This window comes from Camponotus floridanus, unplaced genomic scaffold (assembly GCF_003227725.1).
Source record: "Camponotus floridanus strain SB8 unplaced genomic scaffold, Cflo_v7.5 scaffold77, whole genome shotgun sequence".
NCBI classification, from domain to species: Eukaryota; Metazoa; Arthropoda; class Insecta; order Hymenoptera; family Formicidae; genus Camponotus; species Camponotus floridanus.
In genome coordinates, this window is record NW_020229846.1 from 302,884 (window position 1) to 407,745 (window position 104,862).

The 104,862-nt window shown below is 31.7% G+C and overlaps 4 protein-coding genes across 4 annotated transcripts; all 4 read left to right on the forward strand.

Annotated features, from left to right (window-relative positions):
- The first annotated feature begins 3,008 nt into the window (after positions 1–3,008).
- On the forward strand, positions 3,009–7,592 carry LOC105251155 (facilitated trehalose transporter Tret1). The gene is made up of 4 exons (XM_011257731.3): positions 3,009–3,063; positions 3,441–3,712; positions 5,150–5,574; positions 6,075–7,592. The coding sequence occupies exons 1-4, from the start codon at positions 3,033–3,035 to the stop codon at positions 6,679–6,681; spliced, it is 1,335 nt and encodes a 444-aa protein (XP_011256033.2). The 5' UTR covers positions 3,009–3,032; the 3' UTR covers positions 6,682–7,592.
- A 2,079-nt stretch (positions 7,593–9,671) lies between these two features.
- LOC112639589 lies at positions 9,672–17,199 on the forward strand. Its single transcript, XM_025414118.1, has 2 exons — positions 9,672–9,820; positions 16,540–17,199. The coding sequence occupies exon 2, from the start codon at positions 16,570–16,572 to the stop codon at positions 17,065–17,067; it is 498 nt and encodes a 165-aa protein (XP_025269903.1). The 5' UTR covers positions 9,672–9,820; positions 16,540–16,569; the 3' UTR covers positions 17,068–17,199.
- A 16,177-nt stretch (positions 17,200–33,376) lies between these two features.
- LOC105248405 lies at positions 33,377–35,332 on the forward strand. Its single transcript, XM_011253167.3, has 3 exons — positions 33,377–34,189; positions 34,521–34,772; positions 34,895–35,332. The coding sequence occupies exons 1-3, from the start codon at positions 34,169–34,171 to the stop codon at positions 35,183–35,185; spliced, it is 564 nt and encodes a 187-aa protein (XP_011251469.1). The 5' UTR covers positions 33,377–34,168; the 3' UTR covers positions 35,186–35,332.
- A 4,132-nt stretch (positions 35,333–39,464) lies between these two features.
- Positions 39,465–82,834, forward strand: LOC105248406. The gene is made up of 5 exons (XM_011253168.3): positions 39,465–39,617; positions 59,800–59,898; positions 61,060–61,170; positions 66,124–66,311; positions 81,863–82,834. Exons 3-5 carry the CDS (start codon positions 61,119–61,121, stop codon positions 82,652–82,654), a joined length of 1,032 nt encoding a protein of 343 aa, XP_011251470.2. The 5' UTR covers positions 39,465–39,617; positions 59,800–59,898; positions 61,060–61,118; the 3' UTR covers positions 82,655–82,834.
- The last annotated feature ends 22,028 nt before the right edge of the window (positions 82,835–104,862 follow it).

A 104,862-nucleotide genomic window follows, 5' to 3' on the forward strand; every position in this document is an offset into this window, starting at 1 on the left:
TTCGAATATATTTCGGTAGAAGTTAGGCTAGATCGTCGGTTAACATCAGTTTAGTTTTGGCCATCCAAGCGTGTGTTGAAAGTTACAAGAGAAATATGTCTTCCTATCCAAAAGGTGACCGTTCTAGCACTTATCGAGTTAGTAGACCACGTAAGAGATCATTCCATGGAAATCAGCATTTTAACAAAGGGACAAGTTTCACCGAAGATGAAAGTGCTAGCGCAAAAAAACTGCAGAGTGCTACCAGTGAGAATGTAATTGTGAATCCCTTGTTTTGTTATCGTTTTATAGAATTTTTCACCGTGTTCACAGCATTGTCGAACATTCTAATTTGTCGAAGTTGCAAGCAGAATGTGAAATTTGAAGAGACTGGAATTCGGGGCCTCGGTTTCAAAATTGTCGTACAATGTAACTTTGGGTCGAGACAAATCAATTCAGGTCCTTTAACCAATACTGGATATGAGATAAATCGTAGGATTGTGTTTGTCATGCGATTCGGGCGTTGGCAGACAAGGATTGAATTTATTCTGCAACTATATGGACATCGGCAGCGGTATAGCTGAAGAAACTTATAATATGTAGAATTTATGATCACATCCACTTCGCTGCATGGAAAGAAGAGCACGATGATGAAACCTGTACAGAAACTGAAGACTCTGTGGGAAGCATGGAAGTAGAGTCTGTGAAAACGATGTTTTTGAGATCAGCTTCCAGTTTTGAGAAGAGCTTCATAGTGTGAAATACGGCAATTACATCGGTGATGGAGATTCAAAAACATTTTCAGTTGTTCTCGATATAAACCCTTACGGTGATGAACTAACAGTTGTCAAGAGCGAGTGTATAGGTCACGTTCAGAAAAGGATGGCAACTCGGCTCCGAAACGTGAGAAAAACTAAAAAACTGGGCGGAGAAGGTAAATTGACAGAGGCTTTGGTGAAAAAGCTCAGCACATATTACGGCTTAGCTATTCAGAGGAATATTAACAGCGTTGAAGATATGAAGAAAGCTATTATGGCCACTTACTATCACATGATATCCACAGACGAAAATTCTCGACACGAGAACTGTCCAGTTGAAGTTGACAGCTGGTGCACGTGACAGCAGGCTAAAACTTTTGGGAATGAGCCTGAAGCTCACCCTGCTCCATTGCACCCCGACGTGCAGAAGGAAATACTTCCAATATATGAAGATTTGTCAAGAGATGAGTTACTGACAATATGTTTAGGTGGCCACACGCAGAATGCAAACAAAAGCTTCAACTCTACAGTTTGGCGCTTGGCTTCAAAATATTTGCATTCTGGCCTGAAAGTGATTGAGGTAGCAGGATTTTTAGCTGTTGCCTTGTTCAACGAAGAAAATTCAGCCTTTCTAATGCTGATGAACGAGCTGCAGGTTGTAGTTGGCTCGCGGAGCTTTAATTACGCACAACAAATGGACGAGCTGCGCGTGAAACGACAGAATAGACGCAGCGCTTTGGAGACCAAGGAAGCTCGGAAAGCAAGAAAAGAGGAGATGCAAGCTCTAAATGATGATGAAGAAGAAGAAGAATTGCTATATGGTGCTAGATTGAAAGGTAAGCACTTTATATAATTTATTACTGTCTCGAATTTTTAGTTTTCGGTAATTTTTTTTTCAAACGCATTTTTCTCGAAACGACTTTTTTTCGACTTGCGTGTACTCTAGCTCAAAAAATTATTGACCGATCCTTATAAAACAAAGTTGTTATTCTTTATTAAATTATTTATCAGTTGAACCAACTTTTGGGATGATGTCATAATTTAAAGTGTACTTTTTATTTGAAAAAGAACTGAAAAAAAACGGTGAAAATTGAGATTTTTTTTTCAAATTCCCGTAAAACATTCAATTTTCAACATTTTTAGCTGAAACCTAGTTCACCTAATAAGAAAACATGTTAATAATGTATGAAAACCTTCGTTTTGCTTTCAGATCAAAATGTGATCTCCACATTGCACGCAAGCAATTAACTCTGACGATGACCTTCGATGGGCGGCAGCTTATAACTTTGACATTTCCGTCAAAAACGACTTGAAAAAAATCTGAGATGTAGTTCAAAACAATGAATAAAATGACCTCAAAGTTTAAATAAATTCTAATTATTTTTTCCATCTCAAAAAAATTCACAAAAAAAGCTTAAAAATCAGCCTCCTAATGTGGTTTCTCCTCTTTTAAAGGGAAATAAGAATTAAAGAGTAATCGCGAATCACCTTTCGGAGATTCAAGGCAAATAGGAATTATTAGCAAACCACCTTTCGGTGATTCTAGACGAATTAGGAATCATGCGCGAATCATTTTCCGGAGATTCTAAGTAAAGGATTATTCGTCTGTCGGAGGTTTAAAGCGAATTAGGAAGAACAAGAAACGAGATTGGAGGAGGGATGAGACAACGATTGATTGATTGATAATAATTAATAAAAATTTAATGGTTATTAAACTGTTTAGCATTATTTGTCAAACATATATTTTAAATGATGAGAATTTAATACTAAAATAAATTGTTAGGTTATATACGCGGCTTAGGTTGCGTTCTTTTATGCGCTATCATTATTTTTAAGAAGGATCACTTTGTGTTTCGAATGCAAGCCGATCCTTGATTTCTTTCTTCCACGATATCGTTTCGAAGAAAAAAAAGAATCGTGAAGTCCACTGGACGTAACAATAAGAAGAATTTGATTAGATATAGTGTTAGATTTCGCGGTTTTCTTTTATAATATATTACAAAGTATACAATCGTAACATATCTGATATATTTTGCACACTCATTTATCCACGAGATAATTTAATCACATAAGAAATATTTTATCTCTCATATTTTAAGATCATATATTATATCAAGATAGAGGTCATTCAAATTTGTTGCGTCCGATAATGGAAAATAAATATCAAAATTTTACTCCAGATAAAATTGATATGACGCTATTATCTAAGTTGTTTTCATTTAAATTAAAATTCTTTCAGTTGCTGTAAATAATAATCATTTAGTGTTCGTACATGGAAACAATTATATTGTGAAAATGAAGAAAATATATTTTGCTGCTGTAGCAGGTTTGTGCAACTCACTATGCATTCATTAATTCTAATTACGAATGATACCTAAATACAATTTTCATTATGTTATTTATTAAATCAATATTTTCTAAATATCTAAATAAAAAAATATATTAAAATTTAAAAAACAGAAAAAGTTTTATGAAAAATACAATAAATAAAATTTACTCTGTGTGTGTTTATTTATATGTATATTAATACAGCTTATAAATAAATTATTATATATGATCAATATTATATACGAATAAAATATATTGTTTATTTGTATACACATAAAAAGATGTGTAAAGAATATTTTCTATATATTCTATTTATAAAATTAGCATTTTATCGAAGAATCAATCCTTTTAAAAACGTATTATTTTATCTGAAAGGAAACCTGGGCATGCTGTCAATCGGTCAATTTTTGGGTTGGCCATCACCATCCTTGCCTAAATTAATGGAAGATAATAATGTCAAACATTCCATTCATTTAACTGCGGACGAGGCCTCTTGGGTGGCATCTTTACTTATGCTCGGCGCAATTGCAGGTGCCATTACTTGTGGACTTATGGTGAATTTCATTGGTAGAAAAAATACCATGTTATTTACGGCTGTGCCTTCGATAATTAGCTGGTTGATAATAGCTTTTGCAACGTCACCATGGGTAATTTAATGATTTCTATATTTATAAGATACATAAAAAAAATATTTTCTTCAAAATCGCATGTATATAACATTTTGGGGAATTAATCATTAAAATTTTAAATATTTAATCTTTATTAGTCATAACCACTATTCTTTTTATTTTAAAAATTTGACTTAAAGCTTAGTTTATATTTTGATGTTTTCGCGATTTTGAATACATTCTTTTTTGACAGATGATTTAAATAGAATGCTTTTAATTTAAATTTTATTTTACTATAATATACAATCATGCCTTCAATTCTGTCAATCTCCAATATACAAGATTTATTTTATTTATCAAAGATATTTCTCCCCTCTCTTTAACAAATGAAATTTTATCTAATTAAAGCATTATGAAAGCACGTGATTTGCGTAACCACATTGAAATAAAAATATTCACAAATGTTGTGAAGAAATATTATCATTTTAAAAATCATCAAAATAATAATTTGTTTGATAATATTTATTTGATAATACAACAATATTATTAAACCATTATTATCTGATGACTTTTAAAATGATATCTCTCGAGATGATCAATTTTTTACAGATTTCTTGAATTCAATAATTACAGATACATAAAGTGCTAAGCATATTTTAAAATAATTTAAATTATATTATATATTTTATTCAAAGATTTTTAATATCAATATGATAGCGTTTATCGAGTCAAAACATTGCTATGGTTCTTGAATTTGTAATGTAACTTTCTACATAATATTATCTATAGCCAATGTGTTTTAAGCATTTCAATATGTTATATATTAAAAATCAGCGAAAAAAAAGTAACAATGTTTGCATTGTATTGATTCATGATATAATACAATTGTATTGATTTATGATATAGTGTAAATTTATTGCCACATTTTTTTTATAGGTTGTTCTTAATTTATTCATATATATATATATATATATATATATATATATATATATATATAATCTATCAAAGTTTATCTAAGTAATAATAAAAAAGCAATTACTTTTGCAAGTATATTATTTCAAACAAATAAATAAAAATAGAGAATTGGTTTATGTATGAAATAAATAACTTACTCATCATATGTTGTTTCTGCAAGAGTTTCTATTGTGAAAAAAATGTTTAGAAAATTAATTGACCTCCAAATATATGAAATATACATAACTGCATATAAGACGAATAATATTTAAAAATTGTTACTTTTCACAATGTTATACTTTTCATACAAACAACATTCACAATTATTACCTGCAAAATTTAGATTAAAATAATTTATAAATTAAATTTAAAAAATATATGCAACTTTTAAATATAAATATAATTTAAAAGTAAATATAATTACAAAAATTTCAAAGAAGTGTCCTTGAGTTCGGGAGAAATATTGTTTCATCGTAATCAATTTGATATATTTAATTTCCCTATTCCTTTTTTGTTATATAGGAGCTATACATAGCAAGATTCATGTCTGGTATAAGTACAGGCATTGGTTTTTCAGTCATGCCAATATATTTGGGTGAAATTTCACCAGCAAATATCCGCGGTAATTTGACATCCATGATAGGAATGGCTTCGAAATTTGGCACTTTAATAGCATACGTAGTAGCCCCATTTATATCGGTGCAAAATTTCGCCCTCATATCTTTGACAAGCCCGTGTTTGTTTGTGATTATATTCATCTGGGTACCAGAATCCCCATATTATTTTTTGCGCCGCAACGACAAGCAAAAAGCCATAAATTCGTTTGTTCAGTTGAGAGGTAAAGAGAATATTCACGAAGAAATAGAAAATATCGAGCGATCCGTGAAAACTGATTTGACTAATAAAAGTGATTTTCGAGAACTCTTATTTGCATCGAGAAATCGCAGGTGAGTTGTCAAATTTTGATTTATCAATGTGTACTTACACAAATATTTGTTATAAATAAGAAATTTAATAAAAACAAATAAATAATTTTTGTAGAATTAATTTTTCTATTATGTTTCCAAGCTTCAATAAATAAAAACATTAAGGATTGAACAATTTTACTAACAATAATTATATTAATTTATATTATATTTATTCTTCTTATAATTATACGTAACAATTCCCTATATATAGTTATATTTTCATAAAATAATTATTAAAAATATTTTGCATTTTATCTATATATATGTATGTCTATATATATGTATTATATACATATATATAGGTAAAACATATATATACATATATATTATCTATATATATGTATATATATGTTTCACCTATATATATGTATATAACGCGTAATAATATAAACGGACAGGTGATTATTACAATTACTGATAACATTAGTAGCTGTCAATTTATCAGTAAACGGATTTAATTAATAAATTTGATCTTGCAGAGCTTTGATGATATTGTTGGGTTTGAACGGGGTTGTGCAAATGAGCGGTGCTCAAGCTGTGATACAATATGCTCAAATAATCCTGGACCAAGCGCACACTAATCTGGAAGGCAAATACTTAACTATGATTTTAGGTGCCATACAAGTGATTTTTGGGACCATCTCTATGTTTCTTAGCGATCGCATTGGCAGGAAGCCGCTGCTAGTGATCTCGACCATTGGTGCAGCATTCTCGACTGCTATAGTTGCAACATATTTCAATTTGCAATACAATTATATAAATACCAGCAATTGGTTGCCCACTATTGGCATAACTATTTACGTAATCATGTATTGTTCGGGTTTGGCTCCTGTGACTCTCACCATAACCAGCGAACTGTTTTCCATAAATGTGAAGGCTCTTGGTAGCACGATAGTTACAATAATACTCAATTTGTGGGCTTTTATTGTGTCAAAATTATACCTGATCATAGCTAATAAATACGGTACACACGTACCGTTTTGGACATTCACTGCGTGCAGTCTCGCTGGTACTTTATTCGTGCTTTCTTATGTACCTGAGACCAAAAATAAAACTCTGGAACAGATACAAATGGATCAAAAATAGGATGGTTATATGGTGATTTTCTTTCGACGAGTTTGTAAAGAGTATCCGCAAAAATATCTGTTTTTTCGCCCGTTCCGTGATCCTCAGATTGAATCGAATTGTGGTCTAAATGATAGCTTATGATGATATATTAATTTGCGAAAAATTTCAAATTGAGCATAAAAATATTTCGGAAATATGACGAGTGAAAGTGTCGTAATCTATAAGCGAATCTACGGTACAGAATAAATGAGAATATTATGTTGATTCAAAGTTAGAGAAATATGCGTGTTTATGATTCAAAATCTCATTGGCCATACTTATCGGAGTTGAAGGGCTTGAAATTTTTGGACAATTTCAAAAATATTGGCTTAGAAACTGTAGGATAACGAGTTTGTTATTGAAGAGTTTATTATCAAATATCGTTATCTGAACGCCTTATACTGATATTTCTTGTTAGACGTGCTTTCATAGTTTACTTAACTTTTTACTGTACATGGAACTGAACAAAGATGCGTAAGAACTGTTTATAATTTAATTTTTTTAATTTGGTTTTCTGTTTCTAAATCCGAGATTGCAAAATAATCTTGTTATTCATAAATTTGTTTAAACAAATTATTGTACAATTACAGTTTTTTTAAGAAATAATTCCTGTTACGGATTCCATGAGAAAATTGAACTGATGAAAGTTTACATGGCATTTTCATCTATCACATCTGTTGGATTCGTTTACCGATTTCGACAATTTTGTTTTTTCATATCTCTGAAACCATTCCTATGTTCTTGAAATTTTTCCCAAATTAATATACCATCAGAAGCTATTATTTAGATTTAGATCACAATTTGATTCAATAAGTGAAGATCACTGAACGAGCGAAATTTGCGGATGCTCTTTATTAAAGTAAAATCACTTTCGAAGTTGGACACGCAGTTACCTTTGCAATTATTTTGTTTAAAATAATCTGTAATAAATTATAGCAGACTTATTTTTTAAATCTGCTTACATTTGAGTAAAATAAATATAAATATTTTTCGTAAAAGTAATTTGACTATAATTAATAGTGACTATAATTATATAATTTAATATTATAATATTTAATTATATAATTTGTAATATTAATGTTACACTTAACGGTGACTATATAATTAATGATTATAATAATCACTATTAATAATTAATAATTATAATCACTGTTAATTATTAATAATTATAATTATAAAATTAATGGATTCTTATGTTAATATTTAAAGAATATTTAAATAATTAAATTATGTATGTAGAATAGTCTTCTCGGTAAATATTTACCTTTACAAATGACTTGACTTTGACATATATTATCAAGGTCACTGTTCTGAGTAACATCCAAAAGATTTCAGGCGTCGATCGTTGTTTATTAAAAAGTTATAAACAAAAAAAGTTTTATAAATTTCGCATAATCTTTAAACATCTCGTGCACTTAATGGAATATTTTTTTGACATATATGTGGTTAATTATTTATTTTTCATTTTTAATAAGAAATATTTAATAAATTATTCAGAAGTGGAATGGAGTGGACCTCATTTTACATGGGAAGTTGTAAACCAATTTCTTTGATTTTTACATATATATACATATATGTATATATATATATATATCGATTATAATTGAGGATCTCGTTTTGTGTGGAAAGTTGCAAACCTATGTGGAAGCGTACAATAATAGACCTCGCTTCGCACTAACTCAGAAGTGGACCTCGCTTCGTGGAAAATTGCAAATCTATGTAGAACTGTACAATAATAGATCTCCATTGTACAGTTCCACGTAGATTTGATTTCACATAGGTTAACTTTCCACGTGAAGCAAGGTCCCACACCATCCTAAGTCAGTACGAAGCGAGGTCTATTATTGTACGCTTCCACATAGGTTTGCAACTTTCCACACAAAACGAGATCCTCAATTATAATCGATATATATATATATATACATATATGTATATATATGTAAAAATCAAAGAAATTGAAATGTTCTTCAATACGTTTATTTCTTTATAACTTTCAATATAAAAGGTCTATTTTTGTATGTACATGGTGTCCAAACATTTTGTAAAATTTATAAAACTTCTTTTGTTTATAACTTTTTAATAAACAACGAGCGACGCTTAAAATTTTTTGGATGTTACTCAGGGTGACCTTGACAATATATGTCAAGGACAAGTTATTTAGAGCCGGCTGTGTAAAGGTAAATATTTATCATCTTTTCATATATTTATTATATAATATTATATATGTTCGCAAGAAAATATATATTATTTACAATCGAATATTGTTCTAATTTCTCGAATATTTATATCTAAATCGAAACATTCTGAAATACATACATATATATATATATATATATATATATATATATATATATATATATATTGTGACGTTGCCGTCCTGTAGTGCATCCATCCGCCCCGAGATTTTTACGGGGCACGGGCCGAGCGGCCGCGCCAGAATCAATCTCGAGAGAGCGTTATCGAAAATCCCCGAAGAGACGAGCGCTATCGTTATTTTGTAAAGATTTTTAATTGTAAAGATTATTAATTGTAACGATTTTTTGTTTGTTTGTCATAAACGACAACGGGCACCTCGCCGGAGAAGATCCGGAGGACCGGAAGCACATCAAGGAAGATTGCGTCAAGACGCTCGTCGACAGCGAACGGAGAAAATAGTAGCGCTTGAAAGACGAGTAGCAAAGGACGATACCGGGGGAATTCGCCCGCGTCCCAGCGAAGGGGACGGAAGTCCGATCAACGCTACCCTCCGAGGAGGACAAACGACAGCGGCGTCTCCAACGGGCCCTTGTAAATGGGCCCGCGACAGCTAACCATTTAAATCAAATTAATTGCGCGCGAAGCGCTAAAGCGCCGCAGATCTCGCGAGGCACTAGGACCTCTTGCGTGCCGTGCCCTGATTGGCCGCGAGGATGCACACCCCACTAAGCGGTCATTGACGCCGCTATCGACCCCGGGCCGCGAGATCCCAGGATCATTCTGGTGCGGGAGCTCGAGCTCAATAGTCGCTCTAGTTTATTTCGTTATCGTTTTCGTTTGTGAAGCTTTTGTCTGTCGCTGATTACGAGACCGAGCAGAGGACGAGGCCGAGGACCATCCCCCGCAGGAGGAAACATAGTCGGTGAGGTTGCCCATCTTTCCTTGTAAGCCACGTACGCGATTTAGTCCGCGGGCCGGTCGTTCTGCCGCCGTCGTCATTTTTCGTGTCTTGCGACCGCTCAGGCTCAATGCCGAGACGGTGATATTTTGCGTATTTTCGGGCGATCGGAGGCAAGCGACCGAGGAAGGACCACCGTAACGTCGGCGTTAGATTGATAAGGCAACGTTCGTCTCTCTCCGGGTTTCGGGTGTTCTTTACGCCTATTGACTGCCGAATATCGACCGCGTGCGCGAAGGATCGCGAAAGCGAATACTGCCCGTGTTGTCGTACCGCTGTCGTTGCCGCGTAAAATATTCCGTAAATTATCTCAGGGCGATTTGTGATGTATGATTGCGTGTAGGTCGTCGTCAATTGTTAAGAGTGCGTATGGTATTTTATTGTAGTGTGAGCGTGAAAGTACTTGCGTCTTAGTCGCGCTTATTACGCCGCCGAATAGAGCGTAATAAAGGTTAATAGAATCTTTGCGTCTTCGTCGCGTTTATTACGCTGTCGAATAGCGCGGAATAAACTATAATTGGTATCTGCCGAATTGGTCGCGGTGCGAAATAATCGCCAAAGTATTGAGAGTGAAATCTGGGCGGCTTACAGGGAAGAAAGAGGCGAAACGTCGGCGGAGAAAAATCTCCGTCTGCCGTCGGCTATCGAAATTTGAGAATATCGTTCGCCTGTCGCATACGTGATCCGTCTTCGCAAAAGTATTGAGTATTTTCGATCTATGGTTACTTATGCTGTCGAATTATTAAGCTGTCGATTTGTTTTGCGAGCTAGGAAATTGCGAGGAAAAGTCCGTAGCGATAAGTTGTCGATCTGGCTGCCGAAATTACGATATCGTTTGAGTATTATCCGCGAATATTTCCGTGCCGAAAACCCTTGGTATTCCGTAAAGTCTCGCTCAGTCCTGCGAACTCCGGTCATAAAAACGGGCTCGGATAAACAACCGGATTGTCTTAGCGCTCTCGTTTTCGTTGTCGATTTCGAGCAAATATTAGCTCAGAATACCGTCGTATTATTGCCAGGATTACTTGTATTGTATATTTCGCTTTCGTATGTCGTTCGAATTTATTGTGAACCGTCGTTTCAACTTGATTTGTATGATTCGTTCTCGTTTCTAGTGAAAATCATAGCGAACTAATGTCTCTGTGAGGAATTATTAATCTCAGTTGAAATTATCGCTTCTTGTTGATTGCTGATTTATTGTTTAATATCGATCCATTTCTTACTATCGATTTATTATTAGTCACTCGTATTGTTACTTTATTTTTCCAGTAATAAACTTGTTATCTTTCTTTGTTCAAATCGCGTAATTTATTTAAGTGTTCGTCTCGCTTGGTCGTCGATCCTCGTCTTGTCTGTCGTCTGTCGGTACCGCGAAGACTCGCATAATCAATTAACTTTCTCTAACAACCCCTCCCCTCTACCGTTAGGCGAGCTAGTCGGCCCGTGGCGAAGCAGGCTATCGTTTTTAGCGTCTTTCGACTTTTCGCGAAAACTGATGCGTGAAAGACCGCATCTGGCGCCTAACTTTTCGAGATATCGAAACGGCCTCCGCTCCGCCGCGGCTCGCGCGAGAACGTCCTCCACCCCTGTTCCGCCGAGCGCGAGTATATTAATTTCGTTATTTTTTTGATGGCGTTTTCGCTCCCCCGCGCACGCTCCCATCCAACATCTCGAGGAGTGTCGCGAATTATTTGAATTGAATTGAATAAACGTCGCAAAAATTTGGCGCCCAACGTGGGGCCACGTCGCCAACGAAAGGAAATTTTAGCTCCTGAAAAAAGGGCCATGTCGCAAACAAAAGAAATATCTAGCACCTGAAAAAGGGACACGCGTTGAGAAAGAGAAAGTTCGGGGAGCTTATGCGAGCTAAATTATTTGTCGAGTCATTTCAAAGTCACTTTTCTTTTGTCGTGTGTTCGTTTCTTGTGTAGTTAATGCTTTCGTTAGAACGATTCTTTTGCCGACCTTTACGTATTTGTTGTCGACCTTCGAATAATAACGGCCTTATCTTGTGTTATTAAGCTGTCGACGTGTATTATCGCGGTGATCAGGCCATGTCTTGCTGAGTTCGAGCTTATTTATTTTGTTTCGAGTTTTTCTCTCTGTATCGTATGAGTCAAGTCGATCCAGAGGACGATTGGATTTTCGTGTTAAGTCGCGAACAATTATTAGAAGAATTACAGCGGCGTAAACTTTCCACGGAAGGGAGTTATTCAATTCAGACCGCGCGTTTGCTGCGTCGCGTACGCAAAGATAGAAAATTTAATACAGACAAAATGTCGGACGAGGAACTTTTAGAAGTCCCTACGGATGCGAGAGCTCGACCTGATAGTCCGATGGATCGGGCGAGATTCAGCGTATCCTCTGGCTCTCGCGATACTCCGCGCTCGAGAGAGCGAGATTTTCCGCGTGAATACACGAGAAATTCCGCGATGACGGCGTATAACGTCATGCGTAAATGGAATTTAAAATTTTCGGATTCGCGTGGGGAGGATGCGGAGACCTTTTTGCTTCGAATTGAGGAAGATCGCGAGTTAGTTCCCGTAACCGACGAAGACATCTTACGTTGCTTACCGTTCTTTCTAACCGGTATAGCACTTTATTGGTTTCGTAGTAAACGCAATCGGCTGTCGGATTGGAACGCTTTTAAAGAGGCGTGGAGAACGCGATTCGGGGACCCAGATTTTCAATTTGCTCTCCGCGAAGAAATAATGCGAAGAACTCAGGGAAAACATGAGTCTGTCGCTGATTTTTTTGTCTGTATTCGAACTATGTTCGATCGATCGCCACCATGGACTGAATCTGAGTAAGTGAACAGCGCGTTTCGAAATTTATTACCGCGCTTCCAACAGTCCATCCGTCGCAATGAGGTGGGAAACGTAGACGCTTTAGAAGGTTTGGCAACTCGCGTAGAAGCTAGTTACTCGCTGTCGCAACGTTATCGGGCACCCCCGACTCCGAAGAAGTCATTGTTTCCGGATCTTGCGTACCATGCACCGCGTAATACGAAACAGCCCTCGCAAGGCCGCGTTGAGTACATCTGAGGCGGAATCAGAGTCAAAATCGAACTTGCGAAGGGAGAGGAGGACTAAAAATCGCACAACTCGAGTCGCGACCGGGACGGAGGCCGCACAGGAGGTTTCGTCGTCCTCAGGGGCCGCAGATTCGACAGATTCGCGAAATTCCACGCGAAAGTGCTGGAATTGTGAGGGCGTAGGTCACATTTCGCGAAATTGTAAAGCCGCTAGTACACTGCTATTGTTGCGGTCGAGCGGAAGTGACGTTACGGACGTGTCCCAACTGTTCGGGAAAAGAGTAGAGAAGTCGAATAATGGGGGGGACCCGACTCCTTTTGAACCCCAACCCCCTTTTCGTGTCGTTAATTGTTCTCGTGAATTTTCGTTCAGTGCTTTTGGTTGTCGTGACATTCCATCAATGTTATTTATTCGTGTTAATTTATTAGGAAATGAGGTTAGCGCTCTAGTGGATTGTGGTTCGACTCGTATTTTTCTAGGATCTAATGTTGTCGAATTGGTGAGTCATTTGAAGTTAAAATTTCGAAAGTCGGATGGCCGACGAGTAGTTACGGCAACCGGCCAAACGACATGTGTGAGGGGGGAGGTGGATCTTCCTTTTTCGTTATATGGTAGGACTAATTCGTTAAAAGCGTATGCTTTGTCGTCTTTAGCAATCCCATACATTCTGGGACTTGATTTTTTGAGCTTGTTTAATATAATAGTAAATTTTTCACGCCAAGAATAGTATTTTGAAGATGAACCAGCCAAGGTGTATCGTTTCGAGAATCAGCCAATAAATTCCGTTTGTCATGTAAATTTAGTCGAGAATGCTGTTAGTCGCGAATCAGGTGATTCTTTAGAGTCTGGAAGCGCAAACGTAACGGAACCGAAGTCGAATAAGAGCCTGCGAGAAAATAGTCTGTCGATCGCGAAAACAACCCGTGCTCGCAAAACCAAACGAGTTCGGCTGTCGAAATCTAATCCGTTTATTTGCTGCGGTTTACATGAGCTGTCATCGCGCGAAAGTCAAAAATTAGCTAAATTCTTGAAAGAGCATATAGTAGGCGATCCGGACAAACCGGGAGCGACTAACTTAACTGAACATAAAATTGATGTTGGCGGGCATACTCCGATTAAACAACGGTATTACCCCGTTTCGCCAAAAATTCAATAAGCGATCTACGCGAAGGTCGATAAAATGTTAGCGGCAGGAATTATTGAACCATCTAAGAGCGAATGGTCTAGCCCGGTCGTAATGATAAAGAAACCTAACGACAGCTATCGATTTTGTCTCGATTTTAGGAAATTGAACAGCATTTCGAAGAAGGATGCGTACCCATTACCATACATGAACGCAATCCTTGATAAACTGAGATCAGCCAGTTATATTTCGACTATCGATTTAAGCGAAGCATATTTCCAGATTCCGCTTGAGAGAAACAGTCGCGAATTAACGGCATTTACAGTACCGAGTAAAGGATTATTTCATTTCACCCGAATGCCGTTTGGCCTCACCGGTGCCCCCGTGACATTTCAACGTTTGCTTGATAGGCTTATAGGCCCGGAAATGGAACCTCACGCTTTCGCCTATCTAGACGATATTGTTGTCGTGACACGTACTTTTGAAGAGCATTTGACTAAAACGCGTGTTAGATCGAATTAGGAGGCAGGTCTAACGATAAATCCGGAAAAGAGTAAATTCTGTCGATCTCAAGTGAAATATCTCGGATTTCTAATACAAAAGGAAGGGCTTAAAGTTGACCCTGACAAGACCGCGCCAATTGTTGAATATCCGCCACCGAAGAATATCAAGCAATTACGACGTTTTATTGGCATGGCGTCATGGTATCGCCGATTTATACCGTGCAACGCGTTTAGAATCGCTAACTCGTCTCATCTGGAAGAATTTCTCTTGGGAGGGGGGGGATGAACAAAAATCTGCATTCGAATCAATTAAATCGTGCATTATGTCGCCGCCTACGCTGTCGTGTCCGAATTTCGAACTGCCGTTTACGCTGCAAACGGACGCTAGTTCGGTTGGCTTAGGAGCAGTTTTGACACAAGAATCGGAAGGCGTAGAACATGTGATCGCGTTCGCGAGTAGGGCGCTGTCGGAAGCCGAAAAGAAATACTCTACGACCGAACAAGAATGTCTAGCTGTCATCTGGTCAATTAAAAAGTTTAGACCGTACCTTGAAGGATACAATTTTAGAGTCATCACCGATCATAGCAGCCTACGATGGTTACATAATTTAAAAAATCCTACAGGCCGTTTAGCGCGATGGGCCCTAGAATTATTAGAATACGATTACACGATCGAGCATTAAAAAGGAGTGTTATATCATGTTCCTGATGCGTTGTTGCGTATGTACGAGACTACCAATGAATTATGTGCTGTCGCAATTACCGGAGATACTTGGTATGATGCACGCGTTCGAAACATGGAGAATGAGCCACGTAAAAATTCGAGTTGGAAAATTGAAAACGACCAACTCTATTTTCGAAAACCGAATGCTGTCGTATCGCAGGTTGTTGATGATCTCGAGCAGTGGAAGCTAGTACTTCCTAAAGAAGCGCGCGCGAACGTTACTAGGGAGGCCCACGATGGACCACAAGCAGGTCATTTAGGAGTCGAGAAAACATATCAGCGTGTAGCGACGCGATATTTCTGGCCGCGTATGTTTAAGGAGATCGCCAATTATGTTCGACATTGTGACGTTTGTCAAAGAACGAAAGTAGAGCAGAATTTGCCGATGGGGTTAATGGGACGCCGAGCTGTCGAAACTCCGTGGACGGTAGTAGCAGCGGATATTATGGGTCCTTTTCCGCCGAGTAAAAGCGGTAACGCGTACGTTTTGGTGATTCAAGATTTATTTACCAAATGGATTGAATGTGGCCTCCTCCGGAAAGCAACGGGCAAAAAGATCCGCGAGCTCTTGAATGAATTAATCGTGAATCGTTGGGGTGCACCGCGAGTACTCTTGACGGACAACGGCGCGGAATTTATCAATCGCGAATTGCAGGCATTTGCGGACGAACACGGCATAGTTCACTCTACGGTACCTCCGTACCATCCGCAGGCTAATCCGGTAGAGCAAGTTAATCGGATACTCAAGACTATGATTACGGCTTTTCTCGAGAACGATCACCGCGAATGGGATGTACACTTGGCTGAGTTCAGATTCGCTTATAATATGGCATATCATACAACGTACAATACTTCTTTGCAAGTTACTCCAGTGTTTTTAAATTTTGGCAGAGAGCCGCCGCCGGTTAACACCGTGCGTGGGAGGCATCAGCCAGCTGTCGAGGTCGCGGAGACGAATCCCGCGAATTGGAAAGAGCGCATGGAGAGAATTCAGGCTTTACGGAATTGGGTAGTAGAAAATCTAGAGGCTGCGCATAGTAAACAGGCGCATTATTACAATTTGCGAAGACGAGATCACCGTTTTGCGATTGGCGAGCAAGTTCTGAAGCGGCAGCATGTGTTGTCGTCAGCCGCTCAGAATATTTCGGCAAAGTTAGCAACTAAGTACCACGGTCCGTTTACTATCGCGAAAATGTTGTCGCCGGTTGTGTACGAGTTGCATAGTAGCGCTAATAGATCAGTAGGCAAGGTGCATATTAAAGACTTGAAACCATATAATGTTCCATCTGATTCCCCAGGCAACTAACACACCAATAAATAGAGTGAGAATGTCCTGCGAATTTTGGGAAAGATATAGAGATGTCATCGAGGCTGTCGATGAACTACGCCCAGGATTCTGGACAGCCCTGGCAGACGAGGCGCAGAGGATGAGGGAGGCGCGTACGACCACCCGCGTGCGCGAATTCCCGGCCCAACGAGAGGCCGGCATACAGGCTGTCGTCGAAACTCGGGAGGCGAGCACCGAGCCTGTCGGCGCGGCACATGAGGTGGCCATCCAGACCACCCCATTAAAAGTAGAGCCGGATTCGACCTCCACGGAGGACTGGGACGCTCCGAGCCCGGGGTCCCCGTGGGACAGTCCCCAAGGGAGCAGGCTGTCGTCGGCTTCGGACAAGTGGCCAAACCTCCCGCCGAATCACCGTCACCGAGCCTCCCGGATCCGCCCAAGGGGTGCTGGAATTGTGGCGCCAGCACCCATTTGGCCAGAGATTGCCCCCGAGAGGAGAGGCGAGTTTATTGCTTCCGCTGCGGCACACCGGGGGTAACCGTGAAGACCTGCCCATACTGCCGCTCTGGTTGGTTGGCCCAAGGGCCGTATAAGGAAGGCCGTGGCCACCAAGGTCCGGACCCCCCTCGAGGACGCCGAGCGAGAGGAGCCGCCCGCCCGCGACCCTACTAACGGCTGTCGGAGAGAGCTCTTCTTCTTCTTCTCGCTCTCGATATATATCCGTGTCTGTCTCTCTCGCGCTATCTGTTTCTTCCTAGCTGTCGTTTTCTTAATACCCCTTTGTGTAAGAGTATAGAGAAGGAATAAACCTATTTTTGACTAATTTCCGTTTCTAGTTTTATGTTTTTCCCTTTCTTTTTCGTACCTCAATCCACTTGGTTTGTCGTTAGCGTATCGCGTCGCAGATGTCGTTCGCAAGTACTCGTGAGTATCGGGACCGCGAACCCCAGCGAGAGACAGCCTCGCGAACCAGAGTCGCGCATAGCGATAGTTGGTCGCTTAGCGTTGTTAGCATTAGTAAAACGTTCCGGAAAAATTTTTTTTTTGTGTTAATATTTTGTGTTCGTGTCTTCCTCGGCTCCGGGGACTTTGGTCGCCCGAACGTATGCGAGCGGATGTAGGTAACGTTTGAATAGTGGCTGTGGGTGACCGAAGCCGATATGTTCTCTCCTGGCATGGGGGGGTGTGACGTTGCCGTCCCGTAGAGCGTCCATCCGCCCCGAGATTTTCACGGGGCGCGGGCCGAGCGGCCGCGCCAGAATCAACCTCGAGAGAGCATTATCGAGAATCCCCGGAGAGACGAGCATTATCGTTATTTTGTATGCCTTTTTATTAATTATACCGGTATTCTTTTTTTCTTTGTAATAAACGACAACGGGCACCTCGCCGGAGAAGATCCGGAGGACCAGAAGCACATCGAGGAAGATTGCGTCAAGACGCTCGTCGACAGCGAACGGAGGAAAGAGTGGCGTCTGGAAAACACTTAGCAAAAGACGCTACCGGGGGAATTAGCCCGCGTCCCAGAAAAAGGGACGGAAGTCCGATCAACGCTACTCTCCGAGGAGGACAAACGACAGCGGAGTCTCCATCGGGCCCTTGTAAATGGGCCCGCGACAGCTGAAAATTCAAATTAAATTATTTTCGCGCGAGGCGCCAGGACACCGCGTGTGGCGCGAGGCGCCAGGATCTCTTGCGTGTCGCGAGCCGATTGGCCGCGGGGCTGCGCACCCCACCAAGCGGTCATTGACGCCGCTATCGACCCCGGACCGTGAGATCCAGGGATCATTCTGGTGCGGGAGCTCGAGCTACTTAGTCGCTCTAGTCTATTCGTTGTCGTAAAATGAAGTCGCTGTCGCCATTGACGAGATATCAGAGATACCAGAGGACGAGACCGAGGACCATCCCCAGGGCGAGGAGAAGTATCGGTGAGGTTGCCCATCTCTTATTTGTGAGCCACATACGCGATTCGGTCCGCGAGTCGGCCGTTCTGCCGCCGTCGCCATTTTTGTGTTTCGCGATCGTTTCGGCTCGGTACCGATACTTTCTGAATTTTCGGGCGATCGGAGGCAAGCGACCGAGGAAGAGCGGACACTCGCGTCGTAGGCATTAAATTGATAAGGCAACGTTCGTCTCTCTCCGGGTTTCGGGTGTTCATTACGCGTAGCTATCGACCGCCGAATATCGACCGCATGCGCGAAGGATCGCGAAAGCGAATATCGCCCGTGTTGTCGTACCGCTGTCGCTGCCGCGTAGAATATTCCGTAAATTATCTCAGGGCGATTTTTGATGTCTGATTGTGTGTATGTCGTCGTCAATTGTTAAGAGGGCGTATGAGCGTTTATGGTATTTTATTGTATTGTGTGCGTCAGAGTATTTGCGTCTTTGTCACGTTTCTTACGCCGTCGGATAGAGCGTAATAGAGGGAAATAGAATATTTGCGTCTTTGTCGCGTTTATTACGCCGTCGAATAGAGCGTGATAAGAGGTAATAGAATATTTGCGTCTTTGTCGCGCTTATTACGCCGTCGAATAGAGCGTAATAAATGGTATGTAGCGTCTGCCGAATTTATCGTGGTGCGAAATAATCGCCAAGTACCGAGAGTGAAATCTGAGCGACTTGCGCGGAAGGAAGAGGCGAAACGTCGGCGGACAAAAATCTCCGATCGCCGCGACTATCGAATATCGAAAAATATCGTTCGCCTGTCGCATACGTGATCCGTCTTCGCAAAAGTATTAAGTATTTTCGATCTATGGTTACTTATGCTGTCGAATTATTAAGCTGTCATTTTGTATTGCAAACTGGGAAATTGTAAGGCAAAGTCCGTAGCGATAAATTGTCGATTTGGTTGTCGAAATTGCGATACTCTTTTGAGTGAATATTATCCGCGAATATTTCCGTGCCGAAAATCCCTTGTATTCTGTAAAGTCTCGCTCAGTCCGGCGAACTCCGGCCATAAAAACGGGCTCGGCTAAACAACAGGATTGTCTGAGCGCTCTCGTTTTGGTTGTCGATTTCGAACAGATATTTGCTTAGAATAACGTCTTATTATTCGTGCCAGGATTAATTGGATTGTGCATTTCGTTTTCGTATTTCGTTCGAATTTATTGTGAACCGTCGTTTTCAACCTGATTTGTTATTCAAGTTCATTATTACATTTTTCCTTTTATATTATTTCTTTATTAATAAATGTGTTATATTTCTTTGTTAAATTCGCGTAATATATTTGAGTGTTAGTCTCTCGTGATTGTCGATTTCTGTCGTTGAGTCTGTCGCATTTCGAATTAGTGAAGTCTCGCATAATCAATTGATTTTCTCCCAAAAGCCCTCCCCTCTACCGTTAGGCGAGCTAGTCGGCCCGTGGCGACGCAGGCTATTATTTTTCGCGTTCTTTGAAGTTTCGTGGAAAAACTGATGCGTGAAAGACCGCATCTGGCGCCCAACTTATCGAGATATCGAAACGGCCTCCGCTCCGCCGCGACTCGCGCGAGAACGTCCTCCATCCCTGTTCCTCAGAACGCGAGTACATTAATTTCGTTATTTTTTTTGACGGCGTTTCCGCTCCTCCCGCGCTCGCTCCCATCCAACACCTCGAGGAGTGATGCAGATAAATTAGAATTGAAAAGAAACGACGCAATATATGTTGATTTTTTTTCGATGAGATCGTAAAGAGCATCCGCAAAAATATCTGTTTTTTCGCTCGTTCGGTGATCCTCACAGAATGAATCAAAATGTGGTCTAAATGATGGCTTATGATGATAAATTAATCTGAGAAAAATTTCAAGTTAAACATAAAAATATTTCGGAAATATGAAGAGTGAAAAAATGTCATAATCTCTACGAATCTACGGTTCTATGAAGTATACTACGGTTCTCTGCAGAAATCTACGGATATATATATATATATATATATATATATATATATATATACAGGGTTAGGCAAAAGTCCGGAAACGGTCAAATATCTCGAAAAGGATCAACTATAGCGAAAAATTGTAAATAGCAAAGTTGTAGGGCTTAAAAAAATGTACCTAATGATGACTAAAAATTTTACTTTGAGTGGAGGACGAAGATCATATAAAAGTCAAATTGAATTTTTTAAATGGAACTGCCTACTTTTTATTGCATATTCTTATAGCTGACCTCGAGAGCTTTCCAAAACACTATAATAAAATATTTTTCCCTCAAGCATTTATCGAGTTATGAGGCTTCAAATCATTTCTTAATTTTACATAAACCGTAAAATATCTTGTAAAATATTCACTTTTCGATTATTTTACCTTAATACTTTTATGTACAAAATAATGAGAGGAATCAATTGGTCTAAAAAAAAACACATAATTGTTCCGAAGAAAAAATATGTAATTGTTAATTGCAAATTACATATTTTTTCTTCGGAACAATTATGTGTTTTTTTTTAGACCAATTGATTCCTCTCATTATTTTGTACATAAAAGTATTAAGATAAAATAATCGAAAAGTGAATATTTTACAAGATATTTTACGGTTTATGTAAAATTAAGAAATGATTTGAAGCCTCATAACTCGATAAATGCTTGAGGGAAAAATATTTTATTATAGTGTTTTGGAAAGCTCTCGAGGTCAGCTATAAGAATATGCAATAAAAAGTAGGCAGTTCCATTTAAAAAATTCAATTTGACTTTTATATGATCTTCGTCCTCCACTCAAAGTAAAATTTTTAGTCATCATTAGGTACATTTTTTTAAGCCCTACAACTTTGCTATTTACAATTTTTCACTATAGTTGATCCTTTTCGAGATATTTGACCGTTTCCGGACTTTTGCCCAACCCTGTATATATACCGGGTGTTTCAGACCACCCGTACACCCCATTTTAAAGCAAAGGAAGTGGTTATTTTGAAAAATGTTTCAGACAAAAGTTGTTGAAGATAAAGTAATGCATTACATGGGTAAATTTGATTGACCTTGGGTGGCGTCGTGAAGGTCATGTCAAGGTCGACTTGAATTTTTTAAATGGGAACCCCTATTTTTCATTGCATATTCTTGTAGCTTATCTCGAGAGCTTTCCAAAACACTATAATTAAGTACCTTTTTATTAAGTACTTTTTGAGTTATAAGGCTTGAAATAATTTCTTAATTTTATATAAACCATAAAATATCTAGTAAACCATTCATTTTTCGATTATCTTACCTTCATACTTTTATGTACAAAATAATGAGAAGAATCAATTGGTGTAAAGAAAACACATAGTTGTTTCTAAGAAAAAATATGGAATTGTTAATTGCAAATTACATATTTTTTCTTAGAAACAACTATGTGTTTTCTTTACACCAATTGATTCCTCTCATTATTTTGTACATAAAAGTATGAAGGTAAGATAATCGAAAAATGAATGGTTTACTAGATATTTTATGGTTTATGTAAAATTAAGAAATTATTTCAAGCCTTATAACTCAAAAAGTACTTAATAAAAAGGTACTTAATTATAGTGTTTTGGAAAGCTCTCGAGATAAGCTACAAGAATATGCAATGAAAAATAGGGGTTCCCATTTAAAAAATTCAAGTCGACCTTGACATGACCTTCACGACGCCACCCAAGGTCAATCAAATTTACCCATGTAATGCATTACTTTATCTTCAACAACTTTTGTCTGAAACATTTTTCAAAATAACCACTTCCTTTGCTTTAAAATGGGGTGTACGGGTGGTCTGAAACACCCGGTATATATACAGGGTGACCCATTTTAACTTAGGCAGCCAAATAACTCGAAAAATAAGCACACTACGAAAAAATGGTTAGAATCAAAATTTCGTCATTTCGAGGGGGACGTACAATGACGTTAAAATCAGCCCCCCCACCCCTCCCCCTGGGCGGTGAGGGGGGGCAAATTTGAAATCTTAAATGGAATCCCCTATTTTTCATTGCATATTCTTGTAGCTTATCTCGAGAGCTTTCCAAAACACTATAATTAAGTACCTTTTTATTAAGTACTTTTTGAGTTATAAGGCTTGAAATAATTTCTTAATTTTACATAAACCATAAAATATCTAGTAAACCATTCATTTTTCGATTATCTTACTTTCATACTTTTATGTACAAAATAATGAGAGGAATCAATTGGTGTAAAGAAAACACATAGTTGTTTCTAAGAAAAAATATGTAATTTGCAATTAACAATTCCATATTTTTTCTTAAAAACAACTGTATGTTTTCTTTACACCAATTGATTCCTCTCATTATTTTGTACATAAAAGTATGAAGGTAAGATAATCGAAAAATGAATGGTTTACTAGATATTTTATGGTTTATGTAAAATTAAGAAATTATTTTGAGCCTTATAACTTGAAAAGTTACTCACTGAAAAAATACTTTATTATAGTGTTTTGGAAAGCTCTTGAAACAAGCTACAAGAATATATAATAAAAAGTAGGGGATTCCATTTAAAAAATTCAAAGTGATTTTTATGTGACCTCGACGGTGCTATTCAAGATTACACTGATATTGCTACGTAATGCATTACTTGAAACCTTACAACCTTTGTCTGAAACATTTGTTTCTAAAATGCATAGTTTTCGAAAAATTTAGGGGTTTCCATACTTTTGCCTCACCCTGTATCAAGAGACACGGTAGTGTCTCGCGCCAAGTTCATGCGAAGCATTGCGCGGCACACCGTGTATCTATACGCGAGTCGGACAGTTGAGAGTAACTTAGATTATCGGATTTCAATAACGGCTGAACGGATCGAATTCTTACTAGTCTTAATCGATAGAGCGAGTTTGAATTGTATAAAGAAAGTATCTTTCTTTTTGCGCTGCGTGATCTATTAACGGAGATATCATAATGCAAAGTCGAAATATGAAAATTTTCAATTAAGAAACGTCTTTATCATTATCATCATCATGGTCGTCGTCCACGCACATGTACACAACACATAGAAAGCGAAAACGTCCTTTTCCTACTCTCGACAGAAGATTGCGCTAGCGACGCTTTTCGATATTAATGACATGTGTCATATGTGTCATTAGTGACATGTATCATTAACCGCATTTTGAGTAGTGATAAAGTGCAAGTTATAAATAATAAATAATTAAATTATTAATTAAAAATTGGCAAGAGCCAGTACGGTATGATAATTGGAGTAAGGTAAATAAATATATATATCTATTTTACAAGCTAAATATAAATATATATAATATATTAATTATATATATATATAAAATGTATATTATATATACTTATTCTATATATATTTTCATATAATTTGCTTATATATTAAAAGAGTATACATATATATATATATATATATATATATATATACATACTTTTTTTAATATAATATCTCTTAGCAAATTAGACTAAAAAAAGAAGTGATATAATCCCCAAAAACTTACCTTTTTAAAAAAAGGTAAAAAAAGGGCGCCAAGTTCATGCACTAATTGTATCCAACTGTCATATTGTCTACAAAAATAGTGATATAAAAAAATTGCGCCAACTAAGAATAAAAATTTGTACAAGATAAATAGTAAAAAAAATTTTAATTAAAAAAACTTGGCGCTGCCAATAAAATTGGCATATATTCCAATTAAATATATGTTTAACAGCAAATATAATTGCTGGACATTTATTATTAATTCTCTTAAGATCTTCTGGATTTGTAAATTTAGACTTTTAAGCTGAACAATTTATTAATCAAATTGGCAGCGCCAAGTTTTTTTAATTAAAATTTTTTTTACTATTTATCTTGTACAAATTTTTATTCTTAGTTGGCGCAATTTTTTTATATCACTATTTTTGTAGACAATATGACAGTTGGATACAATTAGTGCATGAACTTGGCGCCCTTTTTTTACCTTTTTTTAAAAAGGTAAGTTTTTGGGGATTAGTTATTCACCTCAAATATGAAATTCTCAATAAGCATGGATATTTATCTTTTCTAATTATTTTTCAGTAGGTGTGATTATCTGCGCAAGTATTGCTAAGTTATTCTGAATTAATGAGCAAAGTTAATAATATATAGGTAAGAATTATATAAAGTAGATTATTATATATAATCTTTTTTCAACAGCTTTGAAACATTACATTCCAAGTTTATAAGTGTATGCTCAATAATTTTTCTTTTGCTTCAATAAAACTGAGAACTCATGTCAGTAAACATAAATATAATATGTTGTATGAACACATGTTACATGCATATTTATTACAATTTCCTAAATATAATATTAGATATAACATTAATAATATAACATATGTTTTGCGTTAGAATTTATATTGTAGTTAATATGATATATGCTATATCATATTAACTGCAATAAATTTTAACGTAAAATATATGTTACATTATTAATTCGCTTCAATAAAGAATCTAGTAAACACAGATATAATGTTGTATGAATATACGTTACATGCATATTCATTACAATTTCTTAAATATAATATTAGATAAACATTAATAATGTATATTATAACATTAATAATGTATATTATAATATTAGATATAACATTAATAATGTAACATATGTTTTACGTTATATTGTAGTTAATATGATATATATGCTATATCATATTAACAACAATATGAAACGTAAAACATATTTTACTAATGTTATATTTAATATTATATTCAGGAAATTGTAATGAATATGCATGTAATGTATGTTCATAGAACATTATATCTGTGTTTACTAAGTTCTTTATTGAAGCGAAACAAACTTTAATAATGTATCATATGTTTTGCGTTAGATGCTTAATTTAATTAAATTAATTATTTATTAATTTATTAAATTAATTTATTAAATTAAATTAAATTAAACAATCAATATTTTTATAGCATTTATAAACTTTGCTTAATAATTAAGATAAAGATTATTTTTATAAAGATTTTTTTAATTACACTTCTTGACAAAGTTATTAGATGTATTTTGCATTCTTTTTTATAATATTTAAGAAACTATGACACTTTATCTTCGAGTTATACATATATAAACTGTTAAGTTTAACATTTGCTAAACAATAATAATGTAATAATCAATATTTAATTAAAAACTTATTAAGATTCTTTTTTTCACAGCTTGAAACATTACACTATCATTAAATAGAAGTTGTGAAAAAGTTGTGAACATATCATTAAATAGAAGTTGTGAAAAAGACAGCAGAGATTAATAATAAAGGTAAGAATATATATAATAATTAATAATTTTAAAAAATGCCAAAAAAAAACGACGATATTATCGACGAGCTAAAGAAATGACATATTGTGTAAAATTAAGAAACTATGACACTTTATCTTCGAGTTATACATATATAAACTGTTAAGTTTAACATTTGCTAAACAATAATAATGTAATAATCAATATTTATTAAAAACTTATTAAGATTCTTTTTTTCACAGCTTGAAACATTACACTATCATTAAATAGAAGTTGTGAAAAAGTTGTGAACATATCATTAAATAGAAGTTGTGAAAAAGACAGCAGAGATTAATAATAAAGGTAAGAATATATATAATAATTAATAATTTAAAAAATGCCAAAAATAAAACGACGATATTATCGACGAGCTAAAGAAATGACAGAGTCAACAATTAGCATTACGCAGAATATTATTTGTAATTCAGCTTCATTTGAAAGTGCATCCTCTACTTCAAGTAATAATATTTCATTATCCAATAGTACAAATTATGTATCAAATAATTTTTATTAAAACAGATATCTATAGTAATAATTATCAATTGAATGACGATTTGGACAATCTTAAGCAAATAAATTCTATTAATAATTCTATTAATTTTATTAATTCTAATAATTCTATTAAGTCTATAAATTCTATTAATAATTCTAATTATTCTGAAGGAAGTAACGATGTTTTAGAAAATGAGAATATAAATGATAGCAATTTTGATATCAATGAAATAATTAATATTGTTAATTCTTCTAGATCTGATAATCTCATCGATGATTCGTTTAGTTTTGTTTCGTGGCTTCAAGAATGGGTTCTTAGAAATCGTATTTCTCATGTTGCATTAAATGAATTATTGGCACGTATAAAATCTAAATATCCGGCATTACCTTTAGATGCTCGTAGCTTGTTAAAAACTCCCAGAAAAGTAAATGTACAAAATGTAAGACCAGGGCAGTATTATCATTTCGGTTTAAGTAATTGTATCAAGCAACTCTTGTCGCGGTATTCTGTTAAACATTTGCAATGTGTCAAAGTTAATATTAATATTGATGGTCTCCCTTTATTTAAAAGTTCAAGTAGTCAAGTATATCCTATTCTATGTAATTTAGTTGAAAATTATAATGAAGTTAATATTATTGGAATTTATTACGGAAATGAAAAACCTGCAGATGCAAATGTTTTTTTGAAAAATTTCACAGACGAAGCAATTATTTTGACAACTTACGGTATAACAATTAATGATCACACTTATCCATTTAAAATTAATGCTTTCATATGCGATGTACCTGCTAAATCTTTTATTACATTTACTAAGGGTCATTCCGGTTATTACTCATGTTCAAAATGTACAGTAAAAGGAGAATATATTCATAATCGAGTATGTTATCCATATTTAAATAATTTTCTTTTAAGAACAAATAATGATTTAGACTAAAATTACAAAGAGACCATCATATGGGTACATCTATCTTAGAATCAATTCTTACAATAGATATGGTTGAAGATTTTCCGTCAGATCCAATGCATTTGCTTTATCTGGGAATTGTCAGGAAATTAATTGTTAACTTATGGTGCTTTGGAACACCCCGATCTAAACTATCATTTAATGAAATGTGTGAAATATCGAAAATGTTAGAAATTCAAAAGGTTAATATATCATACGAAATTAACCGGAAAACACGCTCATTATTTGAATTAATGATCACACTTATCCATTTAAAATTAATGCTTTCATATGCGATGTACCTGCTAAATCTTTTATTACATTACTAAGGGTCATTCCGTTATTACTCATGTTCAAAATGTACAGTAAAAGGAGAAATAACGTTCATTATTTGAAATGTAAAAGGTGGAAAGCAACTGAAATTCAGAAACATTTTTGTTAATATTACGGGACCTTGTTTGTTTTGAAATCTATTCTCAATTATAATAAATATATTAATTTTTTAACATTACACGTAGCTGTTACAATTTTTTCAAATTCTAAACATATAAGCTGTTATTCAGATTATGCTAAGTCATTATTAGAATATTTTGTAAAAACCTTCATCATTTTATATGGCAAAGAAAATGCATCGAGTAATATTCACCACTTATTGCATCTTTATGATGACGTAATAAAATTTGGAACTTTGCAGGAATTTAGCGCTTTTCCATTTGAAAATTATTTGCAGTCAATTTTAAAAATGATTCGTAAAAATGATAAAATATTGGAACAAATTGTTTGTCGAATACGTGAGCAAAATTTATGTGCTAATGATAATAAAAAATTAAAAATAATTAATAATAAACTTCACAATCCGCATTTTAACGGTCCACTCATTAATAATTTAAATTCACATTCGAATTTTCAGAAATGCAAACAATTTAATAAAGTTATGTTTCAAAACTATTCTTTAAAAACGGATGAACCTGATAATTGCTGTTCTTTAACTGATGGAACTATTATAATTATTAAGAATTTTATTTCAAATAATAAAGATATTTTTGTAATTGGACATAAATATAAATCACTCAATGATTTTTATTCTGAACCCTGTTTATCATCTAAGTTAGACATTTATTTAGTCGATAATCTTGGAAACTTACAGATTTGGAACTTAGAGCAAATTGCATATAAATGTTTAAAATTAAAATATAAAAATCAGTATGTTGTGTTTCCCCTTTTACATACGAATTAATTTACAATTGCGTGCAGTACTTTCTATTTCTCTTTTTCTCTATCTCTACCCTTCCTCTCTCTTTCTCTTTCTTTTTCTTTTTTATTCAATTTGTATGCTGCTCTTGTTGTTAAATTTTCTAGTAAAAATGCCATCGTGGACTGTGGTAAAGTTTACTGACGAGAATTCAGTTGAAGCCGTACCATCTTCGTGGATTCGTAGTAAACATTGTTTTTGGCCACCTTTTCAACGTGATAAAGTAATACAAGCAATTCGTAAAAATAAAGAGCCAGATATGGACTGGCCTTTATATGAAGTGACCATTTTCCGAAATAGCACTTATGGTACTTGAAATTATATATTTTATGAACTTGTTATTCAGGATTTTTTAATTAATAAAAAATGAGTATTTATAAAGCAATTCAGTTGTTATATATTTATATAAATTGAATATTTTTTTTTTTTTAGAGAATTACATAACGGCGAGAGAGAAATGTAGAAAAGCCGAAAGTACGTCTGATTTAAATTCTGAAATGTCAGCTGGTGAACAAAAAAACAGGATAATTAAAAAAAGACAACTTTCTTCTTCAGAAGATGATGAATACAGTTATAGATTGCTGCCAACGCCTCCTGCTTTAAAAGGTTCATTTAAATATTATTAAATACTAATAATTAATATAATTAATAATAATTTATTAAATATTAATAATTTTATTAAAAACATTTACTTTTTAATAAGAAAATTTGTACATTTACTTTTTAATAAAAAAATTTGTATATTTAAATTTTCGCAAATTATTGATTTAATAGTCATGAAATTATTAAAGAAGTTTATTCTAATTTTTCGAGGATTTTGTGCGCGCATACTTGTAATAATGGGATATCATGTATACATATACATCCTTTTTTTCCATTTTTTATTATTTCCAAACAAATATTTAACGTTCTAATTTAAATATTTAAATGTTTATATAGACAATTACAAGCCAAGAAAAAATAATGAAATTAATGATGAAGAGGTGACAGATGACGCAGGAAATAACACGTTTACAGAATCCTATCCTGAAAAATCTTTTCAAAATAGTCCGTCTCTAATTATGAAAAAGTCTAATCGTATATATGGTATGTTCAATTATTAACAATTAATAGTTAATTACAAAGTGATATATGTACAAAAGATAAAAGTTTAAATGATTGCCATTCCACATGCGTTGCACTATTACGATATTATAATATTAAAAAATACTAAATACTCAATACATACATGCTTTTTTGCCAAGCATTTTTTCGTTATTTCTAAACAAATGTTTTACGTTCTGTAATTTAATTTCTATAATTTAAATATTTAAATGTTTATATAGACAATTACAAGCCAAGGAAAAATAATGAAATTGATGATGAAGAGGTTACAGATGACGCAGGAAATAACACGTTTACAGAATCCTATCCTGAAGAGTCTTCTCAAAATACTCCGTCTCTAATTATGAAAAAGCCTAATCATATATATGGTATGTTCAATTATTAACAATTAATAGTTAATTACAAAGTGATATATGTACAAAAGATAAAAGTTTAAATGATTGCCATTCCACATGCGTTGCACTATTACGATATTATAATATTAAAAAATACTAAATACTCAATACATATATGCTTTTTTTCCAAGCATTTTTCGTTATTTCCAAACAAATGTTTTACATTTCTAAACAAATGTTTATGTTTTGTTATTTTAATTTCTATAATTTAAATATTTAAATGTTTATATAGACAATTACAAGTTAAGAAAAAATAATAAAATCGATGGTGAAGAAGTTGCGGTAACGCCTGACACAAGAAATAATATGACAGAATCCTACCCTGAAGATGCTTTTCAAAATAGTCCGTCTCTGATTATAAAAAAACCCTATTGTATAACAGGTATTCAATTATTAACAAATTGTTAACTACAATTAAAGTGATGCGATATTATGTATAAATAATGTTATCACACGCACACACACACACACACACACACACGTACGCACGCACACGCACACACAAATACACAATAATTTCTACTAATTATTTTACAAAACTATGGAAAATTACAGACAAACAGCTGCGTGCTACACAGAAGGATTATTTCAAAGATAATTTTGTTGATCGAGGAAAAGAAAATAATAATTTTCAATTAATTGATTCAACAAAATGTACTTGTAAAGTTTGTCCAGCACACGTTGAAATGCAAAATAAAAATGGTATACATTTTATCTTTAGCTCATCGTGTATATGTGTTATATAAAATTATTTATAATGATTGTTTTTTCAGAAATATATTTTAAAGAAATAATTCGCCAACAGAATTACTTCAAGGCGCAATTATGGCAAACATGCGAAGACATACGAGACTTGAAAAATACAGGATTAAATCAAACTAACGGCATTCAAAGACAAGAATCAATATTTTCTTCTTTCACGCTCCCATTAGAAACGGAAGAACAACTAGAAGAAGTAGAACAATATTTACAAAATCAAACTAATTTTGAAATATCGGTAATCTATTGTTTTTATATTGAATACTGTAATCTTTTAGGTACTTAAAAAATTAAAATAGTATTCAAAATAAATCACATACACATACACATACATACGCACATGTATATGCACACGCGTGCACACACACGTATACATTTTACCTAAAACTCTTATATATAATTAAGAATTAAAATTATAAGATAATATAAAAGTTAACATAAATATATTGCAGGTAGTACAAGCATCGCGTATTGGTGGTAAAAACTCGTATGAATTCGTAAAACGAAATTTGAACCAACTTTTAAGTAATAACCTGGGTAAAAAATACAGTTGGTTTGGAAAGAAACAGAAAAAAAAATTTCATGAATTGAAATTAGCGAAAATGTTAATGGGTAAGTAATTAATAATGTCTAAATAATTTAAAAATTAAAAATTTTCACGGTCTTCTTGTCCCATTTTAGATTTTGAGTTTGCTTCTTTATTTATTGACGTTTTATAAAGATTATATAGTTTACTTCATCAAATCTGATAATCTGTCTGATATTAGTGTAGAATATACGTATATTAGAAAGCTTGCAAGTCATTTTAATGAATATAATGTTTGTGAAATGGTGTACAACTCAAAATGCAATAATAAGGCGAAAATCTCTAAAACTTATTGATTTAAAAACATTTTTATTATTGCTCGACATATATTTTTATGTTTCAGCTGCAGGAGAAGCATACAATGCGTCCTTTACTAGAAAAGATTTGGAAGAGTCTACACAAAAATGGCTACGAAGAGCTAAAGAAAGATATGACGCAAGTGAAAAAAAATTGCAGAGAGAACAGAATAATCGTACAGACTAAATAAAATATGATTAACGCAAAAAATAAATAGATTTAAAAAATTACCTAATTAGTTGTTGTTTTTCTAATTAAAATTTATAACTAAAAATTATATCCAAAATCAGTCTGTAATAAGTACAAAATTAGGTATATAGCGGACATTCTGTGTACGTACAAAGTTGTGACACACGTACATCTTATGAACATCCATAGAATGTCCGGCGGATCTTACTTGGACTATATTTGGATGTCCAAATGTCCACAAGCGGATGTTCACTGGATGTACAATGGATATCCTTGTGCTATCTGGGATAGTTGTTTCGAAAGAAAAATATGTAATTTACAATTAACAATTACATATTTTTTCTTAAAACTATATTAATATTAATATAAACTATAAGATTAATACACTATTAAATGCTGATAAAACTGATTTAATTTTTAATTTCTGTTATATATATATATATATATATATATATATATGTGTATATATACAACAGAAATTAAAAATTAAATCAGTTTTATTATATATATATATATATATATATATATATATATATATATACACGCACTATATATATAAAGTTTTATTATCTTAGGATTATCTTTAAAAATAAAAAAAGTTGTTATATCTTTAATATTAATATTTATTTTTCAATATATGTATATTCTTTCTAATTCCACACAAACTTGGCGCGCTTCTTCAGTATAAGGTGTTTTGAAAATCCGGGACTCTGTTTAATTATTTTTAAACATTGCTTTGAATCTGTTTTACATCGTCAAATCGGCTTCTTTTCGACTTTAATTTAAATTTAGAGAAAAATAATAGTCAGCCGAGGCTAAATTAGAAGAGTAAAGGGAATAATAAAGTACAAGCTCTTCTAATTTAGCAGAGGCTAAATTAGAAGAGTAAAAGGAATAATAAAGCACACGTTTTTAGACGCTAAAGGTAATTGCAGCGCCGGAGTGTGTCGTGGAGCAAAAACCAATCACCATTCCATTTCAGCTCAGGTCATACGCGATTGATTTTTGCAAGCAATTTTTCTATGACGGTCTTGTAAAATTCAATCAATTGTTGTACTTTGTAGAACAAATTCTTTATTAATCATGCCTTTTACATGAAAAAAAAGCAATGAGCATTGTTTTTCTTCTTAACTCTTAGAATCGGAGTATCTTTACTCTTGGTGAATTTTTTTCAACCCATTCTGCACTTTTTTATCATTTCATTTGTTTTCTGTAGTAATTTTAGCCAATTTTACACAAAACTTTATCACGTACCGTTGTTTGATAAACGCTTCCGAGATGACGAGATAACACAAACAGGTCACACAAAACAGATTGGAATATGAACTGCATTGAACCAAATTAATACGAGAGATTTCAAGTGGCAAGAGATAGATGGCGTTGGGTACGTTTTATAAGATTAATCCTAAAACTATATAATCTTATATCGTGTATATTTACTATTACAAATATTTATTATTACAAATATTACAACATATTTTTGCTGATCTTGTTCTTTAATATTTATATTGATAAATACGTAATAATAAATAAATAATATATTTCTTTATATAATAGCCTTTCGATAATAGACTCAAAAGAAAATATATATAATCGTTTACCTGTCACGGCAGGTGATAAATTCATTGAGTGATGGTGGGAGATTTTATTCGTTTATCGCGTAAGCGATAAAGCTGTCGTAAAGTCTCGTCGTGGTGGAAGTCATATTGTTCTTCGTATTATTCTTGGATATTAACGTTACAGAGTTTTCTAGATAGCTACGGACTACATAAATAATTTTTGGTCTAGATACAGTTTTGTACAAAAATAAAGTCCGAGCATCTTTCCGTTTTATCATTATCGCGTTGATAGTGGCAATCAGAATTTTTATATGCAAGTGACAAGTGTTTTTCTGACGTGAAAATTTCTCGAATCGCTCTATTTCTCTGTTTCGATCTTAAAACTTGGTCATTAATCCTGGCGCTACATTCTAATTTCAATTATTTTTCAATATTTCTGATTGATAAAGCAATTGCATATAAATTGCTAAAGGTGCTTGTGCAATTTGCATGAATTTGACATTTAGAAACCTGATTTTTTTATCGATACACGGATTTTTTTATCGGATAAACAATGGGTTGACATGGATTTGGATGTCTTTATATATATTCTTTTATTACGCAACGCAAGTGACATAAAATAATGTAAATATTTCGCGGAAAATGCCGACGTTCACTGACGAATACCGTTCAGAGAAAATGTGATCACATCATCAATCAAGTATTTCGTTCGCTCTGAAATCATCGAATTATTACAAATATATTCTTGAAGACACAAACGCGAAATATGAAAAGTGGCACTTTGTATCAGCTTGATCATTTTTTTATCGTCATAGATAAGTATATCGTTGATGAGATAAACCGATTGATTAACAACGATTGCAGGAAAGAACGACTTTTCTACAAATCATATTCGAAATGTTTTTTCTCGTCCTTTTGGTATGTATTGTGTCTTTCTTTTTTGCTAATAATTTAATATAACAATAATTTAATATAAAAAATAAAATACAATACACATCGATACGATATTTCTAATCTGATAAAAAATAATTATCAAATAATATATATATATCCTTGTCTCGTATTTTATCGAGTACGTAAGAATGATTGCAATTCTTTGATCCGGGATTATTTAGTTTTATATATCATTAAGATAAAAATCAACATATAAAAAATAAAAACGAAAATAGATTTCACACAAGTACGCGTATCCTCTTACGAAGTGAATCTTTAGTACATGAAAAATATATCCAAAATGCAAATTCTTCAGGATGCAGATTGTTCTGGTCGAACGCTAGCTACTCTCCTGGTTGCGTGGGTGACGGCAGCAATGGTAGCTTCGATATTATTGCAATGGGAATACATGTGGATTGTTTTGGCGATACTGACGCTGCTCTTCTTATTACTCTGCGGATACACCGGCTACAAAATGAAGAGGACTCACGCGAGAATGTTACTCGAGCAGCAAAGAAGAGCAGCGATTCGGACTGTTTCGAGTATCACGGCCATTAATCGTAGACAAGTACTTGATGATCTATGTCGAATTAATTATTTTTTGAAATACATATCTTGCAAGCCATGCACATGTCTTACAAATGTATAACATTTTTAACAAATCTCTACCATTTCCATGTATCTTTGCAGATAGATTCAACTTACCCGACTCACCTGCATGCGGATTTACCACCATCTTACACGTCCGTGACTATGCAAACAGCAACATCAACATCTCATCAAGCATCCGACGAAGACAAGTATGAAGATCCCCCACCGTATTCGGTCGTAATCGCTTCTTTAGATAATTCTCAAAATCGAAACGCAGAAATTTCAAGCGAATCGAACGTGTTTCCTTTCAAATTTACAAAGATTGGAGTTGCCGATGTCTCTGCCGCCACTTCCTCTTCCACGTCCCTCGCGTGCCCACATGGGAGATAAGGAATGCAGTCGAGTTACCACTCTCGAATACTTTAAATGTTTTTGTTCTCACAATGCTTCCATGAAATGACCAATTAGAGTTATCAATGTTGTTAATGTTAGTCAAATCGGCCAGTCTAAATTAAACATTGAACAATTTGAATAAATAAATATTGTAAATAATAAATATAATTAATATGAATAAAAATATTATTGCAATATGTGTATGGCAAAAAGTTATGAGATTAATTGTATCTATAGTGATTATATCTATGATGATGCTGAAGATATAATAGTTACAATCTTTCAAGATGAAAATAATAAAAATTACATTTACAATATTGAAAATTATGTTAAATATATAGTAACATCGCTCAGTAGTGCATCTTTTAAATCGAATTTTGGTATGTAAGTATTAATAACTATTAATAATAATTTTATTATACTATACTACTAATAATACTATTAATAATAATTTTATTATAATACTATTAATAATACTATTATTATTATAGTACTATTAATAATAATTTTATTATAATTGATTTGTTTCTATTTTTATTAATTTGCATGTTATCATACATATTATATTAAAAATAAGAAATTTATATTTTTATATATTATATAACTTGTAATTATTTGATAACTAGAATACTATCAAGATACTCCTAAGCATGCAATACACGCAATTTTCCGCTCTTTACGAGAATTCAAATAACGCTTCACATACTATCTCTCCGGTTGGAACATTGGAAACTAATATCCGTGACATTTCAATGACGTCATTTATACTGTTAAAATGTTTTCAAATATTACATCCATCGTACTCGAAACTCTTCAAAGCATCCCTAACATTTTCCCGAGCGCACCCTAGATTATTGGATATATTCCTACAAAAAAGATAAACAATTAGAACAAGAAAATGACAAAAGTTGTAATAATCATGTGATATTATATCTTCCTTGAAAGATTTATAATTGTGTGTATGTTTTATCGTATTATAAATGTTATAATGTATAATAGCGAATGAATTAACCCATTCACTTATAATAAGTATTTCTTTTATATTTTCTCTCTCTCTCTCTCTCTTTCTCTCTCTCTACCGTAATTATTTTTTTATTCTTTGAATTATTATTAAAAAAAGCTTTTTCAATGAACAATTGATTAAAGAATCGATACGAGATCTCGAATATAAGAAACAAATATTGTCGCAGACAAAAAGATTGTGATACTTTTTTTTTATCGCGCTTCTTAAGTCCAGCATTCATTCGCGCAATAGCGATAATATAATTATATAGATATGATTAAATACTGAATGTATACAAGGAAAAAACTATTGATCGCGAAAATTTTAAACGCAAAGTTCTGACAGAGAGAAAAAGAGAGAGAGAGAGAGAGAGAGAGAGAGAGAGAGAGAGAGAGAGCGCAGGACGCAGGTGACATCTAGTATGCGCGACATTTGACTAATACAACAGTCCGAACTCAGCGTCGAATGGATAACACTGGTCAACACTCAAATTTTTTCCTGACATTTAACATGTATTATAGGTTATATCTAAGACACTGATTACGAAAAAAATACTAGTTTAGTTGTATCAGCTCTACTTTTTTTATTTATAAGATATTACAATTATATCGATTATCGATATTTTTGAAAGATGTATTCGTCACAAATATAACAAAAACTATCTGGATTATGTAAACAACATCTCCGAGTCGAAGACATATCGAAAGTTAAAAAAATAATAATTTTGAGTCGAGTAAAACTCAAAAAAATTGCACGTGATGTCTAAAGGGGGTAGTCTAAAAATATTAAAAAACAAGAGCTGTTAAAAAAAAACTACTGTCGTACTCGAAATTAGTACACTTAAATAAGCCCAAAACTGCAAAATTATAAGAGGAAAAAGTTAAAATTATTTTTTTTGTTGACCAGTGTAATTCGTTACATCGAAAAGATTGAGCGCGAGAGGCGTACCAGCGTGCATTGGCATCTATTTCTCACTTATAAACACAGATGTCTATAATATCTGTGCTTATCAACTATTCTCTCTATGACTGTGTTCCGATATTCACTGTTAGTATTAAAAATTTCTAATTTACGCACCGACGAGATACTATTAAAGACTGATGGTTTTATTCCTTAGGAAAGTTAGCCCTCTCCTCCACTTTGATCATTGGGAATTTTTTTTCACCAGCTTGGTGATTGATTAATAATGTTTGGTATAATATTCAAAACTTTTGGTAAACTTTTGGTTTTTTGTTTTTTCAGAAAACAAATTTTTAATCTTCTTTAACGCCCCCCTTCCTCCATTTTGACTATTGAGCATTTTTTTCCAATCTGATTATTGATTAGTACTGTTTGGTATCGTATTTAAAATGTTTGATCTCCCGTTTTTTTCAAAAAATCGTAAACAAATTTTTAATCTTTTCAGAAAATTGTGAAGGAGAGTGGCTTCTTCACCGATTTCGCTGAAATTTATGCGCTAAAGACGCTATAGGGAAATATTGCTAGAAAGTAGAATATAAGATTAAAAGATTTATTAGAAAAATGTTTAAAAGAGTAACACTTTTTTTAAGTTAATTTTTAATTATATTATAAAAATTCTCTCTAATCATCAACTAGCTAACATTTCTCTTATTTTTCAATCTTTCTATCAAATTCTTGTCTACAAGTATCTCTAATGGATTCTATTTTATATTTAATTGTACGTTATCAATCATCCTACTAATTTTACTTAAATAATACCATTCTTGATTTTATTTTTTTTAAAAACGCTAATTTTATTAAGTTCCCTCTTCTTTTAAATAGGTTTTTTAATAATCTGTATATTTGATATTTCATAATGTTGTGGATATATGGATATTTCAAAAAATTTAAGACATCTTGAAAAATTGCATAATATTTATTTGACAAAAGACACAGAAATATGTTATATAAAGCCTTTTTTTCTTTAAAAAACTTTTCAGATAGCACAAAGACATCTTACAGATATCTAAAGGACGATAAGTTGTCTTTAAATAATTTTTTAGATATTTTTTAGGAAAATATGTTGTCTGGACTCTTACTTTAATTTAATTAAATATATATATATATATATATATATATATATTTATATATTTATATATAAATATAATAGAAGAATTTTTATTAATAAAATTCTGTTTGAAACTTGTAATTGTTTTTCCAATTTTTAAGATTATTTTGACATTTTTAATACTTTGCATTCATGTATTTTAAAATTGCGTTCCTTGTGCTGCTTATATGTCACAACCGAATTTTCTTTCGGTGAAAATATATTTTAGCGACAATATAAAGTTGTGAATCTTACTATTATTATAGATATAAGTAACGGTAAATAATGTGATTCATTATTCACTAACACGTCATTGAATTAAACATATCACATAGGTTTTTGCACAGTAAAAAAGTGAAATTCATTATTCATAGTTTATTCTTTCTTCTTTCTCTGGTATTTGCCTTTCTATAAATTATATTTTTAATAAATAATAATAATTTATCATATGTTTGTTGAATTAAATATTAAATTATGTTTATAACAATTAAATTATAATCGTTCATTTTTTTACCTCTATTTTCTAAATGCCTATAGAGCCTATCAAAGCATTGCGATATCGTATTTAAATAAAATATATTCTCTCTTATTATTTTAATAATTTCATAATGATTATTATAGAATTGAAATTAAAAAATTATTGCAGTTTCTATTATTTTTTTCGATCTTGTATGAAATCTATCTGAAATATTTATTTTGGAAAAAGTTTTATTCTATTGCAAATTTGTAAAATAAATTATTTGAAAAACGATTGGTCAAAAATCAACATTTGTTCTGTGATAGAATGACATATATTTATATATATATAAAATTTAATACACTTTTTATAATTTTTTACAATTTAATATATTTCATAAAATTAAATTAAAAAAAAAAAATATCTTCATAATAATTTGTGTTAAATATTTTTTTGTGTTTCTTGAAGAATAAAAATTTTGCAGTAACGTTTTCTCAAAAATAACTGATTCCATCCTTTTTAATTTCGTAGAAATAAGATATATCTGTTACGTGTGTGTTCGTCATATTGCTATATTTTTTTGAAATTAACTTAAATGGAATGCTTCAGATATAGCACAACTAAGACAAAGAGATCTGAAAGCACTGTCTTGTTTTATTTTGACATACTCCATCCGTTAACGAGTCTGCGCGTTGCAGGAGATTTCTGTTTGGCTTTTCCCGGCAGCGGCGGGATACACCTATTCCCGCCAGTCACGTGGTGAGCTTTCGCGGGTACGGATCGCGTTCTCCTGTCTTGGCCTTCTTTTCCCTCGATATTACGATAATAATTTGACGGTAACGTGTGAAAGAAAACCCGCATCGAGAGAGAGCCAGTCGGATTCAACACGGATCAGCGCGCATCTTTGAAATTAACGCCCGAGGTAAATACAAAATCTTCCTGTCTTATTGTACGTGATTGACAATTTTGCATTTAAATTGTGATTTTGTATTTGCGGCTTACCAACTCAAAAGTCAATTTTGTTTGAATAATAGAAATTAATAGCAAGATAATATGTCGTTTGACGTAAGTGTGCGTTATCATCTTGAAGGGCGAGAACATACTGCGAAAGTAGACACACATACGGTCGATATCGTGCAACATAGAGCGTCTACATTTGGAATCTAATATCTACCTGGGAACACTGTCCGATGATACTTAGTTACTGTATTGAATAATACAATATACATCGATGTGCTTACCTAACGACTGACAGTCTACTTTGTGCACCTTCTCGTGGGTTGATATAAAATCTACAAGAAAACACAAGAATTCCTTATACTCTTTATCGGCTCTACGCATTTTTTTTACAATATTTCAGTTGCTCGTTAGAAAAATTGCGTTAACTTTTCATATTTCATAATTATATAGTCAAAGCAGAGATCTCTTATCTCATATTTTATAATACTAATTTAAATATTAGATAGGCGCATACAATTCGTAGTATCTGCGATCCAAAGAAGAAAAATTACGGACGTGACGCGAAATTATAATCTTATAACGCGAAAAATTAAAGGAGAATATCTTTCTTGCCTATATTACATTTCTTATTTTCCAAGATTTCTTAATTAAACTCTTAATTAGAATTTTAATAAAAGTACGTGATCTTTTTGTGAAGATATTCACGGAAAAAAATTATATTCGATCCAAGATTGCAAATGAAAGCGCGTCAAAAGAAAAATTTGTATCTCTCTGCTGATATTATAATAACACTTGTATGCAAATTATTTGAATAGCTGATTTGTGCATTTCATTCCAGATATCGCGTATTAGTAGGAAGATCATATTTCAACAGAAGCTTTTTGAAAATACTCCAGAAATGGGTGATTCCCACAATATCACTCTCTTCTTCGGAAATGGATTCCATTTACTTTTCTTAGAGGCACCGTATTTGAGTCTTTCAGAATAGTGATGGTTTATTTTGCGAGTAGATGATATTTTAGGAAACGGAAAACTTCCTTGCTACGATATAAAGTCGACTTTTATGTGTTATTTTACGACAATTTAGTTTTGTTGAACCTCATTACATTTTTTTGAAGAAGTCTTTGAGAAAAGTTCTTTATGAATATTTTAAAATTATAACGCAATTTCATTATACATGGGTTATATTTGTTATCCAATTCTTTGTTATTCAATACTTTGTTATTCAACTTTAGCGTACATGTAAATAAAATATAACATTCGAAAAACTTATTGTTAGTGTATATATATATATATATATATTATGCAGATTGAATTTACAACGTACAACGCCATAATTCATGCTTTCAATTTTTTTATTAAAATAATTATTAATCAAATTTAATCGATTAGAAAATTTCTCGTTGTTTTTTGATAGTAAATGTTTATAAAGTAAAGCTTATAAGTATCGAGTACATATGACAATTTTGTGATATTTGTTGCGTTACATCGTGCACATGAGTTGCACATTGAATTAATTAATTTTACTTCTCAATTAATATAACTGGCATATCTTTATATTCTGGCTTGTTATTTTCTGTAATATGCAATTAAGGATGTTTTGTACCTATTTTCAAAATATTGAGAATTTAATGAAAATTGTATAGAATGTCCTTACATATGTTTAGAATTTTCAGTACAATTTTTAAATCGATTCACTAAAGCGTTCTCTCTCTCTCTCACAAGTTATAAGGATTTTAATTTGCACCGAATTAACATTTGTTCTTATGGGAAACGTATAATCACGTCGATTCAAATGACAAAACCACATGGAAATAATATTCAGAATTTGTTTAAAATTTGAAAAAGTTTAGATACAGAGGAAATATTTGGTCAAATAATATTATACAAGTACTAACTGGTTAAAAAGATATTAAATATAATTCAATGAAGTTAGCCATGTCTGTCACAAGGCGAAATTCTCTGCCAAAAGTTAATCATTTCGATTAACAAAATTTGGAATATTTCAATAAAAACGCAATAAATATTAAAAAATACATATCTGCACTGTAACTAAGATCAAATTGTAATATTCCACACAATTTCTTACTCAAAATACACCAAAAGTGGATATATTCGTCAATATTGAATTTCTGCTACTTTTTGCTGGGATTGTACATACAAAACATTCTTAATATCCTCAATAAGCGATACAACAAATATACTACATAATTATGAAAAAATTTATACAACATGATATATACCACATAATTATGAAAAAATATATACAAATATGTAACAAATTATTCCAAAATTTCAATTTCCACATCAATGTAATATTTATAACATATCTCGAGAGAGCTATATAATCATCAGTATATTCCTCGTTATTATCCGCCATAGCAAACTTTGCTTTATAAAAAAACATAAAATTGCTGTTTTACATGAGTTAAATAACATTGAAACTCGAATCAAACATGAGCGAATAGCGGAAAGAACGGGTAGAGAAAAACTTTTCTTTTGCGTGTCACATGCGAATATGTTTCTCTTCGGGTTCGTGTAGTGCGACGTGTTTGCGAATACTCGTCGAACAATGAGTTTTCGACATTTTCTTTTTTGTTTGTGTAACCAAATCTCTTTGAGTTCCTCAACTATTTCAGATGTCTGTCATAATAGTGTGTTTTGTTGGAAATTGCCGGGTTGACCAATGAATGAAAATACTTTCTCACAGAATTAAAATGCGCAAAAAATGCATCATATGATTCTGAGAGTGCTACGTTTTTATGAAATTTTTAAAAGCATTTATGTTTCCAATAAGAATATTTATATGTCATCTAAAATTTTTTTAAAATTTGATGGATTTTAACATTTGATGGATTTTTTTATATTTATATGTGAATTTAAATTTTGTTAAAGCTCATATCTCAACATTTATATCTCAAATTTAGCTACGAGTAATTTAATCCATAAACTGCGAACGCAAGCGAGATATTTCTATCCTTTATTGGAAAATCTGATGATGCAACGAGATGTGGGTGAACAAGATATTTGATGCTGCCGATCCTTTGCGGTGATCTCTGATCCCCGATAGAGATTAACGAAGCTGATCGGTGAAACCTCGAGGGTGTTGCAATCCATCGATTGTTTCAAATCTCTGCAGCATGAGCGCACAAAGAGACCAATCTCTATTATTGGGAGCATAAAGTAAAAAATAAAAAGAAATTGAAAAAAAGAGTTATATAATATATAAAAATTTTTATAAGAGAATTTAATATACTTGATATTTTAAAAAACGTGAATATACACAAAAGATATCTCAAAATTATCAGATGATCTTTTAACAACTGATTCTCTAATTAATTTAGCGATTTTTTCTAAGGAAAAATTGAAAATCGAAGCATTAATAGTTTTCAAATTGTAAACCATTAAAAAAGAAAAGCTTCCGACGAACTAGGCTCTAAAGTCCAAAGATTAATAAAACTACACTTCGGTAAATTTCAGATTACTTTGTGATAGAATTTTAATTTCAAACTTAGTTATAAAAATATTGGAAGAAATTGAAAATTACATTGAAATTTACAAAAAAATACATTTTTACTAAAGAAAAATCGATTCTAAATTGGCTGAGAGAATCTGTTATTAGAAGAACGTATTTTTGAGGTATCTTATTAAATATACAGAGTGTTCCAGACCACCCGTACACCCCTTTTAAAATAAAAATAAATGGCTTTTATCAAAAATCGCGAATAATTTTTAAGTAAATCAGGTACGCTCTATCAAATGCTATTTTCAATTTTTGATTCCGACCGGAAATACGCCATTCGGATCGGAAATTGAATTTTTTTAGGGGAACATGACACTTTTTATTACAGATTCGAATTGTACGTGAAACAATAAGAAACTTTTGTATCAAACGTTTTTTTTTAAAGTGTCTCTATCAATCCTAAAATTTACCTTGAAAATAACTGTGATGAAATAATGAACTGAACGAAGATTGTCAATGAAGATATTAAATATATATTAACAGTATTTGCTGGTATCTAGATAAAATTATCTAGATAATCATCTAGATAAAAAATGGATCATCTTAATCTTTAATCAGATGAAGAAATACAAAGTATCTTTATCTTTAGCTTAGATGAAAAATATATGTCATCTTATCTAAAGATTGTCTAAGATGACGTTTTTATTATGCAAAAAAGTTTTCCAGGCAAGCTTCTAAAAATCTATCTAAAATATCTAAAATATATTTTTTATATTATTATTATTAATATATTATAAATATATTATTATTATATTATTAATATATTATAAATATATTATAAATATAAATTAATAAATAAATATTTATCATATCATTTATATACCTTTTTGCTATTATTTAAATATTCTTTAGGAAACGTGAAAGAATATGTGTTTATGATTTTAATATCCCATTTATAATTTGCGTCACATTTTTTACAAATATTTATAATCTTCTAAAATAAACAAAAATATCTAGATAATTTTCTAGATTATCGCAATAATTATCTCATCTTTCATCTAGATTAAGTAAAAGCAAAATCATCTTTATCTTATCTAAGATAAATTTACGGATTTTTATCTTTATCTTTATCTAGATAATTTTAAAATTATCTACAACAAACACTGTGTATATTAAATATATATCTTTTAAATATATACTTTAAATATATACTTCAAACATATGTTTAAATATATGAAAGATTAGAGGATGAGAGAAATGGAGTTGATTTTGTACAATCGTGCTATTAGATAAATTCTGTTTCGTCTGTTAGCGCGACCACTCACGAGTGAAATGTACATCAGCTTTGATGCTGAAGTCCCTTTGTGGGATCCAAGTGGTTGTTAATAACTTTGAAGCGCAGCTCTCTATGGAGGATTGGTCGGCGCGAACCTTCATGACGCATAGGGAGCTTTGTCTGGATCGTTAGACGAGAAGATATTGAACTTTGTGTCTCATAAAAAATGGACTCGAACTGCAATTTCGCAGAACGGCCAGTGCGCGGGCTACTTTCGATCAGCCATCGGGAAAGACAATGTTATGTGGCCGGCTACTATGACCGATATGACGTAGAAACGTTCGATTTTTCCGGGGAAATAAGGGCGTTTCAGGCAAGGGTTGAAATTGGCGTAATTTCAATAAATCCCACCTTCGCTGCAAATAAACTATATTTAATCGCGATAGGAACGCGAGAATTGGAGAATAAAATGCAATATTTGGTTTGTTGTAAAATTGGAGATTAAAAGATTTAAAGAGGACTTCGTATCGCGATCAATAACACAGGCCTGCGAGGTTTTTTTTTTAAAGATGCAATAGTGATTTCCGACGTAATTTTGTGAGCTGAATTCGAATCTGGCCGCCGAATTTGCGTAGCACATCGCGTTTTTGAGTAATTTGTAATTGAATGGCTCAAAAATCGCTATTTTGGCCAATTTCATGAATTTATTGCGAGGAAACCAAATTTTTTGAAATATTTCTGCCAATGGCATCGTATAATACTCACTTTCGCCTTTCAAATCCACTTTCGATTACCGCTGCACGATATTTTTTCGCTGAGATATATAAGTACGTTGTAAGAAAATTTACGTTAAAGAAAATTTATATAGACATCAATATGGTAGATCCATGATCTTGAAATTTGAAAAGACTGACATATGTCAGGTTCGGTTGGCCAAAAAAATATTGTAAAGAAATGTCTAATACAGTTGTTACACATTTTGATAAATTTGTCTAAATTTTATGCCTTTTTATTGTGATTCTATTCGCCATATTGGATGCGCCATTTTTAATTTCAAAAGGTGACAGAAGGTATTTAAAAATGTATATTTTTATCCTAATTTTGATTCGTAGTGAGATAGAGAGGTGGCACGGTTGATTTAAAATGGCTTATTAAATCCCTATGTATGACCAGTTTTATAACTTGTATATCTGAGCGAAAAAAAATCGTGCGGCGGTAATCGAAAGTGGATTCAAAAGATGAAAGTGAGTACTATACAATGCCATTGACAGAAATATTTTAAATAATTTGGTTTACTCACAATAAATTCATGAAATTGGCCAAAATAGCGATTTTTGGGCTATTCAACTACAAATAACTCAAAAACCTGACGTGCTACGCAAATTCGGTGGCCAGATTCGGATTCAGCGCACAAAATTATGTACGTCAAAAATCACTATTGCATCTTAAAAAGAAATTTTGATCCCCTTTTTTGCAGACCTGTGTAATTTTTTAATGCATTTGTCCTTATATCATACGATCGAGTTTGTTATTAATCGTTTCACAGAGGACATTATTACCCGTGACGCAAAAAATCATTAAAAAATGTGTACGTGTTAAATTCAAGCGTCGTAAATATTCAATTCATTACGTCGATGGCGCCTCCTCTTTCGACGCCGACTCGCGCCGGTCGATCAGACATCGATTGCTTCGAAATAATAAATGCCACGACCGATTGTTTACACGGTTGTAAGCACGTCTCCACGATCGAATCAAACTGCGAATACTTATATATTCGCACGTTCGAGAAATTAATCTTATTTAGATAATGGAATTTAGTAAATTCGTCAGCTTGAAAATAATTCGATTGGATACGCGAGGACACAAACCAGAGACATTAATCTCACTTATTCCCGGATTTTCCCGAGCGATGGTGGGGCTTTAAATAAAAAGGAATGAGAGCGCATTACTCTCAGAGTAGATAAAAATGAAAGACATTTCCATGGTATTACATTCTGCTCTTTTGTCGAGCGAGAATTCTACGAGAAAGTGGCATTGCTAATAAATTGAAATTTTTGTAATTCAAACCTGATTCCTCCCCAAAGACCTCCTATCTTCCAATGTAGATCGACAGATACAACGAGCTTTAAAGAATTATTAGTTCTTGGATGTTTCGAGCTCCTCTGCTCGACAAAGAGTCTGTTTTCGTGAATGCCAAAGTAACCGCATGCTTCAAATTTGCTAATGGCGTCTCGAGGCAAAAAGAGAGAGAGAGAGGTGCCAGCAAAGTGGAAGCCACTAAAAGTGCATTTTCTCGTAACAAGTTTGTTAGTATCCCGGAGAATAACTACATCGGTCCAACCGACAGCGTCACGACAATATTATCGCTGAAACTTTCAGACTTAAAATTAAATGGACGTAAATACTTTAGCCTTCGTTGTTTTCCAATAATGGTAGCGAAAAATGCATAAATAATTTGAGAGGGCGCAAACAAATTTTCAAATTAATATTCTAATTTTTTCACTCTTTTTTTTGCAATTAACTTTTTTCCCGTTAATTTGCCATCGTTGTTTAAAAATACAATATAATTACTGATTTCCATTACCAAGCCTCCTACGTATACGACGGAATATATGAAGTTTTTTCGCGGAAAAAGGTTTGCGTCATGAAAAACTGTGATGCAGCTCCACGCAAATAGATAGGCTAGAACTTTGTTTTGATAAAAGAAGTTTTCAGAGCAGCAAGCTTCTCTAATAATAAGAAAGGGAAAAAGGGAGATATAGACAGTGTTTGCTGGTATCTAGATAAAATTATCTAGATAATTATCTAGATAAAGAAATGGATCATCTTTATCTTTAACTAGATGAAGAAATACAAAGTATCTTTATCTTTATCTTAGGTAAAAAATATATGTCATCTTATCTAAAAATTGTCTAAGATGACGTTTTCATTATGCAAAAGAGTTTTCCAGGCAAGCTTCTAAAAATCTATCTAAAATATCTAAAATATATTTTTTATTTGGAAAATAATATTACAAATATACTTTATCTTGTACTTGTTTTACTTAAATTTGTGCAATGCATTAATGTATATTTTATAAAAATGATATATGTATTGTTACACATTGATTATTATATTATAAATATATTATAAAAATATATTATAAATATAAATTAATAAATAAATATTTATCATATTATTTATATCCTTTTTTGTTATTATTTAAATATTCTTTAGAAAAAAAAAAAGAATATGTGTTTATGATTTTAATTTATAATCTGTGTCACATTTTTTACAAATATTTAGTCTTATAAAATAAACAAAAATATCTGGATAATTATCTAGATTATATAATTATCTCATCTTTTATCTAGATTAAGTAAAAGCAAACTCATATTTATCTCATCTAAAATAAATTTACGGATTTTTATCTTTATCTTTATCTAGATAATTTTGAAATTATCTACAGCATACACTGGATATAGAGAATCGTGAGATAGATTCACGCTGCTCGCTGCTAATTTCATCATCAAAGAATCCATCTAATGATGTCTTGTTCGTTGCAGTAGTACTTTACCGTTTTAATTTCAGTCGTTTTACAAACCTTACAACCTTTTTCCTTTTCGAAGGAGCTATTATTGGCTCTCGTTGCTCAGCCAAGTAACGTATAAAGATGCAGTCAATATAGCTTAATTTTGTATTTTATATCTGTATAAAGACTTTAGCCAAGCGCAAGATTGAGAAATAAGCTTTCGGTCGCAATTATTAATACAAATCCAATGTTGATTTTTATGTTAATTTAAAGTTAATTTAAAATTCTTTACAATAGCTCAGAAATTAAACTCGAAATTTGATTTAAATTCCATAATTCATGCTTTAATTAATGCCTCGATTCATTTTCTTGCAATAAATTACTTGCACAATGTCGCTAATTATAAATGCTTAATTTGGAGTGCTTGAAATCGTGCGATATAATGAAATTCGTGAAATCAAATTCAATGTAACAAGAGATTCAATTCAGTTAGGTTAGGTTAGGTTAGATATACATATATATATATATATATATATCTCTTCCTCGACTGGACCTAGGCTACCTTTATCTTCGTTATCTCTAGGCACGAGAGCATGGATTAACTTGTGAGATAATATCTCATAAATTTCGATGGTAGCACATTTCGTGGTACATCGATTTTCCCTTACATTCCTGGAGATTCGCTTCGAGTCTGAACGATTTAATTAGAAATGAACAGAAACAATCTTATTAATTTTTACCGCCTTTTGTAAATCTTGACTTAATAATTACGAGTATTACTGTATACGAGTAAGACTGTTCGCGTTTCCTTCTCCATTATATCATTAGGATCGAATCAGCGGAGAAGAAGAGTTTGACCTAACACTTCTCTCTCTACGACCGAAGAAAAGAAGAAAAAAAAAGTCGGAATACCCTCAAGCGTAATCGGTTTCCATTAATTATTGTCTATCGTGACTTTCTCTTTGCCAGTCTGCCTTCGGTAAAAAGAAAACCGCCTTAAACCCAGAGTCACTCTTATTCTGATGGTACTTGTGATTTTTTTGCGCTTCCTGTCGACGTCGGGTATCGCCATTAATCGCCCGTTATATTGCACATTTATCGCAGTCGTATAGGGTTTTATTTTACGATACGAGTTTTCGATAGACCTGCATTGACACTCCTATTGTTATTTATAGGAGTCATAAAAATCGAGGATCTGTGTGTAAAAAAAATCTTTATGATACCTATTATTACACGGTAAAAAACATTTTGTATTTCTGTTAAAATTTTCTCGCGTAAAAATTTTTGTGTTAAATTTTTAACATACTCTTATGTTAATGTAACATATCGTTGCGTTATTTTGACATTTCTGCGTTGAGTTATTATTCACCGTTTCTAAGAGTTAAAACAACACAATTAATATGTAAATGCACAAATTTTTGATGAAATATGTTATATGTTAAAATGAACAGATAAGTTGTGTTATTTTTCTATCTATAACAGTTTCCATATGTTAAATCGATATATCTCTTCTGTTATTTATCATAAAAATGTAAGAATAATATTTCCTTTTAATTAAATTTAACATTATAAATATGTTAATTTAACATAAACTTTATTTTCAGAGTAAAGTTTAAATGTTACACTTTTCTGTTAATTTTTAAACATATTATTTGTGTTATTTATTTACATACTTGCCTTCTGTTAAATTAACATTAAAATTAGAGTGGATAAATTGGGACATGTGAAATATGTTAAATTTAACACAAAATTTTTTACTGTATATGTGTAAAATAAAAATTCGCGTAACGCGTTCAGATTCTCGCCTAAAAAATCATAAAGGTACAATACAAATTCCCTATGGATTATGTCTAATTGTGTCCCATGTTGTGGGATTAATTAGAAAACTGACGGATCGACAATCGAAATTTGCATCTAGGCTTTGCAATTTTCTTGTATCTTCCGCAGCCTCGATGTTTTGTGACGTTGCTAATAATATCTGCACCAGAGATTATCCGATAAAGTAGACTCATCAAGTTTTCTCAGTATTTTCAATAGCATTTAATGAGAACGCAAGTCAATTTTATTAGCTCAAAGATATAAACAGAATAGGTACTTCATGAGGTTCGCAGAAGCGAAAAGAAATTCTCTATAAGAGAGAGAAGACTGCAAAATGTTTTGAAATTGATGAAACCTTACATATATAGAACGATAGCAAAAAATATAAAACATCATATGGACTCGAGTTTAAAAAGCAAGAATAGGATTGATGCGAATATTGACGTTTCCTTCAAGAGAACGGAATTTCAATGACCAATTTTCATAGATAAGATTGAAAAATTGTATGTATATTAAAGATTTTCTTTAACGTAACGATACAATGTCTATTTTTAAACTTTTCTTCGATTGTAGTCTTCCTTATTTCTTTCCTTATTAAAATCTACACAGTAAAAAATTTTGTGTTAAATTTAACATATTTCACATGTCCCAATTTATCCACTCTAATTTTAATGTTAATTTAACAGAAGGCAAGTATGTAAATAAATAACACAAGTAATATGTTTAAAAATTAACAGAAAAGTGTAACACTTAAACTTTATCTGGAAATAAAGTTTATGTTAAATTAACATATTTATAATGTTAAATTAAAATAAAATGTTATTCTTACATTTTTATGATAAATAACAGAAGAGATATATCGATTTAACATATGGAAACTGTTATAGAAAAATAACACAACTTATCTGTTCATTTTAACATATAACATATTTTATCAAAAATTCGTGCATTTACATATTAATTGTGTTGTGTTAACTCTTAGAAACGGTGAATATTAACTCAATGCAGAAATGTCAAAATAACGCAACGATAATATGTTACATTAACGATAATATGTTACATAAGAGTATGTTAAAAATTTAACACAAAAATTTTTACGAGAAAATTTTAACAGAAATACAAAATGTTTTTTACCGTGTAGATAGAATCTCGTGTGAAAATGTGTTACCAAAGATACGTAACATAGGTGAAATGAGGCACTTTCATCGAAGGTTTGCGATCTCGTCTTTATTTTCGCGGATTGACCTGTAGGATGATAGAAAAAAATAACATATATGTGCATCATTTCATCCGGATCATTTCTCGTGATTCTTTTCCTCCGTTTCTCACGATCGCCAGAGACAACCATTTTCTGCGAACATTCTTTCTAAAATTGAAAAGAAAAGCGTAGCTTCTCCAACTATCCGCTATCCTCGTTCTATTCGTAAACCAACCGATAGATATAAAAATAACGTAAGCCTTGAGTATTTCAACGCGTGCATTTTATATGCGATTTTTATCTCGCGTTTCCTGAGGAATATGATAATGTTTTATTGAATCTAAACAGTATTTCATATAAATGATAATAATAATTTATATGAATAGTAATAGCATTAAACTATTATATCATTATTAATTATTTATATCATTATTAATTATTTATATCATTATTAATGCATAATTATTTTCTCAATATAACTCTATTAGAGTTTTGTTTAAAATGAGATTTTCGATTATCGGAGGTGAACAATAAATCGTCATTTCTCTTCGAGTTTCAATAATTACTCGACTAAATGTAGCCTGAAATAAAGCCGGAAGATCCCGGAGATAAGGTGACGTTTTTAGCAATATCTGAATCGATGCTACAGAATGACATCCATTGTTTTTTGAGAGTGGATATATTCTACCTCCGGTATTGTTTCCAAAGAATGAGGGCGTACGATCCAATGCGCTCACTCATAGATTTCATCGTCGTTGTCATACACACGTTATATTACGTAAAAATATCGTGATGGATTCGTAATTATACGGACCATTTATAGAGTCCGGAAGAAATCTTCGTTGAGAATAATTTGAAACGCCATCGTGGAAACTGGCATATTCTAATGACAGATATTCGAGGAAATGCAACTTTATATAATCCTTTCAAAGCTTCTTTTCTTTTAAGCACCATTTTCTTTGCAAACAATATACAGGCTGTCCCAAAAGTCCCGAACCGGTCGAATATTTCATAAACTATGCACTTTAGAAAGAAATGTTTCAGATAAAAGTTGTATGGCTTGAAGTTGTATGGGGGCCATCAGATAGTGGCAATGATTTGACATGGGAGAGTCATTTGAAAGTCACGTGAAGATCACCGTCAATTTTTGAAATGGAACCCCCTATTTTTTATTACATATTCGTGTAGCTTATCTCGAGAGCTTTTCAAAACACTATAATAAAGTATTTTTTCATTAAGTACTTTTCGAGTTATGAGGCTTGAAATCATTTCTTAATTTTGCATAAACCATAAAATATCTAGTAAAATATTCATTTTTCTTATCTTACCTTAATACTTTTTTTTCAATTATCTTACTATTTTTTAATTATCTTACCTTAATACTTTTATGTACAAAATAATGAGAGGAATCAATTGGTGTAAATCAATTATTTTTTTAAAAACATAGTTGCTTTTAAGAAAAGAATATGTAATTTGCAATTAACAATTACATAGTTTTTTTTAAAACAACTATGTGTTTTCTTTACACCAATTGATTCCTCTCTTATTTTGTACATAAAGTTATTAACATAAGATAATCGAAAAATGAATATTTTACTAGATATTTTATGGTTTATGCAAAATTAAGAAATGATTTCAAGCCTCATAACTCGAAAAGTACTCAATGAAGAAATACTTTATTATAGTGTTTTGGAAAGCTCTCGAGATAAACTACACGAATATGTAATAAAAAATAGGGGGTTCCATTTAAGAAATTGACGGTGATCTTCACGTGATTTTCGAATGACTCTCCCATGTCAAATCATTGCTACTGTCTGATGGCCTCCTTCAAGCCATACAACTTTTGTCTGAAACATTTCTTTCTAAAGTGCATAGTTTATGAAATATTCAACCGCTCCGGGACTTTTGAGACATCCTGTATTCCTTTTAAAAAGTTTCTCTCTCTCTCTCTTTTTTTAGATATCTTTTATAATCTAGAATCTTTTATAATCTAGAAAAATTTCAAACTTTTTTAAATTATACAACAATTGTTCAACAAATTATTATTACAAAAGCATAAATGATTTTGACATAAATCACGTTATGCTGTGCGCTTTATCTTATGCTTGAAATAACAACTTTATTATCGTGCTATATCAGTGTTGGGAAACTCGGAGTGGTTTCATTTTATTCTCGGTATTCGTAAAGCTGCAGCTTTGGAAAGAGTTTTGCTTGTTAACTAATTCTTTTTCAACATGATATTTAATTGAAATAATTATCATTCAATTAGAATGTAAATATGAGGAAACACTCTGTTGACGTTAGCCAGTTTTCATTCATTTTATATTTATAATAAATAAATGTTATAGAGATAGAGGAACATACAGATATAAAAACGCTGAAATTATAATTGAAATAAAATTCAATACGATTTTATTTTCAGAAAATAGGTAAAAAATTTTTCAGCTTTATTTTAGCTTTCTTATCGAGTAACTAAATATTGAACCCCGAAGAGAAGCGACGATTTATTTTCACTTTACAAACATTATCTCATGTTACTTTGAATGAAACTTATTTTGAATAACTCTATAATGAAGCTATATTAAGAATATATTAAGAAAACTTATACATAAATGTAAAATAATATTTTACACATTAATAATAATTATTTTTTATTGAAAATAAGATGCGGATTTTCTTGAAAAGATTTAAAGAATGTGCATAATGAATTTTGTCGATACAAAGACCTTTAGATCTTCTTGCAGTTTTTCTATTATTAAAAGTAAAAAAAGTAATTTTAATATAATAATATTTTAAAAATTAATATTAATTAAACAATCGCGCGATCAATTTTTTTTGCTTTTGATTGGCTCATGAAAAGTCCATTTGTTTGAAAATTGCACTATCTTTCGGTATAATACTGTGAAATTATGAGAGTTGCTGGACAGCTGTATGTTTCCCAAGGGATGTAGCAACATTTGTACTTTACCGCAAGACACACCCATCCTGTCTGTGACCGAAGCAAGCTGTGTGGCGGCAAACTTTGTGATAACCCTGGAATGTACGCCGCACCCCATTAGACTTCGATATTTGTTCGCACTTCCTTGCTAAGTTATCGCATCGGCTTAAACTTTCATCCAATTTATTCTCACAAATTCTCGCATTAAAACGTTATATTTCATTGAATAGAGAAAATTGTTACATTGTGTACCTCATTGTCAATTGTTGAACGTGAATCAAGATATACAGAGTGTCCCAAAAGTCCCGGACAGGTCGAATATTTCATAAACTATGCACTTTAGAAAGAAATGTTTCAAACAAAAGTTGTATGGTTTGAAGGGGCCATCAGACTGGCAATGATTTGACATGGGAGAGTCATTTGAAAATCACGTGAAGATCACCGTCAATTTCTTAAATGGAACTCCCTATTTTTTATTACATATTCGTGTAGCTTATCTCGAGAGCTTTCCAAAACACTATAATAAAGTATTTCTTCATTGAGTACTTTTCGAGTTATGAGGCTTGAAATCATTTCTTAATTTTGCATAAACTATAAAATATCTAGTAAAATATTCATTTTTCGATTATCTTACCTTAATACTTTTATGTATAAAATAATGAAAGGAATCAATTGTAAAGAAGGTGTAAAGAAAACACATAGTTGTTTTAAAAAAAAATATGTAATTGTTAATTGCAAATTACATATTTTTTTCTTAAAAAACTTTAATCTCTATATTGTTTCTTCTTTATGTTTAGCTGTATGTTTAATGATTCTTGCCATTGTGAATAGAAGAGAATTAACAATAACATTATACATAAAAAATGGTACAATTCTTTTTAAGCTTCATTGTTATTATTCCAATGATTATACGTTCTTCCCCTGTGTAAAATAAAAGAATCGTTTTCCGGTTTTATGAAAAGAACACTGTTGATTAATGAGCAAAAGACTGTAATGCTGCTTTTATACGATATTTTATTGCATGTAACTCTTTATTACGGATATTCCAATAATTAAGATTTGCAGTCGGTGGAATCTTTGTAGTTCTGGCTCATATTTTTTACTTTTCTTTGTGATACGCCTAAAATACCTGAGATATAAAAACGAATTTTTCAAGATTGCCCTGGTGAAATATTGAAAAGTTGTCAATATAAATGTGAAGTAATACTAATCAAAGGAGAAAGAAAGCCTCAGCATATGTAGGTTAACAACTCCTCCTATACAAAAATATGTCAGAGTTTTTCTGCTAATAATGTCGCTATTTTTTGCATTATTATGTGTGATGATTTTTATTCTAAAAAATAAGAAGAATAAATGACTATAAAAGAACGTACTTTATGAAATATTTCCAGTCCTTCTTTTTATGATAGATCTTATGGACGAAAAGGTCGCAAAAACATCCAAATATGTCAGCAATCCTTAGATTTGACTATTATTCTTCAAGATCTAAATCTTCTCGAAAAAAATCTGCATCTTCAACATCGTTAAAGAGAATTTATTGTTATCTTTTATTTATACGAAAAATCACAAAAATAAAATTTTTATGCACCTTCAAAATGCAAAATGGGACAATTTCTCTAGGAGCATTCTCTTGTTGTCCCGTATATACTTGTGTTCTCCACAGAATTCCTACATTTCTGAGTTTCATACACGTTCCGCGGTTAGATCTGCCTGAAAGCATCCCAATTTGCAGTTTCCTCTAAGCCGGAGTTACATTTGATAACAGAATAAGAATATCGAGACACACAGCAAAATTTATTTATAAATATATAATTCTCAGAAATAATATAATACCAAAATAGACGTCGAACACATATCAAATATTAATAACAAACATATTTTAATAACAAAGGATACTTAACAAGAAAAAAATATATATTTATAATAATAAAAATTTATTTATAATTATATTATTTATAATTATATTAAAAATATATATTTATAATAATAAAAATTTTTAACAATAAATATATAACGATGGAAAAGATTATTATCATTTTTATGCGAAGAATTAAAGTATTGATTGCATGCATATTTTATCGATCATTGATTAAGAGACAAACAAAGGAGGACAATTTTGCTCAGAAACACTAAAGGCTCTATCGTGTGCTTGAGAGCCGGCCTCGCCCTTACTCTTACTTATTATCTATTATCTAACCGACTTATGTCGATCGATTTTACATAATGAAATTGAGCCAGTTTCCACAGCACGTAATAAACTTATCTAATAAATTATTTTCAATCAAACATTCGAGTAGACGAGCCAAAATTACATCATAATTGTAATAGCCTGGAAATAATACGTGTAATGGTGTAAGAATAAAAGTGTCATTTATAATAATACTACGCAGAATTTACGTGCAGCATAATATTAAAGCCAGAGAGACTCAATCTATGAATAAATGTGCGTTGACCTCCCAAGCTTTTTATCACTCGTGTATCATTCCAAGGTCATAGTTTTTTTTTTTAAAGAAAACAACAAGAAACAAAAACATGCCGCGCTACTTTGCGGCTCCATTAAATCTCGCGCTTCGCTTAAGCGTCGTGATTATCTCGTCTTCCGTTGTCACCGTCGCCCGATGGGAGAATGAAGCTACGAGATGCTATGAGGAGACGAACAGAGAGAGAGAGAGAGAGAGAGGGGGGGGGGAGAATCTCCCAGATGTAATTATCCCTGAGCGCAACCCCCGCTTTTGTGTCATCAGTACAACTTTCTCACCCCTTATCCACTGTCTACCGAGCTTTTAGTGGTAAGCGAGTCTCCACTCTGAAATACGAGACCCTCGAGATTCATCGGAAGATTTTTCTCCCCCGGCGTACAAGTGGCTGTTATCGCGGGGTCGAAATCGGGTGCAAGCTGCGACCCTTTCATTTAAATTTATTTAGCGATCGCAGTACGTGACTTACAGGATTTTCCGACGCCATTTAACCGCCTCTCGAGAATGCACAGCCGATCGAGGTTTTCCTCTCTACGGCACTCGCCTTAATAGATGTATACATACAGTGTTTGCTGGTATCTAGATAAAAGTATCTAGATAATTATCTAGATAAAGAAAATGGATCATCTTTATCTTTAACTAGATGAAGAAATACAAAGTATCTTTATCTTTTTCTTAGGTAAAAAATATATGTCATCTTATCTAAAAATTGTCTAAGATGACGTTCTCATTATGCAAAAGAGTTTTCCAGGCAAGCTTCTAAAAATCTATCTAAAATATCTAAAATATATTTTTTATTTGGAAAATAATATTACAAATATACTTTATCTTGTACTTGTTTTCCTTAAATTTGTGCAATTAATGTATATTTTATAAAAATGATATATGTATTGTTACACATTAATTATTATATTATAAATATATTATAAATTTATTATAAATATAAATGAATAAATAAATATTTATTATATCATTTATATAACTTTTTGTTATTATTTAAATATTCTTTAGGAAAAGAGAAAGAATATGTGTTTATGATTTTAATATCCCATTTATAATCTGCGTCACATTTTTCACAAATATTTATAGTCTTATAAAATAAACAAAAATATATCTAGATAATTATCTAGATTATCGCAATAATTATCTCATCTTTCATCTAGATTAAGTAAAGGCAAAATCATATTTATCTCATCTAAGATAAATTTACGGATTTTTATCTTTATCTTTATCTAGATAATTTTGAAATTATCTACAACAAACACTGTTCATTGACAATCTTCGTTCAGTTCATTATTTCATCACAGTTACTTTCAAGGTCAATTTTAGAATTGACAGAGACACTTTTGGAAAAAACGTTTGATACAAAAGTTTCTTATTTTTTCACATACAATTCGAATCTGTAATAAAAAGTATCATGTTCTCTTAAAAAAATTTAACTTCCGATCCGGATGGTGTATTTCCGGTCAGAATCAAAAGTTGAAAATATCACCATTTGATAGAGCGTACTCGATTTACTTAAAAATTGTTCGCGATTTTTGATAAAAGCTATTTATTTTTATTTTAAAAGGGGTGTACGGGTGGTCTGGGACACTCTGATAAATTTACGGATTTTTATCTTTATCTTCATCTAGATAATTTTGAAATTCTAATGAATCTACAGCAAACACTGTATACATAGTACGCGAATGCGGTAACATATTAGTCGCGTTCATTATTTACGTAGTTGCAGCCGCGGTCGATACGCCTTTTATTATTAATGACGCGCGCGTTTGAGAAATATTCCCGCGATGATTTCGAAAGGAATGACGGGAGTTCGTGGGATGGAGCGATGATCCTTTAATCGTGAGCGTTATTCAAGTCTAATAAGTACGGTAAATGCGTGATTTATGCCACGCGCTTGGTGGAAGGTAAACGCGGTGGGCGAGACTTAAGCGGATTTCGAAGTCGCTTTATCGGGGAATGCGGTCGGAAGATTTAGCGCTCCGCGTTAAATCAAAATGTCGAAACTGCATACACGATAGGCGAAAGTGCAAACGAATGTCACCGTCGCAACCGTTCATTTCTGCAATGAAACCGTGAATAGAGGAATATAATATATACAATATATACAGGGTGTCCCAAAAGTCCCGGAGCGGTCGAATATTTCATAAACTATGCACTTTAGAAAGAAATGTTTCAGACAAAAGTTATATGGCTTGAAGCAGACCATAAGATAGTATCATTGGCTTGACCTTGAAAAGTTGTTTGAAAGATCACCTTCAATTTTTTAAATTCTTCACGTGAAGATCACCTTCAATTTTTTAAATGGAACCACCTATTTTTTATTGGATATTCATGTAGCTTATCTCGAGAGCTTTCCAAAACACTCCAAAACATAATAAAGTATTTCTTCATTAAGTACTTTTCGAGTTATGAGGCTTGAAATCATTTCTTAATTTTGGATAAACCATAAAATATCTAGTAAAATATTCATTTTTCGATTGTCTTACCTTAATAATTTTATGTACAAAATAATGAGAGGAATCAATTGGTGTAAAGAAAACACATAGTTGTTTTAAAAAAAAATATGTAATGTTAATTGCAAATTATATATTTTTTTCTTAAAAACAACTATGTTTTAAGAAAATAATTGATTTACACCAATTGATTTCTCTCATTATTTTGTATATAAAAATATTAAGGTAAGATAATCGAAAAATGAATATTTTACAAGATATTTTACGGTTTATGTAAAATTAAGAAATAATTTCAAGCCTTTTAATTCGGAAAGTATTAATGAAAACTAACTTAATTATAGTGTTTTGAAATGCTCTCGAGATAAGCTACACGAATATGTAATAAAAAATAGGGAGTTCCATTTAAGAAATTGACGGTGATCTTCACGTGACTTTCAAATGACTCTCCCATGTCAAATCATTGCCACTATCTGATGGCCCCTTTCAAGCCATATAACTTTTGTCTGAAATATTTCTTTCTAAAGTGCATAGTTTATGAAATATTCGACCGGTCCGGGACTTTTGGGACACCCTGTATATGTCTATGTATATGTGTATATAACGCATGGATTTCTGAATAATGCATGAGAAAGAGGCACATTTTCAACACCATTGGCGCTTTCTTTTTAACATTCCGCGAGATGCATGCATCACTGTTTCTCATTTTTCAGCCTCGCGAACGCAACACGATATTTTTCACCCGCCTGTAAATCCGCCTGTCCAAATAATAGATATGTCTACCTCTCTTTGAGAGTATCTTTTATTGCGTTATCTTTTCAACCGTGAGAAATTTGAATTTGAATTTTTTTCTCGGAGACAGCTAAATTGCTTGAAGATAGCTAAATAAAACGAGAGTTAGCTTTATTTGATTAAGATCGAATCGCGTGCTGAAAAATGAATTTATAATGCAAATTTAATTATAGTGTCATATTTTTATTTGCAAACGCTCGTCTATCGGATTATAGATTGTTACGGCAGAGAATATCTCATTGTGGAGGGAAGCGACCGACCCAGACGACATGGGCATGTTACGTCGAGCAAACGCCACGACGTTAATGGAAGCGGTATGTATGTGTAATATATACATGTATATACATGAGAAGAGAAACAAAAAAAAGCGACGTGAAAAATTTAATTAAATAATTTTACCGCTATATATATATATATATATATATATATATATATATATAAAATTATCGAGCTTTTATCATTAAGGATGTATTGGAGGACCGTCTGTCTCAAAAGTTAATCCAAAGTACCAAAAAATTAAAGTTGTGCAGAATACGAATTCTAATTGATCAAAAATTTTTTAAAAATCACGAAATCATACTTCAAAGTATTCTTTAATATAAATAGGTCTTAATTTCCAAGAAAATGTTGCCACGTTTTATCATCAATATTGCGTCAAACCGATAATCACAGTTATTTTTTAATAATAATTTCAAAACGAGCAAGTAAATCGTTTGAAAACTTTGTGGGAACATTTTTACATGTATGAAGAATATAATATTACAAAATGAAATTTTTATCATTGTTTTTTTATAGTTTGTGAATAATTTATTACCAGTCTCTTGAACGTTTACATAAGATCCCATGTTAAAATCGCAAAATTCAAAAATTAATAACTTTTAAAGGAGCAAGTAAAAAAATTTGAAATAATTCATGACGATTTGTTATTAAGAATGTTAAATTAAAAATCCACGGCGATCTCATTGATTATAATATATCTCCAATACATCCTTAAATGACAATATTATATATACAGGGTGTATTTGATAAAATACAAATATAAATGATGCAAACTTTAGGAGCGTATTCTAGAGATCAAAATAAGACTTTTTTTTCCTATGAACATGGGTTCGCAAATGAACCTCCCTCCGAGGGGGGCCCCTAAAGTTTGGGGAAAAATTAAAAATTGGCTGTATTTAAGAAAAAAAAAAAAGGTTTTGATGTTACCTATCATCCTTTCTTGAGAGATAAATAAATTTGCGTTGCGGGTATTTGATCAATTTCACACATTTTCGAATTTTAGCTCGGAGGGGGGTTCATTTGCGGACCCATGTTTATGAGAAAAATGGTCTTATTTTGCCTCTAGAATACGCTCCTAAAGTTTAGTGCATCATTTCAGATACACCTTGTACATATATATATAATATTGGTATTTAAAGGTGACAGCTTGATAATGAACGAGATCTGTTAAACTTCTGGATATTTTCATTTAACAGATAACGTGACAAAGATCGAGGTGGAGCTCAGAGAGGCACCGGACGCTGTCGTCGGATCCATGTCATCGGAATTGGAAGCCGCCACCGAACTTAATTCGACCTTTCCCGATGGTGAGAGTTTAATATTTCTTCATATAATACAAGAGAAATACTGTAACCCTTGTTTATTTCTGACCTTATCGTGTTTCATAATGTCTTCTGCGCCCAATCTTGTTAAGCAAGATACCCAAGCGTACCTCAACCCTTTCTTTCTCCCCTAAAGAATGTATGAGTAATGAATATTAATGACAGAATATCCTCATTTGAAGTCGTTCCATAATTTTTGTTTTTATTTCTTTTTTTTCTTTTCATTTAAAAACTGAAAGAATTGATCTTATATTTGAGAAAATATTCACAAAGAAAAAACACATCTACGAAACACATAAGTAAATTATTTATTGATAGTACCATCTTCGAATTAGAAGTTAGATTGAAGTTCTATATCGAATATTATCCTTATCAAGGTATCAAGATTTTCATCAACAAGAAAAATCGAGGAGAGAAAAATTTGGGGGGGGGGGAGATGACCAAAAGTTTGATGAGTTCTCTGAAACATTGATCACGTACATGATATTTCAATTTCCAAGAGTCCGGAGGGAATTTTCATATATATTCCCGTATTTTTGCCTTGAATTTTTGACGTGCCTCACAATTTTCCTTCAACGTGACAAACGAAAAGAAATGATCCGTGGGATAAATGTATTTTCGGTGTTTACTTTTCGAGTTTTCGCTTCGCTCGTCGATTCAATTTTACCTTCATCAATCAGCGGAATTATTCAGAACGGTTGATTTCGCATTCCATCCAAATCCGCGAAAACTTTATGTTTGCGAGCGTGACATAGTAACGGTTCAATACTAACATGTAAACACACGTGTGTTACATGTGTGATACATAATTTACTATTATGAAACGAGTACGTGAATATCCGAATATGTTTCTCAATTTTTGCTAATAGCATTGGGTGGTTAATCCGATGCAGTTTGATTTTCGTGGCGCTGATTTATTTTGATTTTCCATAAAGTTAATAAACAAATATCAGTTGCAATGATATTCCAAAAAAAATATCAGAGATGGATCGCATAATCGCTTTTTAAAAACATAACAAATAAAATAATATACGATAAATAATATACTGTGCAATAATGTACTGTAAAGTAGAGAAAAAAGAGAGTATCAACAATTTTCTCGTAATTAGGATTGCACAAGTCCCAAGACAAGACAATATTTGTAAAAATATTGTATTGGTATTGAAAATTTTCAAAAATTTAAATCTTGTCTTGGTCTTGAGTGAATATTGGTAGCAAAAATCTCGTCTTGTATTGTCTTGTCTCGATTTTATTAACAATTTTTTATCTAATATTAAAAAATTATTTAAATAATATTTAACATAATTTTTGTGATATAATTTGAAATAATTATTACTATTGTATTATATTTTAATTATAATTATTACTATATAATCAATGTAAATGCCGTCTATTTACATAAAAAAACATTTACTGTTTCATGGAAAACAGAAATTAATAAGTATTTACAGGCTCCAAGGGAATGTGCAGATATAAATATTTTGGAGTGGTAAAAAAATCAGGTTCATATTTATCCCATCATATTTATCTCACATTATCAAAAATGGCTCGAAACATTTTAAGTGAAAATGCTCTTTAATGTCTAAAATTTGCGAGTTTGATTTCTAATTTATAAGAATGTTGTATTGTATTAATATTAAATGTTTTTAAATGTATTAATATAAATGTTTTTATTGAATAAAATTTTTTTAAATTCGTATATAGTGATTTTATTTACAAATATAAATATTTTAGTTTCTTTGAGAACCAATAATCTTGACAAGACTAATAATCTTAACAGTCTTAGTCTTGGCATTGTCTTGATAATTAATTAAAAATCTTGCTTTGATCTTGTCTTGAAATTCAAGACAAGACAAGACAATATCAAGACTAATCTTGATATCTCGTGCAACCCTACTCGTAATATAATATGCTTTATAATGTAATACATCTCTTTGTAACACGTTATTTTTTTAAAGTTACTTTAAACTACTTAAGTTATTTTAAACTACTAAAGTTACTTAAACTAATCAACTTTCAAATTTTTGGATATGCAAAGTTTATAGCATATGAAATATCCTGTCGACAACGAAGAGAAGAGAGGATAGACATTTAAAGTAGTACATAAATTATGTATGTAGAAAATGTCGTCTTTTTTTAGAAAAAAAAACCGTATATTTTACAGTCACCAGGGACAAGTATACCAAGCATCTCATAATGGAATCCATATAGTTCCTCTTTTTGTTTCGATTCTCTGCGTAATGTTACATCGCGAGCTCTTTCTTCGAAAGGTTCGATCCGGCATTCGTAGGGTGACGAATATCAATTTATCATTTTGGATCGCTATGCGAGTGTACTGTGAAATCGTTAGACGGTATTGAAGGGTCGCCAACAAAGCTTCACGTATGACCGAGCATCGAATTGTGCCCGACACTCCTGAGCGATATTTCTTGGGTATATTTTCTCCGTTACCTATACAGCCAGTCTGGCACATTCGTGCAGTTGGCTCGTAAATCAACGCATATGAAAAATTAGGTCGCGTTATATCGCGATCATCGAGTTAACTTTTTAAAGTTGACATTTTACCGCAAATGTTTGCTTTATACCTGCTCTATTTTTTAAATAATACTGATGAGTATCTTTTCAATTGGGAAAAAAATTACCACCGCGGGTAGAGGGGCGCTCGTGTCGCATAACAAATATGGCTGTCGCAAAGAACGATTTGACATTTAAGAATACTATTTTAAAAATTGTTAAGAAAACGCAAATGTTGTCACTGCGTTTAGATACTTTGTGTAGCTATACCAATGCTACACCCTCTTCAAGAAATATGATTGAAGGCCGGAATGTAATAAATTCTGGCTTAATTATCGTGTGCGGTAAAATGTCGTTAAAAAAATTTATTTATTTTCCTTGTGACTTCATTTTTTTGTTTATTCTAATACTTCTCAATGTATTATTCACTTTTATTTCATAAAAACACACTGATTGCCGTATCTAGTTTATGTTAAATTAACACATTTGTAATATTAAATTTAATTAAAAGAAAATGTTATTCTTACATTTTTATGATAAATAACAAAAGAGAGATGCCGATTTAACATATGGAAACTGTTATAGAGAGAAAAATAACACAACTTATCTGTTCATTTTAACATATAACATATTTCATCAAAAATTCGTGCATTTACATATTAATTGTGTTCTTTTAATTCTTAGAATCGGTGAATAATAACTCAACACAAAAATGTCAAAATAACGCAACGATAATATGTTACATTAACATAAGAGTATGTTACAAATTTAACACAAAAGTTTTTACACGAGAAAATTTTAACAGAAATACAAATTGTTTTTTACCGTGTAATAAAAATATAGAATCCGAGTGTATTTCTTTATCGATTATTTTTTTATCAATTATTTTATTTTACATATCTCTATCTTTTTTTTTACATTAGAATAATAATATAATTTATATTTTACATAAGTAAATCGTTTCGCGCGAAAATAATTCTAGATAAAATATATTTAAAATTTCTTTTTTTCTATTTAAAATAATCTAAAAAATTTTTTTTTCTATTTCTTGTAGATAATACAAGAAATAAAATTGTAATATGTCACATCGCATTGAATATAATTGTTTGACGTGGCAGTTTCGTATTTTACTTATGCACGGCTTTTCAGGATAAGTCTATTAGTCATTATTTGCTGAACTGTTGAAGCTTACGAGTTTAAATTAGATAGCATAAATGTAGAGAAAGAATATTCGATGGAGATCCTACTAGGTATATGCCTTACGATCGTACTAGCACAAGGTCGCTAGAAACGTTGCGGTTTTTCATCAAGACCGTCTTATCAAGAGAAATCTTTTGTAATCCACTCTTGTGTAATTCGTATTTTTTATTTTAATTCACTCGCTCTAACTGCATCGGAATTTTAATCTTCGCTCTTTTTTATTATACGAAATTTCACGTAGAAGTCTATGTTCAATTAAAGAGAAATAAAATTATTAAAATTGAAAGAGAAATTTTTATTAAGATTATATATAAATTCTTTATAAATGTTTTATACATGTCCTTTCTCTGAAATATGGATGAAAAAATTAGAGTATTTACTTTTTTTTACCAAACTTTGTGGCAACGTCGGATTTGAAAACGATATAATAGGCAATTATTATTTTTTTCTTGCTTGTTACGCAGGCAGAATGATACGCGCGTTCTTCTACCTGTCGAGTTACATCATTTGCACCATATTAAAGAATCTATTTGTGGAGAAAATGATGAGGTATATTTGTGCATTTCCGTTAACAATTTATCACAAACCTGTTCAGAGGTCAAAATTACAAGTCTACAAAAGCACACGGTAAAAAACATTTTGTATTTCTGTTAAAATTTTCTTGTGTAAAAATTTTTGTGTTAAATTTTTTTAACATACTTTTATGTTAAAGTAACATCGTATTATCGTTGCGTTATTTTGACATTTCTGCGTTGAGTTAATATTCACCGTTTCTAAGAGTTAAAACAACACAATTAATATGTAAAGGCATGAATTTTTGATGAAATATGTTATATGTTAAAATGAACAGATAAGTTGTATTATTTTTTTCTCTATAACAGTTTCCATATGTTAAATCGACATATCTCTTCTGTTATTTATCATAAAAATGTAAGAATAACATTTTCTTTTAATTAAATTTAACATTATAAATATGTTAATTTAACATAAACTTTATTTCCAGATAAAGATTAAGTGTTACACTTTTGTGTTAGTTTTTAAACATATTATTTGTGTTATTTATTTACATACTTGCCTTCTGTTAAATTAACATTAAAATTAGAGTGGATAAATTGGGACATGTGAAATATCTTAAATTTAACACAACATTGTTTACTGTGTACTTGTATATTTTACGTTGAAAATGATAAAGAATGAATTTAATCGAGAATTGAACGTGCGCAGGAACAGGTGCGGTAGTGGTGCGCGCCGAGGAGGCCCTGATCGTCATCCTCGTCCTGGTCCTGTGGGTGGCTGCGATCGCCCTATTTTTCAATCGATGGGGCAAGATCCGCATGCTCGAGCCGTATCAGCCGAAATTTCAGCAACAACACAGACAAAGCTGCAGCATAGTCGACCCAACTCCAATTCAGGTAAGTGCGCTCTTGCGCGATCTCTCTCTCCCTTTGTCTCCTCGCGAGCTCACTTATTTCGCATGGATAGCCAGTTATACAGAATGTCTGTACAGTTCGACGAAGTATGCGTCGCATCGTCGAATTAGCATAATGCGATTTGATCAAACGCGCTGCATATATATACTGAGGAAAAAATTATCTTGAAATAAAAAAATTTTAGTTAACTCAAGAAAGCTATTTATTCGGTGGGTACTAATCACGTATTTACTTGTATTCAAAACGTCTGTTTGTTTAAGTTAAGTATTTATTTACATATGTTTAAAAAAATATAATTTTACAAAAATTTATTAAAATGCATTTTTTATTCCCAAAAATTTTAAATTTTTTAATTTTAAAACATAATATATTAAATTTAATAAATTATAGTATATATTTTACGAAAATAGTATTTAAATATAAAAAATATATAAATGAAAATAATGTACTTAATATAACATGTATATTTAATTAAAATTAAATGATTTTACTTAAATGAAATAAACAATTCCTTGCATTTAAAGCAAAAGTTTCAAGAAAACAAATTTATTTGATTTAAAAATATTTTTCCCTCAGTGTAGCATTCCCTAACAGATATATGTAACTAGAGATATCGGTGATATGCGATTAATGGATTATCAAGCAAGAGTAAATCAGTTTTCATTTAAATGTGTCTGACAATTTCAATTTTAATTACTTAATATACTGTTTTGATAGAGAGAGAGAGAGAGAGAGAGAGAGAGAGAGAGAGATCGCTATCTTTGATACTAATTAATAAAATAAAGTTTATTTAAGCAAGAGAGTTTTCCCCTATAATTATTATGATTGATCTAATATTTTCTCATCGACTGCTCTTCCTCACGTGCTTAATATAATTTTATGTCGCGTATTAATGCATTTCATTATAGATTGATTTAATTAAAAGGAATATAAAGTATTTCTGATGGCATGCAAATCAAGCTAAGCATTTCACGGCGCAAATTTCGCAATTAGCATGATTAAAGTTTCCAATATACACAGGTAGAAGCATTCTAATTATTTCCCATTTAATTATCAAATAACGACAAGTGTTAGAGCGTATTGCCGGAAGGCAAGCGTTAAATTGCCGTTGGAGGAGAGTCGCAAACTCGTGAGATCGGCGGAACCTGCAACATAGCAAACTTGCTTAGGATATATACCCGAAATAGTTGCTGAGTGTTCTGAAATTTATTGACATAATTTTGCAGTAGAAAACGCGAATACTTAATAAGATTTTTGTAAAGGAACTATATTATATATAAACCGCTTAATAAGATTTTTTTTTAAATAATACCGAAGAATAAAAGATGAAGTCACTCGCTTCAGCGATCTTTTATCCAGTTTATTAAAGATGAAACACATTCTCTCCCGGGTGAGGTTTACAACTTAATATGCATACACAATGTCCCGTATATCACGGAATAAGCTAGCAAGCGGACGTGACAAACGCGAGAAGTAACGCGTTTTCTATGCCCCACATCTTAGGTCATGTAGATAATAAACTTTGATCGACTCTAAATAAACGAGGGTAAATTCACTCGTATCTTTCATCGGATTCTTATGGTGATCCTATGTCAAGCTACGGATCGTGCTATTTTTATAAATACACTGAGGAAAAAATGATCTTGAAATAAAAAAATTTTAGTTAACTCAAGAAAGCTATTTATTCGATGGGTACTAATCACGTATTTACTTGTATTCGAAACGTCTGTTTGCTTAAGTTAAGTATTGATTTACATATGTTTAAAAATATATATATGCTTAAAAAAATATAATTTTTTAATTAAATATTTTTATTTTAATTTTACAAAATATTTATTAAAATGCATTCCCAAAAATTTTAAATTTTTTAATTTTAAAGAATAATATATTTAATTTAATAAATTATGGTATATATTTTACGAAAATAGTATTTAAATATAAAAAATATATAAATGAAAATAATGTACTTAATATAACATGTATATTTAATTAAAATTAAATGCTTTTGCTTAAATGAAATAAACAATTCCTTCCTCCATTTAAAGTAAAAGTTTCAAGAAAACAAATTTATTTGATTTAAAAAAATTTTTCCCTCAGTATAGAGTTGAGGTCCTCGCAAAGCGAAGCGCAAATTTTTCGCGTAATCGCTTTATAAAGAGAAGCAATTATAAAAAGGAAAAAATGAAGAAATTGATTCTCCAAAAAAAAGAATGTCAGATTTTTATCTCTACAAAATATTAATTTCTCTTGAACGGGTGCTAAGTGAATTTCTACACAAAGGTACTTTATATACGTCAGCAGTGACCCTAAATTGAATGCAGATGCAATAATTCAAATCCGTCGATATCATCAATTTCCGCACGTGCGACATCAACCGCGTATTTTGAGAATTCCTGAATCTTGTAGTATTTTTTTACTGAACCGAGCCAAACTGCATTTCTGTCCACCGATTTATTGAAAGGTCAGAAAAATAAGCAAAGATTTAATGCGCTGTATGTTTCTCATAAAACATCTTTTTAATGTTTTCTCTTTCTCTCTTTCTTTTTCCACCAAAATGGACGTTTTTCATCGCAATCGCAGATAATGCATCATAACGTATGTTTCATAATATCATTCAATCTCGTTCAAACATACATGATATTCCATTAGCTTCGTTACACACCATTTTCTAAGGAATGATTTAAAATATCGATAAAATATAAATTTTGTTTCAAATTTCATCGAATCGTAAGCTCTTTTATATAACATATGTAATAAATAAAATTTTAAATCCATCGTAAGAGAGGTAAAAGAAAAGTAATTATAAATAAATTTTAAAATATAGAACATGGTTAAATTTTTATACGTTCTTAAAAACTTTATTAATCTGAATTTTTCTTTATTTTTTAATAACACGCCACATTTATTTTATTAGCGCGCCAATAAATATTTAGAACTTGATAAAAATTATTTTAAACATTTACTGAAGTAAAAAATTAATAATTTCTTATAATAACAAATAATCTCTTATAAAGGATTTTAAATTTGATTTATTACATGTGTTTATTAGAGTCCTCTAGTCGATAAAATTTTAAAAAAAATTACATCGATATTTTGAATAGTTTTTTGGAAAATAGCGTATGATGAAATTAAACTATATATTTTATGATTTTTTTTATTGTATATTACGGGAAGATTTTTTTTATAAAAAAAGCATGGATATTTAACACTGAAAGCACTCCGGGATTACTTGATCTCCGCGAATCGATCGGCCACGTTGCTGCCTAGTAACGGCAATTGATATCCGCGTTTACGCGGATTATTCATAAACACGAATCTTTAGACCAGATTTTGCTTGGAAATCTATGACTTCCGATCAAAAATATACAATGTGTATACAGAGTTTACTAAATTTGCCTATCAAAAATATCTCTGTTATTTTAAACAACAGGAAAATATTGAAGCTAGAGGATTTTACGGTTTCGAATTCTACGTCATATGATAGCAATTTCGTTGTAGATGGAGATCTAAGAAAAAAAATTATTTTTTTAAATAAAATGACAATTTTTTATGGAATTCTATAAAGTAAAAAAATTTTAAGGAAGAAAGCGTTAAAGTATATGCATTTCAAAATTAATAGTTCTTAAGTTATTCAATATGTTTTAAAAACAATAACAAAAGAAATATATGGTCAGAGATATGATAACAATAAAAAACAATAAGAAAGAAGGCTAAAAGACTGTGACGTAGGATGTTAGCACGTAGTAAAGCAAATAAAGCACGTAGTGAAGCAAATAAAAAATGAATTGTCTAAGATAATAACATAATATATTAATAATTAATTTAAAAATTAATGTAAAAAATATACTTATAAATATACTTATAAATATACTTCTAAATATACTTATAAATAAATATACTTATAAATATACTTCTAAATATACTTATAAATAAATATACTTATAAATATATATACTCTTTTGATCTTTTCTAGATCCTTTTCAATGTTTTGAACGGTGTTGTTAAAAATGGTAAAAAATAAAATTAAAAATAAAGATGACAATGCGGGATAAGACACGGGCGAGCGCGGTAGAAAAATAGAAAAGTAGAAAAGTAGAAAAATAGAAAAAGTCATGTATACAATTCTAAACGAATGCAAATTTAAAATCGTGCAAACAATAAGTAAGAGAAAATTATTCAAAGCAGAAAGCACAGCTTACAAAAAGAGGTATGAGATAATGCATGGAGAATTTTTTCTAAAAAGAAGGCAACGTTCACCTCGCTATCGGAAAACACAATTAACACATAACGCAAGAATTCAGAGGAGTCTTGTTGGTACAATCAAACGATTTTTCTCAGTGTCGGAAAATTAGAAAGAGTTTATAAAAATATCCAAACCACTAAAGATAATCAAGGTTTAAGAGACAAAGTACATGTAACACAATTAAGAATCAATTAGATAGTCACACAAACAAGCAAAGACATAGCAAGACTAACGATATTGATGAAACAGATAAACAACAAAAATTACAAACTGAAAAACTCACAACAGATTTTAAAGATGCGCTACAGAGATATTCTGATATGCAGCAAAGCTCAATTGCAGAGAAGATGAAGAGACATATTTTAGCTGTAACTAATATAAAAAATTCAATGGGGAGGATGCTAAAGAAACGCAACGGTTACTTCAAGTACAAGAACAAAAATATAGGGAATATAACAAAGGATTTTCGAGTTCCAGCAGGAATTATTTCTCAAAAAAATAGATAAACAGAAGATAGATAGTCTGGCCGTAAGGATCTGGATCGATCCGATGCCACTAAACTTAGAAGAAACAGAAGATAGAATTGAACAAATCGAGGGAGATATTCTACATATAAATCAAATTATGCGCGAATTCACAGAACTCATGCATCAACAAGGAGATACTATTAATAGAATTAACAACTATATTAAAGTATGAAGCCAATATTGAAATATCAATGTGAAATTAGAAGCGTGGAACTTGTGAATTAGGAACTTGTGAAGGGAAGTAATTATCAAAGTAAATTTCATCGAAAAATTTACATCTTGTTACTTGCAATGATAGTTGCCATTCTATTAACTATAGGGAATATATGTGGGGAGGGGTGGAGGTATTTGGAGGTCAACGAGCGACAGAATTCATCCGTGGCAACGACATCGACGCATATCCTTTGAAGAAAGCATTCGTACATTTTTCAGTCCAATGAATAATTGTTAGAAAATAATATTCATAGACTAGAAAAATATGTGAGGTGCAAGTGGCTGGATCGGGAGTTGAACCCGAGTCTTTCGCTTTTTCGGGCGACTGCTCTAGACCACTGAGCTATTCAGACCTCATACCTAATGCTGCTCTTTAATACAGTGACTCTAGAGCGATATTGGCATCTCGCTCGATGGATGCAAATTACGATTTCCGAAGATTACAATGTTGCAAATAATTATTATTCCAAACATTTTTTACAACATACATATATGTAATATTTCATTGTTTAAACTAAAAAAACTATTATTTTCATTTCTTTTTGTTAAATTACCCGGGAATTATCTGTTTTAGAATATATGTATCGCTCCATACAATTCTTCCAAAAATTATTTTCTATTAAAAAAAATTATTCTTTAATTATTCTTTAAAAATTATTCTTCTTTATGTCTCCTATAACAAAACTATAAAGTATAAAATTGCAAAAATATTTCAAATAGACAAAGTTGGTGGATCACTCCGTATATTGCCACGATAAAATATATTTGCGCGTAAATCATAACGAGAAAACATATGGATAGAGTTTGAATTATGTTCTTGTTTTTATTTATATCCATATTAAATTTACAATTTTTCTGCGAATTTCAGATAACCTGCAATGCAATTTTTTTATTATATTGTCGCATGAACAATATACATTCTACGATTTATATGACGCGGTTTAGTGAAAATTTTTCGCGAGTGGACAATGCATTGCGTTTGGAATCGGCTTTTAAAACGCGTAGGATGCGCCGAATATTTTGGCGGCATCATTCGTACCGTATCGATATTGGATTTACCTATACAACGAGATATACAAATCATGACGTGAATAGGAAACATTCGGCAAAATGGATGTTCGATGTTTACGAGATCTCGATCACCGTGTTAAATGTCAACTGAATTACAAATTCGTTCAATAGCATCATCCATTTGTTCTGTTTATGTGAGATTTATTTTTCGATGTAAAATTTTTCGATATAAAATACTTACACGTATATATGGTGCATTTTTAATGCATAAATTAATTGTAATATGAAATAAAAACGTAAAATAATTTTGAGAGCGAATTTTTATGTAAAGGATATATTAAATATTTACATAATAATACATCGAATTTTTCGTTCGTAAAGATACGAACAGAGAGAGACGCACATATACAACGTTACACGAACAATTGCGTCCGTGAATTCCAGCCAATTATTTTTAGATTGAAATCACCGTTCGCCAATATGTATTTCTACATCTATGGTAATTAAATCGTGGAAACGTTCGATTGCATTGTCAGAAACAGTCGACCTCGATTTTATTAAATCGGAGATATCACATATCTTAAAATCGGTTTATGGGAAAACTCGAGAAGAATTAGCGAGTATGCGTGGTTTAGACTTATTTTCTAGCATGTGAATACAAAAACGTATGATAAAGATTCAATTGAAATTCTGTCGTTGGCGTAAAACGTGATATGCGATGAAAAAGATAAAATTGTAAAAATGCAATTCAAATTATCGATAAACAGTGAGCTTGATGACGCGTAATTAGTACTATTGACATAGAAAATTGAAGCCAGTGTCATTCACGAGCCAATTAATTGTCGGTACTCTAATGAAACTAAATGAAAACTTCCCTCGAAGTACACACTTCTCATAACTCGATTCGATTCTCCCGGCTTGCAAACTATCGTTCCGAATGTTCTTCATTAGTAAGACTTTGCTCCGACGTCGAATTATCAGGCGAAAACGAGCGGAATCGTCGTTTCCAAGACGAATTATCGAAGTATGATTCACGCATTCTGCGGGCATTGAACCGAAAATGAGAATTCGGCGAGAGACTTTCGGAGATATTCGATTCGATAATCTTAAAGGGAAAATTGATAGCTCGTTAGCGATATCAGGATGTGTGCAATGGGATTTACTATTGTTCTCTCTAAATTGTTCGAGTGTACTCGGGGAGCTTTCGAGGCATTACAATCCGCCAGAGGCTCTAGAGGCAACCTCGTGTCGCATACACATAGACTGGCATATTAACACCTCGGACGACCATTTGTCATACATATTCCATGCTACGCAAATGAATATCTTCATCTCAATCAAAGCAAACTTCGGAATACATCCATAAATCCCACGGATTCATTCACACGCTTGTAGATTCGTGGATCTTGGAATTATCAGAGTGTAACAATTTATGTTATCATCGACAAATATTTATTAGGATTGCACGAGATACCAAGATTAGTCTTGATATTGTCTTGTCTTGTCTTGAATTTCAAGACAAGATCAAGACAAGATTTTTAATTAGTTATCAAGATAATACCAAGACTAAGACTGTTAAGATTATTAGTCTTGTCAAGATTATTGGTTCTCAAAAAAATTAAAATATTTATATTTGTAAATGAAAAACAAAAAAAATCAATATATACGAATTTTAAAAAATTTTATTCAATAAAAACATTTATATTATATTTATATTAAATTTAAAAACATTTAGTATTAATACAATATAACATTTTTATAAATTAGAAATCAAACTCGCAAATTTTAGACATTAAAGAGCATTTTCACTTAAAATGTTTCGAGCCATTTTTGACAATGTGGGATAAATATGATGGAATAAATATGAACCTGTTGTTTTTTACTACTCTAAAATGTTTATATCTGCACAATCCCTTGGAGCCTGTAAATAGTTATTAATTTCTGTTTTCCATGAAACAGTAAATGTTTTTTTATGTAAACAGACGGCATTTATATTGATTACATAGTAATAATTATAATTAAAATATAATACAATAATAATAATTATTTCAAATTATATCACAAAAATTATGTTAAATATTATTTAAATAATTTTTTAATATTAGATAAAAAATTGTTAATAAATTAAATTTTTGAAAATTTTCAATACCAATACAATATTTCTACAAATATTGTCTTGTCTTGGGTTTTGTGCAACCCTAATACTTATGCACGTACTTGTACGATAAATTAATATTTTATCAATTTTTAAACGTGTCTCGAAGAGTAGAGTTTAAAATTGAATCCGTCTAAACAACATTCGATCAAGTCCAGGTCTTTGGACTCGTGCGCGAATCATGTTGCGAATAATGGTAGGTTACGATATTACATGCAATATTCAAGACAGCGTCTGTATAATGAAGCAATACGCTATATACGCCTGCGCATGAAACGTGCAATTTGTCATTCTCAGCGAGGGATGTACACTTATGTCATTCTATCAAAGCACTAATATAGTGTCGCGCTATATGTATACATATATGTATACGATCTTTCATTTCGAAAATATTATCCCGATGCGCTTTCAGCTCTGCAACCTGATGCAGATTATCGCATTAAGCGATATTGCTTTTATTTATGATTGATGAGAAAGCTGCGTGTAATAAGTCCTAACAGGCTTTAACTCGCTATGATTTTCGTACAAGCAAATCCATTTCGCGCAAATATTTTTCTGTTAAATTTAATATTGTATTATTGAATGGGATTTAAAAAGGCCGATAAAATAAATTATAAATATAAAATCATAAATATAATCGAAGAGGGATTTGTGCATTTTATTCCGACGCGTCGCTGCAATAAATGACACGATTATGCAATAATTCAGGTATTCCGTATGTTCCTGCCATGAATAGCAGAATGAACGAAAATCACGCGCGAAGTTAATGACAGATGGCCTGTCCCACATAAATTGAAGAAGATATTTAACGGCCTTCCGATGTGTTTGGCATTTCATTGCCGAATCTGGGTATCTCGTCGAACATTTCCCGATAATTAGGCTCGTGAGGATTCCATCGATCGGAATTTGAGTAATTAGTTTCAACGAATCGTTCCTCTACGGATGAGAATATAATTTATATCATTGGAAAAAAAAATTCTTCTTCGTTAATTGAAACATTAGATTGAAATGAAATCTTAAATACGTCTCGATATACTCTCTTAAATGAAATCAGTATATTATCACTGAAAAAGTACTCTCTAAAAGTGAATCAATGTATTATCACTAAAAAACAATAAATAGTCACTGATTACAGCAGTTATAAGTACAGAACTGTAAATCAGTGATATTTTATTGAAAGAATCAATTAATAATTTTGACTGTTTCAATCAGTAATATTTCTCAATATCAGTAATATTTCTTTCGTTATTGTCAGTAATATTTAACTATAATTCATCTCTCTGTCTATTTCATATAAAATTAAAAATTTTATTTATATTTACTAAATATTTATTATATTAAAAATTTTATTTTTTTTATATTACATGCATATTGAACTTGTTATTTTAAATAGATAACGAACAAATAATTTTCATTAAGTCGCCAGACATTTATTTGACTTATAAAGATCGATTTAATATCTGAAGCCTCTCTATTGTGCTTGTATCAGAAATTAAATCGAAGTAATACTTCTAATTTTAAATATCGCTCTTTGCAAACTTTATATAATTCTTATAACTAAAATACGAGACTTATAACTTAAATACGAGAGAGATAACGATTGTAGCGGTAAATGAACGAACTAGCGATTACTGATTTTACAGTAAAATTTACTGATTTTACAGTGAATTTTATTTTAACTGACCATAATCAGTGAGATATAAGATAAAATAACAAAAAAATAAGCGTTTCCACTGAAGATCAGTAAAATACTGATTGATTCTCAGTGAAATCTTATGTTACTGTTTAAATTAGTGATATTTTCACTGATTCATTTTTAGAGAGTTAATGGATAAGTTATGGTCTCAATTTTAAGTGTAACACTGCTTAGCGAGAAATTTTAGTGTAGCACTAAATTAGGGAAATTTCACTGAAAGAAACAAATCAGTTAGAGATAGTATCTGTTTCAATCGATGATATTTTAAAATATGTATGTGTGTATATTTTATTCTTTATGCATATCAATCACAATATATATGAAATAAGTTATGGTTATATGTTCTATTAAAGAAATATTTGAGTTTGAAGCTTATTTGTTTTCTTGATGTTATTTGTTTTTGTGAATTTATCCATTAACATCTGAATAGATAGACGGAGCCTTTTGAGAGGAGTAACTGATAAATGTGGTAAGGGAGGAATACATGAACTTCAGTTAATTTCATCAACGTTCGATATTAGGCACAACTTGATATTACATGACGATTCCATTGACGTTACCGATTCTCAATCAGACCTTCACAGAAATGTTTAAAAAGTGTTTATTTAGAGAAAATCCCTTTAACACCACGTAAATAATTTTATATATATTTTAAATATCAGTTAGAAGGCATTTTCTGTTGTTTCGCAAAACTAAACAAATGTATAAAAATGTGCAAAAGATTATATTTACTATAGATTATATTTATTATAGATACTATTATTATTACTTTATTATTTATATTAATTTATTATACTTTATTATTTATATTAATTTATTATACTTTATTATTTATAATAATTTATTATATCTTTTTAATGTTATAATAAAGTATATAACTATAGTCTATCTATACAGATATCAATGGATTTATCACATCTACAAATAAAAAAAATAATATGTAGAGATATAAAAAAATGTTTTTTCTAGTTGAAAATCTTTTTCTTTAATTATTTGTTTTCAATATAATATTTTTATTTATATTTGTTTATTAACACAATAAAAAATTAAAATTCTTAAATTTATAATTTATCTGTTCTTTAAAAAATAATTGTAATGGATTAATGAGACTTTTGCAACAAATACTCTTGTCATGTGCAATTTTGATTTTGTTAACAGAATTAATTATCACATTAAAAATAAAAATTATAGCCTAATAATAGCCAATTTTAATGCAATCTATATTTAAAATAATGGAAATTCAGATTTATTATCTAAAACACATTGAAAATATTGATAAATCAATTTTTAATATAAACTCCAAAGATGTTAAATAAATATAGGATAAAAGAAAAAAACAGTTGTTTTGAAGACAACAAAGCTTATTTTTTTTTTCATAAAAAAGAATATTTATTTATTTTTTCTATTTATCTCTCTCTCTCTCTCTCTCTCTCTCTCTCTCTCTCTCTCTCTCTCTCTCTCTCTCTCTCTCTCTCTCTCTCTCTCTCTATGTATATGATTCTTAATTTGAATACTAATTATACATTCATTTCATTTCAGATATTTATGTGTTAAAGTTTTTTGAAAAAATAACAATCAAAAATAAATAGAAAAAATAAAAAAAAAACTATGCTTGCAAAACTATGCACAATTATTATTTTCCAGCGAAATCTCTGTCGTAGTCAATGAAATATATAATGGAGGATTGTGACGTGTAAATGTTTTATTCAAAATTCAAGTGAAATACTCACTGATTTGTGTGTGCTTTAAGTGACATTTTTACTGATTTAATTTAAGAATACTTTCGTCGTTACAATATGACTATTTTATCAATTTATCAACCTATTTAATTTTGTTTATTTAACATACGCCCTGCATTAAATTACTTCGAAGGCAGAATATCTTAAATTGACTGGAGTATCGCAAAGCTTCCATCCGCTTTTGCATAATACATGTAAATGCGGCATCATCCTTGCTTCCTCAACGATCTTGGGACACCGTCCCGTAATCTAGGAAGATGCAGTGCCTCTCTCTTATAAAACGCGACGCGATACCGACTTACGCAGCCTCTGAAATAACATACTCACGTTGCATACAAGAGTTTCCGGTTGAGCTGCATAGTCGAGCGAGTTTCCTCCATGGAGCGATAACGCAAATCCGAACCCTTGAGTCATCCTATTTGCATCCCTCGAGGAAAATATCCTGTAAAGCAATCTCTTTTCCTTGAGCGTTTATAATAAAATTCAAAAGGATGACATTAACTCATTTAGGTCTTGATGTTGCATGTTCAAGTTTGGGTTCCCTTTGTCGGGCATTTCGGGAGACAGTCTTGTCTTATTTATGAAGTAATATTCATCACGATGTTAGACACCAGGCTAAATTCCTCTTGTTATCACAACAATACTGTCACGATCGTTAAATAGATGTGCACCGCGTCTGCTTGAAAATCGTGTCAACGCGTCCGGTACATGTACCCGCACGTACTCCGGGTCACATCCGCCCAATACATTTTCACCGAGGGACAAATCCAGCCGTGTGTAATTCGCTATACACATTCCTGATCCAGATATGAGAATATCACCTCTACGGGAATATCACCGGTCCGTTTCGCCAACTATGGCTATGGACATACGTAGGAATCATTTGAAAAAAATGATTATTAGAATAAGACGCCTATTATTTTTAATATGCTATTCAAATAAGAAAAATATGAGTTTCGAGTTTACAAGTAATCTTGCTTGGTTCAATATAATTACAAATCTTAGTTATGGCATTTAACCATTTAATTGCAATATCTACAATAGTTTAGTTTTTTAACTTTTTTGGTTCGCTTTTTAATCATCGACGATATTTTCGTTGCCGCATCATTAATTTGGCATCTCTTTTTTTAAATAAAATTAAAATGTATCATCATTGAGATCAGAAACGGTTTTAATTGTAAGTATAACTCATGAAAATCTCAATGGAAAAAATCAATTAGTGATAATAGGTGAGTTTTCAAGGTGAAATATATGACAAGAAAGCAAAGAGTCATTAGTGATATTTTCATTGATCTCCCGTGAAATCTTGTCACTGCTTTAATCCCAGTATGATATTTTTACTGACATTCAATTCAAGAGAACAAATTATCAGATGGTATGATAGTGACTTTAACAAATCAAAATTACAAGTTTTTTGAAATTATTTGTGATAAAAATTCTAATATTGCATTGCATTCTCATCAGGTTGTTCTCTCATGCTCTAAATATAACTCGCTACACTGAGAAAAATCGTTTGATTGAAACAACAAGACGTATATGATTAAAGGCATTTTGGTTAAATCAAACAAGAATTTCTAGTTATTATGATAAGACTCGATTTTTTATAACTAGAACGTTTAATAGATTTTACTATAAGGATTTGGTTAATATTTTCTGATTGGATCTATAAAATTTCTTGTTACATTAATTTCTTTGCTTGCCGCTAGGCGGCAAGCCACTCTTAACTTAACTTGAATTCAATATTTGCCATAAAATATATATAAAGAACTAGTATTAACATTAAATCCAAAATATATTTTTTCTCTTACGAGCAGTAGTGCCACAAAGAGGACGCTAGCTCTCTGAATGTGTATGTTTGAGCTGCATCCTCTTCTTGCATCACTGTTTATCAGTTTAATTTTTAACAAACTGAATTTAAAATAATTTATTCAATAATCTGGATTGAATTTAGCCAATAATCTTGTTGAAATTCATAATATTAAACAGATTTTTGAGATTAGATGGGAAAAATTTTAGATGACTTAGTGCTGGGGAGTTTAGTATTATTAACCAGAAAATTTGGTAAATTTAACAGGAAAAAATTAATCAAATTCATCTGATAATTCTTACAAGAATTCTGGTTCGTTCATTTTCCAACAGACATACTGGTTGAATCTACCAGAATTCTAATTAATGCGACCAGATTTTTTTCTCAGTGTATAATTTATACTTGACTTTACAGTTAACATATCTTGATTATTAAAAAACAGTTAGAGCGAGAAATCGATCGTTAAAATTCCATAAGAATTTTAAAACACGTTAAAGAGAATAGAAGGACAATTAGAGTCAGTCTACACTGAGAAAAATCGTTTGACTGTACCAACAAGACGTATATGATTAAAGGCATTTTGGTTAAATCAAACAAGAATTTCTAGTTATTATGATAAGACTCGATTTTTTATAACTAGAACGTTTAATAGATTTTACTATAAGGATTTGGTTAATATTTTCTGATTGGATCTATAAAATTTCTTGTTACATTAATTTCTTTGCTTGCCGCTAGCCGGCAAGCCACTCTTAACTTAACTTGAATTCAATATTTGCCATAAAATATATATAAAGAACTAGTATTAACATTAAATCCAAAATATATTTTTTCTCTTACGAGCAGTAGTGCCACAAAGAGGACGCTAGCTCTCTGATTGTGTATGTTTGAGCTGCATCCTCTTCTTGCATCACTGTTTATCAGTTTAATTTCTAACAAACTGAATTTAAAATAATTTATTCAATAATCTGGATTGAATTTATCCAATAATCTTGTTGAAATTCATAATATTAAACAGATTTTTGAGATTAGATGGGAAAAATTTTAGATGACTTAGTGCTGGGGAGTTTAGTATTATTAACCAGAAAATTTGGTAAATTTAACAGGAAAAAATTAATCAAATTCATCTGATAATTCTTACAAGAATTCTGGTTCGTTCATTTTCCAACAGACATACTGGTTGAATCTACCAGAATTCTAATTAATGCGACCAGATTTTTTTCTCAGTGTATAATTTATACTTGACTTTACAGTTAACATATCTTGATTATTAAAAAACAGTTAGAGCGAGAAATCGATCGTTAAAATTCCATAAGAATTTTAAAACACGTTAAAGAGAATAGAAGGACAATTAGATTGAGTCTACACTGAGAAAAATCGTTTGACTGTACCAACAAGACGTATATGATTAAAGGCATTTTGGTTAAATCAAACAAGAATTTCTAGTTATTATGATAAGACTCGATTTTTTATAACTAGAACGTTTAATAGATTTTACTATAAGGATTTGGTTAATATTTTCTGATTGGATCTATAAAATTTCTTGTTACATTAATTTCTTTGCTTGCCGCTAGCCGGCAAGCCACTCTTAACTTAACTTGAATTCAATATTTGCCATAAAATATATATAAAGAACTAGTATTAACATTAAATCCAAAATATATTTTTTTCTCTTACGAGCAGTAGTGCCACAAAGAGGACGCTAGCTTTCTGATTGTGTGTGTTTGAGCTGCATCCTCTTCTTGCATCACTGTTTATCAGTTTAATTTTTAACAAACTGAATTTAAAATAATTTATTCAATAATCTGGATTGAATTTAGCCAATAATCTTGCTGGAATTCATAATATTAAACAGACTTTTGAGATTAGATGCAAAAATTTTAGACGACTTGGTGCTGGGGAGTTTAGTATTATTAACCAGAAAATTTGGTAAATTTAACAGGAAAAAATTAATCAAATTCATTTGATAATTCCTACAAGAATTCTGGTTCATTCATTTTCCAACAGACATACTGGTTGAATCTACCAGAATTCTAATTAATGCAACCAGATCTTTTTCTCAGTGTGTGAATACAAATAACGTACATCGTAAGGCACCTAAATAAGATCGCGACAGTCAGGATTCGGACGGGATTTTGTTCGCAGCATCGGAGCTACTCGAAGTTCAATATCCATTGTCTGGAGCATCCGATAAGCTACGTTTCGGCGGATGGACCGGTTGCCAGGCTGCGGCAAAACAGCGTGTTCGTGGGTTCGAGCGCGTCGCTACTGTTGTCCAGCCAGGAGACACCTAGACGAGCCAAGAGCGCGTTCGATCTGCAGTCATTGGTACATGCGGAGGTCGCAGATGAAGAAGAGCGCGACGGGGACACTCTGAGGACTCTCAGATCCATCGGCGAGACGTCGCGACTGTTGCAACGCGATCGTCGACCCAGCGTTTATCAGTTCGACCGCATGGACGTTCTGGCGAGGCCGACGGTACAACGGGAACGCGGCATGAGTATCTGTCAGTTCGACCGGACGGACGTTCTGGCGAGGCCGCTGCAGCGCGATCGCGGCAACAGCATCTGTCACTTTGACAGGACGGACGTTCTGGCAAGGCCCACGTTCCCGTCCGGCAAGTCCCTGCTGCGGGAGAGACGCGTCAGCGTGTGCAACTTCCTAGAGAGGTACGAGGATCCGTCGTCCAATAGGAATCTGCAACGGGATCGGCGATTGAGCGTGAGCAATGTCGACAAGATCGAGACTCTGGGAAGATCCTTGTCGCCCAGAGACTTCCGCAGTAGCGTCAACAACGCGTTCGACAACAATCGACAGGATAGTCTCGCGAGATGTAGCGCGATCATAGAAAGGAACAGCTCCGTGCATCATTTCGATCGTCCATCCTGCAGCAAAACGCCCGACGTCGTTCTCGGATATAAAGCGACGTGCGTTTAATCCGCGGGCTACACCGTGCCGAACCAAGGAAATCACCATAATGCCATAACGCCATTCTCCGACAACGATCTCCAGTCCCAGAGATCTACTTTGGACGAAATACGGCTGTGATTATTCCTTTGGTTATTTGCTCTTCGCCTCTCTCGACATCTTTACCGCCTACTCTCTAAAAATGAATCAGTGAAAATATTACTAATTTAAACAGTAAAATAAGATTTCACTGAGAATCAGTCAGTATTTTACTGATCTTCAGTGGAAACGCTTATTTTTTTTGTTATTTTATCTTATATCTCACTGGTTATGGTCAGTTAAAATAAAATTCACTGTAAAATCAGTAAATTTTACTGTAAAATCAGTAATCGCTAGTTCGTTCATTTACCGCTACAATCGTTATCTCTCTCGTATTTAATTTTAGTTATAAGAATTATATAAAGTTTGCAAAGAGCGACATTTAAAATTAGAAGTATTACTTCGATTTAATTTCTGATACAAGCTCAATAGAGAGGCTTCAGATATTAAATCGATCTTTATAAGTCAAATAAATGTCTGGCGACTTAATGAAAATTATTTGTTCGTTATCTATTTAAAATAACAAGTTCAATATGCATGTAATATAAATAAAATAAAATTTTAATATAATAAATATTTAGTAAATATAAATAAAATTTTTAATTTTATATGAAAGATAGAGAGATGAATTATAGTTTAATATTACTGATAATAACGAAAGAAATATTACTGATATTGAGAAATATTACTGATTGAAATAGTCAAAATTATTAACTGATTCTTTCAATAAAATATCACTGATTTACAGTGCTGTACTTATAACTGCTGTAATCAGTGATTATTTACTGTTTTTCAGTGATAATACACTGATTTACTTTTAGAGAGTATATTTCTTTCCTTTACGAGTTCTTCTATGAAAAAGAGCACCGAACCCTTAAATACCTAACCCTTATCTTCAAAATGGGATGCGGCAGCTATCGTCTCCTTCAACAGGATGTTACGGGTTTCCAAATGGCGGTTTCCCTCGTTTCCTCTGCGATAAACGTTCGATTTCGGGCTCGCTCGCTTCGCAAAAGAGAAATCTTCTGATCTCAATCCGAGAGACGTTTTGCATATGAATTTTTCGCAGGATTTCTCAGAGATCCGAATGTGAAAGCGCGATGACTTTCTGAAAATTCTGCGAAAATTGGAATCGCGACGCGCGATAGAAGCACGAATGATGAAGGGCTTTTTTCGTTGTAATTTCTCTCTCTTTTTTTTCTTCTTTTTACTTTTATTGTTTGTTTTTTCCGCTGCGAGCTAATAATGAAACCACCTACCGGGCTCCGATTTGGTCCGCTTCATCATGAATGATACATAACGGGGATGGATTCCTCAGGGGAACGTCGTTAAATTTCCGTTTGTTACTCGACGATTCGTTAGCCGTTTACACATTTTCGATAATTCTGCGCCGAATAATGAAACGTAAGGAATTATAATTCTCTCGTGAGTGTTCTATAACGAGCAAATACGTGCGCGGAATTATCATGATCGTGAGCGAAATCGTTTTATATCTCGAGCAGTCTGGAATGTTTAATTCACGAAGCCTAATTGAACGAAGCAGAGTATGATTAATCCTAAAGAGGAAAAGGGCTTTAAGGATGTTTTGTATGTACAATTCCAGCAAAAAGTAGCTGAAAATCAATATTGACGAATATATCCACTTTTGGTGTATTTTGAGTAAGAAATTGTGTGAAATATTACAATTTGATCTTAGCTACAGTACAGAGATGTATTTTTTAATATTTATTGCGTTTTTATAAAATATTCCGAATTTTGTTAATCAAAATGATTACATGGCCAACTTTATTGAATTATATTTAATATCTTTTTAACCAGTTAGTACCTGTATAATATTATTTGACCAAATATTTCCTCTGTATCTAAACTTTTGCAAATTTTAAACAAATTCTGAATATTATTTCCATGTGGTTTTGTCATTTGAATCGACGTGATTATACGTTTCCCATAAGAACACATGTTAATTCGGTGCAAATTAAAATCCTTATAACTTGTGAATCGATTTAAAAATCATACTAAAGATTCTAAACATATGTAAGGACATTCTGTACAATTTTCATTAAATTCTCAATTTTGAAAATAGGTACAAAACATCCTTAAAATTGATTGATCAATCTTTTCTTTATTCCTGTCTCTCTCTCTTTCTCTCTTTCTGCATCTCTATCTTTATTCTTGTAGACGTAATTATAAACGGAGATCTCCTTCTTTTCTCTGTCTCTTTCTCCTCGAAATGTAATCCACGTAGGGGTAAACCGTAAACACTAACCCTTCTTTGGAGATCTCGTGAATACGCACTTTCTCTACTCGTAAATGTATGTATATACAGGCTCTCGCAAATTGTCTGCACAGCGAAGCAGCGTAAATCGCGTAATAGCGTGTTTCGTTCGTTCAATTTACGAAACTTGACAACGTCATCGAGCATCAACACGAAAGAAACGATATGTGCTCAGGGATTATTTAAAAATCTTTACTCGTCGGAAATAGTCTGTCACTCTAATATAGAATCATGAATCGCAAATCAGTTCTTCGCGCAATTAACATGTTGATTGCCGCTGCACAATTAGATAACTTTGTCCCCGACATCATTTATATCAAGATGTCACTTTAATATTCCATTTATATAATAAATATATTTATTCTATTTGTATAATAAATGTATTTATTTTTTGTAAAAATTCATAAAGATATTTTATATTTTTTTTTCATTAAAAAATCGAGTCGAATTAACTCGAGTATTCGGCAGTCAACATGTTAAATGTCATGTCATTAGACAGAGCCTATTAATTAATTTTTAATGTAGATTAATATCAGATGCGCACTCATTAAAGCATTTATTTTGTAGTCGTTAATGTGCGAAATACGATATTTGGCACATGTACATTTACGTTTAACGCTCAATAATCATTAAAATATCATTGTTGCGTTAATACGTTTCTGCTTTTCGATTTCGGCGGAAATGTCATAATTCCCTCCGCCATTTAATGCTATCGTAAAGTACAAAAGCGTGCAAACCATATACCTATTCTAAAGCCATCGTACGCAATAGAGAAACTAATAATACTCGCCGTCATATCCACGAATATCCGAGTTATACGATATACATATATGTATAATGAAATATGACATATTTTGAATAAATGATAGATTTACACGATATATGCACATACGTACATATATGCGCGAGAATTATAACGTCAGATATTTTTCGGAGAGCCTACATATTTTTATCTGTCGAGATAAGACGAGCATTTCACTCTTAACGAGATTACTTAGACCTAGTTTCTTCGATATAATATAATATAAGATCTACGTTCGATGCTAGAGGATTTTTAGCAAGATTAATGGTCGTATAAGTGTTTGTAGACCGTGCGAAATTAAGGAGATGATCTCACTTGAACCAATGATATCAATGTTATCTCCTTTCAATCTGAAAGTCACGTTGCTAAGAAAGAAAATTAAAAGAGGAATTAAGGTATAATAGGCTCAATGTATACATTTCTCTTTATTAAAAACTCTGGTTTTTGCTCTCCCTCTCTGACATTTAATTAAGATTACAGCAAAGTCATCAAGAAAAAGAAGTAAGCATGTTTAATTCTGGGCATCGCAGAGAGAAAACAGTTTTTAATAAAGCAAAAATACCGTCAAACTCTTGTGCACATTTATGCATGTAAAAGTGAGAATACAAATTTTTTTGCTGGTGTTTATTAATTTAATTTGGCCGCAACGTCATTAAATAATGCATTAATTGTATAATTGAAGGACTCTCAACATTGAGAAAAAACATGCTTACAGCAATATTTAATACCTTGTTGTCTTAAATCGATTAATAATAATTATGTGATGATATATTCTTGTAAAATAAAATATTATCCTTGCGCGCGAGAGAAGAAACCTATTATCTCGCTATTATCAAATTTTATCGTATAATTAGCTCTCCCTCAGATTGAAATTCATTAACAAGGGGACCTTCTAATTAGCCAGTAATAAGACGTAGATTAATGAGATATACTATATGTAGTCACATTCAGACCAAATGTAAGCTTTAAGTTTAAGACTATATAATATAATAATATAAAGATTAGTCAAGACTATTTATAGATTACATTAATTTCGTAACTTCACATTTTAAAACGCGTTCTAATGCAATATTCTTACTTAAAACTTTTAACGACTCAGACTGCTCCAATCAAAAGAATTTTAAGGATATGTGTATTTTACATAGATGTCCGATAAGTCCGATAAGTGTTAAGAAAACTTACATATGCATTTTTTGCACAAAAATGAAGCATTGAAAAAATAATGCGTTTATTTTGTTCAATTTTTCCTTTGACAAACGAGGATGTACATTTGTTTTAAATATGATGAATATTGCCAAATAATTCAAAGTTTAATTATACAGTAATGATAGACATACATGTATATTTCTGGTATTACGCTTGTGAGACTTTTTGAAAATTTCTGCGAAAATATTGAATGTTTTCTTGTACAATCAATTTTTTATTTTTGTTATCCTCGCATACGAAGTTTTTCAAGAACGATGCAATATCAAAGCATCACGAATGAATGAGAATAATGCTAGGCTCTGGTATGAAAGCATGAATGATTAAAAAGAACCTCGATTTATCTAGAACGACCAAATAAACGAGAATTTGGAATGAAAATGTTTTTATTACATGAATTAATATTAACGCATTATGCATCATGCTATAAATTGTGTTTTGAGCGCATTAATTTTATTTAATCATATTATATATTTTAAAGATTTATATATTTTAAATTTTGTTATATGAAGTATAATATATAACATTATAAACGTGAAACTCCGACTAATCAATATATATTAATCATCAACCTTTATTTCCTATATAATTTATTATTGTTATATGCGTTGTATGCGTTAGTTCGACCTATTTGAGTAATTTTTGTAGCAACTTTTGTAAGTGTGTAACATTTAGATAGGGGAAGATAATTTTGTGAATATGTTACAACGGACTTTTTTACAATAAACATTATTTAAAACGATATCGGAATAAAAATGTTTTTCTTAAAAACGTCTCTCTCTAAATTTCATGAAAAATATAAAAGAGTTTACCTCTCGCGTGTTGTTACTGCGACAATATTTAAATGTCGGTCGCTAATATAGATTAACTCCATGAATTATTTGATTTCTGTTATTATTTCCAAAGGACGCGAAATGGCACTTTAGAGATAAACGTGTCTGTGCGCCTTTACACAAAAAATTTTGTGTTAAATTTAACATATTTCACATGTCCTAATTTATTCACTCTAATTTTAATGTTAATTTAACAGAAGGTATGTAAATAAATAACAAAAGTAATATGTTTAAAATTAACACCAAAGTGTAACACTTAAACTTTATCTAGAAATAAAGTTTATGTTAAATTAACATATTTATAATGAAATTTAATTAAAAGAAAATGTTATTCTTACATTTTTATGATGAAATAACAGAAGAGATATGTCAATCTAACATATGGAAACTGTTATAGAGAGAAAAATAACACAACTTATCTGTTCATTTTAACATATAACATATTTCATTAAAAATTCATGCATTTACATATTATTTGTGTTGTTTTTGACTCTTAGAAACGGTGAATATTAACTCAATGCAGAAATGTCAAAATAACGCAACGATAATATGTTACATTAACATAAGAGTATGTTAAAAATTTAACACAAAAATTTTTACACGAGAAAATTTTAACAGAAATACAAAATGTTTTTTACCGTGCAGTAAAAAATTTTATGTTAAATTTAACATATTTCAAATGTCCCAATTTATCCACTCTAATTTTTATGTTAATTTAACAGAAGACAAGTATGTAAATAAATAACAAAAGTAATATGCTTAAAAATTAACACAAAAGTGTAACACTTAAACTTTATCTAGAAATAAAGTTTATGTTAAATTAACATATTTATAATGCTAAATTTAATTAAAAGAAAATGTTAATTTCTTACATTTTTATGATAAATAACAGAAGAGATATGTCAATATAACATATTTCATTAAAAATTCATGCATTTACATATTAATTGTGTTGTTTTGACTCTTAGAAACGGTGAATATTAACTCAACGCAGAAATGTCAAAATAACGCAACGATAATATGTTACATTAACATAAGAGCATGTTAAAAATTTAACACAAAAATTTTTACACGAGAAAATTTTAACAGAAATACAAAATGTTTTTTACCGTGCACGAACAGCTGGAAAAAATTGCCGGTGGCTATCGTTCGCGATAAAGTGCAGCAATGCAGTGCAGCAATGAACAATAATGCACAGGCACAGGTTACGCGAAAGAACCAGCGACTCTTCCGCTAACCGGAAATTTTCCTAAAAGCCCTCAATTTCGAAATATCCCGGCAGACCACATTGCGCCTATCGCACAATGATTGTGAGACTCGTTATCGTTAAGCCTCTGGATTTTTAAAGAGACGCGAACGAAGTAGAGTCCATTTCATCGCGGAAGGAGCTCTCTTTTCCATTCTCCAAACTTTAAAATTCAAGAATAAACACACTTTTCTTTTATTTAATAAACCTATTACCTAGTTGTATTGAGTATTGACAGATTGTTTGAGTTTAGTTTTAGATTTCAGTTCATACGTAACGAGGCTCAACTGTAAACTGTCAAAACTCAACTATCCCTCTATATTATTCCGTGATTTAGCGTGGTATTTCGATATCGATTAGACGTCGGCGTCTAGGTTACCTTTACGATAGCACTAAACTATTTGAGTGCGAAGGAAACAAATGCCTCAATCTGTGTTTAATACGACCTATCAATATTATCGACGAAACGTCAATATATCTAAACGATGCATATGGTATACGATATTTTCTTCTACATAACTTCAATCTCTCATATTTTTATCTCTTGTGAGATATTCTTTGAATGTATTATTGTACGCGGCAAACACACAAAACCATAATTTACCGCTGTCTGCGAAACGCTCATTATTTCCGCATAATTACAATTCTATAAAACACATGAAAGAGAAACGTTCGTACGTGAGTATATTTAAAAATATGAGAACACATTAAAAGGACACTTAATATATTCTATTGTGATATTTTTTTAATTAATTTATTTTTAAACATTAAATTTATCTGTTTTGTTAAATAAATTATGCAGCGGGAAATTTAATATATTTTTACCTATTTTTTGTTTTAATTAAATTTTAAACTTTAAGTTTTCTCATCTGGCCAGCTGGAGAAGGTTAGCGGCCTGCAACCGTTTTATCTGAAGAGTTTCATCTATTTATCTCGTGGAAATTTAACGAATATTTCACATTCCGTGCTTGGCGAAAATAACACAGACTAGCAGTTACACGCTATATAATTATCATTAGAAATAATGTTTCCATGAAAATTTCTCGCTGGCCAAAGCTTTAAAAATTTTATAACACAACTTCACAACAAAATACTAATAAAATATTGAAAACACACGATAATTTATAACTCTTGTTTTATTTTATTTTTAAAATTGTTTGTAATCGTTTTATTAATTTTGTATATACTTCAGAAATTTTATTAATTATGCGAAACTTGAATTTGTTGTTTAGTTTACAAAAACGAAAAAATGTCTTGTGTAGATAATCGATTTTCTGTAGTTACTTGTGAAAGTTTTCAGTTTTTTAATAGATGGGCCAACCGAATGCTTCGAATCGTACGTGATCTAGGAAGGATCGAGAGCAGGATGGGCTTAACAAAATCAGCATCGGCACGTTCCACTTAAGACTGTTTGCCTTTTCTCACCGTTCTTAGACAAACTGGAAACTAGGACAACTATTTCATTGTTGTGGTTTGCAGTCAAAGGGAATGGAAAAATAAAACGAAGCTCCTCGGCGGAGGCAGGCAAACTCGCGAGATGAGGGACTCGTGAAGAAATACGGTAACAATCCGCTAGCAGCTATCAAAAGTTTCATGGAGACATTTGCGACGGGACACAAAACAGCGACTGGAAAAAAGATATCCCAGAAGATTTCATTTTCTGGAAGGTAAGTCACATTTTTTGTTGTTAAATGTCGTGCATTTTATTAAACTTGGAAGCTCTTCTACGAAAATAAAGAAAAAATAGTACTTAAGTATAAACTTTTTAATTTATATATTATATTACGCGATCACATAATATTAATATATATGTGTATCCGTAATATTATTTTTCATAGCTTTTAGAAAAAGATACATTAGTCGTTTGTAATTTAAAAATTATTATGTATATTTTCCTTATTTCTTTGTATATCATTTTTAATAACAAATTTTAGAAATGAAAGAATATAAGAAATTTTTAATTTCGCAATCTTTTATTAGTTTAAAGCTTTTCCCAGGTAAAAGTTAAGAATCTTCTTTACGATACATGCATTGCCGTTACAATAATGTAAATGTTATATAATAACTACTTATGACTCTTCTTATAAATATCTTATTCATTTAAATCATTCAATGCAGTTAAAAAGCAATAAAAATAAAGTATTGGGCTCATAAAATTTGTAATAATGTATAAATATCGTGCCGCGATCACATAATATTAATATATATGTGTATTCGTAATATTATTTCCATAGTAATATTATTTTCCATAGTTACCTTTTAGAAAAAGATATATTAGTCGTTTGTAATTTAAAAATTATTATGTATATTTTCCCTACTTCTTTGTATATCATTTTTAGATAACAAATTTCAGAAATGAAAGAATATAAGAAATTTTTAATTTCGCAATCTTTTATTAGTTTAAAGCTTTCCCCAGGTAAGAGTTATGTAAGAATCTTCTTTACGATACATGCATTGCCGTTACAATAATATAAATATTATATAATAACTACTTATGACTCTGCTTATAAATATTTTATTCATTTAAATTGTTCAATGCAGTTAAAAAGCAATAAAAATAAAGTATTGGGCTCATAAAATTTGTAATAATGAATAAATATCGTGCCGTAAAGTGGACTCTATTTAATCCGAAGAGAGCCTCCGCGCTGTATTACGCAATTAGGCGAGTTAGCGGGGACAATGGAAGGAAACAATCTCAGGCTCTGTTTTTGACAATGAAATAGATATGATTTATGAAGGTCGGGCATTTATGATGGTGGCGGTGGCGGTGAAATGCCCTCCTTTTTAACATTATTGAGGATGATTCGATTCAAGGACACGACGTCTCACCTTGACATTATTTCGCATCCGATAGCGCAAGGGTTAACTATATCGCTTCCGATTGTTACATAATATCACACAATATTTTACAATCGTTACAGCTAATTATAGCTATTAATAGTGAATAATATCTCTTTGTGAGTTTTTATCATGTGTGTGAGAGAGAAATGTTTTACTTTATTATTTTATTATTATTATGTACTTCTTACATAAATATATTCTTACATAAATATTTTAATAAAAATATTATTTTAATTTTCAATAGCAATATTATTGTAAGAAATTCAATAATACTATTATTTTAAGAAATCACTAAAAGAAACTTACTAAAAATAACAAAATTTTATTAATTACATTCATTATTTTTTTATGTAGTTTGTCTATATCTTGTGATTTATATAACTTTAAATTTATGTTTTTCTCTTTAACTTTCGCCAAGTTTACGGTTGGAAATCGCTCGCATTTTTCCACCTGACGTTTTCACACAAATTGCTATGATTTATTTCCACGGTCGCTAAATACCGGTCGCGTTTGAAAAACAGGAAGAGGTTTGCCTTCGAAAAGAGCTGGAACATATCGTTATACGAGAGAAATGCTTAGGCTCTGCTGACAAGAGGATTTCTAGAAAGGAAAAAGGAAAAAGGGAAAAAAAAGAAGAGAAAATGGAACACACCTAACTCAAGGAACCGAGCTGCTCTCAACAACGTTCTCGCTCAGCTCCGGTTCGTTCTTTCTTACGATCGGTAAAAAGACGACGGGATATCACTGAAACGAGGTGATAGCTACTTCGCGCACCGAGGACGTAAATTCCCGGGTTACGATGCACGAAATACTTAACCCTCAGTCCCGTCTATGGAATATAAAATTCAAAGTTAAATCTGCGCGATTCCTCTAAGATTGAAGATACAAATCGTTCCAATTTGTTTTCAGCTATAAATGTAAAGCTATAAATGTCAATCACACGCGCGCGCGCGCGCGCGCGCGCGCGCACACACACACACACACACACACATCTAGCAATAAATACTAGAGCTTATTGCCAGTGTTTGCTATAAATAATTTCAAAATTATCTAGATAAAGATAAAGATAAAAATCCGTAAATTTATCTTAGATGAGATAAAGATAATTTTGCTTTTACTTAATCTAGATGAAAGATAAGATGATTATTGCGATAATCTAGATAATTATCTAGATATTTTTGTTTATTTTAGAAGATATTATATAAATATTTGTAAAATATTATAATATCTTCTAAAATAAACAAAAATATCTAGATAATTATCTAAAATGATATAAATATTTGTAAAAAATATGACGCAGATTATAAATGTTATATTGTGATTATAATGTGATATTAAAATCATGAACACATATTCTTTCTCTTTTTCTAAAGAATATTTAAATAATATCAAAAAGGTATATAAATGATATGATAAATATTTATTTATTAATTTATATTTATAATATATCTATAATATATTAATAATATAATAATAATATATTTATAATATATTAATAATAATAATATAAAAAATATATTTTAGATATTTTAGATAGATTTTTAGAAGCATGCCTGGAAAACTTTTTTGCATAATAAAAACGTCATCTTAGACAATTTTTAGATAAGATGACATATATTTTTCATTTAAGATAAAGCTAAAGATACTTTGTATTTCTTCATCTAGTTAAAGATAAAGATGATCCATTTCTTTATTTAGATGATTATTTAGATAATTTTATCTAGATACCAGCAAACTGCATGTTGCTTCATGAATGATGTTCACGATTCATCGCAGGATTTGATCTCAAACGTAGGAAATTTCTTCCAACACAAGATAATTCTTTATGGTAGATTTTTTTTATGTCAAGTGCTCAATTGCAAACTCTAACTTTGAGATGGTACTCGTTGCACTGTGCTCATATATCGCATTGCGCTGTGTTAGATTCTTTTGACGTCATTCGGCAGTCTTATTAATCTCAGTCCGCTAGTGAGTTTTAAGTAGAGTACTCCAACTATTTAAAGAAAGCGACGTTGGAGCGAAGTAGAAATTAGATGAAAAAAGGTCAATTACATGTACACGTGCGTTTTATGCAGATTACCCAGAAAAGATTCACCACTTCGTTCATAAATATTCTACGATCGGACTAAAATCGACTTTTCTCCGAATGCTGAAAAATATTAAAGATCTTGTATACTTTGTACTTAGAGACCCAAATGGAAATTTAGGGAACATTAAGCTTATATATGTACCTTGTCCTCCTTTTGCTGAAACTTCATTTAATCGTCACGTCGTTACGTTAGCTCGTTAGCCACGGGCTCCGAATTTCATCAGACAGCTCCATTGGCTTCCGACAGAGATTCTTAATTAAGTTGCCAACAATTTTAGAACGGAGATTCTTATCTGCTCCGGCAACTGTTCTGTCTTAGAACGAGAACACTACAATAATTATATCATTGCTAGAGCGCAATCAGTTTATCGCTCTCTATAAATTTCAATTTCATTTACATTGCTATATCTTTATTTTATCATACTATTATGCTTACACGGTGAAAACCATTTTGTATTGTTTTCTGTTACAATTTTCTCCTGTAAAAATTTTTGTGTTAAATTTTTAACATACTCTTATGTTAATGTAACATATTATCGTTGCGTTATTTTGACATTTCTGCGTTGAGTTAATATTCACCGTTTCTAAGAGTTAAAACAACACAATTAATATGTAAATGCACGAATTTTTGATAAAATATGTTATATGTTAAAATGAACAGATAAGTTGTATTATTTTTCTCTCTATAACAGTTCCATATGTTAAATCGACATATCTCTTCTGTTATTTATCATAAAAATGTAAGAATAACATTTTCTTTTAATTAAATTTAACATTACAAATATGTTAATTTAACATAAACTTTATTTTCAGATAAAGTTTAAGTGTTACACTTTTGTGTTAATTTTTAAACATATTACTTGTGTTATTTATTTACATACTTGCCTTCTGTTAAATTAACATTAAAATTAGAGTGGATAAATTGGGACATGTGAAATATGTTAAATTTAACACAAAATTTTTTACTGTGTAAAAATTATTTGTATATGTGTAGGAGAGACCGGAGACAAAAGTAACATTTTTTATATTATAGGTCACTAATTAATTATCATTAGGGACATAAAAAAAAAGATTATATGTTAAAAAACAATGATAAATATTTAAAGAGTTATTATAGCTTTTCGCAAGTACGTTGATTGTTACTTTTGTCCTGGGGGCCGGAGACGAAAGTAACATAGTCTGGGGATAAAAGTAACAGTTCTTATTTTCGGTAAAATAAAAGAAATATGCCTTTTTTCAATTTAAGGCAACTTTTATTATAATCTTTTATTAAGCAAGATAATTTTTATTATAAGTTTGTATTATATTATATTAAAATAAAAAATAAAATAAATATTTATTTTTATCATCTTTAAAAAACATAAAAGATATGATCTTCTTTAAGCAAAATAATTATAAGTAATATCATAACATAATTATACTTAATATCACACCAGTTTTGTACATTTTTAAGTTTAAATAATAGTTTAATTCTAAATAATAGTGTAAAAATTCTATGATAACTACTTATACAAAAGAGATTGGTATCTATTCTGAATTACAATTATGGCATATGTAATAAGAATCGCCTTTGGTATAGTTATTATGGGACCAGCCCTTATACAATACTTTGCAAGCATTGAAATATGTTACTTTCGTCCCCAAACGCATTTTTTAGAATAAAAGCATTATAATCTAAATATGATGCAAGACTTAGCCAAATCAACTATAAAAACTTATGAATACATTTTAGAAGAATACACCGGCAAATAATTACGTCAATATATACTCTTTAATTAGGCATAGATACAAAAAAACTAAAACAAAAAATGCTTAGGTGAATAATGCAAATACACTAATTTCACTCCTGCATGTGCAATCGGCGCGATCGTTCAACAATTAGCTGAAAAAGAAGAGAATCGAAGCGTACGCGTTTGACTATACAGGGTGGCCCCGAACGTTCCAGCCAGACTTTGAGATCTTAGGAAATTTAATTCTGAACAAAAAATTTCCTATAAACATGGGTCGAAAAATGCTTCCTTAAGAAGTTATCGCTCAAAAACCTTTGATGAAGGAAGAGCAAAAGGTGAAAAGAAAATGAAATGAAAAGAAAATGAAACTAAATAAATTTCTTGAAAAAAACGATAAAAATAAAAAATAAAATTCTTTTTCTTTTATGAAAATAAAATAATTTTTTTTTAACTAATATTTTAGTAATAGCATGTAATAGTAGAAAATGAATAAAGACGTTTTTTATTAGAAATTTTTTGTTCAGAATTAAATTTCCTATAAGATCTCAAAGTCTGTGGCTGGAATGTTTGGGGCCATATAGTACAAATTATTCAACATATTGTGTAGTTTAGTAGGAGGCTTGTTACTTTCATGACGCTGTTACTTTTGGCTCCAATGTCCCCTATATAACATTAATACATGTTTTATAATTATATAATATATAGGTTTTTTTACGAGAGAAAAAATTGTTGGATGTTATCAAGAAGAGAGTCGAGACTTTCGATTCTTTCGAAGTAACGGAGTAAAGTCGCTCGTCTCGGCTTGATCTCGACACATTAGAAGTTATACGACGCGTGAACTTCTAGCCCGTAAATTGCTCGGCGGATGACAATTCTTCCCTTGGCGGGCCTGCGAATGAACAGAATTATGCCGTCGTTTCTAAGTCGTGCCAAGACGAGATCCATCTTCCAAGATCTTCTGGCGTTCTTTATATCTTGTTAAAAGTTTACGGCCGAGAATGCGGAATATAGCGTTACAGGACACACGAACTGGCTTTATGTAATACACCACGGAGATGAGTGAGTTATAGCCGGGCTGCTATTTTGAAAAGAAGCTCGAGATAGCGCTGTACATTGATCGTTTCCGTCAGCTTTTTACCGATAAGTGTATCACGTAGAAAAACGTTTTGGAAGTTTAACCCCTGTGTACATTTAACACAATTGATAGCTCTTACAAAATGCTCCATTGTATTTTTTGAAAGATATTTTAACAGACATTTTTTATACAAATTACGAGTCTCCGACTGGAAATAAAATTCTTGCCGAGAAAAAACGATTAAAGTAATAAAGACTTTTAAAAGGAATCGAATCTTGTCTGGCGACTGACTGGTTAATGACTTAAATAATTAATGGGGAAGCGACGACGAAAAAGTTAAACTTAATTACTTATCCGATTTTCGTATATATTAGTAAATAGCATAGCTGTAACAGAAAGATAAAGATAACTAAAGATAAAGATAACTAAAGATTCTATGTGTTTTTTTGTTAAAAAATTTCTGCGGAAAATAATTAATGCGATAATGTACGCGTATACATTTCTGTATTTTATACGTTGTAACAATATAATCCCTTTTAATTATACAGCAGCACATTATGCCACTAAATGTCATGGGTTAAAATATGAGAGAGAGAGAGAGAGAGAATATAGTATAAAATGTTAATGGATTCAAATTGATTAAATATTCCATCGTAGCATGTTGTGATTAGTATTCATTGTATCCTGATCTTACACACACACACACACACACACACACACACACACACACACACACACACACACACACACACACACACACAGTGGTACATTTTGATCGCAAATTAATATTACACCATTCGTCCTAGTTGACGGATTGAAAGCAGATTAATTCCCACGAAATTTACAATGGCATTTGTTAAACATTCGATTTGCCTGCGTTAATCACGGTTCATGATCTTTATCATTATAGAACTTTAGCTATAGAGCATTATTTGATTATAAAGGATATCACAAGGCATAGAAAATTCGACATGAGACGATAAAGAGACTTGTTTCAAAAAACTTTAAGAATTAAAGTAGAATTATTAAAGTTGTAAAACAATCGACTTATTAAACTTTCGCTAAACAATCGACAAACATTCTTATCATTATTATCAATTTTTAAAACTCGCATTGGATGGATTGGATTTTTCTCTCTCTGAATTTGATACAATTTTAATGGCAATTTTTTGTGTTTATACAGAAAAAAAGGACATTCTTGTTTTGAAAATATATTTAATTTCAACATGAAAATCTTGAAATGAAATTATATTACGTTAATGAAAGAAAAATATAATTGCTTACTTGAATGAAGCCATTTTATATAGTTCAATCAAAAAAATATATTCTTATAATTTAAGATTTAATTTTCTTGAATAGAAAAAAAACAATGTTAGATAGAAAATAACATTTTTAAATCAAAGATTATAATCTTCTTAAAGTAGAATTAAATAATTATATATTCTTGTGGTGACAATTGTAATATTAAAATAAGACAATAATATTGTTGAAATTTAAAATTATTAAATTTTTCTAAGAAGATTATAAATTGTTGCGTATATAAAACAATTAGGATTGCACGAGATACCAAGATTAGTATTGATATTGTCTTATCTTGTCTGAATTTCAAGACAAGATCAAGACAAGATTTTTAATTAGTTATCAAGACAATACCAAGACTAAGACTGTCAAGATTATTATTCTTGTCAAGATTATTGGTTCTCAAAAAAACTAAAATATTTATATTTGTAAATGAAAAAAATCACTATATACGAATTTAAAAAAATTTTATTCAATAAAAACATTTATATTGATAAATTTAAAAACATTTAATATTAATACAATATAACATTTTTATAAATTAGAAATCAAACTAGCAGATTTTAGACATTAAAGAGCATTTCCTTTCTTAAAATTTCGAGCCATTTTTGACAATGTGGGATAAATATGATGGGATAAATATGAACCTGATTTTTTGGAACCACTCCAAAATATTTATATCTGCACATTCCCTTAGAGCCTGTAAATAGTTATTAATTTCTGTTTTCCATGAAACAGTAAATGTTTTTTTATGTAAATATACGGCATTTATATTGATTACATAGTAATAATTATAATGAAAATATAATACAATAGTAATAATTATTTCAAATTATATTACAAAAATTATGTTAAATATTATTTAAATAATGTTTAAATAATATTAGATAAAAAATTGTTAATAAAATCGAGACAAGACAATACAAGACGAGATTTTTGCTACCAATATTCACTCAAGACCAAGACAAGATTTAAATTTTTGAAAATTTTCAATACCAATACAATATTTTTATGAATATTGTCTTGTCTTGGATCTTGTGCAACCCTAGAAACAATGAACGCGTTAGTTTAAGTATAAGTTTTGATTTGACACTTATTTTTTTTCTGTGTATAATTTGTAAATTGCTCAAAATTACCTCTCAAAATATAATGGCTCTGAAATAAACAGTTTGCGTAATCTTACGTACAAATTTAATTTAAGCAGACAAATCTAAAATTAGCTTTATCCGATCGTATGCGTTGACAGCGAGATAGAAGAGACCTTTCGCAAGGGGTAGCATTACGCTTAGCATTATGGGATAGTTTCAAAGATCGTAGGTAGGAAGGCAGTCGATAAAAAAAAAACCTCTGGGATCATCTAACATAAGATGCGGGCAGAAAGGTCGCGTCTCAGTGACACCTAATCTGGTGAAAACAAAGGGACAAGCGCGTGCGGAATCCGAACACTATCAGGGGAGGTTTCTCTCTTCTTTCATGATAACATTCCACCGTGGATGATATATACAAAAGCGTTCGCTTGAACGCGAGCGTGAAATCCTCAGAAAATATAACCCCTTCTTCCACAACAAGACACGCTCTGAATTTATTCATCCTTTAATTACACACTCTACCTACGTATCGTTAAATATCATCGCTGGACAGGTATACGCGCTTTATTCGAGACGAAGAACTGGTCGTCAAAATGTTATCTTGTCGCGGTTTCGCGCTCGACAAATAACACAGGCCTGCGAGGCCTTTTTTTTTTAAGATGCAATAGTGATTTCCGACGTAATTTTGTGAGCTGAATTCGAATCTGGCCGCCGAATTTGCGTAGCACGTCACATTTTTGAGTAATTTGTAATTGAATGGCTCAAAAATCGCTATTTTAGCCAATTTCATGAATTTGCGAGGAAACCAAATTTTTTGAAATATTTCTGCCAATGGCATCGTATAATACTCACTTTCGCCTTTCAAATCCACTTTCGATTACCGCCGCACGATTTTTCTTCGCTAAGATATATGTATAAGTATGACGTTCTAAGAAAATTTATATAGACATCAATATGATAGATCCATGATGTTGAAAAAACTGACATATGTCAGGTTCGGTTATCTAAAAAAGTATTGTAAAGAAATATCCAATACAGTTGTTACACATTTTGATAAATTTTTCTAAATTTTATGCCTTTTTATTGTGATTCTATTCGCCATATTGGATGCGCCATTTTTAATTTCAAAAGGTGACAGAAGGTTTGAAAATGTATATTTTTATCTTAATTTTGATTCGTAGTGAAATAAAGAGGTGGCACGGTTAATTTAGAATGGCTTATTAGATCCCTATACATGACCAGTTTTATGACTTGTATATCTGAGCGAAAAAAAATCGTGCGGCGGGGAGTTATTGAAAGTGGATTCGAAAGATGAAGGTGAATACTATACGATGCCATTGACAGAAATATTTCAAAAAATTTGGTTTACTCACAATAAATTCATGAAATTGGCCAAAATAGCAATTTTTGGGCTATTCAACTACAAATAACTCAAAAATCTGACGTGCTACGCAAATTCGACGGCCAGATTAGGATCCAGCGCACAAAATTACGTCAAAAATCACTATTGCATCTTAAAAAGAAATTTTGACCCTCTTTTTTACAGGCCTGTGTAATTTCCTCGCAGTTCTACCCGACGAATTACATTGTTCATCGCTTGGTGTGTTTTCTCGTTACCGGTCAATGGTCTAATTTGGGATAAGGAAAGCCAGAATTGGAGTACTCTCGGATTATCATCGGATTTCATTGTTCCGTGTATACGTGAACGATATCTCCGTTCTCGTGTCAGCGAACGTTCTGTGCTTTAGATTCGACATTTTGCAGCGTCATCGAATATGAGACGGTAATAACAGAAATTGCACATCATGCTGTATGATTCGAAATGACGAAAGATCACGAATTAGTTCTGATTAAGCGGCTTTTCGCGATACAGATGACTTGAAGAAAAATACAAAACTTTATCTTTGAAATGACATTTTTAAGATAAAGTCTTGCTTTTCGATAAACAGATAATAATAAAGGATTAAGTAAAAAAAAAGAAAAAGAGCGTGATATGATCGATTGTGTTTGAGAGATCACGTTGGCAGTCAATCTTCGTCATTTTAATTCATTTAATACAGTCCTTTTTACAGACTTACGATTCTCTTTCTGTCTTCTATTTAAGACTCTTAAATCCCGGGTTCAATTACATCTGAAAACTTCAATAACTTTCAGTCGAATAATTACATTTACATAGGCAACCAAAGCTCCAATAAATCCTCTTTGTCTGAACCTGCGCAGTTAATATTCCCTTGAAATAGACTGGCCCTCGAAATAGTCAATCAGCGAACTCGTACACAGGTCTGCTGAGGATTCGCAAAAGTTCTATGGATCTCATCGTAAATTCCCGTTCGGGAATATGCATATTCAGTAATTTCAATCGAAGGTCGAAAGCAGCGACTTTAATTTAATATATATTCTCGTTTCTGTTAATGCGTTTCTACACATGGCGAATTGAAAATTTATTATACTCTGTTATAAACACACTATTATCCTATTTGCATAAGCAATGCACCACGCAGAAAATACGTATACGAAGTTTCGCCACGCAATCTGCGAGGCTCAAGTGGCAATCGAATTTCCAGCGACTCCTTCCTCTTTGAAGACTCGATTTAGAGATTCTATTTGGGGCTTCGACCCTATCTACGTCGCGGTCGTCTCTAAGTCAAGCTGAAAATCTTCTTATAACTCTATTTATCCGGTAGTTAAGTTCATCGATTTGAGATTTGTTTTTTATTTTTACATACATTTTCGTACGATTTTTACAAAGAGTTTTTGCACGAGTGGATAATTTCCTTTAGGGTTGCACGATACCAAGATTAGTCTTGATATTGTCTTGTCTTGTCTTGAGTTTCAAGACAAGATCAAGACAAGATTTTTAATTAGTTATCAAGACAATACCAAGACTAAGACTGTCAAGATTATTAGTCTTGTCAAGATTATGGGTTCTCAAAAAAACTAAAATATTTATATTTGTAAATGAAAAAAATCACTATATACGAATTTAAAAAAATTTTATTCAATAAAAACATTTATATTACATTTATATTAAATTTAAAAACATTTAATATTAATACAATATAACATTTTTATAAATTAGAAATCAAACTCGCAAATTTTAGACATTAAAGAGCATTTTCATTTAAAATGTTTCGAGCCATTTTTGACAATGTGGGATAAATATGATGGAATAAATATGGATATATATGGAATAAATACCTGTTGTTTTTTACTACTCTAAAATGTTTATATCTGCACAATCCCTTGGAGCCTGTAAATAGTTATTAATTTCTGTTTTCCATGAAACAGTAAATGTTTTTTTATGTAAACAGACGGCATTTATATTGATTACATAGTAATAATTATAATTAAAATATAATACAATAGTAATAATTATTTCAAATTATATTACAAAAATTATGTTAAATATTATTTAAATAATTTTTTAATATTAGATAAAAAGTTGTAATAAAATCGAGACAAGACAATACAAGACGAGATTTTTGCTACCAATATTCACTCAAGACCAAGACAAGATTTAAATTTTTGAAAATTTTCAATACCAATACAATATTCTTACGAATATTGTCTTGTCTTGGGTCTTGTGAAACTCTAGTTTCCTTCGGGTCTTATAAATGAAACTAATTTCTCCTTTCACAAAGTTACTTCGAACTAATATTTAATTTGCCTTTCACGCCCGATTTGACCAGGAAGGTGTTACGTCATTATAACATGATTTTTCTTCTGATCTTCGAGAGAGAGCTTTCTTTGAGAAACCTCGCGTATCGCTCAAGTTTTCTCGCCCACTGCTTCGCTTTCTCCGAAGTGCCGCCTCCGCTAAGTACACCCTGCGGAAGTGTGTTTACCCTTTCCATCAGCGCTCTCCTTGCACTTGTTCAGCTCTTTTTCTTCTCTTATCCAAAGACCATTTCGTCTCTATGACGCGCGGAGAGGAAGCGAGCCGTTGTTCCCGTGCTTCCATTTTCGATCCGAGGCACGTAAGAACCCGGGAAATGCTCTGGGATCGCATTCTCCATTGGAATTTAAAACCGACTCACGGCAAGTTATCCTTCCGTTCTCAATTACCTCTCGTCCGTTCTCGCCTGTCATTTCATTTTTCACGTGGTGGATTGGGAATATAAATTTACCATGGGACACTAGTGGACAAAACGCAAACTAAAAAATATGGCCGTCGCAAAGGGCGATTTAATATTGTTTAGATACGGCAATCAGTGCTTCTATGAAATAAAAGTAAATAATACATTCAGAAGTATTAGAATAAACAAAAAAATGAAGACGCAAGGAAAATAAATAAATTCTTTCACGACTTTTTACCGCACATGATAATTAAGCCAGAATTTATTACATTTTGGCCTTCAATCATATTTCTTGAAGAGGATGTAGCATTGGTATAGCTAAGTATAACAAAGTATCTAAATGCAGTGACAAGATTTGCGTTTTCTTAACAATTTTTAAAACAGTATTCTTAAATGTCAAATCGCCCTTTGGGACAGTCATATTTGTTGTGCGACACGAGTGCCCCTCTACTCGCGGTAATTTTTTTTCCCAATATTTTTTTTCATCCCATGCGCTCTTTAAAAGTGAATCAGTGAAAATATCACTAATTTAAACAGTAAAATAAGATTTCACTGAGAATCAGTGAGTATTTTACTGATCTTCAGTGGAAACGCTTATTTTTTTGTTATTTTATCTTATATCTCACTGATTATGGTCAGTTAAAATAAAATTCACTGTAAAATCAGTAAATTTTACTGTAAAATCAGTAATCGCTAGTTCGTTCATTTACCGCTACAATCGTTATCTCTCTCGTATTTAATTTTAGTTATAAGAATTATATAAAGTTTGCAAAGAGCGATATTTAAAATTAGAAGTATTACTTCAATTTAATTTCTTATACAAGCTCAATAGAGAGGCTTCAGATATTAAATCGATCTTTATAAGTCAGACAAATAAATGTCTGGCGACTTAATGAAAATTATTTGTTCGTTATCTATTTAAAATAACAAGTTCAATATGCATGTAATATAAATAAAATAAAATTTTTAATATAATAAATATAAATAAAATTTTTAATTTTATATGAAATAGATAGAGAGACGAATTATAGTTTAATATTATTGATAATAACGAAAGAAATATTACTGATATTGAGAAATATTACTGATTGAAACAGTCAAAATTATTAACTGATTCTTTCAATAAAATATCACTGATTTACAGTGCTGTACTTATAACTGCTGTAATCAGTAACTATTTACTGTTTTTCAGTGATAATACACTGATTCACTTTTAGAGAGCGCCTCTTCAGCCTCCTCTTTTCGTGTCCAAGACCCGGTTGCAACTATTGCTTTCCGACGATACAAATTTTCGATGTTATCTGCGTCATCTGAACTCTTTTTCCGCAATGCACGCTTCCTTCTCCCCCTCCGTGAACTTCGGATCCATTTATCTCTTTCAGCGGATTCGTCCCCTCGGTTAAATCTCTCGCGTCGCGCCGAGTATTTCTTACGCATTGTCAACCGCGTGTGATGGATGGCGGTATCTCGTGCGACCGCTTACTTGTCTGGGGTCGATCATTATGTTTTATAGACTCCAACAGGACCCCAAGGTTGCCGTTAGGGATGCACCTTATCTGTCGGAGACGCTAGACTTTACGAA

Coding starts and splice junctions, on each gene's coding strand:
- LOC105248406 (XM_011253168.3), top strand. CDS start 61,119: ATGTCATCGGAATTGGAAGCCGCCACCGAACTTAATTCGACCTTTCCC. Junction 61,171..66,123: donor TAATTCGACCTTTCCCGATG/GTGAGAGTTTAA, acceptor GAACGTGCGCAG/GAACAGGTGCGGTAGTGGTG. Junction 66,312..81,862: donor TCGACCCAACTCCAATTCAG/GTAAGTGCGCTC, acceptor TTTTGTTCGCAG/CATCGGAGCTACTCGAAGTT.
- LOC105251155 (XM_011257731.3), top strand. CDS start 3,033: ATGAAGAAAATATATTTTGCTGCTGTAGCAG. Junction 3,064..3,440: donor ATATTTTGCTGCTGTAGCAG/GTTTGTGCAACT, acceptor TTTATCTGAAAG/GAAACCTGGGCATGCTGTCA. Junction 3,713..5,149: donor CTTTTGCAACGTCACCATGG/GTAATTTAATGA, acceptor TTTGTTATATAG/GAGCTATACATAGCAAGATT.
- LOC112639589 (XM_025414118.1), top strand. CDS start 16,570: ATGTCCTGCGAATTTTGGGAAAGATATAGAGATGTCATCGAGGCTGTC.
- LOC105248405 (XM_011253167.3), top strand. CDS start 34,169: ATGTTTTTTCTCGTCCTTTTG. Junction 34,190..34,520: donor TGTTTTTTCTCGTCCTTTTG/GTATGTATTGTG, acceptor CAAATTCTTCAG/GATGCAGATTGTTCTGGTCG. Junction 34,773..34,894: donor CGGCCATTAATCGTAGACAA/GTACTTGATGAT, acceptor GTATCTTTGCAG/ATAGATTCAACTTACCCGAC.